The sequence below is a fragment of the Mya arenaria genome, chromosome 12, assembly GCF_026914265.1.
Source record: "Mya arenaria isolate MELC-2E11 chromosome 12, ASM2691426v1".
Lineage (NCBI taxonomy): Eukaryota > Metazoa > Mollusca > Bivalvia > Myida > Myidae > Mya > Mya arenaria.
In genome coordinates this window covers 65,144,686-65,288,864 of record NC_069133.1, presented here as the reverse complement: position 1 = coordinate 65,288,864, position 144,179 = coordinate 65,144,686, and the positions used below count along the sequence as shown (strand labels likewise).

The following is a 144,179-nucleotide window of genomic DNA, read 5'->3' as shown; positions in this document are numbered from 1 at the left end:
CTTTTCCTGTTGATTCGATTACTAGTTCGCCATATCCAAACACCACTTCATCCAATGGCAGATAAAGCTGAAAAGCTGAATATATGTTTATTATCCGGGTGAAAGCGAAACATTTATATCAGCTGTGTTATTTATGGTTCAAGAATTTCCGCATTTACCCATCGATAAGTGTATTCGACTGTTTAACAATCAAGGAATTTCATATGCATCGCATTCTGTTTAAATTGGGAATCCGGAGTACCCAGAGAAAACCCAGTTGATCGGAATGGTGACCGCAAACCACATACGCCAAGGCAGGGATTCGAAATGGGACGTTATAGTGAAAATATAGTCGCTTACCACTGGGCTAAATGGACAATCACGTTTGAGTCCATGACCTGGGTATAAATTAGTACTAGTGCCCTAATACTAAAATAAAGCATCAAATTTGTGATTTATATCACGAAACTTGATTTTTAGAGTACTTTTAGTGTCATTTATATAGGGCCTATTTAGAACACATTTTTTTATAAAACACTCAGCATAATGTGGTTCAATAAAAGTGTATTAATATGTAAGTATGAGCCCTTATGACATTGCAAAAAGGTCACTGATTTGGTTTTCTTTATTCATTTACCGGAAGTTTAAAATACAATACGAATGTCAGTTAATCTGTCCTTTATTTGAAAAAAAAAATCAAAAAAATCCACGAGTTATTATAATTAGGTGTGTTAACATTTAGTATGTTATTTACTGAACTCGTTGATAAATATATAATACTTTCGATCAATTTTCAACAGATCCAGTAAAAATGTAAAATCAAACCATACGCACCTGACTACAGAAATATAGTTTATTAATTTCCGCAACAGATTTAAGATTTATGGTTTGACGTGCTCCTCCTGTGTGGCCGTGCAGAAACTGGAAACGCTTTGTGGTGTATATCTTTGATTTACCACTCTCCAAATTACCTTGTTTTTGAAGCACCCTTTTTCCATCAGGAATTGATATGTGTTGAAACAGAGATTGTTTGAAGGTAAATGTTTCTGTTTTTATTTTAAATTGCCAGTTATCGTTGAGGCATGAACGAAACGACTCAATTACTTTTTCTGGGTTTGCTACTTCGCCGTTTCCAAGTTTGAACAAGACAACTAGTAGCTCTTCAATGTCATCAGTATTGTTCTTAATCTGTTCGTACAGCGTTACTCCTGAGAATTCAAATGCTTCACATGGTGCAGATAAATATATATTGTCCAACAACTTTTTTCCGATAATGTTCTTTAATATGCCAAGGAAGGCACGTGTTAAAGGTTTGTTATGTGTTTTACGTTGAAGGACCTTCAGTAAGTAGTTCGCTCTCCACTTGGAGCCAATGTACAAGCAGTCGTCTCCAGTTGTTCGTATCATTCCCACAGGACACATCAATTGAAAACACTCGGTCTGCAATGTGACAAAATTAGAACTAATGTAATAAGTTTGAGGGGGGGGGGAGATACAGTCCACAATTAATATTTAAGACCAGAAATGATCATCTGAACTGAAGAGCACTCTTTTATAAAAAAAAATCAGTACCATACAAAATCAAACTTCATGTGTAAAGTGAAAAGGCTTCAATATTAAAAAGAAAACTTTTTCGAAGCTCTGCTTGTACGGTTACGTTTAGGTTTGGACTTAAATATTGATATACTACGTCGTCATCAAGGTGTGTATGCATATAACAAGTTAATTATGACAAAGGCTGCATTATTTTGTGCTCTGAATAAATTTGCGTTTTATGTTGGAATTGCTGTGTGTTAAAACTGGATTTTTGGATTTTAAATTTATGAATGTATTTTGAATATGCTAGGTAAATTATTCCTGGCACTTTTAATTCTATTATGTGAACATCTGCATTTGAAACATAGACAATGTAACAAAGAAGGGTTTTCTAGCCCATTGATCTCAACTTACATTGTTGGATAGATTATCAGCCCTCACAATGGATAAACCGTTTACTGTTATACATTACAGGAGTAAAGCAATTACTGGCTCACCACAGAGAAGTCAGTTAAATTAGAATAAGAAGTTTTAATAAGGCTGAAAGAATTTGGTATACTGGTGTACAGAGGTAAAAGGGCTGGTCGCACCAGGACGTGGCTCAATGATTATAATAATGGTGTTCACTTGAAGAACTTACCACAGGTTTACTAGACAGAAATATTAATCGAAATGAAACAAGACAAAGCTGGCTGAAATGTTCGACTGTCAATATAAGATTTATTCGAGGAAAATCGTCTGAACTACTACAGCATATTTTTAGCAAAACATATATCTTTGTGTGATTACTGAAACTTGGTTCCATACTGATGGTGATGCTGTTGTACGGGGAGAACTGTCACATGATGGTTATCGTTTTGATGATGTCTCTTGACCTGAACGAAAATGAAGCAGAATAGCCCCAATTATATAAAGACAACTTAAAAGTATCATGCAATTCTTGCAAAACTTTTGAGTCCTTTGAGTATGTTGAGTGGAAGTTAAATAGTAACAACTTTGTTTTCCTGATAATTGGTATCTATCGACCGCCATACTCTGAGAAACACCCAGTTACACAAGCAATGTTTATAAATGAATCCTCGAACTTATTAGAGCAAATGGGTGACTCGAACCTCCACTTGGGCAATAAATCGGAATCTTATTCCAAACAGTGCATGCAATGTATTCACTCATTTGGATTTGTGCAGAGAGTGAAGAAACCCACACACATCAAAGGGCATATTTTGGACTTGATCATTACAAGAAAAAGAGATAAATTCTCAGATGTAACTGAACCACTGACTATTTTATTTCTGACCGTACTTCGTTAGTTGTTAATTTATTGAAAAGGATCGTCCTCCTCTACTTTTCTCAACTGTCAAAAGCAGAAACTGTTAATCAGTGTCAATATAAGCTTTTCAGAAAGAAATCTCTGAAATGTATTTACTTTTCGAAGGATTTTAAAATGTTAATGATCTTCTTGCAAACTTAACCAAGAGTACCTCAGCTGTAATTGATTAGCATGCTCTACTCAAAAAGAGAACTGATATTTGCAGGTCTGACCTATCCAATTTGATGGAAAATATTTACAACAAAGGTCAGAAACAACTACACTACTGCAGTGACAACATCGAAAAAAAATCAGTCTAAACTCAGTGGGACAGATGGAGATGTGAAAATGTTATATGGGGTGACTACCGGTCTGCTCAGGCGTACGAAGGACAATCCACTGCCACCACATACTGATGATCTATCTGTTGCTAATGAATGTGTGCAATTCTTTGTTGACCAATTTGCCCGGTTGAGAAATGACTTAGATAATTTAACCATTGAATTTGCACATATCAGGACTATATCATTAACCAAGCCTCTAGGTGGCACATTTTTTATTGAGTTTACAACACTATCAGAAAATAATGCAATGAAATTTATCCAATGATCAAAATCAACAACTTGAGCTAAATGTTATTTCAACACCAAAGTTGAAAGGCAGTCTTAATCTTTTTGTGTCCGTTGTGACAGAAATTATAGATAGATCATTATTATCTTGGGGGTTTCCAACAGAGTTGAAACGTGCTGTGACAAATCCCTCTACTGCAGAAAAGAGGTCTCCCTGTAGAATTTAAAAAATATCGGCCTTTATCTCAGTTGTTTTTTAACAAGAATCTTGAAAAATCTGTCTTACAACAATTTACTCATCGCATCGAAGTTACAAGTCTGCTTCCGTCATGTCAAAGCGCTTACAGAAAGGGTCATGGTGTAGATCTGCAATGGTGAAAATGTATTGTGATTTAATGGATCCTTTTGACAACAATAAAGTTACTATCGCTGCTTTGATTGACCTCAGTGCATCTTTTGATCCAGTGGATATTCCAATTGTACTTCGAATTCTTCGGAAAAACATTTAAGGTATTCCTTTGAACTGGATATATTTCTATTTAACTGAAAGTACAATGAAATGTCTTTCAGAGCGCATCTTCCAACACAGAACAGCTGCAGTTCGGTGTACCACAGGGGTCCTGTGCAGTACCAGTTATTTATATCATGTATATTGCTGTTCTGAACAAAGTTGTACAAAAATACCCAGCTTGACTTTGTTATGCTGATGATCATAAAATTGCATTCCTAAATGGGAATGCACAAAATGAGGCGAATTTTCTTAGAAAGCTAAATAATTGTCTGAATGATATAATCTTGTGGATGACAAATTTTAAGTTGAAAATAAATAACTCAAAAACTGAAAATATCATGTATGGCACTAACAATCAGCTAGCAAAACTCGAGAACGACATTTTAACAATGTCAGAGATTTGGAGAGTACTCTTAATTATGACATGCATATCAGAAAGAAATGTCAGATTGCGCATTCTCTGCTTAGAAATCTGAAAGAAATTCGTTAACACCTTTCCCAAACATCAACAGATAATGGTAAACGGGATTATTCATTCTCGTATTGACTTTTTCAATGGATTAATTACGGGAATACATGCCTTTTAGGTTAACAGACTTCAAACATTTCAGAACTAAGCAGCAAGAGTTGTGACCACCACACTATACGGTCATCCAACTATCGAAGGTCTATAATCCTTTGACTGGCTCCCTGTGAGGGCAATAATGATGTTTAAATTATTGTCATTGTGTTTCGTATTGTGCGGGGAACAGCTCCATATCATTTGAGGTCTGCTTAACCGTGTTCAGGAAAAATACAGACTAAGATCTTCTGATGACATTCAATTTATTGTTCGAAAATTCAGAACCAGAATTGAAAGATCACTTGCTGTGGTTCGACCAAAATGAGACATAAAACCCACCAAGGTGAACCTACTTTTTGTTTTGAAAGAAACTGACAACTGATCTGTTTGGACTGTTTTATAATTGAAGAGTCAACCTGATTTTATGTTTAAATGAATGTATATAGCATAGTATAAAATAGCGCGTGAACTGTGTAAAAAGCAATCGAATATGAAACAATACTTTTAGCGCTATACAAATGAATTTGTATTTGTATAGTTTATTATTTTAGTTCAGTTTATTGTGGAAAAACATATACAGTAGGCATAAGCCCATGTGTACAGTATACAAATACAATGGTAAATACATTCATATGGTTGGCGATGAGTATTGCGTACATATAGTAAGATACAGCGAAAGGAGAGTAACTTTCAATACAATAAATAATCATTTCAGGCAGAACTCAATGTTTAAATTTTAGGAAGGTACATATATATATATATATATATATATATATATATATATATATATATATATATATATATATATATATATATATATATATATATATATATATATATATATATATATATATATATATATATATATATATATATATATATACATATACACATATGCTCATATATTACTAATTGTAAAACAGTAAGTTTCTTGTATATACGGGCATAAGAGCAATGGTATAAGCGAAGTTTTTCCTAGCCAGTAAATACAAGTTCAATGCGAAAGTTTGCAAACGGTTTTTAACGTCTACTGCAACTTTGGAATATACGTGTAGCTACCTTTTCACGTTAATATACACGTCGTTTTTTGAAATCTCTATAATAATACAAGAAAAACAGCATTGTGTAAGTATTTGTTCTGCAAGTCAGAATGTCATTTCCTTTCCGTGCTAACAACTTACAAATTACTCTTTTTCCCAATCTTTGATATGCTTACTACCTAAAAATGTATCAATTGATACAACGAAAACTACCTTGTCAATCTCAGTTATCTAATAATCAAGTATAAACTAAGTTAAAAAGCACGAGGTAGGCACCCAAACATCACTGAACGAGAGATACAAACGTACAAACACAATAAAAAAGCACACACTCGATGTTCCAAAATGTATTGACAACCATAAATAAAAATATATTAAAAACAGATCTCTATAATATTTGTTAAAGAAATGTATTTCCTGATCTAATATTTAATAATAGTTGACACAAATGCCGAAAAGTACACCAAACAGTGTTTTTTTTACTTTTTATAAGTGTTCTTTATTTCAACTAAAATCGAACTTGAATGACAATTCTTACAATAGTTTAAGGCAAATGAAGCATATTTGCTATATCATTTTTTGAGCAATTTCTTTTTCTGCAAAAACACTTCATTTCAAATGATGCTTAGATATAATGGGTTCAAAGGGCAACTCCCATTCACATGTGCTGGTTTGATATTATGAAGCAGGCTTTGTCATATGTCACACGTGAAACATCAGTTGACATCGTTTAAACAAGTTAAAAGTAACAAGGTAAAGTTATAAATAGGCATACCTTATTGTGAGCTCGTACCGCGTTCTCAGAACAAGTCGAATTGGTTGAGGAAGTCACGTGGGTTCTAGACGTTGTGGTGCTTTTAAGAGCCTCAAAATTCAAAAGTGTAATAAAACCAGAAGTTGGTATTCGACCTTTACCAGGTGACACGCACACTCTATTGAGACGTAAGATGTCTTCTCCAATCCCATAACACAGGGCGCATAAGGCATTCTTGAATGTGTTCAAACCCACTTTTATCGGTGCCTCTATTGAATGGCACAGCGACTGAAGAGTGTCATTTTTGTTCTTATGAGAACACTTTTCAATGGTCGATATGCATTTTTTGTGACTCCAATTTTCGTTTCGCGGTGGCAGAAATGTGTATCTTAACGTGTTTTGATTGTGTCCGTTGGTAAAGAAAGAAACTTGATCCGGCCGAATTGGTCCTCGTGACTCAACCATCACGTCCGTCCCAAACTTTTGCATTAGTCGCGCCATTGCACTTCGCACATAAACTATTAGCATAAACCGTGTTCATTTTCATTGATGACACTGGAATAATGTGTTATCAGCGCAAGCTTTGTTTGCCACGTGTTTCTCTAAACCATCGTCGTACAGATCGGATCCATTGACGTATCGATTCGAACCATCATCATACAGTTCCGAACCATCGTCGTTTAGTTCCGAACCATTATCGTACAGTTTCGAACAAGTGTCGACTATAAAATACGAGTCGGCTTCTTTTGAATAACCTACATTCGTGCATTTTTCTTCAACTGTATTATGCTTTACATACATTTCATCAAGACAGCAATTCCTATCTTCTAAACATCCAATTTCACAGCTGCACGAATAGCAGCAAGGTATAAATTTGTCAGCCGACACTAATTCAGCTTTTCTCGTTGCATTGCAGATGTCAGAATACAAACAGATATTTGATAGATATTCAAAATACTCATCTATAGGACCTTCATCAGAGTTTTTTTATAGTTCCATATAAAATACAAATATTAAGGAACACAACTTGAAAAGTAGAATAAATCATATTGCTGCTTCGCAATTGCAAAAAATAAGCTGACGATTGTGTACGTATATGACAAGGGTTTTTAAAAAGTGGCACTGTCCATGGCCTTATATCTTATTATAAACTTATAATCATTATCCGAGGGTTGATCTAAAAATTTAATAAATTGAATTATCAAAACATTCTCACGTCTCAAAAAATCAAAGTGGGCATCATTCTGGCTTGTTTTTTTCCCAGTACTGGCATGTTTATAACATCAAGCATGCATTGAAAAGACTTGGAATGTTTTTCGAGAAAAACAAAACTGTCTTTAATAAGTGCATATCCACAAGAACAACATGGTAAACGGAAAATGTCCATAGTCGGAAGGAGTGAAATATGTTTAAAATAGTACTATAAACAGTCAACTCGGATATTAGATTGTACAAGAACAACAGCGTATATAAACAACATGTTTTATAATGTGATCAGATTGATCAACTTAAAATGCGTCTAATTTTAATGACGCCATCGACGCATTTTCAATACATTACATCAACAGCGAACGATTCTGATCTTTTAACTTTCTCTCTCTCTCTCTCTCTCTCTCTCTCTCTCTCTCTCTCTCTCTCTCTCTCTCTCTCTCTCTCTCTCCAAGGATTATGTCGGGTTTTGTTGTTTGTTTAGCTTTGAAAACAGTAATATGATTTGAGGTGTGTGGAGAAAAGGGTAATATTCCGATATGGTTCACAACATTCTGGATCAACCCTTTAAAGGTGTTGTTTTACAAATTAACTATACAGCCTGTTACTTGGCTAGTTAAATTCAATCCACATAATTATGAATCAATGGTCATATCTCGAAAACTGAACAAACCCATTTACGCGCCTTGGTACATGTTTGACAATGATATCCCAATTAGTGAATCTCACAAACATCTGGGCATTTTTCTTTCTGATGAAGGCAATCATAGTCACATTAACTATATTAAAGAAAAGGCCTTGTTAGCAGATATAACATTATAAACTGTCTACGCTATTAACTGGATAGGAGGTTTCTGACGGTTATTTATCTTGCTTTTATTAGGCCAATTTTGGAGTATACTGATGACTCATGGAAAAACAACCCAAGTTAATGGGTGTCGTGTAACAGAGTTATTTAAGCCGAAATCACAACTCGCCACCTTAAAGCAAAAGTTCAACATGTGTTGTTGTGTTTTATATCCGTGTGCAGTTATTGGCGTACAGCTTCATTGTCACGTCTATGAAAGTGGAAAGAAAATGCTAAAGATGCCTTGCGACGCAAGTTATTGGGTGAAACATAAGTACTATTGTATATTTCGGTGAGACGCAGCAATGGAAAACGATGATTATTTATTATTTGTAATTATTGCGACCCGCTGCAGCGGCCCGCTATATTTAATACGTGCTGAGTAAAAGGTTTATGGAAACTTAAGAACTTGGTTGAAAATATGCGTCTCTTTTTCCTAAAAAATTCAAGTACTTTTGAGCTGAAAATGTAGACACAGTCAATTTTTCCCTTGAATACATGAGTTGTCGTTCTTACCATAATAATTGTCGCGTCATTTAATAAACGGTGTTACTTTTGACATTAATAATGTAGACACAGTCTATTATTTTACAGAGTTGTCTTTCGTACGTTAGACAAAAGCGCGCGAGTTTCTGATTTTCTCAACGTTTCTGGCGGGTGGGCCGGTACCCGGTATCCGGTATCGCCCGAGTAAGCAAGAGACATATTGATTTAGTGATGTCTGTCTGTCACAAAACTTTGTCCCCTGTAAAACTTATAGTTGTACTGAAACCTGAAAGAAGTGTTTAATATAAACTGTAGTTGTGCATAGACTAATGTTTTACCAAAATAAGTCTCTTTGAATTCCTTCAAAGCCTTGACTCGACATCAGCCGTCACCAACTTCAAAATATTTACATGGTAGATCTGTTTATGGGCCCGCTGTGATACTTTATATCACTGTTTTTCTTGTTACATACTTAAAATGTCGGGCTTCACTGACAAAGGCTATCATGCACATAAACATATGGTTAATTACCATGTGTTTTAGAATATGGCACGAGACAGTATCACAGGACATATCTGACATATTCGATTTTTTCTGTATAGTCCTGTGTATCAGAGTCAATAGGTAGAATACTGTTTTATAGAGCTGAATTTATAATAACTATAATCAGAGTCAAAACATTTATCATTTTTCAATGAGAAAATCAATTTTCAAGATACATTTACCTCCAGAAAAGTGTTGCTTTCTTTATGATCATTTAATGATTAGATAGGTTAAGTATGGGGCTATTCGTTGAAAAGGTTTTTGTTTCGGGGAATACATCGAAACACAGGAACATATATTCTGGGAGTATAGAATTACACAAAATCTGTGGTCTCAATTAAAAAGAATGATTAATTATAATCCAAACTCTATCAATTTTACTTTAAAAACCATAAGCTTTGGCATTTGAGAAATATCACAACATAAAAAAATAATTAAATATTTAATATAGTTAATGTTTTTTTTTATATTTAGCATGAAAAACAGAAACACCATACCAACGTTTACATCTTTTTTGACTATGTAAAACTAAGAGAAAAATAGAGCACGAAACAGCTCTTTTCAACAACAGAATAAACTTCCATGAAAACAATTGGCATCTGCTGAATAACTACATAAATGCATCAGAAACCTCATTTCTATTCTCTTCATCCTTTTTAACCTCTCTACCTATCCCCCTCATTATCTTCTTACTTTTTTTTTCTAAAACACTTAACTATTGAAAAAATAAATAAAATGCTACCTGCTTTGGCAGTCACCAATATAGACCTTTTTGTACAATGTTTTTTGCATGTGATATCACTTATATACCAATACTTAAAAAACAAATATTGCATAATACAAATAACAAGTACTCTATATAAATGTCTCAATGATATATCTACATATGTTTGCAATGTGCTGTGTTGTTTAATATTTGTTATTGTAGAATTAAAAATATGAGTGATTGATTGGAAAGATGGTACAATCTACTTGTTACTAAGTCCTATAATCATTCAAACATATTTCGAACCAATGACGTAAGAACTTCTCATATATCCACTTTATTGGAAATAAAGTCCATTGTTAGTCCATTTGAATTGTATTTGTAAGATTTATTTTCATTTTAACAGGGCCGAAGAAGTTATAGTTTTCCTGAAAACATTAATGATGTATTAAATGTACTACTAAATTACCACTGATCAGTCATGATCACTGAACCAGTAAATTAATTCACCATTATTTAAATGTTATGGATTTGAACCCTCAGGACACACGACATAGCCAAGGAATTATATATTAATAAATCCGTGGCATGGCTAATAAATCCATGTTGAGATATAAAGTCCGAGTAAAACGAAAACCAATTATAAATGATCAGAAAGTAAATTTAAAATCGAAATTGTAGCCGTTTTTCTTTTTTTTAAAGGCTGATTAGTTTGAAACAAAGGATTATTTGTGCATGATTATGCCTAGGGTTGCAAACCACTACGGACAAACCAGTTCAAAAAGCAATACTGATCAAAGCGAAGTTTTCTGTCTGTCTGTCTAATTGTTTCAATCGAAATAATTATGTCTCAATGCCCATATTCGCGCAATGTGGCTGATAAATTAAACACAAATCAAGGTAATAAATTACACAATTAAAACAATTAAGTATAAATAATTACGCAATACATTAAGCACAAGATACATTAATAATGTGGTATCAATACATTTTAATAATACAAAGTAAATCTAATCAATTATGCACAAAACAATTGTAACCTTGCCCCTCCCTACCCCATGTCCGTAGAATAACTCTGACTTTCGGTGAAGGCAATCTCAGGTAAAATCCCCGGTTTTCTGATCAGGTAAGACCCCTTCCCCGCTATTTTCGGCGGGAAAACAAACTCACCGCACTCACCGGCACTGCGGGGGCACATGATAAAAACACGGCCCTCCCCCCCCCCCCCCCCCCGCTATCCCCGGATCCGGGGGAACAGTGGTACCGGGCATTGGAATATATATGAAAGTTTTAATTTCATAAAACAAGAGATGCTTACATCTCAAAACTTGACTCGAATGTGATTTGTAAACCAAAGAGCGTGAAATATGTCAAAATGTTAGTTTATAATAATAAAATAAATTATTAGAGAAACAAGTTCTCGTACACACTTACTAAACACCCATGAGGAAAATGGGCAGCACAATACATGTTCAAAAGAAATGACCACTTAGTCAAGCCTGAGTCCAGATGTTAGAAAATAAACCAGATCTTTCCTGTTTTTTCCCTTATTAATTAATAAAATTGACTATAAAAACCTTGTTAAACTACACCAAAAGGAAAAATGACTCCTGGCATTTCAAAAATATAAATTACGAGTATATATTATTTTACCACAGTAACTAAAAATAAATTTGCATTTGTACTAATTCCAATGAACTTTGAAACCTGAGCTAAAAATACCTTAACATAAAATACGCAACCAGGTTATTATATCAAAGGTCCACGAACAACTGATTATAAAAATATAAATAAACAAAAGACACCCACCGACATTCTCAAACCTGGAATTATATTCAAGTAAACCAGAAAATAGTTTACATAAAATATATAATAAACCGGGGGGTTCTAAAATAATACTGTCTGACAATAAACAGAATGCTCAAAATACAAAGAATTCATACATTAATGACAACAATACTGTATTACAAGGCTCGATATACATATACAATTCCCTGTTAGCAAAAATTACTAAAGACAGAAGAAAGAATTATTACGCTATGGTTATAATTAATGGAGTCATGTTTAAATCTTTTATTAATACAGTTGCCAAAAATTATTTAATTTCACAGAATTCACTTGATGAAATGCCATTTATCAAATCATAATTCTTGAGTTTTGAGATTTAGGCAGCAAATCTATTATTTAAGTTACATTAAATGTACTTAAACTTTGTAGTGGACAGACGTGGGCTAAAAAATAGTAAAATTAGGAGTTTATCGGGGAAACATTAATTACTTTTATATAAAAGTGCTTTTGAAGAGTTTTAAATTGATATAAAAATGGAATTAAAATGAATGGTAAAAATAAGAGAAAAAAATGAAAAGGAGTGAAAGTGACGATGATTATAGTGAAAACAACCGAATCAATAAATAAAAAAGCCGGAGGGATTTGAATCAATTAGCCAGGAGTTGAATGAAGCAAACTCTGCTTTATACGAGGGGATTAGCGTAGCAATCAGCAAATTATTCGAACCTCTTAATCATTTGTGTGACAAAGCCCAGGAAAGTATGGAAGAGCATTCGGGCAACAATACCTCAGGACCAACGAACTCTGATGTTGATAAACGGCTTAAGAAACTTGACGGGCTTGACAAAAAAGGCGGATAATTACGACAGATAATTAAAAAGGTTATAGCTACACATAGACAATTTTACGAAGGAAAACAGTGCCAAGCTTGACCGAGTGGAAAACAAGGTTGACTCCGTGGATGTTGAGTTGGAGGTGGCCAGGAGAAGAATCGCGGATCTGGAACGTGACAAAGATAAGTTGAAGGAGGATATGAACAATCTCATAGCATGAAGAACAACTTAATCTTTGGAAATATTCCGAAAGAAACAGGCGAGACTCCAGCGAGGTCTGAACAGATTGTGAGGGAGTTTATCATCGATAAGTTAAAATTAACCAAAGAGGTAGTAGACATTATGCGTATCGAGAGGGTGCACAGGAAAGGCCAGAAGCAGAGCCAGCGAGACGGAAGGGAAGCTGCTGGAAACGGAAACGAAACGATAGGAAACATCGTCGGCAAAGTTTGTTTTTTCGGTTAACGCGAACATGAGCATAGTAACAGTAGGAATTTGAGAGGCACCGACTTTTATGTCTCAGAGCAATTCCCACAGGAAGTAGCAGCGAAGAGGAGGCGTCTCTTCTGACGGATTGAAGAAGAAAAACAGGCCGGAGGGAGGGCGTGGGTTTCGTCCGACACACTGTACATAGATGGTAGACCCGTGAAAGAAGCATAGGACGGGCCGGATTGGCTGAAGTGCTTAATTTGGAACTGTAGTGGGCTGAGTGCAGCAAAGCGGGAAGACACAAACTTTGTTTCTTTTATTGTAAAGCATGATTTAATAGTTTAAACTGAGACTTGGACCGATATTCCAGGATATCACTATTTTAATTTTTATAGAAAGTATAGGCATAGGCAGACAAAACGAAATAGCGTTAAAAATACGAATGATACAATGGTTTAAAAATTAATAGACATTTCTTTAACATTGGTACTGATATCTATCTTGCAGCAGTATACATGTGGGGGGATTCATCACCTTTTGTTAGATTGATAGACACTGATCTTTTTGCGAGTTTAGAGGATGATATAAACCAATATCAAACATTAGGCACAGTTGCTCGTGATTGTAATGCCAGAACCTTATGTAAAACAGATAGCATTATTTGTGACATGTATGTCCCAGATATTGATGATGATAATTATGGATGTGACGATTCCTTACCTAGATACTCAACGGACAGGGGCAGTAACTCTAATGGAAATAAGTTATTAGACTTATGTAAGGCCACTGCACTAAGAATTGTTAACGGCCGTTTGGGAGCGGTTTTATGCGTAGGCAATTATACATGTTTTAATACAAATGGCTCAAGTGTCATCGATTACTTAATACTTAACATAATTTTAATCTTGTTGATAAGTTGGCGGTTGGTCATTTCAATTATCTCAGTAATTATGCCCCATTGTCATTTGATATTGCGTGCATTACACATGTATTTAAAGAAAAACCGTACATAAGCGAATATTTAAAATGGAGTGATGAAGAAAAGAACGCATTTAAAAATGGATTAATTGCTAGAACTGTTGACTTTAACCATTTAGTTCAAAACTGTGATGTAGAAATGTTATTAATGTTGACTTTATGGTGAATACATTTACAAATATTGTTCGTGAGGTTGCCGACTCATTATTTGTTAGGCATGTCATAGAATACCCATGTTTTAAAATATATTTTATACCTGATTCTGCGAAATGGTTCGCTAAAGAATGCCAAAGTGATAAGAACTTACATACAAAAACGCCTTGAGTGTTTTAAAATAATTCACATAGTGGTCGAGACAGAGTTGAATTGTGTATATTGAAAAGTTTGTATAAAACTACTGTGTCTAAGAAACGTAGAGCTTTTAAATTTAAACGTTTAAAAGAGTTTTAAAATTAGAAACGTAATGGGCCTAAAGTATTTGGAGATATTTTCGTTCGCAGAACGCAAATAAAAATGTTAATGTACCTCTGGAGGATTTCAAAAATCATTTCTTTCAAAAATCATTTCGAGCAAATGTGTGCTGATATAATCATGATAATAATGAGGAAGCTGAAACTTTAACAGAACTATGATTTTAATGAATTTAGTAATATTTTAGGAGACATAGATAACCCTATAACATACGATGAACATAGCGTTTGCCTTGCTTAAGAAGAATAAATTCAGGAGAAGATAAATTGCTAAATTAATATTTTATTAAAGCATATGATATCCGAGGTGGATATATTACAGAGATTTTCAATAGCATTTTAAACTGCGGACATTTTCCGATAGCTTGGACTAAGGGAAATATCATATCATTACACAAAAAGGGCGATAAGACTGATGTTAAAAATATAGAGGAATAACTATGTTATACAATTTTCCGAAACTGTTTACATGTGTTCTCATCAGCGAATATCAAAATGGTGTGAAGAAAATAATGATTTTCATGATGCTCAATTTGGTTTTAGAGGAGGTCGGTCTACAGTTGATGCAGTTTTTATTCTTCACTCAATTGTTCAAAAATATGTAAACTTAAACAAACGATTATGTTGCTGTTTTATTTACATGAAACGTTGTTTAGTGTTCATATAATTGAATTCGTTATGGTTGAAGTTGTATAAATCCAATTTAGATGGTAAAATGGTACGTATAATTCGCAGTATGTACCAGTTAGTTCAATCTTGTGTTCAAAACTGTAATAGTTATTCAGATTACTTTGATATCGCAGTAGGCTTAAGACAAGGGGAGATAATGTCCCCGATAATGTTTTCTCTATTCGTTGAAGACTTGGAATTATATTTACAAAATAGAAATGATTGTGGGTTAGCTTTGCAGGATATATGTTTAATGTTATTACTATTTGCCGATGATATGGTTGTACTTGGTGAAACACCAGAAGATTTATAAATGTCACTACATAGATTACATAATTTCTGTAATAGCTGGGGTTTAGAGTTAAACATTACTAAGAACAAAAATGTAGTATTTCGCAAAAGGGGTGGTAAAAACCAAATGAGAACTGGGTATATGGAAATGAAAAAGTGAAGATTGTTAATGGTTTTAACTAATTAGGTGTTACATTGAATTACACTGGTAATTTTAATCTTAATACCAAAACACAGTACGAAAAAGGTTTAAAAGCAATGAACACGTTATTGTCTAGTTCAAACAGTTATGAATGTAAACCAAGGCTAGCACTGCAGTTATTTGATGCCTTTGTTTCATCAATTATTACATACGGTTGTGAGATATGGGGATTTACAAAATCTACACAGTTGGAGAGGATACATTTGAGGTTTTGCAAAGCTAAACTTGGTGTTAAACAAACAACTTCCAACGCTGCTATTTATGGTGAATTGGGTAGGTACCCGTTACATTTTAATAGATACGTACGTATTTTAAAATACTGGTTTAAACTTAAGAAAAGTGATAATATAGTTATTCAATCGGTCATTGAAGATGCAATGTTATATATTGAAAATGGTGAATCAAACTGGTTAATTAATGTTAAGAACCTTCTTACACGATATCTTTTTTATTATATATGGTGTGATGATTCACAGATAACAAAAGATATTATATATGTATTTTAAACAACGTCTTATAAACGAATATTTACAGCAATGGCAAAGAAATGTCAACGAAAATGGTTTTTAACTGTGTATGGAGAACTTAAATCCTCATTTGAATTCGAATCTTATTTAGAAAATATCGCGTCAAGAAATATAGGAATCCTTTTACAAAATTACGTATTTGTTCCCATAAATTAAGAATACATACTGGTAGATATGATAGACTAGAAAGAAACTTGCGTCATTGTCAAATAAGTGATTTTAATGAATTAAAAGATGAGTATCACTTTATGTTTAAGTGTCCACCATATGTTCTGTTAAAACAAAATTATATTAAACGTTATTATAGAGTAAGACCTAGTATGTCTAAACTTGTACAGCTGTTTAATACACAAAATAAATCTGAATAATTTATGTTATGTAAACATATATCGGAAGCATTTAAGATTCGATATACTTTATTAATGAATGTATAAACAATATCATTAATTGTTCATCGTAATAAGTAGTTTTTTACATTATCATTTAGAATATTTAAATCACGTTTTACCCTTATGTTATGATATGTAGTTCTACATTTGTCATGTATTTAATTATACATTGAAAATGATTGTTCCTACATGTATACATATACGAAAGTCAAGTAATATTATTGTACTAACTTTGATAATTGCAACAGTACTTTTTTCAGTTCATCCTTTATATGTCAATAATATTAGTCGCTCACTGTATACCATTATAGTTTGATAAATTTGTGATTCTGTAGTGTTTAGTTGCAGGGTTGATATATTTATATGAAAATTAATACAAAAAAAATGTACAATTTACGTGTAATAAAATATGTTCTGTTCTGTATACTATTATAGTTTGATAGATGTGTGATTTACAATTCCAGTTCATCCTTAAATATAGATTGATTATTATATTTATTTAATCATTCACACTTTATTGCATAATTGTTATTGCATTATGTTTAATATGTATATGAAACACACACAAAAACTGTATAGTTTACGTGTAATAAATTCTGTTCTGTTCTGTTCTGATTTTCAGGTTTCTCCTTTGTATGTACCATTGATAGGTAATCCCCGATAACAAGTTGAGTCGTTTTTATCCAGTTATTCCTGGCTCCTCCGATGGATTTACCCGAGGCGTGGAAGTTGGCAGAAATCAGTTTGAGTTAATGTTCATATGATGTTAAGTTGCTTGGTAAAATTATATTAGGCTAGCACCTAATCAAACGTCAACTCTGCCGTAAGTGGCAAGATTAGCTCAATTGAGCTTAATTGAACAGAAACAACATAACACTTATTCGTTGACAATTGGAAAACAAAATATGTTCAGAACAAGCTAGAATTCAGGTAAATGAACTACTTTAACACTGCAGATAATATGAACCCTTAAACAACACACGTCGCTCACTTGTTCCAGAAATTTAATAAACGATAACACTTTTGTTATCAGTAATTGATGTTTTCGATAAATGCATTATTTATTATTAGTTTAAGGTTAATCACTAAAACGTAATGTTTGTTATACGGATTATATTGATACGAGTATCCTGATAAATAAATTAAGTGATTTACTAAGCAGTATGGTTGTAAAACCTCTTCCTCATATAAATGTAGTTTTATTGCTGTAAAACATAACCGATGCTAACATCTACTGTCTTTGGAAATATGTTTTAATTTAAAGAAGAGAGTTGGGTGATTGTCGCCCAAAACCAAAAAGTGCATACCGCTATAACCAAATAGTTTTTGCTTTGCACAATAACAAACCGGAAACATTACATATTCCTATATAATATGAGCCACATGTGTTTGTATGTAGGTATATACCCCGTGGAAAGGATATGCATTCCGAAACTTCAGTTTAAGGAAATACTGTTGATTAAATATTTTTAAAAGAAAGTGGTTATTGCCCTCTTGTAAAATCTCAAGAAAGCTATATCTTAAATATGTTTTGTACGACGGTGAAGACAGTTATATTAATTTATGCAAAGTCACTCTCGTTGACACGATGGTGCTCGAAATTGTGTTCTTATTTTGAGGAAGAAACTGGATTACCATTAGAAAACCCAATCAGACTTGGTGATCACAAACCATACTCATAAAACCTTACAAACACAATAATGATACATTTTGTTCTAATGAAAGTCCATATTGAACAATTGCAAAACAATTTTAACACAAAGACAAGCAAACACTCGCTGAAGCATTTATATATAACGTACATCTTTTAAGAAATAGTACACACCACTGAGGGTCATAATGCATTATAATTAGAACCGACCAGTCAGCTTCCGAAAGTGTAGATATGAGCCGAGGTCCTACCATCTTCATGGGCTGACTGTACGTTATAAGCCCCATACGGTCAGAAGTAGTGAGCACTATTTCTAATATTATATCGAATATTAGAAATATTGCACTGATAAAAATATAAACGCCAACTATTACTTTAACATAAACCGAAGTTTGATATCAAGTGGTGATTCGTGATGATAAAGAATTATAGGACAACAGTATACGATATAAATATTAACTAATTTCAAAGTCAAACGAGGAATCCAAAACAAAATTAGGCTCTTATTTACTGTATTGTGAACTGCAGTAAGCAAGGTTAATTAACCGACTGACGAGGATACAAAGTAAGGACGAAAATAAGGCATCCGAATATATTAAAACATTTATAATTTTGAATCATCATAGAACAATAAGTTGATATTGAGAATGTTCGTGGTGAGAAACCTACGGTGAATTTTTAAGCCAAGCAAAGGCATACCATTTAAAAATAAAAAATATAAAGGAGGGAAACAATTTAGCTCCGTCAAACATCTATCTGACGAAACCCTCATATTCCTTCCGTTAATATTAAAATCAGTTGAGTTCAGTGTTGGCGAATCAAATCCTTATTCATGTACATTATTGCGTATTGATATCTGATAAGTAATCTTAACTGATCTTAACATGAATAGTTTTGGAAGTTTTTCTATCCCAATGAGCCAAAAGCAGTCTTCGAAATGTCATGTTGACCGTTCTTCGTGGTGACTGACCCGGCAACATGCGCAGGCACTTCTGAACGTGTATAGTGACTGACTACAGCGGGCACGTCAATAGTTGGCAAGTTTATTCCCATGTTAGGAGACAATCTAACACTGGCGAATGAAATACAGCATATTTATAAAGGCATGCTAGAATTGGGTTATAAGTTCTGAGTTCCGATCCCTGATGTTATATTCGACTCAAGTGGAGTTTTGCAAACGTGGACTCTTGAGCCGCTAGCTAATAAATCAATAATCCACGAAAGTCAAACAATACATAGTTTAAACGCAATAATAACAGTCATTTTATTATAATATACATTACATGTATAAAAAACAGTAGAAATGTCAGTGTTACATTAATGAACATCTTATTGGAACACTATGTTGAATGACGCTATTTTAACACCGCGCATTGGTTCTTGGTATGACTTGACGTCGAAAGATTGGAATACGGCCTTACTGCACTAGTTGGAATAAAGAACAATGTATTTGCAGTATGTATTGCTAGCAGACTTATGATGCCTAAATAATAATGATAAATAATCTATACGTCCTTTGGTTGAACAAATGTTCCTAAAAATCCGTTTATATCAACGATTGTTTTTCTGTATTCTTCAATGTTGTTGAGTTTAAAACATATACTACATATGGCGTCTTAGAACATAAATCGTCGTTCCTCTACGGAAAATCTTTCATCTTAAGGTATTCAATGAATCTTTCTTTATCCGCTGCGAGATTCACTATGAATTTTGCTAGGTCTCCCGGACTGGGGAAGTCTTTTGTGTTGAGAATGACCCTTTTGGAAAGTATTTTTCATACTAGCCCATGAACGGACGATTTTTATAACGTCACGTTTAAAATGCATAAAGAATTTTTCTGTAATGTATGCCGGGCAAAGTGAATTCTCGAACCCGAGATAAAATTTAGAATTTTCATCAAGAATTTTCTCGAACTGTTCTTCACTTGGTTTGGACAATGCTCCTTTACATGACCCGAATATTTCAACGATAGACGCATTCCCGTTACTTGAAAAGTTATTTACCATTTCAACATATCTATCTCTTTTACTCACAGCACCACAATAGCTTACCGCCCAAGCGGCTAATTTTGTCTTTTTTCTGAAAATTTCGCTAAAGTTTCTCTGTAATGGCATACCCCTTGCCTGCAATATACCATAAGGATGGAAGATGTCTGAATTCGGTTTGTATTTCCAAGACAAGTTAAACATATTCAACCATTCGGGGCGTTTATGATCTTGTTGCCACAAAAAAGTATAGAATATCCAAGCTTGGTTTGGATTTCCCTCATTTGGTTTCAGAGGGGGTGTACTCCCCATACTTGTATCGGCAACCGATAATACCACCGCACTGCTTTCGTTAATGGTTGATCTGTCCGTAGTGACCTTACAGTTTGAATATAAATTCATCCATTTCGGTGGGTTCCACCATAAAAAATATTATGCAGATTGAATGCTTCAGAAGTATTAATATTAAGCTTTCAGTCAATAAACGGAGACTTCATGTCATCGAATTTGCCTTTAATAAGTTTGGGATGACCCTTCGTGATTGTCTCTATGGAATTAGTACCATCAGCGGCTGGTAAATATGCTAGCCCAGCCTCTCCGAGTACCGATGTAGCTTTAGGCGAATACGCTCGTATCCTTACACTAGCTTGGTTTGAAATAAATCCGGACCACTTGTTGGTGATCAAGAACACGTGGAACAGTATAGTGGTAAAGAATATCGCCAAAAAACACCTTCGCTATGCAATCCTAAAAAGGAAGACGTAAACATTTGGACTTGGTTGAATGTTGGGCGGCTGAGTTTGTCCGGGTAGTTTCCATTGCTTTAGAGAACAACTATTTGAATAAATCAATTACAGTATGAACTTATTTCAAGTGGAATAATACGTGTAAGAAAAAAACAAAAGAACGATACACCTTTCCTTCGTAGTTTGTTCAAACAATTTATTTACATTAACATACACGGGCAATTTGGCAACTCGGTATTTATTTACTCGTTGGAGTTTTCTTAACGCGCATTGTTTATTTTGTAATGTGACATGCAATTACATGTCAATAAATCTTCATTTGCTGTTTATAGGCCCAGGTGGTCGATGAAACTATATATAACATTTGTCTTTGCTATGAAAACGGTATTCTAATAACAAGCAAGCATTGTTAGGCCGTCTTCAGAGTTAAACCATTTGCAAATTTAAATATCTTACATTAAAGAGTATTGATGGTTAAATAGTTTTTGAACCAATTGGATAGCAGTATTTTTCAATATATTATAATTTTAAATTCCCTATTGATCGACCTTTGCCGTATTTCTTAGTTGAAACGTCAATATATGTTTTGGCAGTCCACAGTGAATTTAAAACAAAATAGTTTGTCGGATTATTTTTTCACGTGCATACTTATTATCTTCATACTTTTATAACAGTGAAAAGTACGCGTTTTGAGGGCTTTCTGCCTACCTTTCACACTTTTTTGTTGTTGTGAACTTTGTTTAAATATTATGCCCAAATCACCAAAATAACAAGAGCTTTTCTTGAAAATTTTAACGCTAGCCTCTTAACCAAGGAACAACTTTCAAAATCGTTTATGTCAAGATAACTTTCCAGTGCAGTTGGAATTGTTAGTTTTTAAAATACGTATTTACTTATTGGAACTGTTTAAATCAGTGTTTAACAAATTTTCGTGACAACAATCTTTAACGCCATCGTACTGTTATGCAGGAAAGACAAACCCTTGTGAGATTATTTTGAGTAAGGAACCCGAACAAACAACAACAACAACACAATACTGCAAGTAAAAGAATCCTAAACCTATTCAATGATACCTATTCATATTCGACTTAATTAACAATAGAAAAAGCAAAATGTTAAAACCAGACATATTGAAATGACAAAATGTACCTTTAACTATTCATATTGCTTTATTTTCTAACCCGTGTATATTTCAGCGGTATGGGCAAAATATTTTTGTAAAAACGAGAGCGCCTTCTGATTTAACAAAATGGATTTAAATCATTATATATGTTATCATGTATTTGTATGCTTTTTGATGAAATTGACTGTGCGCGTAGCTGTGCTAGGCTTGAACGTTTCATTGCCATAAACACATGCAAATCAACAATAAACTGTACTTAATTGAATAAATCTATTCGACCAAGGTGTTCTTTCGTGTAACATGTTTTGATCAAATATAGGTGAGTGCATAAGATAACGTACAAACTAAAATTAAACAAAACAAAAGTTTTCTTCAAATGTTGAAGTACGTTGAACTATTTAGTTCAGATGTTGGTTTTCGAATTAGTAGACAAAGGTAACTTATAAAACAATGATTATGAAAATACACACTTCTCCTATAAATACAGATATAACTGCCAAGGTACGGGTATACTAATGAAATAAAAAATATAGCTATCATGAGTCCAGCCCATCGATCCATTAAGAGTTACAGTAACAATGTAAACTATTTTATTTTGCATTCGAGAAACATTGCAGCGTATTTACTGCAATAGGGTATTCAAATCTGAACTCGGGATAGTCGTCCCAGTTGTAAATGATTGGACCTTGCCTAGTCAGCCTTAACTAAACTCAGGACGCATGGAAATCCTCCCAGTAGTAAATGATTGGCCATGCCTCGTTTAATCTTTACTGAACCCAAGGCAGCCCCCTCAGTAGTGAATAATTGACCTTCCATAGTTAACCTTAACTGAACTCAAGGCAGCCCTCCCAGTAGTGAATAATTGACCTTCCATAGTTAACCTTAACTGAACTCAAGGCAGCCCTCCCAGTAGTGAATGATTGACCTTCCATAGTTAACCTTAACTGAACTTAAGGCAGCCCTCGCAGTAGTGAATGATTGACCTTCATTAGTTAACCTTAACTGAACTCAAGGCAGCCCACCCAGTAGTGAATGATTGACCTTCCATAGTTAACCTTAACTGAACTAAAAGCAGCCCTTCCAGTAGTAACTGATTGAGCATGCCTCGTTTAGCCTTTACTGAACTCATGGCAGATTCCTCAGTAGTGAACGATTGGCCATGCCTCGTTTAGCCTTAACTGAACTCAAGGCAGCCCTCCAAGGAGTTAATGATTCTAATTACATGTACATGTTGTACCTGGTTAGCCTTAACTGAACGCAAGGCAGTCATCCCAGTAGTAAATGATTGACCTTGCCTAGTTAGCCCTTAACTGAACTCAAGGCAGCCCTCCCAGGAGTTAATGATTCTTATTACATGTACCTGGTTAGCCTTAACTGAACGCAAGGCAGCCCCCCCCCCCCCCCCCCCAGTAGTGAATGATTGACTTTGCCTAGTTAGCCTTAATTGAACTCAGGGCAGCCCTCCTAGTAGTGAATGATTGACCTACCATAGTTAACCTTAACTGAACTCAAGGCAGCCCTCCCAGTAGTTAATGATTGACCTTGCCTAGTTAGCCTTAACTGAACTTAAGGCAGTCATGCCAGAAGTAAATGATTGACCTTGCCTAGTTAGCCTTAACTGCACTCACGGCAGTCATCCGAGTAGAAAATGATTGACATTGTCTAGTTTAGCCATTAACTGAACTCAGGGCAGCCCTCCCAGTAGTTTATGATTGACCTTGCCTAGTTAGCCTTTACTGACCTCAAGGCAGCCCTCCCACTAGTTAATGATTGACCCTGCCTAGTTTAGTCTTACCTGACCTCAAGGCAGTCCTCTCAGTAGTTAATAATTGACCCTGCCTAGTTTAGTCTTACCTGACCTCAAGGCAGCCCTCTCAGTAGTTAATAATTGACCCTGCCTTGTTTGGTCTTACCTGACCTCAGTGCAGCCCTCCCAGTAGTTAATGATTGAACCTGCCTAGTTTAGTCTTACCTGACCTCAAGGCAGCCCTCCCAGTAGTTAATAATTGACCTTGCCTAGTTTAGTCTTACCTGACCTCAAGGCAGCCCTCCCAGTAGTTAATAATTGACCCTGCCTAGTTTGGTCTTACTGACCTCAAGGCAGCCCTCCCAGTAGTTAATAATTGACCTTGCCTAGTTTGCCGAAACTAACCTCAAGGTAGCCCACACAGTAGTAAATGATTGACCTTGCCTAGTTTGCCTAAACTCACCTCAAGGCAGCCCTCACAGTAGTAAATGATTGACCTTGCCGAGGTTAATGTGCAAAGACATCAAAAACTTTATATAGCAGCAGTTAGTTATTCTTTCCAGTTCATCAGAAAATATCACATTCCAAGAATAGATATTTCAAAATGTCTAAGTAATTTTTACTTTTATAATATTCTATCGTAATTCACTTTATATCACAGCCTGTTAGAGAAAACAAGAAAGGGGTTAGGGATTTTTGTACAGGGTAATAGGATCTTGAAGTGTAATTATAAACAATTACTTCAGATTTCACCTAATCTGTAATGGAAGGAAAAGACAAGTGTTAAGGAATTATAACGATAAATACGCATTTGAGCGTAAAAGGACACGTCAAGTTATCAAATCCGTGAGTACCGTTTATCCTTATGCATTATTAATGATTGATCATGTAGGTATACATATCACCTTAATAATAACAATATCTATTTACAACAAAGGTTAATATTTTTGAATATTTTTTTCATAAAGATCACAGTTAACCAAACTAATATATACTTAACTTAACGTAACGATAAACCTACGTACGACACTTTGCTGGCATTCAATATTTGTTCGTTTAATACAAGCACTTTGCATGCTCTATTCTTCATTCTATTAACTAAAACAAAGATAGTTCTGGGTCGAGATATACATGCAATGTACTGTAATATGATTAAACTTAATAAAATGATAAGAATAGTGTGTGATATTATTATTATAATGTACAAATCATAACCCCTAAAATTTTCAAATTGTCATCAAATGTATAATCTATTGAGATTATTTCAAATCTGTTATTGTCGAATTATCATTTGTTATGTAAATATCACGCTGCATGGAACATACATGAGTCCCTTTAGCCTTATGAAGTATATATACATTATGATAATAAATAAAAATAATTATATATAATAACGATAAATTAAAATTTCATATTATTGCAATGTATGTTATCAAAAAACATGAAGCAGTAGTTTACAGTTTCTTATAATTGTAATGTTCAAGTAATAACTTAAAATTTTAAAAATACATCTTTCGTTTTTCCTTTTTCTTTTAGACGGCAATATTTTATCCACTCACAAAGCTTGCAAACGGTCTATACGATTGGTTTCCTACTTGTTTAAACACACAACATGTAGACAGAAATACTGAATGGAAACTCTGGATACAAATTATCATAAAAATCCAAATAAAATCATTTATTTAGCGCGGAGGAATAGAGTTTTTTTAAAGGAATTGATGGCTTCATACCCAACAACAGATTAAAAGAGGTATTTAGAATTTTAGAATTCTAGAGGTTGATGTACCCTCTTTCTTAAACGAAGTATAAAGCTAAAGATAATCATTTATATCCAAAGAAGTGATTGTGTGATGGATGCCATCTAAAATTTAAAAGAGATGGGGGTCAGCCTCGATTAAATCGGGGGGATTGACTGGGCTTTGTGTGCGTCATTTTGGTTAGCGAAAAGCTACAGAAACAAGCTCAGTAGCAAAAAGTTTAAGAATAAACCCGGTTAAATGGCACTGGGTAAACGCCAAAGACATAGAACATAAAATCACAAACAAGAAACATGGAAGAACAGCATAAAACTCCACAAGCAGTACAGTGCATACATACTATATATACATACTATATATAAAAAACTAGGTGTGTTTATCAAGGATTATCAAGTGGAATAATAAGTGTCGGCACAACGTTAAAAGCACAAAATAATAACACTTTACTTTAAAGTTTGTGCACCATTAATAAAAATGAAAATGGTTTTTTAACGCGCATTGTTTGCTTTGTAATCTGATATGTTGTACTGTACAACTTCCCGTTTAGAAAATGTATATGCAAATATAAAAGCTATTAAATAACTTTTGAACGGTTTAATATCTAAATCACCCCCCCCCCCCAAAAAAAAAAAATGACCTGCTGGATTTGTTTTGGTAGTTTTCCTTGTTTAATTGTAGAAATCAAAAACAAAATTAACTTCGTTGACCCTGTGCCATTAAACGAGGTTTATGTTTAAACTTTCGACTGTTTTGCATATAAATAATATTTTTTAATGGAAGAAGTAATGTCAGGTTACACTAAAAGCAATTCATCATACTTGTCAAAACTTAAAGCTTACATTTGCCTACACGGACAATTTGCCAATTTGCCAATTTTATATACGTACTGATTATATAGTTAAAAATGACAAGAAGTAGGATTGTAGGATTCTGTGTAAGAAAATCTTAAGAAACAGCAATTTGCCAATTTGCCAATTTTATATACGTACTGATTATATAGTTAAAAATGACAAGAAGTAGGATTGTAGGATTCTGTGTAAGAAAATCTTAAGAAACAGCAAAATCCCAAGTCCCGTGAGAATGCGTGATCGCGGCGTGAAATCGATATATTTGCAAATACAAAATCAGTTTTACATATAAATATTGATCTTCATCGTTCTTCAGAAACAAATATGATAAGTACGGCGAGTGACTCGAGCAAGTATTGAGTCTGATTTCTGAATAATTATTTACATATACGCTAAACAGCGTTTAGCCATAAAATCAGCTTAACAATTAATATGTCTTTATTGTGAAAACGATGTCCAAATAAGAATGATCATTAAAGCCTTCACAGAAACACCATTTGCAAATAAAAATACCTGAGTTTTGTCCTTGACGGTCAAATCAGGTTGGCCTTCTCGTGTTATACTCGTTCTACAGTGAATAATAAATATGTCTTACCATTTGTCTCGAGCCGTTCGACATTTTTGTTTAAAGAGAGATTGGCCGCAGTCATGTACAACATTATCTTTAAATAAATGCTGTAGTACTATTAACCCAATGATTGTGAAATATAAATATGAATATTGCTGAAGGTACACGTATAAAAGTTAAATGACATGCATATTACAAGTCAATGCCGATAATCAAGAAACCACTTAAGAAATTTCCTATTTTAAGTAGTTTTTATTGTCAAAATAAAGAACGTGTACACGTTTGTTAAACAGAAACGTTTCGATTTCATACAATCATTCATTTTCAATAATAGAAAAGGATTTCAGAACTGGTCACGTTGTTATATCATATAAAAAGTGAGATATATAAATTAAGGAAATGACTTAATGCCATTTCTTTTTTATTAATTGGTTAACGGATTGTTTTGAAAAAAATGTCGGACGGTTGGAGGGGAAAAGAAGGAATCAAGCCAAGTTATTCATTTTTTACAATACATGTACTTTTCATAGTGTTGGTGGCGAAACCCAAAACCAAATGGTCAAAATATCAAAAAAACAGAATAGATATGTTCATAGACACATATGAATGACATTTGGAAATGAATAAATGCTTAAGTATGTTTTGTTATCTATGCAATACAATTCTGCAATGCCTTAATACTATAATATATGTTGATATGGTTAAATGCTCATTTGTCATACACATGTGTTTGGCTCTGCGGTCCAATTTTCTCTCCTATCAATTTCAGATTTATATTAATGCAATCATGATATAAGCATTTAATTCACTTCACATAATAAAATAATGCCACATAAAGTCAATATCATTACAAACTTCCAGTTTAAGTGGTACATTTTGTTGTTGTTTATTTGAAGCGCATTCCTGAGTACAGAGGTTCCCGTTGCAACACTATTGTCACATACAGACCTTACAATGAAACATGCCTGTGTCTGACCAGCAATGGGTTCCTTATTGCTAGACACTGCTTCTTCTTCTCAACAGAAAAAAACACACTGTAGCAAATTGCACTGACACACATGCAGTGTAAAAATATTATGTATAAACTTTACATTGCTCCAAGACTCAATTATTCTTTAAATGGAATAAGAAAATGTAAATAATAAACTGAATTTATATTCAGCAAGGCATTTTTGAAGTTTAGATATCTTTTCTGCAGCTTAAGCAAAATTTAAGTTATCCAATATTTTGATTACTTGAATAGTAGGTGGTCTCCATATATGTTTAACAATTAATGCCCCCTCGGACAAACACAGTGTTGTGGCATGGGCTTGGGTGGGTGAATAGGGTAGCGCCACAGGATTTTCTCTAACAACAACCAGCGTCTTAAGTGGTTGATGTCGAGATGATACTGACAATAAAAAACACGTCTTTCCCATAGTTTGGACAGAGAGCGAAGCTTTGAGCCTGGGCTACAAATTTAAGAACAAGAAGATTTATAAATAGGAAGAAGTAATAAAATGCCAATTAAATGCCACAAGACTTTAAAGATAAGGTGGAGTTAACACACAATAAAACATTGCCAACAGAACCAGCACATTCCTCGACTTCATTTAAATTGTATCAAATCACGACAGTGACTGTAGCAAGCAGACCATAGGTTTAAACCCGAGACCTTTTAATTGGTATACTAGCACTTTACCAACTGCGCTTACCGGGCCAGCTTATAACTGTTAGAGTTAATATACATATGTATATATACATTTATCTTTTATAAGTTATCTTTTTTTCCATCTGGTTTCAGCTGATCATCCAAAGTAAATAAAAAATACTAAAATATAATAACTAAATCCAAGCTAATAAGTTCTATTTATAATACTAGTATTCAAAACACCTGTTCAAAAACAAAAACACCTGTTCAAAAAGAGCAGTGGGAGAATGTACCTTTAATTTGGCAACTTGTTCTAAACCTTCAGGACTGACATCATGGTTTTGATGTCATAAGTTGTAGTTTCCTTTTCTTTGGCCTCACCAGCGTTTGACTCTACAATTCTAAAAATGAATAATGTTTGGTACAAAAAACACTTCAACCACAAATCTGCATATATGGCATATAAACAATAACATCATCAGCCTTGATCAACTGGTTTTCGAAATCGAAGACTTCCTGGCAGGTAATTTCTTGTGATATCTCCCTCCAGTCTTTTTCATCGGTTGACGCATAAACAGGGTGCTATTCTGCTTCACCTGATGCTGATGCGATTACATCGCTTACAGCTGAGTTGTCAGATCTTACAAAAATCGTTTAAATGCAGATGGTATGTTGAAAATGGAAATTGATTTATATATGACCCCAGCTTCATCGATGCCGCCATTTTGTCCACAATTTTCAGAACTGCACCCTTATGTTACAAAGGAACAGACAAAAGGTTTTACATGAACATACATTGCTGTTAACATCCTTAGAAAACAAACAATCCGATTATTTTTCTTTCATTTTGAATTATTTTTTATTATTTTTGTTTCAATTTGTTTTTGGAGTTTTCGAAATAATCCGTTTACCAATTTATTAAAACAAGGCCTAAGTAAGGTGATTTATACGTCATATATCATGAATACCCAGTCTTCATTTACCTGTTTATAGTGTAATGGTACCAATATCATAAAATTTATACCCAGACTTTCAACTACCTTTCCAAAATTAACCATTCAATATCACATTCGAATCGTTGGTGTATCGTGATGACACGTTATATATTGTTCTCCAATATTTCTATGCATTAAACGCACTTTTAACCAACGGTTCCGGAAAATATTAAGAATGACTTGTTACTGGGCAGCAATAGATACAGGAAAGAAAATCTATTAAAGTAATTATAAGTAAGGAGGACTCGAGATGTAGCATGATTTAAAACGCCGAACGTTTAATATCAATGCGTTCGTCAAACTATCTGTATTATTGCTTGTAATCGTTACTGCAACAATGCTTTACGTTAAACTATCCTTATTATTGCGTGTAAGCGTTACTGCCACATTTTGTTACGTCAAACTATCTGTAGGATTGCTTGTAAGCGTTACTGCCACAATACGTTACGTTAAGCTATATGTAGTTTTGTTTGTAAGCGTTACTGCAACACTACGTGTTATTAAAATATCTGTATGATTGTTTGTAAGCGTTACTACCACGAGACGACCAGCGAAACAGGAGTTGAGATAAGAGCCCGGATGTTATTTCTAACGGAATAACTCAGCCATTTTCAGTCGGAATTAACTTCTTGTTCGAGACCACTAAGTAATTTTCCCATATATTCGGTGGTCAAGTGGCCAATTTGCATACAATTTAACACCGATTTCTAGTGTTTCACGACCCTTAACACCATATAAGGGGAGAAAGCTCTACGTATGTACTAAACAAAGTTGGAAATCATGTAACGTTTCTTCTAAGAAAAATTAAATTGGTTGAACGTAAACACTGTATATTCGGTAAAATGACAACATCCGGTGTACGAGGACAAACAATGCCGTAAAAAATCGGGCCGCTCAAACTGTGTTTTGGATTCATTTGTTATTGTCTGTAAACAGAATTTTAAAAAAGGTAAAATCACGCTTGTCGCCCTACAGCCTTTCAATGCGTTCGTTTCTATTTAGAAACAGTGCCCGTTTGAGACTATATATATTGGGGAACTAATTTTGTTTATATTGCAAGAAAATAGACTTGTCTCGCCAGCGCAAACGGAGTTGCATTATGTTAGGATTGAGACACATGTATGAAGCTTCTAATGAACATGATGAAATAATGCCGACATATCAAGCTGAAAACGAGATGAGGAGTTTAATTTACATGTATAATGATATATATATCACCACGTTTGTTTTTAATATATATATACTCCTTCGTCTGCAGAGCGAGTCGGATTCCGTAATCGTAGAAGTACTTCGGGACTTCCTATTTACCTAGTTAATTATTAATTGTTTTCTTTTAAACTTAATGAATACTTCGATAAGATATACCATTTACGTTTTTACTTTATTTGGGGTTGTTGGGATAAGATTGAAGTTGTGCACACAAACTGGTTAAAAACCCCAGTAAATTTACATTCACTGCCACTTCCATGGCGGTACCGAACAATCTTTGAAAAACACCCCTAGTTTTTCATATATCATATGTTGTTCCATGTTTTTGGTTTGTCAAATTTTAAGTGTGTTTCATAGCTTTGGCGTTTATACGGGGCTTATGTTTAAACTTTCGACTATTGTACATGTTTCTGTAGATTTTCGTTTAAATATTGTCACGAAAAAGCGTGTTGGAACTGAGAGGACATTTAAAAAGTATGCATTTGATATATTAAACGGTTGTTAAGTTATAAACAAAACATATAACAAATGTAGACGAGCGGACGGACAGTCAGACGGACAACCAGATGGATTACTATAGCGGACCCGCCTTCTTGCGGGAACGGAAATAAATTAGTTGTCAAAATTGATCGAAACAGTATAGCCATAAACTTAATTAATAAGTTAGATGATGATAATATAAAAGATACTGAAGTTATTGTCCCCACAAGCAATCCAACTACTGTTTTTAATATAAAAGGAACGCAACTATGAAATTACTTCATACAATTTATGCCACAATAGAATCGGAACGAAAATGTATGACAACATTTTTTATAATAAATGATAATAACGATAGTGTATTCACAAGATAAGATTAATAACTTGTGATGCAATTGATAAGCAAATGTTAATACAATTGTTAACACATATTATTGCATTCAATGTGTGTGTTCGGTCCGTTATCGTCGTGAGTTAAAACGCAGAAACCCCGGGCGTTATCGGTAGAAAACGTCCTTACCTATTTTCTTCCGAGTTGTTTTTCCCTGGCAAGCTGATGTGTGTTTACTAGATAGTACTTTCTGCAGTTGTTTTGACTATTTGTTTCGTTTAAAAGCACTAAATTAAGTCTAAAACGTTTAACTCCGTCCAACTTGAGTTATATCTGTCGATTTTATTCAGAACATACGACTTATATGGACATGATTCCCTTCCGTCGTATGTAATGAAGGGTTTTCAAATATTGTTTTCTCTGATGCTGAAGATGCTGTACATTTTATCCAGCACATGTTAACAATTTGTCCAATTGAATGTAGTTGCCAAAGCATATAAATGTTAAAATAGGAATATAGTATATGGTATAAATAATCCAAGTCATCCAGTCAATTTAAACAAATAAATAATAATTCCAATCGACTGAACACTGCAAAAAATGGCGTCGAAACAAAAATGCAACTGTCGAGTTTGTTGCGGCCTTCATCGAGCTTGGGTGATAACGACCTCAAAAGGTGTATTAACCCTATATTAAAGTGTCCTTTGTGGTAAAAGTTAACGCTGGACCGCATTTTAATTCAATGGAATGTTTATATTACAATAAATGTACAATAAAGCATAATAATTCAGGAATATATGTAACTGTATTTTATTTAATGTTTGGGTTTACATATTGTACATATAAATTTTCCCATTATGCGGTACAACAGAAATTATGTCATTTACACTATTCATTTTGCCACAGTAACCACCTGTTGTGCCCGATAAAACAAACTGACATGCATTGAATCACATAAAAAGTTTCATTAACCTCATGGTTTCACATTCTTTGTTTGATAAAGGCATACGGGTCAAAATATCGTTATGGACAAACACATAAAATTGACGCATTATAAGATAAACGGTGAACATAAGCAGCAGTTCTAAAACATTTGACATCTCTTGTTATTGCAGAATCTAGTTAAAGTGGTATTTTCACTATGTTCTCTTGCCATAGCAACAACAATATTTGGCATGCATAAACTGTTTAATAGCACTCTTTCCACTTTTTTAATCATTCCATCGTATGACAAACATTCCATAATTTTGTAACCCCTTATTGGTTTAGTTTAATGTGTAAAGCATGAACATATAACTAAACATGATAAAAATAATGATTAGAATTACTGCATAAAAAAACTAGATACAAGACTCTTAATGGGTTAAACGAACATAACTTACAGAAAAAATAACCTGAGCTCTATTGACTAACGCGAACAAAGCATAATTTTAAAAGCGTTTGTAAGTGTGAAAAGGCTCAGGAGTAATGATGCATCTTATTTTCTTTGTTTTCGTCTACATTTTAACTCCTATATCGGAGCGATAACAAGTAGAATGGGAGTAACCGATAAATAACTACGTTGCGGATAAACCGCAACCCTTTTCACTTTAACAGCTGGCTTCTATTTATTGAACATTGTTCTTGGTAAAATATTTCAAAACCGGTAGCACTAAAGCGGTCGTGTATAATCACAATAACTCTAGTTATGGGTGCTGTATGATTTACTTTTTGTTTCCATTCATTCATCAAGAACATGCGGTAGTATTTTATTTAGAAACACAGCAAATATTTAAAGTATGATTTGCAAACACAATTACTATGATAAATAATCAAACTCTAATGAATTCCATATCATATGCATAAGAATAAAATATTTGAAATATTGAACTTTATCGACCTTATACGTCGACACATGCGTCAATATGTATTAAAGCTATTAACACTCAAAAATGCAAAACCTACATTATCAATATTCAACATAATAAATGATATAAATAAGAACTGTAATACTAAAACATTTCAACATAAATATCGTAAACTCATCATCTTGTTTCAACCATTCATATGTACACGTCCCCTTCTTTCCATAGGGCATTTCTAATGAGACTAGTCTATTTGGTGGAAATTTGTTTCCTCGCTCCTGGCGTTTTGTCCTTCAAAAACTTGGCCATATCAGGCGTGATGTCGCTGACCGTGACGCCTTTTACAGCCAGTTCCTCCGCGACTCGCTGCAGGTAGGTTGGGTCCGGATAACCGAACCTGAAAAAAGTAACATACACAAGTAGCGATTAACTGAAGAAACAAGAGAGTGATCGCGTTTCGTCAAAATAGTCCGTGATGAATATCTTCGGTTAACCTGGGCCTGGTATGGAATCCTTACAAGCATAAATAAGCGTCTTCTTCCGTTACCGTACGGAATCCTGCTCTGTGGCTTTGTCGTATAATTCTCGTGTATGAGTGACAGTGTATGGAACAATGTTAAAAGTGTGACGAACGTTCATACAGGCTAATACAAAAGCATGTGTGCATCTACAGTTGGTTTGGCCAGCCTACTCCCTTGAAGACCTCTAAGGTGTCGGTTATGGCAATGTGATCGGGTAGGCTTGCCAGAGGGAATGGATCGTTGGTAGATATCGAGCCTGAAGAATGGGATTAAGAATGTCATGTGGACTCATGGTTGATTGATGGAAGGAACACATGGATTGTGTACTAGATAGTATTATCCTATAGACCATCACCAGATTTGAGAGCGATGGTGTAGGAGAGTGTGCAATCCAATAGCAATTAGAATCTAGTTGGTGCTTCTGAGTTTCCTATAGTCACCCTTGACCCTCCGTGACATACTCAAAAAATATTTTGACTTATGATTGGTAGCTCTGTGCTCTTATATCATTGGGACAGCAAGCAACAAATATTCCTAGAATTGCTAGAGAGTTGTTGACCTTCTTTGACAGCTGAGCTTTCTTTGACAACTCATCTAACAGGTTTAGGCCATTAAGTTTGTCTGTATGCACTGAATATTTGGATCTTACTCCTTATTACGGATAACCTCTTTCTTACTGGGGTTGAATGTCATCGTCCTGTCGCTCTTCCACTTCTGCAGTCTGTCAAGATTTTGGCCTAACACTGGGACAGTAGTTTGGTTATAAAAATAACCCTTTTATGACATAGAAAATACTTTTAAAACGAGTGAATGTCATTTGCCAATTAGTTCATGATACAATTGTTGTCAGGCCTTTGACCATTTAGAAAAGATACTTGAAATGCTTAATGCTCGACATGACTAGTTGATCCAAATACAAATGTACATCTGAAACGGACTGATCGAAAGTTACAGGAAATAGCATTTATTTCTCAGACGAAATATAAATCAGAATCATTGCTATATAACAATAAAGGCTAACTGCGTATTTGGCCGGTGATCCGTTTTGTGGTGGATATCGTTCCATGTGATAACCCCCTCCTGTCCGGTGGTACGTGACGTACCGATGGTGAATACCAGCCGCCGTTGGAAAGCCACAGCCAGCATGCCGCACACCCGTCTCCCCTCATCATTGTCCGGAAGGTAGGCGACGCGGTTAATACCGGCGTAGAACGACCCCGGGCGTGGATGGTTTGCCTGAACAAGAACGTTATACTTTAGTTTCAACTTCCATATAAATATATGTATATGCATTACATGGCGTAGGTAGTTTAGCTATATCAGGCCTTAATAGTTGAATCAGACCAAAGTACTATTTATTTTATTATTCATGATCAAACCTTTTAAACTTAAGAGTAAGGCTAGTTCAACATAATTCCTAAACCTTAATATCTGCGTCTTTGTCCTAAATCAGACCATAACATTTTAAACGGACCATCAGATTTTGGCTTAACATACCAAAATAGCACATACAACCTACCCCTTGATGGCCGTCTGGGAACCTGTAACCAACGCTGATAGATCCGCAGTCGTTGTATCCAGCGATATGTGTCAACTGTTTCTGTATGTCCATTGTTCCACTGGGCTGATCTCCGGATATAACTCCACAGACCATCCCGCATGTGGGACACGCAAGCTTAATCTGGTTGAATATAATATAATAAGTTATGCACTGACAAACATAAATAATTCATCAAAATAATAAAAGATGACGTGTTGCGAGTATTTCAACTATACTTTGTGTTAAAAGGCAACTTTTAGGCACATGTCATCGGCCGGATGAAAACAAGTGATTTTGTTTTTCATATTTCTAATGTTCTTACATACATTTAGAATCGAAGTTTCCGAGTGTATAACTTTATATAAGGAATTAGATTATACCATGAACATAGTGCATTTTATCACACAAAAGCAAAGATAAACCTTGAAATAGCCTTCAATGCATTCTCTACAATAGCTGTGTCCACATCGTAGCGTTTTCGGGCTGGTCATTTTATCCATGCAGATTACACAGTCTTCTATAACATTGTTGTCTCCTATCGGCTATGAGAAATCGTTTTTCATACATAAAATAATTAAAGGCATAGGCAATGTGTTAATCGAGGTAAAAAATTAGATATGTTAAACATAGTATACCAAAGCATTTCATTACACCATTAAAACTATATACGGTAATTATTGGTTATGAAAATGTTTGTATTTTTTAAATACTTACTTAGTTCCTGATACAATTATATAAACAAGTTGAATGCATTAATAACCTGTGGTTGTTTCTCTTCAAGCTTTTCCGGCTCTGTTCGTGTCCCCCGACTAGTCTTTAAATTAGCATCTTTGCTCGGTTCATTAACTGCCTTGTTTTCGATGTATGTCTGAACTTGTTCTGCTAGACGAGTGGCCAATGTTTGTTCTTTTATAACAATATGTATTTCTTTAAGGTACTTGTTCTTCTGTTTGCAAAACTGTTCCAACTGAGTAAGGAGCGCCGTTAAGCTTATGTCGACTGTATAAGCACCTCTCCCTAAAAAGGAAAATCCAATGAAACTGAAGTTGTCTTCCATTTTATCAACAACCAATCAAGCTCATTGGCTTAAGTTTATTATAATAAAACAGTAACTCTTACCTGTTCCGAGTAACGGGAATGCTATGGAAACCACCTTCAACTTTTTTGCCTTCAGAAAAATGTTTTTGTATGTTTCATCAAGGTGTTGTTCATCTTCATGTGGAACAACTGCATGCAACACATGTTTGTACCCAAGATCTCCACCAATCGTGGCAATAACATCGTTTACATTTTTTTCGTTCTTAAATTTTCTATTTTTATCATCTCGATATAAATTTCCTCCAATTGAATGAAGCTTTCGTGCGATCATACTAGCGTTTTCGCCTTTCGAATTTTCACTGCAAACTATTGCAGTCACTCCTTGTAAATCCGTAATATCTTCTGCGTGAACGTGTATTTTAACTTCGTCATTGAAATGAAATAACTTGGGAGTAAATGTTGGATTTGAGCTTTTGTTTGTCTTGGATTCACTATGTATTGGTGGTTTTGCGACTGCATCCCGATAGGATATCTTTTTGTGTGGATCGTTGCTTTTTGTCCTTCCACAGGCCATGACGTTTGTGGTAACCATGACCTTGAAAAAAAGGTAAAATCGTCAACTTGTTTGATGGAAATAAATCTCCAAAGCTGTTACTTAAAATAAAGAAATACGATATAACATAATGTTTACTTGGGTGTAACGCGTTTTAATAAAATATATTGGTAGAGTAAAATATGGTTTTTGACCAACACATATCAAGCACATACAATCGTCTCACCAATGCGCTTAATTCGATAGAAAATAATTGGTATTGACGGTGCATCATGATTTTACACTCAGCAATACACTCAGTCTACTGAAAACATGTTATAATTGCAGTTTTAAAAAGCTGTATTTTTATTAACAGCTTTTGGTCAGAATTATTACCTTAGGTCTAGTGCCCGTATCTTTTCCTTCGTTTGAAGTCCGAGTTTTCTCTTTGTCTGATTGAAAATATTGGTCGATTGCTTCAGCACCTGGATTGTCTGTATTGCTCGAATCATTTACAAACATCCGAACATGTTCAACGACATCGACAGCCAATGTATTGTTCTCATATATTACTATATGAACAGTCAAGCCATAGTTTATGTTTTTCTTCACAAACACCTGAAGCTCTGATAACAGAGACGTTACACTGTCCCTGACTAAGATACCGCCCTGTCCTAATATAAGGAAAAATCAATAAACAATCAAGACATGTAAAATTCAACAGCCAACTTCAATAATGCAGCTTGAACTTTTTAGTAAAATGATAAACAAAAAACACACATAGTTGATTTTGAAATTATCAAAATGTAATAGATGATTAATAGATGATAAATAAACTAGAACAAATAGTGAAGCCAAACCTGTCCCAAGTAAAGGAATGGCTATCGATTCCACCTTCAAAGATTTTGCCATTTTGAAAACGTTTCGGTAGGTTTTCTTCAATGAAGGTAGGTCTTTTTGTGGAACAACTGCATGCAAAATATGTTTGAAGTCAGTATCACCACCTGCAGTTCCCACAACCTCTGATACTTTTTTCCACGTTTCGAATTTCTCGTTCTTTTCTTTTTGATAATCCGTTCCTCCACGTTCATATAACTTCTGTGCTATGATTCCAACATTTTTTCCATGCCCACTATCACTACATACAATAGCATTCACTTCTTGTAGCATGGTTATGTCTCCTATTTGAACAATTATGATGATATTATCATCAAGATAGAACGTTTCCAGCGCAGACAAACAACATTTCTTTGGACGTGGAGTTTTTCCTCTGCCCGTAAGTTTGGTAACCTCGTTTGTGTTACTTGTGTTCTGGTAGTTTTTTGTGTTAATTGCAACCTCGTGCCCCTTGACTGTCACTTCTTTTAACACATCCTGTATTGCTTTCGTCATATCATGGCTTATATCAACAAAGTGAATCTCCTCTAATGCACGAGGGCTTTTGCTGAACTGATGAACTGCATTAGCGTACGTTTTCGCACAAATTTCATGTGGAACACCAAACAGACCTGAAATATATAAAGCACCGGAATAAAGCGTAGACAATTAAAAGCACATGAAACAATGCAATTCAGCCGCAGAAGACATCTCAGTAAACTGAAGTTTTCGATTATATACTCAGTTCATTATATACGCACATGCACAAGGTAAAGTAAGGACACAAACATGAAATGCAAACGTTTTTGAAATATGTAGTGAACATTGTTTTCGGATCTGACATTATGTTTGGGGAGATATATCAAACACCGAGCAAAAACTATTTAAAAAAGTAAATAAGTAAATTGTCTTTTGTTTGCTCAAAACCAACTTTTTAATGAGATCGTTTAGAAAGGAAAATAAATAGGTAAAAGTTTAAAATAAAAAAAAAATTGTTTTACTTTTGTTTATTTCAAATTAGTTTTATTTATAAGTGGACAGACATTTTCTCGCTGAACAGGTTTTTTTAAAATGTCATCATTCAGCGCTATTCGTATAACGCTAACTTGCACCGGTCTTTATATTACCAACGCAAATAAAACTTTTTAATCCTGACATCAAGCTTCATTTCTTTCATCTGGATAGTTAAGTTACTCTTTACATGTGATAAAAAGCATGAGTGTTTATATAAACACGTTAGCATCTTGAGATTTTGGTCAATCTTTTTGTATATTTATTTCTAGATCACCATCTAGACGGCTATTTGGTGGGCCAGTTAGCTCACCCACCTCTCAACAATGCGTTCCGGGCTCAAATCCCAACCAGTGCTTTTGGGTTGTGGAACAAGTAGGTTTCCTCCGAGCACACTGATTCCCCCACAACATAATCCCACACTCTGGTTATCCTCGTGGGAGTGTTTATGATCGTTGGTAAAAACATCAGTTTATACTAAAGACGGCGTGGTAAACAAACGCTCAAAATAACACTCACCTGAACTGATTGATGGAAATGCAATTGATTTCACAGATTGTTCTTCTGCCTTTATCAGGCAATTTAGTATAGTCTTCCGTAAGTCCGAAACACATCGCTGAACTTCTGACTCTTGTGTGGTATCGTATTCATTCCAGCATGGACCAACAGCATGCAATACCGTTCTGTAACGCAAATTACCGCCTTCGGTTGCAACAACGTCACCAGCAACTAAAGCTTTTCGAGCTAAGAAAACAGGAATTCGTACTTATTTATCTGGCATAACAATACAGGTTAATACAAACAAGCCATTCTACTTTATTAATCTAAACAGAGATCAAAAGTGATCTTGCATATACAATGAAACAAATCGTTTATCAAATTAAAACACGTAAGCATACCTTTTCGTATTATTGTCCTACACTCGTCAATCAGCTGACTTCCAGCGGCTGAAGCAATCACCTGAGCAATGCCTCCCCCATGTTGCAAATCTTTATTTGCTGCGTTCACAATGCAGTCCACCGGAACTAGCAAAATGTCGGCCTCGTATGACTTGACCGTAAGTTTGTTCATCGAAAACCCCGTCACGTTCTTTGCGTCAGTCGTCCAGGAAAAGGGTCGATTTTGCAACTCCGATCGATGGTCTTTATGTGCTTTTGGTGACTTATCGCTTTTGCCAAGAAATGATTTTACCTTACTCATGATCTCTTCTGTTTCTGCATAGATATGCACGATATCTTGAAAACGGTCTTTAACACAATAAACGCCATCAAGTTCCCTATCTTTTAAATGTTCGTTTCGGTTTTGGTTGGGAACGCAAAACTTCTGCATTTTGTTTAGCTTTTCGTGACACTGATGAACAATTCGCACAGCATTATTTACATCTCCAGGGTTTCCCGTTATGTAAAGAATGCCATTTGGAGTTTCATAATTACATTTCACAAATATTTTGTCTATTGCAAAAAACTCTCCCTGAAATATTTTCTTGATAGCTGCATACTCATTAGCGTTCATAACCACTTGCTCCTCCTTTTGCCCATTGTTACCATTATCTAAATACACATTTAACCGTCTGTGGGCTTCATCAACGGCAGTTTCACTAGAACCACACACCGTCAACGTATGTACTGGATTCGATTTCCTTTTTTCACAAGCATCATCTGTCAACAAAACAGTGCAAGTTCAACGAATGATTACTATATGTGTACCACGCAATGTTAAAGCCGGGTTTATTTATTACCAACAATATGATTTAACGTCGTAATGAAAAGTTGATTTATCAGGAAGTATAAAAGTTTAAAATAAAATGAAAGAAACTTAACTACAGTTCATTGAAATACATATCTTGCCATCTTGATGTCAAGTTTGTAAATTAAAAATAATAAACTTACAGAATTCCCTTTCGATCCTTTTATATATCTGTAATCACATAATCAAATTTATATAATTTTATGCATGGCTACGTAATTACGAAACACATCCTGCTATTTCTAGACGTTTCACAAAACATAGTGTCATTTATCTTATGTAATTCTTTTTTTTTCTTTGGGTTTTCTTTCATATGTGTGACCTATTTTGACCACACAACCCAAAATTCATCGTTCTACCCAAATTTCATCGACTTAAGGTAACACAACCCTTGTGAAAAAAAACTTTTATAATTTAGCAAATGATGTAAGGCGCTTGACTACAAATCTTTTGAGGGTTTTGACTTAGATGTTCGATTCCATCCAGAAGCACAAATAAATTATTATTTTTTTCTTTGATTTCAGTAGCTTTTTTTACATAATTTAATTTGCGTTTTCAGTGAAAAGTAATATGATATATTTTTACATATATTTTTTGACGATTTAATTACTAGCAGACACGGCTGAAAATGTTGGTTTGGAATTTCACATTCTATTTTTAACACGACGGTTAAACACTTTGATTCTTTAGCATTATGTTCCCAAGAGGTTAAAGTTAATTATTAGAGTATATAGGCTATTTAAGTACAGCTTGATTTGTTGATTCGTTGATAATGTGATCAAAAATGAATTAAATCAGAAAGAAATTTTGCAATATATAAATCATATATAATAAGTGATAGACGAATGATAAATATAAGCAAACTTAACATGCTAAAGGCCAGTTTAGAGACAATTGTTTTATACTTGTACAAAAATAACAAAAATTAATATTATTTTTTTTCGAAAAGCTAAAACGCTTTGTTGGATAATACTGTTTTTCTTCTGTTTTTCCCTTAATTCTCACGGGTTTTTGTTTGTTTACTTTTAGGCAATAAATATTTATTTGATTGTTCTTATTTTTCGCTTTTGTAGGTAGACATCGTGAGGACTTCCATAATTTTAGTTGAAATTTGGCTAATTTAAAATTTCTATGTTCATATAGATATCCTTTCATAGTCAGTATTTGTTGTTGCTGTTTGTTTGTTTTGGTTTGTTTGTTTTTGTTTTGTTTTTTTCTTTTTTTAATGTTTTTTCTTAATTTTCTAACATTTAAAATATCTTTTATCTATTTGAATGGTTATATATTGAACAATAATATAAACAACAGTATGCTTTATTTAAAGATACAAACACAAAGAGTTTTGATACTTGTTGAATGTTTAAATGTTTATTGTCTTAAGTGTACTTCAATTTGTTATAGACATATCCATAACTTTTGTTGTGCAATATACCACTATATACATTCGAACCCCGTTGGCTCGATATTTCTTGGCTCGATTTCCTCATACAATTGTTATTTGACAGTAAATTTCTATTAAATTTTCACTTTGAATCCATAAAAGGATACATATTAAGTAATCAATATGGTCATAGTTTGAAATGATGGCTATTAGGTACATTTTACCTTAAGGCCAACAGCGTGGCATCTAGAGAGTAAACAAGAATTTCTTTGTATTGACATATTTTGACATTGTTTAATTTTTTGGCGTAAGTGTTAATGATAGTGATGGGCAATCGGCTTGATTTTCATAATCGATTAATCGGAGACCCTTATCGATCGATTATCCGATTAATCGGCTGTAATCAGACAGTATCACATAAGCATCATTTTCTGGTGTATATATTAATAAGGACCTTCGTTTTCATGTAAATTTCATTCCTAATTCTTCAGTCGGAAAACATGAATTATTTCTGGCACATTGAATAATTGTAAAAATAATTAAAACATAAAAATTCAAGTTTTATGAAGCAAGGGATCATTTCATGGTGAGGTTTACTTAAGTTGACTTTTATTTATAAAATAATACATGGTTTTGGTAGTCTAAAATAATAGACGTATTATATGGGATTCTTCCAATCACTTATTTCTAAACAGGTTTGTGCAAAAACCGGGTGGGTTTGAAAAACATTCAACTTGTATTAAGTGAAGTATTTTATGTTTGAAAGGGTAATTTTATATTCATATTTAACCATATAAACGCAAAGCTATTTTGCACATAACAAGCATTAAATGCATTAAACAACATGATTTACCTTTCCAATAAAACGAAACTGGAATGACACAGACAACAATTATGCCAAGCGGAACAACTCGACCCAATCGTCGGCCAACTCCGACAAGCTTCGAGATAGACCTCGTAAATATAATCGTAACAACTCGGACATGGCCGAAGTGTTCCGATTGTTGTAAAACTGTTAACTGCAGCCTTGCAGGTGCCCTTCATGTATTTATTGTTATGTTTTGACAGAATGAAATGAAGAAAAACCCATCAAACTCATAATTATTCGTTGGCTATTTATTTTTGTGTATGTAACTAATATAAAATATCTCATAATATTTCTTGTTTTTTTATGATATTTTATAGACGCAGTATGCTTTAACCCGGAATCCCGATCGGAATAACTACCCACTTTTGGTACAAAAGAATTTGAACGTGAAGGATTTGCCATATCTAAAATCGTAAAAAAATATCCGTCAAGGTACAATTATTTGGACTAGGTTTTTGATTGATCATTGCCCTAGTGTGAATAATAATTGCCCAATTATCAACTGAAAGAAATGGTCAACCATGTCTTATCCTCGCCCTTTTATCCTGTATAATACATGTTGTTTTTTTCATCTGTCAGTGACCTGATGCGGTTTTGAAAATTAAATTTAAAAAAATGAGACATAGGAAATTGGCTTTGGTTGACATTAGCTATTAAAAAAACGAATAATTGGAAATTAAAATAGCAAACCTTTTCTCACGTATTTTCGGAATAAGACGGCAAATATTTCCATCATTCAAATATTTCTTGTTTTTACATCGACTCATTTTGACGTTTATTTCAATATTTGAGCACAGCTAGGGTCGATCAAGCCTAGTTTCATAAGAATCTGGTCTTGAATGATCCCATCCATTTCGCTTGAATAATATGCATTTTTCTAGCACCCGGGACAACCGATTACCAGGGTAATCAAATAATTTGAGACCCCGACCGTTGCTGTCAGCTATCAAAAAGCGATTTGAACAGAAAGAAAAACTAAAGAAAAGGATTGTTCAAACTCAAAGAAGCGGTTACTTCCCTTAGGTCTAAGTTACTGCGCTATATAAAGTTGGAAATTTACTAGATTCAAGCAAACTATTTTTTTTTTCGATCATTCGATTATGGAAAGATGAGGGCGCCGATCGCCGGGTTACGAATGTCTGCCGATATAATCGATTATCGGCGATCATCGGCCCATCGAAACAATTATGACCGACGGACATCAAACTACCCTAAAAACACACTAACTAAGCACTCCGTACTCATACCATCTAAATTGACAATTATTCAGGTTTAAATGTGGCAAAATTGTAAGCGTAGGACAATCACGCACATATTTCACAATCTACCTCGTACCAACCTGGACGACATCTGTGTCCCGAGGAAACACCACAAACATTACTTTCTTCAACGTAGTTTTCTTTGTATCCTGAGCGAATCTCTCAACGCTTGAAAACATCTCTCCGGCGACAAGGGTTGGTGGATACTTCAAATTCCCTGTACCAAACGCTGGAATTGCTATTGTCTTTAACTCCAGCTCTGACGCTCGTGCAAGACACTGTTGCATGACGCTTCGCACATCCTATTTTTGTTTTAAAAACAGTATTTGAAATTGAAATAGTAATATTTTAATAGATCTTATGTTAAGACAATATACACTATCATTATTATGAAACTTTTATTTACAGCGTATTCAAAAACGACGATACTAGTGGTATTGATTTATAACTAACCTCTAAACGTTCCTGTTCATCGACTTGCTTGAACGGCGAAAGTGCTACGTGTATGACATACTGACAAGGAAGTCCGTGCCCCCGGGTTAAAGCTATACCCCTATTTCCAATTCCATTCGGAAATTGTGTGTGACATTCCTTTTGCAGATCAGCTCCAGCGGCTCTTAACAACGCTTTGGAAACTCGACCAGTGTTAAGATCAAGCTTGTGAGACGTTGTGTTGACGATCACGTCAGCCTAAAGAAACAGATACATGCAAAATTATGCAAAAGAAACCTCGGCAAATGGATTTTTTCCAAATATACTTTCTTGTATATCAGAAAAGCATGTTTGTGTATTTCCAGGCAAAGGAATTCTCTGGCTTCTTCAAATAATAAACGGTTTTTTCCAGAAATTATTTGACTACAACGTTAATTACTTCATTGATATGTCAGCAACTAACAACGCAAGCTTTATGTGGTGAAATATACAAAGTCTAAATTTTTGCAGCATTTTTAACGTATAATTTTATCAAAACTCCGAAATGTATCGGGTCGATATTAACGATGCGCCCCGAATTCAAGTGAACGGAACTGTCATGAAATTTTTTAGGTAAAATACACGAACAATTAGAAAGAAAATAATGATATTTAAATCTACCTCTGTTTTATCAAGTTCCCCTTCCACGACCACAGCTTTTGTCACGGAAGCTGAAATTGCACGTATGTTTAAAAAAGCACCATAAAATTCATTCGCTGTGTGTGTGTTTTTTTCAAGGTTTGCCGAACACGTACGTTATGTGCGCAGACGCCGAAAAACAATTCGACCTTATAAGATTTGTTTTAGTCAAATCATGATAATAACAACTCATGTAATTAATATGACAACAAATAAACGTTACATTAACGAAAATAAAATATGACCATACTTTTTTGAACGAAGTATTCTTCAATGAAACGTTCAGCTTGTTGAAAATGAGCTTTATCTTCGGCACAAAGCACAATGACATCCGGGTCGTCGTCCTTCTGCAATCCTTCCAAGCTATGTATGCATGACTCGATAACAGCCCCGCTAAACAAAGTATATTCCCAAAGGTTAAATGACTGCAGAGGCACTGCTACGGATCTGAAGTCCATTTCAATTTCCTTTACTTTTGTTAGCACTTCCGAGACGATGTAGCGGAGATCTGATAACGAGTTTTGCTCATTTCTTTTGTCAAAGTCTTTAATCCCAACATCAACATATGTATTGCTTCCATCCTCTCGCGCTTTTCCAATTTGTTCTAAGTAAAAATAAAATAAACACACAGAATGAATCAGGCAGTGCTTAAATGCTGATTATATGATTTAACTTTAATAGTTCATTATTTTTGTTTAGAAGTTTAGAATACTTCCAAAAGTAAAGACTTTCAAATAGTATCGTTGTAGTTTATGTAACTACATGTATATAGCACTTGAGGTTAATATACAAAACTAAAATTGTCTCTCGTAACGTTGGAAGACATGATGGCAATCGGTGGATGTAAAATATAGGGTTATATAACATGATATCATATGTTTGCTTTTCGCAAAAATAATGCAACAAGGACGCATTTAATGTTATTTTTTAAATTTTTACATAACTTAAATGTTTGATCTTACATAAATGTAATAATGAATACGCAAATGTGTTGATTCATCATTTGTGAGTATATGATGTATACCGGTAATCAAATCTGACCTAGTTCAGCCTTGATGTTAAATTCACAAATACAAATTGAAGTATTGGTTACAGTAACAAATGCAAATTTGAATTGTGGTATTAAAATAAAAATCTCAAATACAACTATGGATATTGCATTCCGTGGAATCAGATATGTCGCCTGTTGCGATTGCAAATCATTGCCGTACTCAATATAAACCCAAGTTTAATGCACAGGGGTTGCTACGACTTAGTTCTTAGTTTAAACTTATTTATTTGACATCGAGTGTATATAAGTTATAACAACATTATATTAATCACTTTCGTTGGCAAGATGTTACGAGAGAGTCTTGTTTTGTTTTGTGTGTCTAACCCAGAGGAAACCAAGATGTCCCGCTTAGTGACCACAAAACAAACTTGCATGTACACAAGCCGGGAAGCGAACCGCAACCTGCCTATGTGAGAAACAGTGCACTCACCACTGCTATAACCAAACAAAGATACTATGACCCATGACCAATATATAAATATTTTAAAGAAACGTTAGATAAAACAGTTCTGAATATTTCAGCGGATACCATTTTTAAGTTAACTTCACTTCGACGTTTGATCTCATAATAAAAAGAGTTTGTCTACTTGTAATGGACATCAATAATACAAATGAAAACTACGGGGACAACTGACCCTTATGCAGAAACCGTTTCCATATACCGTGACCTTTGACTTCAAGATCACCAGAGGCTGTTTACCTACCATGCCAAATGTGCCCATTGTGCATACAAAAGTTGATGATTATACAACAAACCATTCACAAGTTACTGATCGGAAACTGTTTTTCACTCAAAGGAAATTTTGACTTTTACCTTTCATCTACTTCCTGAAATCAATTAGGTCATCTACTGAGAATGACCAATCTGCATTAAAAGTGTATTCAATAAATCATGCAAAATGTGTTGATAGAAAACGAAAGCCTTCAAAATTATTTCTATGTACTCTTGCAGGCCACAATAAAATGTTATCATTAGCATTTGTTGATGACAATGACATTCGGTCAAACAATATATGTTTCGTCATTGGTCTTTCATTTGGGTCATTAGGTAATACTATGAACATATTTTGTCGAAACATAATTTCTGAAAGATTTTTACTGACGCCTCAAATAAAAACCTCGATCCTAGATAAATGGAGTTTTCCATTGTAAGATGTTGACGGAGAACTCCATACCTGCTGTGTTGAAATAATCAGTATAAATGTATGTATATATAAAAATCATGTTACGCATTCACGACATGCTTTGCTGTTTTGATTGGACTTTAAAAAAAGCCTGTCCTTTTTACTTCTTTCGAGACCGTTGCCCTAAATAGAAATAACTTTGAACCTTACTTCTGCCTTCGGCGTGTGTCCTTGTAAGAATTTTCAAATCCGCTCGCGTCTTTTCAAGTCTGCAGCATTCAAGAACAAGTGTTTTCTTGTTACCTAGCGTCCAATGGAATTTTCCGTTGTTCCCTTGTTTACGTGGAGCTCCTTTTGATTTAGGTTTCTTTAGATCCAAAGATACTCTAACATCAAATCGTTTTTCAATTCCACTAATAAAATCCTTTCCAGGCTGACATGTAAGCAAGTTTTGCTTCGCTTGGTTTTCAATTTGTGTTTTTCTTTCACTAATCGTGGTGCTTTGCGTTGATGAACTGAAATTATCTTTGTTTACAAAATCAGTAGTTGAATTAGTTAGCCTTGCTTTCAGTCCATTTAAACAACTGTCAGCAAAGTTCGCTAATCCTATAATGCGCACTTTAAACGACGTGTCCACTTCAACAACAACCTTCCCCTTGCCTATTTCCTCTAATATGGCCTTTATATGTGCTGCATGGTCTCGAGATTTTCCAATCAAGTCATGACTGTATTCGACAATATTCCTACTGACGACCGCACAAGCACGTTGAACGGAGTTATCATCAATTCCAAGCACAAATACCTTCTTTTCCTGCTGACGTACGAAACAATCAAGCGTGTTCTGTTTTAAAATGGCATTAAGATCATGTTCTAATCTTAGCTTTATAAGACATTGACTGGCTAATGTCGAGATCGACACTTCTCTTTCGTGGAGGTCATTTCCCAACTTTTTAAATTGTTGTGCCGTTCCATCATTAACTTGTTCATATGTTTTAATCAGATTGTCAATCTCTTGAGTGCACAGTGAAACTACATACTTCAGTCCTATGATTTGTATTCTGTAACTCTCATCAGTAGAAACCGATGCCTTTCCATGTGCCTTCTTCTCGACATGTTTAAGAATATCATCTTTATACAATTTAGACTGCCCAGTAAGAAGACTACTACGAGAAACGAAATTCTCCTTCACCAGCTTACATGAAGTTTGAATTTCATTCAGATTTAGTCCATGTACAATTAATGTGTTTTCAAGTTGCTCTGATACACAATTTGTATGCTTGAGAAGATTATCTACGTCTTCCTCGACACGTACTTGCGATAAAATATTCTTTTTTGCTTCTGACAAATTGACTTGTCGACTTTTTATGTTATCTGATATTCTTAATATTCGAACCCAAGCTGTGCCGGTGTTGTCTCTGAATCCTCTTATACATATTGTGCATTTTTTTTCAGCGGCTGCTTTCATAGTGATGTGAACTTTCAAATCTTTAACTTCGACCTCGATACACGATTGAAACTTTAATACAATATGTGGCAGCACTAAGATTTCTTCCCCGATATCTTGTTCGATTTGCTCAACATCATCTAATGTATTCAACAATCGATCATGCTCAGCATATTCCGATTTACTTTTTGTCGAATCACTGTCAAATTCTTGGTCTGCGGCTTCAATTTTTGTTCTGTAATCTTTTAACACATACCGAATCGCTGTTAGGCCAATGTGTTGGGCATGATCTGCGCTAGAAACCAATCCAACTTTCAGCGTACCTCCGTCTTCCAATGACAGAATAGCGTTTCCAAATTGACGAAAGTGTGCATTTATTTCTTTCAAACAGTCATCCGACTCTAAAACACTCGTCCATTTCGTTATATCTTCACAAGAACCACAATGCTGAACGAAACGATGTTTCTTTGTCGGTCGTTTAGGTTCTTCTGTTTCATCATATTCAAAGGTAATATATTTCACCTGCAAATTTATGTGATCGCGGGAACTTTCTTCAACTCCATCTGATACAAATATAATGGATACTATCATGTCAATAGTCTACTATTCTAAGTTATAATTTATTGTTTTAATGCTCAGTTTAAATGTTTCAACGAAGTAACTAGTTCATATCTATGGCTTGCGGAGATAAAGTATAAATTGGTAAATAAAAAGACTTTGGAAAACAAGCATGCCTGACATCAACGATACCATACCTTACATAATAAGTAGAACATGTACATAAAATGCGAAGTAAAGCGGCGTTTGTAATCATACATGAACACTTTCAAGTTTACTTTTTATTTGAAATGCATATGCAGGTAGTCGGTCAAGCGTATTTTTACAAATATTTTAAGTAAATATCGGACCCTTATACGGCCATTAGTGAACCGATCTTCCGATATTCCGACCAGATGCCGATATCGGCCCGATATGGTCATGCTGACTGGGCTAATATGTAGTTATGTGAAAAACATGTAATGGTGTTAGCCTACCTGTGTTATCTCCATACTCGGGAGTGTCCAAATATTCCTGGTAAGCAAACATTCCAGTAAATAAGCCTAATAGTTGCTGCTCCGCTTTTTCAGGACGTGCAAAAACAGATCGTGATAAGGCTTTGGGATGTGCATCAACTTGCGCATGGGTTGCTGATCTGGCTGGAATATTGATGGACTGAAATACAAATATTTACTTTACAGAGCGTTTTATAACAAATAGCTATATACTGACCTTAAGCCAAATTAATTATAACTTAATGTTGGCGTCTTAAAGTACCTCTAAAACATCAACTTGTTAACGAGTTATTATATAATATTTATCGTTTTATTATTATTATTATAACTACATAACAACGAAATATTCGATCATTAAATATAAAAAATCCTTAAGTATATTGGGATTTTTCAGTAAACCCGAATTTTCCGGAAATACCCGCCCGATGTAAAAGTGCATACATAAAAACAAACAAATCTATACCACATCAATGTTGTTTGGAAGTACTAGATCATAAATATGAATTGTATAATAAGAATTTGTTCGTATATGCATAACGAAACCCTCAAGAATATTGTTATCAAAACCATATGGCTCTTACCTATTAGCTAACATAAAATTCAATTGATGACTCAGACAGTTGGTCTCTCAGACTTTTTTTGAAGTGATAATTTCGTTCACGGTCATGGTTAGGTCAATTTAAATAAATTACTAGATTTTCATCCAATGTTTTAATGGGGGCGGTGTCCACTTTTTTCGTAGATGACTGATTCACCGTTCAATGTTTGCCGATACCCTGAGAATTCTTCCCTAACTGATAAAAACCCGACGCCTTTTGCACATAAAGGGCTATGGTGTCTTCCCCATAACTGGTTAAAAGGTCATAACTGATTGTACGAACAGCTTTACACGGCGGTTTAGTGAAGCTAAATGCACAAACATTTAAACCACTGCGCTGAACGTATGCATTGCCCAGTCAGTTGATAGTATGTCGACATTACTGCGTTATCTCAACAGCTGCATCCATTCACAGGTTGCGAACTATTATTTTGTTCGACTTCATGTATGGTTAGTTTTAATGCTAAACGATATTGGAACTTTAAAGGAATACCTGCGAAAAGTGTTGGCCCTTTGATCCACTTTGCGTTTTATCTCTTTGTCGAGCAGAAGTGTGAACCTGTGGTCTAGCGCTCAATAAAGATACATGTTTTAGACCTTTATTAATGTGTTCTGGCGTTTTCGATAGAAGCGAGTTTGAATTATCCCGAATATCATTCCTGTCATTTTGGGGGAGCTCTGGCATTTCTGGTGAATATCTTTTTTTTATTCCTTCGTCTTTTCCTTTTACAGCCATATCCATCTGTCCTTTATTTGTCTGATATTTATGATGAGTATCTTGCTCAATACGTATGTTATTTTCTTTCGATCCCAATTGAGCTTCCAAATCTGCTTCTTTCAGAGATGTCTTTAACTCTGCTTGAAATCTGCGTTCATCTCCAGTGGCTGTGCTATTCGGCGCCGATTTACTATGTGGCCTTCTTCGATTTATGTCACCTTTCTTGTCATCCAAGACATCGTCTTTAGCAACTACAAAGGGAACATCCACTGCTTCCGCAGTTCTCTCAGTGATGTTCAAATTGTGTTGGGCTGGTAGGTCATTAATACGTTCCTTATCTGAATTGTCATGAGTTTTTGCAAGCTTGTTCTGATGTGTTTCTTTCTTTCGTTGTGGATGTTTTTGCCCCGGGTTTTCTAAATGCACCTCTGGTTTAACATCTGATGCGTGATGACTTAATACAGATTTCGCCTTGTTCTGGAACATCGTGAAAAACAGTATCTTAATTTTTAATGTACACATTAGAGATATCTTCAGAAATTAGATTCCTAAAACATATCCCCCCATGTTGCTTGATCCGTTTAGTTGAGCTTCCATTGTATTACATTATCTTGAATATATATATATATATATATATATATATATATATATATATATATATATATATATATATATATATATATATATATATATATATTCAAGTTAATGTAATACAATGTAATATATATATATATATTATATATATATTTATATATTCAAGTTAATGTAATACAATGGAAGCTCAACTAATATATATCCATTGTATTACATTAACTTGAATATATATATATTCAAGTTAATGTAATACAATGGCTATATATATATATATATTTAAGTAACTAGTAAACGATAAATATTCATTAAATTATATCTATACTCTTTGCGTTTCATTTGTCTACATGTTGAACATCACGATATGTGATTATCTATCAAGAGTTCACTACATGTTAATGCAACATATGAATGAGCAACGTTGAAGGTGTGGATGTGTGTTTTCAACACTTGCTAATACCTATCTATAAACATGTACATTGTGCATGTATAAACATAAAAAGGTCACTTTCACCTACGTAAATCTGAAATCATTCAGGTACTCACACCTTTTTGTGATACAATTAATTTAGACTTCAATAAAATTAATTCATGGTTGATAATAACTTGAATTTTAAGCTCACCTTTGACAGTGAATTGTCGGAACTCCCTCCTTCCTTCCCATCACCGACACTGGAGTCGTCTCTACTGACACCGCCCTGCTGACGCTGCCTTGCACGTGCCTCGACATTGGCTCCCTTCCGCTCGTCACTCCCTACTTCTTCTTCCCCATCTCCTCCTTCAGTATTCTGACTTACTTGTGGTTGACTTTCTGCCATTTTCTCTTTTTTGTTTCTGATCACATTTTGGCTGTAAAAACAGAAATTTACTTCACGTATCGATATTGTTATTTTTCGCAGTCAGCTATCGAAGGTTAAAGCTACTATCAAAGTACTTCCTTGTTCAGATAGAGAATGTGAGAATCGGTCTATCCGATATTTGTTATGTCCAATATATATGAAAACTGCACTACGATATTGATTCTATTCATAGATCGTTCATACAGCAATTCCTAACCCTCATACTCATTTCTTTAGGTAAAACAAAGAACGTTACGTGTATCTATTTTCGTTTTAACTACGGGCGATTAACATGAGGCTTTACTTTATTGAAATATGATGTTACTGGTCATTTCGAAGTACATGTATATTTCATCGTACTCGGTTACGTTGCCTCAACATGAGTTGTGCTTGCGGTATGAAATGAAAGTGCCGATAAAGCTAGCTCTGACTGACCCGATGTGCCCCGATGTTTCCCGATATAGCAATGGTATGTGGATTAATCAAAGTTGCACCAACATGTGTTGATATGCATTACGCCCTTGGCATGGTATAGTTCGCCTTTATGACTTTTCCACGGTAGTCAACGATAACAAACGATCATAGACCAATCTTCACGATCCATTGAAGATCTACACCTAGTTCGGATAATAAAAATTGGTGCTGATAACCGTAGAAGCCAGATTTATCTAAATTCACTCCGCTTCCTAACATATGTGATATCGAAATGATTCGGGTAGAACTGTGGCAACAGCCTATATGAACAAACTGTTCTAGATTCCGTTCAAATGTCGTGGTTAAATGGTGCAAGCAGCGTCACAGGTTGTCCAGTACTCGTAGTTTAGCGGGTATGGTCGAACTAGTCGAAATGATTAATGTTACACGCAAGTTAACCCTAGGAGGTGATAAAGCATGTATGAAACAGTGCTACATCCATGGCAAAACGTATCAAAATGTAGTACATTTCTAAATCATTGTACTAAATTATGTCAAAGAATCGGCCATTGTTTCCTACAAACCACTTCGAATGAATGCACGATTAATGAACGAAAACGCCTGATAGAGTTACGATTGTACTAGGACTGTGGTTTAAAAGCATCATGAGTGGCAGCTCCAGGAAAGTTTTGAACATTTTAAACCATCAGTAGCCTTCTCGGTGAATGCGCAATACGGACGATACTTCCAGACCCATGCCGACGTCATGACAGGATAAACTCAATTGTGAAAAGTTAAGTAGTATTACAATTAATAAAGTTTTTCATATCTTCATATCGCATGTACAATATCCTATATAATGATATAAACGATTGTGTGTGCAAAGTCATGTAAACACTGAGCATGTGCAGATGCGTATCATGAGCACTGCTTACGATGAAATCTGTACTGAAATACATCTAAAGCCGGGGACGAATGTGTAAAGAAGCGATGGAGGAAAACAATGTCGAAAAATTATTAATATTATTTATTGATATAGTGGGCCTCAGGAGAACGAAGGCTGCACGCTCAGTGGTCGGAAGTATACTAAAAGTCATTTGAGTCAAGTTGTGTATAGAAGTAAAATATCTATAGATGTAAACACGTAGACAAAGCTGGATTTAAACAAAATTGTCATTTTGTCGAGGCACACTTCGTTAAGGTTTTCTGTTGTTTTATATTTGCAAATAGATCAACATTTAAGTATGTGCCTATTCGATATATATGTAATTAGTATATGTATGCATTAACAATAATCGACGGATTATTTTCGCACCGTAGAAGTACGTAGGCGAAAGCTTGTTTTTGAAAGGATAAACTGGTTGGTAACCGCTACCGATCTCATTTTCTCCCACCTCAGATTATAAGTATCTTCCATGGCCGAGAGTGTAAGATAGGTTCATTCCGACCCGAGCGTAGGGTGTTTTGCGGAAACGAGGTCACCTTAAAACAGTGTTCATGCACCTTTCAAGAAATAATGCTTCACTCTCCTTAGAACTATTTAAAGACCGATTTGTTTATTCACATAATCTGAATCACTTCGCGCATATCCATGACAACCACGAATTATCGCATATCCATACGCAATTATTTTCACCAAGCACAAAAGAGTTCCAGCAAAAATAAAGTTCCGTTCGTGTAAGATAGGTTCACCCCGACCCTCGTGTATGGTGTTTTGCGGAAACTCGATAAACCTTGTTTCCGCAAAACTCCCATTATAGTATATAATATGCCCAGACAAACAGAGCCCGTTTCGAGATTTTTTATTATTAATATTTTCTCAAATATTGTTAAATCTAAGGCTAAATAATATGATCTGCCATTTGCACGTTTCTTAAATAAGGCCTCACCCTTGTTTTCTATGCCATTTCAAACATTCCCACTTGGGTATACATAAGAGGATGTCATTTCACTGAACAAACATTATGATAGATAAAAGTACAGTAGTGTTTGATTCTGCAGAAAATACCAACATAAGCAGTGAAACATGGAGTCCACGGAGTGGACATCATGTAGCGTCTTTTGGCGAGTTTTGCATTTGGCAGACTCCAGGGACACATAACAAATGTCAAAATGGTGTATCCCTGAGCGCTCATTATTCAGTTATATAGGCTAGGAAAGAGAACTTATAACTGCTCAAATGTTGAAATAATTAAAAAGTTTGCACAATAATAATAATAATGTGATTTTAATCATAAAGTAAGCACTAGCTTGACCAGAATACTTGCATTTTATTGACTATTAAAAACCTACTTTCGTTTTTGAATAATTCTTCTAATCTGAAAATTCTTTAGCGAACATAAAGTATGTATATAATAAATTATGCAATTACTTACAATGACATATTTACTTAAGTTATCATTAAAAAAATAATTTAAGTAAAACTACGCACCAATCACTAAATTTCAGGATTACAAACTTTCCCAAAACTCCAACTTTCGTTTTCGTGAAGTATGTTGGCAGCCAATACCTACCAGCCAATAATTGTTTGCGTCTTACTGAAATAGATACGACGAAATAGAGAAATCAACCAAATACATAAACATAAACAGCTGCCAAAAGGGAAATATATCATACTCGTAATAAGTTTTGCAGTGAAAAGGCTTTGTAATGTACCAGATTGTGCAAGAAAAAAGAATATGGACTAAAAAGAACCACAAATGTATTGTTTAACGCTGAAGGCGATTGGACGTTATTCAATTCTATGGAATTAATATAATAGGGAAATAATATCGATTGAGGGAATAATATGTCTGGTTTGATAACCGTGACCTCCATCGCTGTAACAAATGTATCGGTTAACGCGAAAGAGGACTGGACGTTCTGTATTAATTATCAAATAATGTTGAATTAATAATAATTTTAAAATAAACATACATGATCAATGTCTCGGATTTAGCCAAACCCATTGATATCCAACATCAAGGAACTTGGGTGGTTGTTACGATCAGAAGGAGGCGATGGTTGTCCGTCTAGCGCACTCGATGCTAACCAATGCGACCCGGGTTCGATTCCCGGCTTTGGCGCATGTGAATTTAGTTTGTGGATACCAAGTCGGACAAGTGGGTTTTCTCCGGGTTCTCCGGTTTCCCCCACAACACAAGACCACACTTTCGTGTATAATCGTGCTAACGAGAGTGATTAATATTTATATAAATGTAACGGTCCGCTGTAGGCGGCGGATGTGCGTTCATAATAATGTAACGGTTCCATGTACTATCGGGCAGCGGGTGTGTGTGTTCATAGTATAACATTCCGTTATAATCGTATATAAGTACGTTCATGTGGTTGGTAATATTCAAATTAGCAAAGCCCGGGTTCTGTGCAGATTGAGAATTTACTGTATACAAAGACCAGCGGACCCCTTCAGGGTCGAGCATGTTTTTTTTTCTGAAGGAATGTGTTTGCTTTGGTAGGCTTGCGCGTGACAAATGGTGGCAGCGGAAGGATGTTGACAACTGCCGGAACGAAGTTGCCTCACCCTTGAGTTTCCCAGTCGGGACTTTCGTGGGGGAAAGTAATGTAACGGTCCGCTGTATGTGTGCGATCATAATAATGTAGGCTTTCCCCTATATAGCACCGCCCATTAACTTCCATCTTGGGGTCAGCTTGACCAAAATTGACCCCAACGTCTAGGACATAGTATACAACCAACAGATGTACTTCGCAGCGGGTATTTTGGATTCAAAAACCAAAGACCAAATAAAATAAAGCACAGTTATCACTGTTGTTTTGTTTTCTTTTCAACTGTGTCAGTAATAATATTTTGAAAAAGCTGATGTTATGTTTTGAATTAATATGTAATATGGGACCAATTATAAATCCAATGTATGTCCAACTCGATCCAAGCTAGGTGTTATCAAAATATGAGATGGTATTATTTCCGGATACTATTAAGCGGTAGCCTCTGCTGTACTATGGTCTTCTTTTGTCTGCACATTCCAGGTACATTGTGATTTTAATTTAACGGTTTGCATTAATGATAAGTTTTATTGTGACATTGTTGTTGTGTAGTATGTGTTTTTCTTATTGGCTGCTAGATTCCTTTAACATTTCTTGTTTCGTGGTAAAAGTACTACTTGGCTGCTAAGTTCCTAATTGGCTGTTGTACTTTTTGGCTGCTGTAAATTGCTAACGTGCTCTCAGTAGAACCTAGGGGTAGAAGTCAACATTAATACTGTTGAAGGCATTTTTTGAACATCTTAATTAATTCAATGAGAACAAAATGCAATTTTGAATAAAATAATATGCATGTTATCACTTCAATCAATCTGCCTGTCTCTGTCCATTTCAAGTTTCAAACAATATTAAAGCAATTGTCAAATAATTTCTCCTCCCGATAATATATTTGGCCAATCATGTAATATTATAGATCATGTGTTATCAATTGACCAATGAGAGGCTTCGTACTTGGGCGCGTTTATCGACAGTGACAAAATGGCGTCTTCCTAAGAAAAAATTCTCTCATTTAATGTTTATGTGTCTTACACTGCAGTTCGAAGTAATGTAAGTTTGTTTTCCGTGAAAATTATATGGAAATAATCCATTTTGATCAGCAATTCTTAAAAATACGTTGGTTTTCCTTTCTGCCTTTCAGTATTCGGAAGTCTCTGTTTCTTCGATGACAAAGTTACATCACATTAACACTGGCTTGAATTTTGGAAATAAAATGTTCTTATTGACAATAAATGTGTTGTGACCATGCAACTTTCATGATTAGTTTGCGGATAGAATGATGAAAATGATTTTGAGCATTTTAAATGTGTCCTGGATTCTGAATACATGCTCATTATGCACCAGTCAATTGTAGTCTAAAATAATAGACGTGTTATACGGGATTCTTCCAATCCCTAACGTCTAAACGGGAATGTGCAAAAAAACGGGGGTGTTTTAAAAATATTGAAATTCTTTTAAGTGAAGTATTTTATGGTTGAAATTGATCATAAAGAGTTATATTCATATTTTACCATGTAAGTGAAATGTTATTTTGCACTAAACAAGCATTTCATGCATTAAAACAAGTTGTTTACCTTTCCAATAAAACGAAAGTTGACTGACACTGACAACAATTATGCGAAGGGGAACAACTTGTTACAATCGTAAGAACTCGGCCTCCTCCGACAAAGCTTCGAGAAAGACCTCGTTATACAATCGTAACAACTCGGTCATGGCCGAAATGTTCCGAGCGATTTAAAACTGTGCCCTGAAGCCTTGCAGGTGCCCTTCATGTATATATCGTTATGTTTTGACAGAATGAAATGAAGAAAAGCCATCAAACTCATAATTATAAGTTGGATATTTATTTTTTGTGTACGGAACTAATATAAAATAACATTATCTGGTAATATTTCTTGTTTTTATGATATTTTATAGACGCTATATGCTTTAACCCAGAATCCTGATCGGAACAACTACCCACTTTTGATACTAAACAATTTGTACGTGAAGGATTTGCCATATCAAAAATCTAAAAAAAATCCGTCAACGTACAATTATTTGGACTACAGTCAATTGTAACAACGGCCCTCCCAGGTCTGGGGGATAGCCAGGTAAATGGGCTGTGTTTTTACCTTCCATGTGGCCCCGCAGTGCCGGGCGAATGCGGTGGTTTTGTATTTGCGCCGAATATAAGGGGGACTATGGTCCTTACCTGGGGTGCTGGGGTATTTGTCGGGAACTTAACCAGCAGTTTGTTGGACCTGGGGGAGCCGTGGTTACAATTGACTGGTGCATTATGCTGTGAACATTTACAAAGTTCACATACAGTACACTCCACGCGGAACTACTTTCTGTTTTCCTCGGCGGATTTTGGTCATCAAGGACACGACATCCAATTGATCATAATCTGCTTTTCTCTGTGTTTTCACTCGTTCACCCTCGTAGGCTGATCAGTGGACCGTATAATTACAATGGCCTTTTACTTGGGAGTGAAAACACCGGGAAACTCTGAGGAAACTGATAAGAATCTCCTACTGTACATTTATCTGATTTAATTTTTGTGTAATTTATTTGAAAACTGTTCCTTAATTGTGTTGTTTCAATATTTTTCAGACTTACTTGCACATAATAAGACTCGTAATCCTTTGACGGCGCAAAAATGCAATATATGTCGATGATTTTTTACCCAGTTCTAATTATATCTTACTCATTTGACTTCCAACAGTCCCAGTTACTTATATTAATGTAAAAATTCTATTTGCTACGTATATTCAATTAACTTCTCTTAACTGTTTTACGTTTAAAACTTCAGTTTGATAAAAAAAAATGCATTTTTCGCAATAACATACATGCCAAATAACCAAAAGTAGTCTAAATTTAGCGCACAATACGTCACTTTGCATATCACATGACTTCCACATTGTCATAATTACTAGACTGCGTTTCATACTAATAATTTCTAATTATTAACTAAGAAGTTATGGTTTCACTATTTTTAAGCACAATATTCATACTGACACCATAACTTTCATAAAATAGTACAATTGAACGCTGAATTATATTCATTTAGAGTAGGAAATAGATTACGACAATATCTTCATACAGATGTAGATTAAATCGGCGATTTTTTAAACCACAGAACATGAATTCATGGGAGAATGCGGAAAAACAGATATGTATCACAAAAGAAATAGTGACAGGAAAATTATTCACACTTTCATGGTACTCAACACCTGCATATTCCAATCCAATTAAGTTCTCAACAACACTAAAATTGTATGACGTTATTATGGTAAACAAACAACACATGGTGTTATATCTTACATGTGTGCGGATATCAACAGGCAATTAACAAATATTAGTTGAAAGGTAAATTAATAACCGAACGAGATAAAGATGTATTGTTTTATTGAATATGTATTCTTTCTTTCTTTGCGAGAATTTTTTTATAAACGAAATAACTGCAAATGTAATTACTTATTTTCAATAGTAGTAATGTAGTAGCAAAGCATACAACTCGGGAGTTCCGCTTTAAGGCCAATAAAACAACACGATCACCGGCGATACTGGCAATAAAACCCTCGGCGGAAAACGAGAAACTCGGCGAATTTTAGCGAGGAAAAAGGTTACGTACTTGGAAGATGTCCGCGATAAATTAAAAAACCCTCAGAGTGACCGAGGAACGTGGTAGTTCCGCTTGGAGTGTACTCTACCTGAATGATGTAGCAGTTGGAAATATTATCACACATAAATGTACACAGGCATTTTTCAGGGCTTCCAATCCATTAAAGGAAGTTCGGAAGTATATTACTCCCTAGAAATTGGTTAAAACTTCCAAACTTAATTCCTTGGAAGTACAAAAACTTCCATAATTTTGAAGTAAACTTCAAAAGTTGAAAGGTTGAAAGTTCAAATATCAAAACCTGGTGTGATTATTTCTTTTTATGGTCACAATTCAATCAGACTTAAATAAAAATGAATGATTATAACATAAATCAGTAAATTTGGCAAGATATCGCTGCATCATTATTTAAGTTTTTAAACATACTTGTTTAAAAATAGTGGAAAGAATTATTGTAAACCAGGAGACTTAAACTTCCAAATTACAGTGAAAAACTTCCAATATTGATGGACAGGAAGTACATACTTCCAGTTTCAGATTCTTAATGGAAGCCCTGATTTTTTGTCGATTTGAGAAAAGGATCCTAGACATACTGGAAGAATTTGAGTTGCGAAATATGACATTTTTGAGAAAAAAATCATTGCTTTACATCAAAAATTTTAGTTTAAAGTACTGGTTTTTCTGTCGCCTGTAATTAAGGAAATTATTTAAATATTAGTTTCCCTCCCAAAAGAAATGGCTAAAAAATATATCCTTGGGGTTTAAACATCTTTTGCAATAAATCATAACAGTAAATATTGCATACTGATCTCTGAACATGATAAAAAAAATACATCACACAATTTTGATTGGAACTTTTGTCTGCAGATTGGGAAAAAAATCATAAGTTTTGCTAGGGGAATCCGAATGGGTCTGATAGTCAGACCTAAAGAAAAAGGCCTACTGTGAAATCATTAATGTTCGTGGGGCATTAATGTTCTTGGTTTTCGTGGGTTGGGTGATCCACGAATTCAAGATCCCACGAAATAAAGACCCTTTATTTACTTTTTCAATTGCCATGTTATACACATACTCTAGTATCTTCTTTACAGAGATCGCAGTATACAGCGATATACAGCATAAATACCGAACTCTTTGTATACTATTATTGTTTTGTTAATATATTATATCTTCCTTCAACAGATAACAAAACAAATGTTTGAGTGTTGAGTGTTGGTACTCGATTTTTTTCTTTAATGAAATATTTAATCGATTACATTGATTGTTTACTCAAATATACGCACCTTCTTGGTGTTTTTACAGCTTGTAAAATTCTTAATTGGTATTCAATGCCTTCGCCTATCTATATCTTTGATCAGGGTACATCATCTTTTAAGACCTTAAATTCCAATTAAATCGATAATTAACATGGGTATATGTATGTATGGCATGTCGTACCACCATAGCAAGTGTCATAAATCGTGTGACGTAGAAGACAGAAATCACATGCCCAGCGCGTGGTGATTATGCAGACGATTTAGGACGATCGCAGTTTCGGATTTTTTTCAAAATTGTAAAACCACGAATTCAAGTACCCACGAAAATGTAATTTATTGGAAAACCATGAAATTTCATGCCAACGAATATAAATGATTTCACAGTATGACATATGGGGTTTTTTCACCTACAATGGGGCCTTAATTAGGCCCCATTTCCAATACAAGGAAGACTACTTCTTTCAGAAGACTGGTATCAGTCTATTTTCCATCATCATTTTGTCAACGAACTATGGTTCTAGATTAAGCAGAATTGAACAAAGCTAAGCAATGATTAAGCAAGTTTACTTGTTTAGCCATTTCTAGCTAGAGTAAATGTGTTTGTTAAGGCATAAGGCCTTTGGTGTTTTTGACATTCAGGATCATCTGTATTATGTTCATAAATGTTAACAGATTCAATCAATAATTTATTTATTTGTATAGAAAATATGAAAAGCTGTGCAAACATCATACTAGTACAGATGAACATTAATTAATTTAATATTGTTTTATATTTTGTTATTTTCAGACTATGACATCACAGGAGAAAATGAAATCGCTGTTTGAAGACCTTGGCAAAGCAACGCTGCGTGGTGTCAGGAAATGCCCAAAGTGTGGAACTTTCAATGGTACTCGAGGAATTAGTTGTAAGAACAAACAGTGTGATGTCGTATTCAAAGAAAAAGAGAAGAAGAAGGGCAACAGTATTGATGCAGTGAAGATAGTGACTGGTTCTACAGTTCAGGTTTTTTCTGTTCGCCTACGAGACCGAGGTCCAGACTATCGGGGATTTGTACAACTTCCCCTAGTCCAAGACTTGGATGGAAATCCGGCTCAAGTTGTAGATGTTGCAATACTGGCATCGGCTGCTAGGTGTTATGTAGACAGTTGTTCACGTTCTTCGGTTGTAGGCACGCAAGACGCATGTCCCCATATCAAGGCTGCAATAGAGTGTAGTACTGAGGCACAGCCGTTAACTTTGAAAAACTCTGTTCTGAATTCCTTGCAAGTTAATAATGACATTAAACAAGCTATCTGGCTATTAGCTACAGAGACAACAGGGCCACTTGTGCAAAGGGTTACTAAGAGTGTGATGGTGGTGAAGTGTAAACCTAATCCAAAACAGCCCCTAGGGTTTCTCCATTTCTCGTTCTTTGACATGCTGAAAGGAAAGTCACAAAATCAGACCCACAAATTTCATTGTGCATGCAAACCGGCGAAGAACTTTTCAGTAAGATTTTTTCTCATTCTAATGCATTTTCTTACAGTTAATTTTTAAGATTTATAAACTTCCACCTTTCGCCAGTAATATAATAATCTTAACATAAGCCTTAAGGCTTTTTATCTGTATTGCTTAGAAGTACAGTGCTGCTAAAGTCCATAGGAAACGCCATTGCATGTTTTTTATATGATTATTAAATATTGTAAATCAGTAGCATACAGTTATGATAACCAGTAATGTTCGCATGTTCAGATAGTTTTATCTTTTTTTTTCAGGCTCACAAGGCTGGGGATGAAGCTGTGAAGCGATGTGTGCACTACTATGCATGTGTGTGTGCATTTGCTAGCGATGATAAGCTACAGGAGGAGTTCTCTGCCTTCATCAGTCAAGACTTTAACCCTAATTCAGTTACTGTCTCAGTCTCGAACAATGCATGTATGTATACCTCATTTCAAGTTTTCAACCATTTTGACAATGATTTATACTCACCCCAAAACAGAACTTTTTTACTCTGATATTGGTGCACTTATAAGTTCCCTATGAGTCACATTGGAGGGGACTTCAGATTTACTCTCTGTTTGTCCATCCATCCTGAAAATTTTGGATTCTGCTCAAATTAAAAAAATATGCTGACTGTAAAAAATGAAACTTGACTGTACATTTATGATTAAATCAATATGAATATGATTATGCATATCATTTTGCTATGCAAAGAAAAAAGGAAAATACCACTTTTTGACTAGATCTTGACACAAAAAGGTTAAAGGCTACATTTATGAAAATGAGAATGTGAAGAGTGCCATTAAAGGATTGTCTTTTTTTGTTAGACAAAACTGGGAACAAAAACAGTGACTACATAGATAGTGTCAATGTCTTGTAGTCCATCAAGAAATAGAAACTTGTGAACAAAATGTGAAAACATCTACCTCTCATGAAACCCAAATCTATAAGTCTGACCTTGTGTACAAGTGGTTAAGGGCCAATAAGGAAACTCAGCACACCAATTAAAGATATTAATTTGGCAACCAAACTGTTTATAGGGGACTATTGTATTGCTAGCAATACTCAGTGACTTGTTTTTTTAACTGTTGGGTGTTTTATAAACAAAAACTTGAAGAAATCTGTGCACAACTCTGCTCTTATCTGGGCTGTTGAGCAGTTACTGTTCAATGTATCAACAATAAGAAGTTATAATTATTTTCTTCTTAACTACATATTAAAACACCAGGATATGTATATATAAGTTAAGATTCAAGTCCTTTTTCTTTAAAGTCACTTTTTAATGATATTATTCTATACTTGTTTGTACCACTACAACAGTGGGTGGGAGTTTTGTGGAAGAGTTTGTGGAGCTACAAGATGAGGCGAGCCTCGGTGGTGAGGAGCAACTCGTAACTGTGTATGAGACAGACGCCCCTCATGAGACATGGGAAGTTGTTGTTGCTGAGGAACCCGTTGAGACGCCCACTAAAAAGAAACGGAAAGAAGAAATTGGTATGTAACAAGAAACATAATTCTAAACACAGTAATATTTTCATAGTAATGTTGATATGAGGATGCCTCATAATAAATTAAAAGGAAGTCAGCTGTCTGAGGAACCCACGGAGACTCCCAACTTTATTTCACTAAATGATAACAGAAACAAAATAATAATGATAAAAGTAAATGGAGCTACTGAAACCAATTCCGTAGTGTTTAACTTCGTGACATATCCAATCAAACCCAAAGCAATGATAAGTTGAATACTTTGATAGGATTAATATTTCGCAACATATCGGATTTACCAATATTAAACGCTTGTAAAGTTTAAACATTCTTCACATTATATGAAATCTCCATTTTCAGTCCAGGCAAGCAGTGCTCTACTAACACTACAAGAGGGTAAAGGCCAGAAACCCTTTGTAGCAAGCAAAACAACACCACTGAAGGCCATTTCCACACCTGGGAAAAAGCCAGGTAAAGATACAAAATAAATTGCTTTTGAAAATCCATTAAACAGTATTGATAGAAATAAAAAACAAATGCTGAGAAAGTCTTTCATTTTCAAGCAGTGAAACACACAACTGCAAATAATATTGAAGCTGATCTTTTTCACTGAAAAGTTGACTTCCTCACATACATGCCCTTAAAGACAGACATTGTCATTGGTCTTGATGGGAATATTTTGGGACTTGAACAATGCTAAGCCTGAGCCAAAACTTACATTCCAACTTGATCTGTATGTGTGTTATGTAACATATACTAGTATAACCTCTACCCTACAGGACAGATTGGCCAACCTATAGAAGAAACAGAGGTTGTGGCTTCATTCCACTCGTGGCTCGGCAGTGTTACAGAGCGGATAAATCAAACCATGCACTACCAGTTTGATGGTAGGTATTTTGTGTTTGACTTGTGCAACATAAACCACACTTGGTATATAAATACCATCAGAGTTTGACTCTAATGTAAAATTTAAGTACAGCATGTTTTCATATCTCTTAAAAGGATTGACTCACAGATATAATGTTGGCAATAAGTTTTTAAAATGCTGAAAATTGACTAATTTTATTTACGTTTATGAACAATCACCAAGAAACAACCGGCATATACTCTTTTCAACAAGATTTTGTACAATCATAAGTAACAAAATATTTTTTCAATAGCAATACTTATGCTTTTCTGCAAAATATAGCATTTTCTGTCACAATAGTATATATGAACCGTAATTCATGCTTTATTATTGTAAAAAGCATTTTGTTTACACATTTCACTTACATCTCGAAAACAAAAAGGAAAGGTAGAGTTGGCCCTGTTTTTTACCCTATATCAGGGTTTATCACATTTGTAGAAAATTTTAGATGCCATATAAAATGTTCAAATTTTTCACTAAAAAAATGCACATTTTTGAGAAAATTATGAAAAAATCTTAACTATGCTGAAAAGTATAGGGTTAGGGCGGTTATTTTTTTTTTTACTCCTGACATAATCATTTATTTTCTGATCTTGACTAGGCTGGCTATTTACATATAAAAGGCATACATTTAATAACAACCTTGATTTTTAACTAAAATTTTTATTATATTTATATTAAGCCCAGGCCTGTATGCTTCCCCATACTTTCAGGCAACCCTGATCCTCTAGTCTTCCACGCCCCCCAGTTTTTCTTTGAATGTCTCCAACAGCGGATCTCACAGGGCCAGAAAAAGAAACGTCTTCCAAACTTCACGACCGCATTTGTACGCCGGGATGCACTACCCTTGGGGACATTTACCAAATACACATGGCACATCACCAATATTCTCCATGTGAAACAGATCTTTGACACTCCAGAGGTATGGTTCAAGATTGGTAAAGCTTTATTTATCCTCCATTATGGTATGCCAAGCAATATAGTTGAAGATGTATATTTTATCAAAATCTAACATATGTACATGTCTATAATGTCTTCTTTGGTAGGAATTGGCTTTATTACCTTCAATATTTAACAAAAGAATAAAATAGATTTAAAAAACAAACAAAAACAAAACTTGAGCAATGCAGATTTTGAAAATTGAATATAAGAAAAGCACTAATGTTTGTATATCATACTACTTTGCACATACAGTACATTGATTATTTAAGATACGAGTTTAATCTGAATCTGAATAATGGCATTGCATAGCCAGTTGTATAAAGAAAGAAACATTTTTGGTTAAATGTTTATTGATAAGCTTATAATTAAAGCCATATATATCGTGTAGAATTACTAAAATCATTTAAATGACTTACTTTGCAAACTACTGGGTAATCAGTAGGTAGCTTAAAAATAACCTGGTAACAACTTATCAAAGCTCACAAATGGCTGCTGATGAATACATTTTCTAATTTCTCATTTCTAGATGACTATGGAGATTACCCGGAACTTTGTGGAGAATCGTGACTCGACCTACGACCTTTACGAGGTTCCAAAGATGGAAGACATAGGGGACAGGATGGCAATACGACCAACAGAGTTGAAAACCTATCTCAAAGTTGGTGAGTGGATGTATTTAAGATTTCCCTAACTGCAAGAAAGACTTTATTGAAGTAGAATAAACATATTGATCTTGTATCATTCTTTTTTATAAATATCTGTTACATTTCAGTACTTTTTGTTTTCAGGGAGTTTGTTAGTATGAGCAATTCCTGGTAGGATTTTCAATACTGTAATAAACGTGGACTGGTACATAAGAAAGGTCCAATAAACACTACAATGCATTTTTCTTTTCTTTAATCTCAGGTAACACCACAGCTGATCAGCGAGATCCAACACCCTTTATCATAGAGTGGATACCTGACATTCTCCCAAAGTCTCATATTGGTGAACTGCGCATCAAGTTTGAATACGGTCACCAGCGTAATGGACACATAGAGCATCGGGGCGGGGTTGTGTCACCCACTTCAGAGGCTCAAGGAGGCATGGCAACAGTGTCTAAACCCCTCCCCATTCAACCCCTGATAACCCCGCAAACACAGCTGTCCCAGATCTTTCCACATGTTTCTCTGCCAGCATTGTCTTAGAAACAACATTGATTTAAGGCTGTGGTTTTTACCCATATTCATTCATATCTTCAGTCCCAGTCAGTCTGAACACATAGATTTGTCAACTGCTACTATAAACAATTCATTTTAAGTGAACTTGCTGTATTGCAGAAAAGAATACACAGCATTTTACTATTCCATTCTATTCTACATGTTTTTGATTAAGTATATTACAGAAATCATTGGAATTTCACTATTCTGCATGTAAAAATCAGCAAATAAGTTAATAACTCAAACAGTAAGTGACTAATGCCCGTTTAGGTGACTTAATAGATCAACAGAATGTTATATTTTGTTTCCTGAAATGACTTATGAGTTTGATACTATTATCTTTTATACACAGTGGGAAGGTTTATCTCTAGTGTGTATTGCTTGAATAGAAGAAAGTAGCATAAGTGTAGCTATGTTAAGATAATGTTAGATGTTTTACGAAGCTTTCATGATTTAAGTCCCAATTACAATTTTCATGGATGTACATATTATACAGAACAGGATTTTGCAGTGAAGTTTCAATTATATAATTATTGTGACTCACTGAAGTCTTTATGAAACCAAATAAGTTTGATGTAAAATGTCTGGGCATTACCTAGATAAACAATGTGTCGTGTATATTAAGAGTTTTTATTCCATCAGTATTAGATCTGATATATGAAATGCTAGTGTGTGTATGATTGAAGCACATGTACATGTATCTCAATGTTATAACAGTGTAATCAGTTTGCAACTCATTTGATCTCTTATTTGTTTGATTGAAATTGAGAACTATTCGTGTGTGCAAATTTCAGCTACCTGCTCATTTATACTCTTTCATAGCTTCATAAACTAGTAGCTCCTGTTATATATTTAAAAGTGAACAACAAAATATCATCATGTTCTACAAAAAAATGAATCAATATGAGTCGTACAAACACATTTTCTTGTGCATTTTATTAGTCAGAATGTTTATGATTTGTTGTACAATTTTGTTCATGCTGAAATGACAGAAAATTTCACCAGCAATGTCTGACTGTCTCTGGTATTTTGCTTCACTGGGATAACATAAGTTTATACATAAAGCTATCTGTCTATGGTGGTATTTAATATTAAACCTATCCTTAGAAATGCCTCTGTTATTCCATTCATATATGCCAATTGATTTTGTTGTTCAATGAAAACATTTTGACTTGATATTTCACTTTATATTATCATTGTTATATACTCACTACAGTTTGCCCAAGATTATACAACACTCTAGAAATAATTGCTTTTTTCCACATTAGTTGGAACAAAATATAAATCCGTAGGATTTTTTGTAATCTTGTCATGCTATCATCCGTCTTACATGCCGCTGTAGAAGAAAGCAGGATTTAGAACATTCAATTTCTGACTGCAATATATTGGCTAAATTAGCTTTTTTGCAGGGACTTTCCATTAAAACAGAATTAAAGAAGAATCTTGAAATAGATACAAATAGCTTTGAATGGAATTTCAGCAGGGACCTAATCCCATTGAAGATTAAATCCTTCAGAAATGAATGTTTCGCTGTGTTAACTCCCCTCCCTGATGTTTGTGAACAATATTAACCTGAGCAAACTGTAGTGTTGTAACAGTAATTCTGTTGAATTTTAATGGCCATATAATGTTTCCTATGCAGTTGTGGACAGAAGACAGATGTCAATATAAAATGGTTCCTGTATATAATAATGTGTTCATTGTTAACTAGTGCATTTAACAGCCTATGTTTTTGTGCTTTGTAAATATGTTGGTATTTATTGTTTATGGTTCATTTGAATTGATTCCTGGAAATATTAATGATTAAAAAGTTGAAACAATGAGTCTCACGTTTTGGATGGGTATCCCAACGAGCATGAATATATTCCCAGATGTGATTACATTGTATCTATGGAAACAGTACATATACATTTTTAAGAGCCTTCCATAGTGCAATAGTAGGTGGGGAAGACCAAAAAGTAAAACGTTTTAAAAGATACAAGAGACAATCATTTTTATTTAATAAGCATGATATTGTCGAACGAGACACAATAAAACGTCTAGCGATGGCCTCGTGTGTACGTCCACCGTACACACTCTAGCATTGCCAAAATCCTAGCACTATTTTTAATTACTTATTAGTCTAGGCACCGTAAATTGTTGAAATAAGTACATCGTTTGTCCAAATTTCGTCCTGTAAGTCATTGTCCGGGTATACGTGTTATTTTTAGTGTTCAAAAACTGCATGGTATTGTTGCATAAAGCAGCACGTGCAAAACATGCGCTGACCCACTCATTACTCCATCGATGTGTACTGGAATGTAAATTTGTTTTGTCCGCGTACCAGGAACATAAAAAAATACATCCATTGGGAATATGATGATAATTTCGAGTTTGCGAAAAATGTATATAAACGTTTTTCTATGTAGCGTTTTTTTTTTTTATTTACATCAGTTTATTTACCATTCTAATTCATAAATAGTACACTCAGAGTCCGAATGGGCCTGGCAAGTAAGTATATCATCAGTTGTTGTTTTAACATAGGATTCTCCTTTGCATTTAAAGATTATACTTTTAAGAATGCTCTGGCCAATTTTAAAGGTCTTATCATTAGGAACCTGGCGTACTTTATTTCCTGCGTACATTTTTTACCATAGACTTAACGCATAGTATCAAGTTTACATCTAGGTTAAAAGTTAAAAATACCATTAATCCTACCAACCATTTTGTCATCACTATAACAATTTCATGTGCATTAAAAACATCATTAATGAAATGTACACCTTTTTTAATTTTAAAGTGATATTTTTTCTGTTTTATCAAATGGTGTTAAAGTAATGGGATATCAAAAACCGTGTCCGATGAATAAATGTGCATAGTTGCTATATGATAGAATATACTTTTTTATTTTTACGGACCTTATTTATGCTGTAATCTTTACTTAAGTTAAAGTATGGTATTCACACGATAACATTTGCTCTAAAGTAAAGAAAAACAGTTTATCTTATAGCCTTTCAATCAATTGTAATGGTGAAAACATTCAAAGTTCAAGGGTCATATGAAAACTCTGAAGTGAGCTTGGTGCGATCGGGAAGGCTTTCAAACTAGCCCGAGATACTATGCAAATACATGTACACATTGTAGCAAAGTTTCAGGGTAAGAAAAGATCATGTGAGAGAATGAAAAAAGTGAATTTGGACAAATGTTGACAATTCAAGTCAAGGGTCATTACTCATAGTGAATTGTGCGATCCGTTTGTTTACACACAGCAGATATTTGGCGCACATGAACACTAAAATAAAATTAAGTAAATATTACATAAAACTAATTAAGTAAAGGAATGAACATGAGATAATTGTATTAATAATATAAATCTGCCATGCAACAGAGGCGACCTTTTTAAATTGATTATCAAGTAAAATTATTTTCAAAAAGAGAGAGAGAGAGAGAGAGAGAGAGAGAGAGAGAGAGAGAGAGAGAGAGAGAGAGAGAGAGAGAGAGAGAGAGAGAGAGAGAGAGAGAGGGGGAGGGAGGGAGGGAGGGAGGGAGGGAGGGAGGGAGAGAGAGAGAGAGAGAGAGAGATCTTTTAAAGATGATAAAGTTGGGTCCCGAGTCTGCTCAGTTACCATGATATACACTGGAGGACGTTAAAGCGTCCTGATCCTAGGTTACTTTCTGGCTGTGCACAATACTTCACAGCCTAATAAGATCGTTTCTTACTCTGTGGACTACGACAATGGAAAGACAAGACTGCGGCCTGCTTGCGTCTTAAAGTAAATGTACCGCCCTGATACCCCCTTACATATCATAAAAACACATTTAATCCTACTCCCAGATTTTAATTAGAACCCATCGCTAATTATTGTGGAAACAATACTGTAGTGGTATATCCCCACGCCGGCTCCCCGCCCCACTGTCTTATTTGCAAGATAACTACTAAATCCGATTAAGACGCCGTTTGCGATTTGGACGTCTTGAATGTAATAATCGAATTATTTCCCTTGAAAGCTCTTCACTCACGGAGATTCACAATTATCATGATGGTAAGCAACACATTTGTTTATCCATGTTTTAAATCTAACTGCATCCTTAAAAATACTATTGTTTAGATGGTGTTATTTATTTATCTAATTTAAACTATCTGTACTGGATTTTATCATATGTGTAATTATCTGATATCGCTGGATTTATGTTACATTTATATCGTATTAATACATGTATTAACCTGCAAATTTCCAGAACATTCCTTTGTAGTAGAACAACAAGAATATGCTCTTAATGTCTGTGACATTTGTCTTAACAGCAATATTAGACAATTCATGAACAGATCAACAGTTTTGTTTATTGTTGGCAACAATGCAGAACTAACGCTCTCTGTCGAAATTATAAAAATAATGTTTGTTGGACTACGAATTATTCTAAGAGCTTTGGCAACTGTTTTAGAGCTGTCACTAGAATTTGGCCCTTATTCACAAAAGTATCTGTGTACTGTTCCCAATCAAAGAGCCCAGTGATTTTGTAAATTATTTAACTGCTGAATATCGGCAGTTATCCAATGCAAAAAGTCTTCCTATTTTACAATGAAGACCCCACGACCGCCGGAACACTAGCACGGCGCTCCAACCAACTGAGCTAACCGGGCGGCTGGTTCTTACCCACACACACTACAATCCTATGCTCTTGTAAAAAAATTTTTTTTAAAAGTTAACTGCGGAGTACATATTTTTTGTTTGCTTCTACTAACTGTCCCAACTATATTTTAACCCTTTACCTCATAATTTCGCGATTATTTATCGATTCCCGCATGATTGTGCCAAAAGGATCCTCGATCGATTCTCGCACGATTGTGCCAAGAGGCACCGTTATTTAATGTAATGTATTTACATACCTGTTGCTTATTTTTTTCGCAACAAATGCATTTTTGTGTAGTATAAACATCGATTTATAATTATCATAGTTGCCAAAAATGGCGATGTTACTATTCAATATTTTAAGAAAATTGCGACTGAAAGAGACTGGGGTCAAACACACCTTCAAAGTTCACAGCGCATGTTTGAGGGCATTCTTGCCTCGTTTTTCTATGGAAAATCCCCAAATATGTAACTAGCTATTTTAAACTACCACTAATAAATATCATATAGTTATATCCTATTAATCAACCCCAAATCACGTCTCAGTGGCAGTGGTCGAAATAAGCACAAGCCCGCAAGCCCTGCTCTGGTAAAATGTCTTCCGGGCTTGTTCATAAATATGATTCCATGCAATAAAATACGAGTTCGGGCTTGTTCATCCAAAAGTCTAATTTCGATGACTGCAGTGGATGGTTCAGAAATGTGTCAAAATGGCTGATTAAGGATGTATTTAACAAGGGTCTGGCTTGAATAAACACATGTCATTTGTCACTTCTGTTGAGGCTAGGACAATATCTAGTATTACCTCAAGTTCATTAAATCCATTCCCAGTGCTGTTAAAACCGTTGCCAGAAGCTGACTAAGCAATTTTTTTTTATTTTACAATTATATGTTAAACTTAATTCATTTTTAAAAACAACATCTAGTACTACGTCGAGTTCATCAAATCCATTTTTTTGATTTTACAATTATACATTAAACTTAATTCATTTTAAAAACAAAAAATATGTTTATATATAGTTAACCAAAATAAAATGAAATACATAAGGGGTCAATTTTCCAATATTCTCCCATAATCTCTTATGCAGTAGGGGTACTTATTAGGGCTTATTATCTATTGGCTACTGGTTATCAATGTACTGATAAGCCATATGATGGCAGGTTTGACATGAGGTGAAGGGCTAAGTAAAATTACCCTGCTCTCATGACTACTTTTTGTCAACAGCAACCACAGATAATCTTGCTGAAAGAGGGGACAGATTCCTCCCAGGGTGTCCCCCAAATTATCAGCAACATCAATGCATGTGGTGCTATCGCAGATGCTGTGCGGACCACCTTGGGTCCCCGGGGAATGGACAAACTTATCATTGACAGCAACGGTAAGGAACATATTTCAGTTAAAGTAGTGTATTATTCGTTAAATTTTTAATCAGCTTTATCAGTTTCCTTTTTTTTGAATTATTTTGTATCATTGAATCTTGATTCTCTATAAAGGAAGGTTGTGAATACTTTTAAAACCGTCTTAATTTCTGCTGTAGCAAGTTCTCCTGATTAAATGTTCTATGTTTAAATTTGTTTAAAATATTTTGTTTGTACATGTTTATAGGAAAAGCCACAATTTCTAATGATGGAGCAACAATCTTGAAAACCTTGGACATAGTTCATCCAGCTGCTAAAACACTTGTGGATATTGCCAAGTCACAAGATGCAGAGGTGAGAACAGTTACTTTTCTGGCTACTATATTCCCAGTAAGACATAAAAGCAGGCAGTTAAGAATGGATGTATTGTTTACGTTAATGAATATGAAAAAGATAAAACCATTGAACATGAAAGCGTAAGTGATTTGAGACTGGCACATGAAAAGCATGTTTAATAAGATTAAAGAATTCTGTGCAAGAAGTTGGAGCTTGAATCAAATGATAATTAATATATTAGGCCTTGAAAATTGTATTAAATTGTATTAAATTATAATTGAGTTGAACAAGTGCCATGTCTGTGCTTATTTACACCTGTGTCTATTTTTTACCAAGATTCAGTAACTATTCAATTATGCATAAAATATACTTATTCTGTTGCACACAGGTTGGCGATGGTACATGATATACTTATTCTGTTGCACACAGGTTGGCGATGGTACAACATCTGTTGTATTACTGGCAGGGGAGTTTCTCAAACAGGCTAAACCATACATTGATGAGGCTGTCCATCCACAGGTTGTTATTCGGGCATTTAGGCGCGCTGCAGCACTGGTATGTTTGTTTTTGTTAGGTTAGATTGTCTAGTCAGCATCTTCCTTAAATCCAACGTCATATGATATACAACTTTCTTAGAAGTTATATATCAATCAGAAGAGTTCTAAGTGAAACACCACTCCTTTTGGCTGCTTACAGTTCTTTTGTTTGCTGGTCGATCTAGGGTGGGAAACTAAAACTGGCATCTCATTAATGACTGCAAATCTCAGAATTTGTAGTCAAAACTATGATATGCCTACACTGATGTTTAAAGTCCCAAATGAAAGAAATATATGAATTTCTATGGCTATAATTGACAGATCTGATGAAAAATCCCGCAATTTAGAGTTCATCTAATGAAATTGAAGTATTGTACTAGCGCTGTACTGTAAAATGTGACACGAATATATAGTAATAACATGGGAGCAGAATAGAAATAATATAGCAGTTAGCAATTAAAAACTATTCTAATGTATTCTTACCACCGATTTATTACCTTTGTCAGATAATAGAAGTTGAGCCATGATACTAACTTGAATGTTGGCTTTAAAGAAAGTGTGAAGACTAGGGGCCTTAGGCATCTACCTTGCTCTGAAGTCGTTTTATGTATATCCAGCAGAATTTTAAACACCACTCCTTTTGGCTGCTTACAGTTCTTTTGTTTGCTGGTCGATCTAGGGTGGGAAACTAAAACTGGCAACTCATTAATGACTGCAAATCTCAGAATTTGTAGTCAAAAATATGATATGCCTACACTGATGCATTTTTATGAATAAGTTGAAATTATAAATGTGTATTACCTGTAACAAATAGAAATGATCTTTAGTGTATAGATTTTGGGCTGCCTGTCTGGAACAGGCTTCACTGCAATCACATAATGAAATGTTTGCACTGAATAGCTAAATAACATGAAACTTTACTTCCAGGCAGTTGACAAGGTGAAAGAACTGGCCATGCAGATCAAGAAAAACGATCCAGAGTAAGTGTAAAGTAATCGTTAAATATCTGAAATTGTAATACTCTGTAGAAATAAATTTGAATGTAAAAAATCCACAGGTATGAAGATGCATTGTAAGTAACAGGGTTTGAATCAAATGAAAACCAGCCAGCCTGTCCCTGGTTAATAATACATCATGCTTGCTAAAATGACAAAAAAATATGGTTTGTTAACACAGTAGTCCCATAACAATGAATAAATCAAATAAAAATATGTTGGCATTATAACGTATGTTGAAGATGGCAATCATTCTCCACTGGTAGGCCTGTCAAACCCTCGTGGAGTTGGCATACAAAAGCAGTAGTAGAGCAAGAAAGGCATCTTGTTCAGTCTCCATATGCATGTTGTATATGGAATGTTTTTTGTGGTGCTCATATATGTATGTAGGTAGTTGCTACTGGTGTTAAGGACAATACTGTTTGGCTTCTCAGGTTTCAGTTATCTGAAATAAGATGCAAGTAACATATTAGGGCACTTTTTCACATTATAACTCATCTGGGTTTCGAGGTTAAACGTCTTGGTTTTGTGATAGCCTTGGATTTGACGTTGTGGGAAGTTGACTATTGGTCTTATTTAAAAAACAACATTTAAGATTTTTGAACGAAACTCTGTTCAATTGTCAACTGGAGTCAATGCATTCATGTACAGCAAGACCCATGAATGTGGCTTTAAGTCATGCCAAAACTGCTTTGACAAATCCTTATGTGCACTCAAGATATTCACATGGAAGCTTGTGCACATGTTACTAGAGACAAGATACACATGTGTCACAAAGCCCATTACTCTGGTTGTATTAAATGTCAAATTTAATAGTTCAGCGCAAAATTAACTTTACAACATACAACCAGCGGCAATATGCACTTGTGTAGCCAGGTCCATGACTCCTGTTTCTATAATTGGCGAGTTTTTACTCTCATTCAACTTATAAAATGGACCAACATTGGCTGCTTGGCCTTCTCTCCAGGGCTCACTGTTTACACCTTGTGTTTTGCATCATTGTTGTACTTAATGAATGAATTATCAAATTTTTCATCTTAAACCAAGAGTAGAAAATTGTTCATGTGTTGTTAGTGACAAAATATGGGATTACTTTGTTTGGTGGCATTGTCATTGTTGTGGTCTTTGAATTTGGTATGCAATTTGGTCATGGTCAGAAGATGACCCATATAGATTTTCTTTTATTTTCCCCAGCAGAAAGCCAGAGTAGATATAGTAACAGTAGGCACATGTGCGAGCATGTGGGTGCATATCTTGGTTGAAGCATAACTTGGAAAAGTCTTTGAGGTATTGACTTCAAGCTTATATACCGATAGATCCCATGGAGAAGTGCAGTACACAGTAACCATAACTCTAGGTGCATTATTTTTTAGTTATTGCCCTTTTGTTAATGTTCATTGCTATCCATTGTGAAAAAACAAAGTTAATACTGTTCTTAATTCAATGGGGGATATGGCACTCTGTGACTGCTCTTGTTTATCATTTAATTGTTCAAAGTCTTTTGTTTCTGAAGTTCGACCTTTGTGTAGTCTTGCATTTTTCAAGATGGATTAGCTTAACTGTACGAGTCTAGTGTAGCCACAAGTTGTTACTTGTATTAGTATAGGGTAGCAACAGGTGGTCAGTTTGGTTTTTGTTCTAGTCTGGTAGAGCCACAGGTAGTCAGTTTGCACTAGTGTTGTGTAGCCACGGGTGGTCAGTTTGTTCTAGTGTGGTGTGGCCACAGGTGGTCAGTTGTATTAGTGTGTGGTAGCCACAGATGGTCAGTTTGCACTAGTGTACTGCAGCACCAGATGCTCAGTTTGCACTAGTGTAGTGTAGCCTCAGATGGTCTGTTTGCACTAGTGTACTGCAGCACCAGATGGTCTGTTTGCACTAGTGAACTGAAGCACCAGATGGTCAGTTTGCACTAGTGTAGTGTAGCCTCAGATGGTCTGTTTGCACTAGTGTACTGCAGCAGATGGTCAGTTTGCACTAGTGAACTGAAGCACCAGATGGTCAGTTTGCACTAGTGAACTGAAGCACCAGATGGTCTGTTTGCACTAGTGAACTGAAGCACCAGATGGTCAGTTTGCACTAGTGTAGTGTAGCCTCAGATGGTCTGTTTGCACTAGTGTACTGCAGCAGATGGTCAGTTTGCACTAGTGAACTGAAGCACCAGATGGTCAGTTTGCACTAGTGAACTGAAGCACCAGATGGTCAGTTTGCACTAGTGAACTGAAGCACCAGATGGTCTGTTTGCACTAGTGAACTGAAGCACCAGATGGTCAGTTTGCACTAGTGTAGTGTAGCCTCAGATGGTCTGTTTGCACTAGTGTACTGCAGCAGATGGTCAGTTTGCACTAGTGTAGTGTAGCCTCAGATGGTTTGTTTGCACTAGTGAAGTGTAGCACCAGATGGTCAGTTTGCACTAGTGTAGTGTAGCCGCAGATGGTCAGCTTGCACTAGTGAAGTGTAGCCACAGATGGTCAGCTGATCTACATGTGTGGTATCAGTTCTACGTTTTCAGTGGCAGAGTAAACTAGCCGGCTCCACAGTTGATATGGATTTTATATCCGTGTGTCAATGTGTACCTGTTTACAAATAATTACACAAAATATCTTTTTGTCAATGAATACCTTTTAACCTTCTTGGTTATATTAAGGTTTTTTCTGTAAAAGAACTTGTTCGTGGGGTTTTGACCTCTTGGAAATTGTAATGTATAAATGAACATTGCTCTTCGTCTTATTTCTAGCTGGACCAGTTTTCTGAAAAATCTATATCAAATTTGCCATGGTTTCTATAAGAATTGCTCAAACAAGAGAAACTAAAATATGTCATTTATTGAGAGGATGACACCTCGAGATATTCAAGTAACCATTAGGCCCTTGGTAGAAGACATCTGATTTGTGGAATTTTAGTTTCTTCCTAGTTGTGAAGTGTAACTACAGATGGTTAGTTGTAATAGTGTATTTTAGTCACAGATGGTCAGCTGATCCATGTGTATGGTCTCAGTTCTACATTTCAGTGGCAGACTAAAGTAGCAGGTCCCACAGTTGATATAGACTGTTTGTCCATGTGTCAATGTGTACCTGCTTACATTTTAAAGTGTGTCTGAGACTAATCATTCAATTGTTCTAGTTTTTTGTTTGTGATGTTTGACCTGTGTGTAGTCTTAGATGTTTCCAGATGGTTGAGCTTAGCCATACTATTGTGGTGTAGCCACAGGTGGTTACTTAAATCCACAGGTGGTCAGTTGTATTAGTATAGGGTAGCCACAAGTGGTCAGTTTGTACTAGCCTGATGTTGCCACAGGTGGTCAGTTTGTTCTAGTGTGGTGTAGCCACAGGTGGTCAGTTGTATTAGTGTGTGGTAGCCACAGATGGTCTGTTTGCACTAGTGTAAGTAGCCACATGTGGTTTCTTAAATCCACAGGTGGTCAGTTGTATTAGTATAGGGTAGCCACAGGTGGTCAGTTTGTACTAGCCTGATGTAGCCACAAGTGGTCAGTTTGTTCTAGTGTGGTGTAGCCACAGGTGGTCAGTTGTATTAGTGTGTGGTAGCCACAGATGGTCTGTTTGCACTAGTGTACTGCAGCACCAGATGGTCAGTTTGCACTAGTGTAGTGTAGCCACGGGTGGTCAGTTTGTTCTAGTGTGGTGTGGTCAGTTGTATTAGTGTGTGGTAGCCACAGATGGTCTGTTTGCACTAGTGTACTCAGTGCTCCAGCCAGGATTTAAAAAGGGCAGGGTGGAGTTTTGAAAAGGGCAAGCTACATGAGTCGTGGCGATTGAGGGTGGTTGTGGGAGGGGTCCCCCACTGTCACAAAGGGGGTTTGGGGGGGGGTCTCCCCCTAGAATTTGTTTTGTGTTCATACTCAATTTAAATCATTTTCCATGATATCCAGACTTGAACAAAATGTGTTTTTTTCTCAAAATTTAGAAGGGTGGGTTTGAATTAAAATTTGTCTTTTTGTCTGTGGTTGTATGATTGTACTTGTCTGGAGTCTTCTTTATTGCAATGTCACATATTTCTCCTACAAATCATGTAAAATGAAGTAAAAACCATGACAGTTAAACATTTAAAGCAATCAAAATAAATACACAAAAAAAACAAATATGTAGGGGACGAATCTTAGTTTGGTACGATCGGAATTGGGTACGAATGTAACATTCAGCCTGGCTGTTATTTAATTGTCTTTGGTAAAACAATGTTTAATATGCTGATATTTTAGAATAAATTGACAATAAAAATCACTGCCCTTGCTTTAAAAAGTCACTTTTAAAACATAGAACATTGATAAAATAACCCGTAATTCGTTCTGACAAAATGGCTGTTTCGGCGAATTTTGGCATGATCATAGGCATGATAGGTAAACACTACATAAAGCATCAACATATTTTTGTTGGTTATCATCATGAATATTTTACAAATAAACTTTCAAAACATTTACTGAAAAAGTGATGTATTTGACTGTGTTAGCGCCACCTTTCTTATGTTTACAAATCGGCAGTGACCGTCTGCTAAAAGTCAACAATGTTTAAAATGGCTAATCACGTCTGTACAATACACTTAACAATTATTTAAAAGATTTAATTGTGCTTGACAACATTTTTCATCATCCCTTCGCATTTGCTATCACATTTTACGAACTTTCATCATTGAATGAACGAGTTCTCAATGTATATTCTGATCGGCTGACAATCAATAGTCCCGCCTCCTGGCGATGTTTCTCTATTTGGCGGTTCCTAATTATCGGATTAGAAGATGACCGATTATGAATACACAGGTCGTCTGCTTATTACACAAATACACAATTAGCTGTCATATGACATGGACAAGGCACATGGGAAGATGAAAGGGCAGTATGGTATATTTTAAGCAGTCAATAGAGGCTAGCGGGAGCACTGTTATCATAAGTATTACGTAATTTGTCTCAATTAAGACGGCGGATTAAGGGCTGCCGATCTTTCATAATGATTTCAATAGTAAAAAGGGCACTAACGGAATAATTGGCGCTAATAGAGCACTTGTGAAAAGGGCACTACTCAAAAAAGGGGCAGGGCGGTAAGAAAAGGGGCACGGGCGCTGCGCCATTGAAAAACGGGCTAGCTGGAGCACTGGTACTGCAGCACCAGATGGTCAGTTTGCACTAGTGAAGTGAAGCCTCAGATGGTCTGTTTGCACTAGTGTAGTGTAGCCTCAGTCAGTTTGCACTAGTGTAGTGTAGTGTAGCCTCAGATAGTCGGTTTGCACTAGTGAAGTGTAGCCACAGGTGGTCAGTTGTATTAGTGTGTGGTAGCCACAGATGGTCTGTTTGCACTAGTGTACTGTAGCACCAGATGGTCAGTTTGCACTAGTGTAGTGTAGCCGCAGATAGTCAGCTTGCACTAGTGAAGTGTAGCCACAGATGGTCAGCTGATCTACATGTGTGGTATCAGTTCTACGTTTTCAGTGGCAGAATAAACTAGCCGGCTCCACAGTTGATATGGATTTTATATCCGTGTGTCAATGTGTACCTGTTTACAAATAATTACACAAAATATCTTTTTGTCAATGTGTACCTGTTAACATTCTTGGTTTCCTTGAGATTTCTGAAAAAGAACTGCTTTGAACTTTAATGGAGGGTTTTGATGTGTTGGACTATATAATATATCAGACCATTGCTGTTATCTGGCAATGCCAGGATGTTATGGCCATTGACATCTTATGTTTAATGCCTTGCTAATGAGTGGATGCTTAAGTGGGCAGCGGCAATTTTATTTGCTTTTGAAGTAATTTTTGGTTGTTGACAGCCATGCCATTCTAAACTTAGCATTATTAATGACATTACATGTCATTAAGAGTAGGTACAGGTATATACTTTGGTATGTCCCTGACCTTTATGAAAATGGCCTGTTGTTTAAAAGTTTGATCGACCAGTCAGCCACATGTTTTTTAATCCTCTGCAGTGTATTGTCATACAAATAAGATTTTCACATGTTTGAATCTGCCAACATTTCAAATGAGGTCATAATTGTTGACTGTTGGTTGTTATTGACAACACTGGATAATAAAGTGGAATAAAATAATATGACATAAAAGATAAACAATATTTTTTTAACTTCTCTTTCAGGGAACAGAGGAAGATGTTGTTAAAGTGTGCGGCCACATCGCTGAGTTCCAAGCTGGTAGCCCACCAGAAGGAGTTTTTCTCCAAGATGGTGGTGGATGCTGTGCTTAGTCTGGACGAGTTGTTGCCTCTAAACATGATTGGGGTGAAGAAAATCACTGGAGGAGCTCTAGAGGTGAGTAAAGTCTGGGATTAGGTGATTTGATGGAAAGGGTATGTTTCTGGTTTGCAAATAAATAGTTCAATTGAACAGTGAGTACACTAAAATTAGCTATAAAGTTTAGAGCTTGAAATACATTGAAGATGCAAGAATTCATTATGAGGATTTGTTTTGAAAGCAACGTGTTGGTCTAAATAATTTATATCAGCAAAGGCTGTATTCAAATTGATTGACAGTTTGCAATGCAAGTGTACACCACTGACCTAAATGGCAAACCACAACTAGTCAGCTGGTATGTTGTAATTGTAGTATATCAGTGCTACTACTTTCGTGGAAAAGAAAATGATCTTGACCTTGGCTTTGACTGATGGGTCGTTCTGATTCAAGGTCGCTGCTAAAGGTCATAGGTCAATGTGTTCTCTGAGAGTTGTGGACAGTTAAATGCTGTTTACTTAGTTTGTGGAACATACAGACATGTATACACAAATAATGAAAAGAAAAGAGATTTGGCATGTTATTTATGAAGGACATTCATGTAATTGTAAGTTGCCACACACTAGGCAGCTGACAGCTCCATGGCTTACCAGTGTTTCACAGTGTGGCAGAGTAACTCCCATCTCTAACTGTGGGGCTCTGTTCTATACTGCAGTGCCTTGGTGTGATGGGATGGACATGACTCAGTTAAAAAACAACTTTTGGATTATATTTTAGTGGCCTTCTTATTGAACAGATATTTGGCTTAAACTCGTGTCAATAAGAAAAATGTACTTTTCTGTATATTGACAAATGTAATTGTTTTTTACCTTGATTTAGTTTATTTTTAACGTTGCTGGTTTTTGAAATGATTCTGTTGTAAGCCGTAGGATGGTAGTTGCAAGCATTTCTTTGAATATAGATATTCTCATGAGACTTTGTATGCATTATCCAGTAGCGATACATTTTTGGACCAATACTCGATCACCCCAGCAGGAGGAGTTAATGAGTTATGTCCCCTTATCAATATATTTTGCTACTGTGCTCTTGTCAGCTTCTTTTAAAACCACAACTAGTCAGCTGGTATGTTTTATCTGTAGTGTATCAGTGTTACAAATGTGGAAAAGTAAATGACCTTGATCTTGGCTTTGACTCCTGGATCGTTTTGATTCAAGGTCGCTGCTAAAGGTCATTGGTCAAAGTGTTCCCTGATAGTTGTTGACAGTTTAGTGCTGTTGACATAGTGTGTGGAACATACAAGCTTGTATAAATAGAAAAAGGGTTTTGTTTAAAAGGTTTTGTTTAAAATAAGTTTGAAAAAGGAATTTTGAATGTCCCGCATTTTGTTGTCAGTTAAAATTAATTTTGATCACTGTTGCTTATTGAAAAATGTATGCCTTAATTACTTTGAAAAATAATGCTATTCGCCATTTATGTTATAGTTATGATGGGCATTCATGTCATGTATCAGTTACCACACACTAGGCAGCTGACAGCCTCCATAGCTTACCAGTGTTTCACGGTGTGGAAGAGTAACTCCCATCTCTAACTGTGGGGTTCTGTACCGACTGCAGGGCCTTGGTGTGATGAGATGGACATGCATGTTTATTTGGTTCAATACTTTGAATATTGAAACATGGACGGGGATTTCCCTTACTTAGGATGATATATTGGAAAGAATCACCAGATATACCCAATTTGTGAACTTCAAGTGTCCAAGGACCCCTGAATATCAAAGTGGCTTGATTGAATCCATAAAAAAGACCTTTTTCAAATAATTTTAGTACATCAAACTATTGAACAAATGTTTCTTCTAAACTCTTGTTGAAAAATAAATCCCACCTTTGATACTCAAAACTGATTTGAATTAAAAAAGAAAATGTTTGGGGATTTTTTATTTGAGGATTATTTTATTGTTGTATTTAAATGTTGCCTTTTGTTGAACACATGCTGTTGAAAGCTTTGTGATAGTAGTTTAAATATTTCTTCAACTGGAGATGTTAACAACTACAACTAGTCAGCTGATATTTTTTCTATACTATAACAGTGTTACAAATGTGGAAAAGTAAATGGCCTTGACTTTGGTTTTGACCGCTGGGTCGTTCTGATTCAAGGTCGCTGCTTAAGGTCATAGGTCAATGTGTTCTCGGAGAGTTGTGGACAGTTAAATGCTGTTTACTTAGTTTGTGGAACATACAGACATGTATACACAAACAATGGAATGAAAGAGATTTGGCATTTGTTATTTATGAAGGACATTCATGTAATTTATAAATAGCCACACACTAGGCAGCTGACAGCTCCATGGCTTACCAGTGTTTCACGGTGTGGTAGAGTAACTCCCATCTCTAACTGTGGGGCTCTGTTCTATACTGCAGTGCCTTGGTGTGATGTGGTGGACATGAATGTAATTTTGTATTAACACTGACTAACAGAGATGAAATTCCTAGACGCCCAAAGGACTCGGTTATAAAACAACTTATTCATAATATTTTATTAGACAAATTATTGAACAGATATTTTGCTTAAACTCTACAGAAAAATGAAATAGTACCTTTCTGTATAGTGACTAAAGTAAGCAAAATTTGATGATTTTATAGTTTGCCTTATTTTTTTAATGTTGCCGTTTTTAACGTTGCTGTTGTTAGCTGTGTGATGAAAGTTGCACGCATTTCCTTGGAATAAAGTTGTTCACATGAAATTAAGTATGCATGTTCTAATAGCAATACATTTATGGACCAATACTCAATCACCCCAGCAGGAGGAGTTAATGAGTTATGTCCCCTTATCAATATCTAGCTATTGTGCTCTTGTCACCTTCTTTTCAAACCACAACTAGTCAGCTGGTATGTTTTATCTGTAGTGTGTCAGTGTTACAAATGTGGAAAAGTAAATGACCTTGATCTTGGCTTTGACTCTTGAATCGTTTTGATTCAAGGTCGCTGCTAAAGGTCATGGGTCAAAGTGTTCCCTGATAGTTGTTGACAGTTTAGTGCTGTTGACGTAGTGTGTGGGACATACAAACTTGATTTAGAAAAAGGGTTTTGTTGAAAATAAGTTTGAAATGCAAATTTTGTGTTTTCTGCATTTTGTTGTCAGTTAAAAACACATTTTAATGACTGTTGCTTAGTCAAGCAGTCTTTTATTTGTAATTGCTATCTGGAAAGTGTGTAGAACATATCTGATTACTCCCATCTGCTTTCAGGGTTTTTAAAATAGTATCAGATATGTACATATGCATAGAGAAGGCTGGAATTCCATGTGCAAGCAGTCTGCATCTGTGATACGCATCCAAATTTGAGAATGGAAACCATATTCCATTTATCCGCAAAATATATGAAAAACAATGAATTTTGGGATAGCAGCTATAATGTGACAATTGAAGTTCTTTGAATTGGAACAATTGTTTTTTCACATTATCACGCTCAAATAGTTTATATTTCATATGGCACAAGTTTTTCATATATCCTTAATTGCAAAAATCAGACGCATCAAATATATAATAATATACAACTAGGATCTTATTTTTTCGGACTGCACATGCTGAAAGAGTGCATATAGAACTTCTGGTAAGAAACACTACATTCACAACAAATGTGATTTTATGATGAGGGCATTAATGACGTTTGTTTACTGACCCACACACTAGGCAGCTGACAGCCTCCATGGCTTACCAGTGTTTCACGGTGTGGAAGAGTAAATCCCATCTCTAACTGCGGGGCTCTGTTCTATACTGCAGTGCCTTGGTGTGATGTGATGGAACACTTGTATTTAGTGTAATATTGGTGAAAATAATCTGTTTTTCTGAGTTGGAAAACCTTGAAATTGAATTGTTGTTCCAGAAGACTGACACAGATATAGTGCTGCTGCTTATCAATTATTTGATAAAGAGTCTGAGACCAGAAAATATGTCAGTACTTCAGGAAAACCAAAGTGTGAAATATTGCCTGTAATTTTTTTTGAACTGGGGACAAAATATTATGGTTATTTGTAAAAATATTTACAAATGCATGATTTAATAGGAATGTTGCCGTAAGCATATCGACCAATGGGAGGCCTAAAAAAGGACTGCAGCTTAGGAAAGAATGTGGCCGTGTTTACTTTCATACTCAACTGTACCACAACTAGTCAGCTGGTATGTTTTATCTGTAGTATATCAGTGTTACAAATGTGGAAAAGTAAATGACCTTGATCTTGGCTTTGACTCCTGGGTCGTACTGATTCAAGGTCGCTGCTAAAGGTCATTGGTCAAAGTGTTCCCTGATAGTTGTTGACAGTTCAGTGCTGTTGACGTAGCGTGTGGAACATACAATCACTTTTATAAAGTGGCCACTTGGGGAAAAAGACAAATTGAATGTTTAAGACAGGTGGCCACTTATCCATGTGGGAAATTGCTGCTACTTCAGTTTTGCACTACTACAATTTTCTAATCATTTTATTCACTCAACACATTCATCTAGAGTCAAAAACTGGCCATTTGTCTTACCATAACCCATAATAAAAATTTAAAAGCACACAATGCATAGTAAATGCGCGTTAATGAAAAAGTATTTCCTGTGAAACTGAAATAAATACAATTCGTTACTTTGTTGCTTCAAGTGACAATGCAAACCGTAAATCCATAATAAGTACTCTATCGTAATTGATGATGATTATTCGAGAATCTATTCTTTAATTGCCTTAATTCTGATGAAAAAAACATTCGCCAACTTTCTAAAATATGATTGAATTTGCAAAATTCAGATTTATGATATGTTGTTTCATAGGTAAGGTCTTGGTGTAAGAACCTCCGACAAGTTTAGAAAGCAGTGTTGACATTTTCAGCGCAGATGCCTTGGATAATAAGGATGATTAAGAGTAAAGATTTAATGTCGTGATTGTATTTCAGGATTCTCGCCTTGTGGATGGGGTAGCATTTAAGAAGACATTCAGCTATGCTGGCTTTGAAATGCAGCCTAAGAGCTATACCAAACCAAAGATGGCACTTCTCAATGTGGAGCTGGAGTTGAAAGCTGAAAAAGAAAATGCGGAAGTTAGGATTGATAACGTGGCAGTAAGTGTGATTGAAGAGCCTAAAGTTTGACAATTTATATTGCAAGAGGCTACTGGGGGAAAAAACCTAAAAAAACAACAGGCATTTACAATCCTCAACTTAACAAGTCAACGGGTACAGATATGTTTTCCTGAGAAGTAATAAGTAAAAATATTGGATTCTGTTTGAGGTCCATTTAATATTGATCATTCAACTCTGTTAGAGTCAGCGCATTTATCATTTATATTGATACATGTAGCTTGCTTGAAAATTGAACTTTGATAAAAAATAATGAAACTGCACTTCAATGTTGCCAATGATTTTCAGGAGTACCAGAAGATTGTGGATGCCGAATGGAAGATTCTGTATGATAAACTGGAGAAGATCCACCTGAGTGGAGCCAAGGTTGTCCTGTCTAAACTGCCTATTGGAGATGTGGCCACACAGTATTTTGCAGACAGGTAGTCTTTATGATTCCAGGAATGTTCCTTCTCATATAATTTTTTTCCGTTATTAAGTTCCATAGATTCCTTTGTAGAAAAGGTTACTTGAATCATAATAAAGACTAGAATGTGTTTGGAAAAGCACTGTCAAAAGTGAAAAACATATTTCATAATATTTTTCAAAGGTAATATTTCCATGTACCATTTTTCCAACAGGGACATGTTTTGTGCCGGCCGTGTGGTAGAGGAAGATTTGAAGAGGACCATGAAGGCGTGTGGCGGCTCCATCCAGACATCTGTGGGCAACCTGAATGAAGGCGTCCTCGGCACATGTGAGAAGTTTGAGGAAATGCAAGTTGGTGGTGAAAGGTAGGTGAAGTCAGTGTTGCAGGGTTTTTCAGTGGACATTTATTCATCAAGCTCAGTTATTCAAAATGATGAGCTGCCTGACAAAAAGGCTGACATACAATTAAAACCAAACACAACTGTAACACCAGCACAAACAATAATTGCATTATTATACATGATAAACTTGGATTATGGAAAGCGACAAAAAGGATTCTCTTTACTTTTTGCAATTCGGAAGTTGCCAATTTTTGGCCAAGTTAAGCAGTTGATGAAACGCTGTGTTGCAGTGTGATTTTTCTTATTGCTTTTTGCATTGGTAGAAGCAATTACTAACCCAACAAGTCTGGCACTCATGGCAAAGCATTTGCTTGCTGCAAGTATTCATTTTATACATTGACCAGACTTGGCGCTGACCTTGTTAATTAAATTCTTGTTTCATAGACTTGTTGATATAGAAAAACTAGCAAAAAAAGGGCAAGAAAATATTCCTAAAAGATCTTTAAGTAGCATATGACTTGCTGCGTGTTAAATCCATTTGATAATGAGTGTGAATGAAAACCTTGGTACGGAAAAGTCAGTTTCTGTAAATCTTTCAGGTATTATTTTCTGAGTCACACAAACATACTATATACAATGATATATCTTCTACAGGTACAACTTGTTCACTGGCTGTCCACAGGCTAAGACATGTACACTGTTATTAAGAGGTGGGGCAGAACAGTTCATCGAGGAGGCAGAACGCTCCCTGCACGACGCCATCATGATTGTACGAAGGGCCATGAAGAATGACTCTGTTGTTGCTGGTGAGATTCTATTCTTATCAGCTAGTCTGTGTTTCTGTCCCCAAAAACATATTTACTGCATTTATGTTATGCACGGAGGGATTTTAATATGAAGTGGGATTGATGTTCTGTACATGAAGACAATGTCGAGTGCAAGAGTCCCTACATTTGCTTATAATTTGTTAGCTATTCCTGAAAGTTGGCATTTTAGTAATTGCATATAATCCATTAAAACTGGATGGCACATTGCCTTGCATTTGTCAATTACTGTGACAGCTCTTGTTTTAAAGAAATTGGTAAATTATCAAAGCTCTGGTGTTGTTGTCAGTGTGTAAAATCTTCAATCTCGATCTAAACTTGAAAATTGTTCAAGAAACTTGCATCCACGAATCTTTGTAAAGCACTAAATTGGACATATAACAAATAGCAAAGCATTGTACTGACAGTAGTACAGGTTGGCTGAGCCATATAACCAAAATTTTGTTACAACGAATGAAGTTTCGTAAAGCAATACTAGGCCCGCTTATTCTGTTTTTGTTATATATGAATGATGATCCAATGATGAAATTTTTCTTAAGTTCCGTAGCGAGTATAAATATTTGAAAATACGGCAATATTCCCAAAGCACCGTTTTGATGGTCTTTTGATAATAGTTAAATTAAAAGGTTCGAAATTAGATGTGAAATGATTGTTTAATATTATTCTTTCCTTCACAGGTGGAGGTGCAATTGAGATGGAGCTAAGCAAATACCTCCGGGATTACTCTCGCACAATTGCTGGCAAAGAACAGCTACTGATTGGAGCAATGGCAAAGGCTTTTGAAGTAATCCCTCGACAGTTGTGTGAGAACGCTGGATTTGATGCGACAAATATACTCAACAAACTACGACAGAGTCATGCACAGGGTGAGATTTAAGTACTGTAGGAAATAAATAACTAAAGGCTTAGAGCTTCAAAGGTCTGAGATGGGGTTGATATATGTATTGAACTGTTGTAAGTGATCACAGTTAACTGAATGTCAATTGATCAATGATAAAAAAGTATCCAAAATACAAGAAGTTGGAAGATGAAAAGTGTTGATGGCTATATATATTTTATAACTTAATATTTAATTTACCATTACTATTAAGTCATGGATAAAATCAAAAAAACGTCTTAACATTTGATTTTAGGGCTGTTTTTGCCATAAGGCTTTCGAAGAGTCCAGATAAAACTGTATTGTTTTTCCATAACCAGGTGGCTGCTGGTACGGAGTTGACATCCTCAACGAGGATATCACAGACAATTATGAGGCATTTGTCTGGGAGCCTGCAATTGTCAAAATCAACGCTATCACTGCCGCTGCAGAGGCAACCTGTCTCATCCTGTCTGTGGACGAAACCATCCGAAATCCCAAATCCGCCCAGGAAGGAGCCCCAGGGGGTGGTATGGGGCGGGGTAGGGGACGGCCCATGTAGAGAGAGGGCAGAGGACATTAGGTTTTTTCAATTGACATGCTGAATATTCCTTTTCATGTGTGATACAGACATTTCAGAAATGCTGAACTTTAAATATCTAAGAAATGAAAATAGAATAACTGCTATACTAAGAGAGGAAAAAAAGAAAATGTGAGATTAGTAGGTCTTTGCTAAACATAACCTCGTCTGTGTGGTTAAACTTAGTGATCTGAAGGAAATGAAAAATGTTGGACGTTACTCTTCCTTTTTTCGTCTACTGAACAAGTTCTGATTCGCTGTTTTGTGTCAAAATTGTGCTACAATGAGCAAAATGTGCTATTATTTAACACATGTAGAATATCACTAGGTTTGTCAAACTTTGATCATTTCTCGTTCAATGTGTTCGGTTCAAAACCTTACATTTTCATTCATTTGCTCATTTCAAGACACATGTTTCTCTGATGAGTTAAGGGACTAGTGAACTATGAACAAACTGAATTTATCTGTGTAAATCAAGGTGTTGTTGCCTCATTGAATCTATTTATTAACATTTTTTTTGTATGCTTTGTGATTTTTTTATAAAAAAAAGTTTATTAAATCTTTAAGAAACATGTATTTTTGTTTGCTTGTGCTATTGAAAAGGCCTTGTGAAATGCTTTGTAAGGTGGTGCATGGCATATACAAGCTAATAATCATTCTGAAATAATATATATTCTCATAGTAAGAAAGAACAAAAGAAATTTGTGAAAATGGTAAATATACAAGATCATTGGCTGTGGCGACGCTCTTTATGGATGCCATAGCAATACAAATTGTAACAATATTTACAGTTTTAATTAACATCCTACAAAAACAAATTTTGATAATTTAAGATTTTTGATTATTACATTGGTTTTACGGTAAGCGAATTTTAAAGTGACACACTTGTATAAATTCAAAATTAATACATACACATGTATAACGAACATAAGTTTTCAGTGATAAACCTTTAAAGCTGCACTCTCACAGATTGAACGTTTTGACAACTTTTTTTATTTTTTGTCTTGAAACGAGCTAAGGCCACAACAAATTGATCATTTGTTCATCGGATTTGCCGCACCTAAAATTCGAAAAACGAAAAAAGAATAAAAAAACTCTTTTTTTGCGCCCGCACATATTATTTTGCCGCGCAGATTTTTTTTTTGTATACTTCTCAATTTCCCCTATTTTCTGAGCAAACTTTCCTCGCCATCAGGACATAATCAGGTCCGGTTAACCGCAAAACAGCTCCTATTTGTTGACAGTCTTTTTTGTCGGGCATATTTTGCAGGACACACCGTTGTTATTCATTTCCGGTGGTGTCTCATTTCCGGTATTAATTTTCAGTTTACTAAATCAGTTTTCGTAATGTAAAATACACGTTTTAAGTGAAAAATCAGTGTCATAGTCGATGGATTATAGTATTCAGTAAACAACAGCAGTTTCACAGCGTCGAAGGCAATAATTATCTATGTGTGTTTTTAATAATTCACTGTTTTGTACTCAAAATTTAGTGGTAAATAATAACTAAATCTGATTTTGAGTGCAAAACTTCTATTCAAATACACGCCGAACACAAGACTTACAACCATTGAACATGTTCTCGTGAGTTTTTTTTTTTTAAATTCTAAAATGCATTTCTTAGTATTCATATACTCAAGTGTTATCAACAGATAAAAAAGTAGGACTTGTAAATGCTTTAGAAACAGTCTGTATTTACACATACATAATAACATCAGTAAAACCAGAAAATACAACCTTTTATAAGTATAATGACTGTTTTAATTTTCTAAATTCTTTGTTCTTATGCACCAATTGTAGCCACGCCCCCCCCCCCCCCTCCCCCCCTCTCTGGTCCAGGGGTAAACCGGGAAAATGGGCTGTGTTTTTACCTTCCAGGTGGCCCCGCAGTGCCGGGTGAATGTGGTGGTTTTGTCTTCCAGCCAAATACAGCGTGGAATGGGCCTTACCTAGAGTCCCTTGGGTGCGTGGGCATTTGGCGGGGGTTTCATGAGCAGTACGTCCCCGCAGGGCGAGGACTTTGCCCGGGCTTGGCTGGACCGAAAGTCAAAGTCCCCGCTATTCCCCAGGCCTGGGGGGGGGGGGGGGGGGGCTTGGTTACAATCGACTGGTGCATTATCGCACTTATTTTCTTTGATCAATTAGTGATAAAGTGGCTGTTTCTTACAGGCATTGAAACTATGGAGGCTGTCATGTTATTCTTTTTCAAGGCACTGACCTACATGTATCAACCATAGGTTCGTGGTCAAGGCGAGGTCTTGAAATGGAAACATCTTTAATCCAACACCTGCACTTAATATAATGACCAGTGCCACATTTGCAGATTTGTTTGCTACTGCTTTAATTATATTTTCCCACAATTCAATTCACAGTGTATATTTTTTTCAGAAATGTTCTGTGTTATTTACATTTTCAATATTCTGCCATGTCAATGTCACTACAATTATATCGTGTGATTCAAAAGGTTCAAATTAGACCTGACCCAATATTTAGAAATTCTCAAATGATAAATAAAATGTTTTTTTGTGATTGTAAGTTAGATTAGTACGGAATGAATACAATAGTTGTTCTTTTTGCTCTTCGAATAATTGCATGTTACTGTGAGAAATGCTGTCTTTACAATAGTATCCACATTTAAATTGCTGATGCAAGGAAAGTTAATAGTAAAGCAGTGGATCTTATTGCATTTGTTAAATATTGAGACAGATTAACATGTGATACAATCAAAACCTTTTCAATTCTAACTGAGAACCTTTTTTTGCAATTAAAAAGCATTTCTTAACATAATTGTATGATAAATTTGGTAAGAAATATACATTTTTATTTTTCGCTCGCCTCTGATTTGCCTTAAATTTAAAAAGTATTTTTATATTTTTTTCGCTCGCTCACTCCTACTTTTTTTGGGCAAAATCCGTAGAACAAATGATCAATTTGTTGTGGCCTAATTTTTGCGAAAATCCATGGAAACCAGTTACATAAGACTGTTGACAAAAAATGAGATCGCATATTTTTATATTTAAGTTCAAAAATTGATGTGTAATGCATTTTTCTTAAACCGTTAGTAACCGTTTAAGCCATAAAACATTAACTTTCAAATGGAAATATGAAAATCAGCGATCCGATCTTTTGTCAGCAATCTTATATCATTGGTTCGCAGATATTTACGCAAAAATTTGCTCTTTCCAGGACAAAAAATAAAAAAAGTTGTAAAAATGGTAAATCTGTGAGTGCAGCTTGAACAACTTACGAAATAACGCATTTATTGAAAATATTTATTACTGATAAGATCGTAACCATGTATTTTATAGCTGAAAACACAAACAATTTAAATGATTGGTGAGTGCTAAAAGATTTTCTCTGATCTATGTCTCATAAGGTTGAAATACCGTGATTCTGCACCTTTCTTTCGAATTCAACTCCGTATCTTCATTAAGAAGCATTATTTTCGACATTTATTCATTCCTTTGATATATTAAAACAAATGGAATTAATTGTGATAAATCTTACTTCGGAGTAAGATTGCATCTTTAAGGTATGACATGATGTTAAGGGTGACTGCTTATCTGGAGTAAGGCTCATTACTGGCCCATTTATTGCTATGAAATAACGCGATGACATGGCTGTATTATACTTTGGTATATCTCCATCTGGAAAAAAAACATGGATCCTGCAAAAAAGTATTCAAGCTAGGTAAATGAAATTTTGTGCAGAAGTGGTTAGGAGCCTAAAGGTTCTTATTGCAACAAAACCGGAATGGGACTATTGAATTGCATGCAATACGTGGCGTTTTTGTTTACTTTTGAATTTGAATTTTCGATACAATTGAGCCCAGAGTATATAAACTACAACTAGCGTTTACAATGTGATCATACGACAACTAAATGGCTTGATCATTTCCGACACCAAGCTCGCAGAGCATCTGACCGACGTCGGCAGATTAAATGAACGTGAGATGTCCGTGTCTAACACGTGCTCGTGCTCGTGAATGATTTTGTTACTGGGTTTGATTCTAAGGCTCACGAGTTAAAATCGAATATGATAAGAATAGTTCAAGATCATTTAGGTTATTAATGAACTTGAAACATCTTAGCATAAGCATTATTTTACATATTTTGTAATTGGAGCGTTTTCATTGACTGTTGGTTTATATGGGTGGACTGCGAAAACAACGTACAACAATACATTGGACACTGGATTATATTGTGAATTACATGTTCAAAACATTTCGCATACCAATACTTCTCTGTTTGAATTGATATTACTATTGCAAATTGTGATTTATTGAACATACATTCACTGTCAATGAAGGGCCTACGTTTCCATAAGTACACAAATAAAACACATACCTTGACGGCGAACTCAAAATAAATACTGACGTACAAAAACTACTTTTAAACTCCTGTATTTTTATGAAAACAGGAACAGATTTATTTTTTATTCATCATGTATTTTACAAACAATCGCAGTATGTCTCGGCATCTTGTCCTCCTGAACCGTGGCTCACACAGGCAGCGTGCTGTCCAGCGGGACACACGTGTCCGTGACAGTCGGCCTTAGTAGTGCAGGGGACACCTGAAACATGGAGCAGAGAAGACTGGAAATCGCTGTCAGGAATGGGGGAAGGTTCTCCTTTTTAGCACCACATAAGCTTGATCAGAAGGCTGCCTTCTAATGGAAATACCTCTAGAGCGTATTTTTGAAATAAGAAAAGGGTTGTTCTGCAGTGGGTTCTTGCAGTAAAGAAGAAATGTGATTTTGCTACCGAATCGGTTTTGAAGGACGCACTTTTCTCAAGTGTTCTTATAGTACTAACCTACGCTGTATTTACATATAAATATATGTATGTATGACAGTGTGTGTTAGTAGTGTTAGTACAATTGAGCAAAATATGCATCCCGGTAAATGTATAGCTATAAAATATTAAACGCTAAAGATATGAACATAGTATCAAAGATAAAGGTGTGACGGTGTTAAAAGCCTCCTTACAAGGATCTGTCGGTTTCTTGCAGTTATGTTGTCATTTCAGCAAAAACCAATCGACGATTAAAATGTTCACGTCTATTGACTTAAAACGTATAGTTACTTCGAACTCAGCGAATACCTTCCTCTGTCGTATACAATCGCTGACGCCACACAGCGGTAACCTCCCTCTCAGTGGCACCATTGAGTGGTAACCTCCCTCTGTTGTATACAGTAATAACTGACACCACACAGCAGTTACCTCCCTCTGCCGTATACAGTCATCACTGACACCACAAAGCGGTTACCTCCCTCTCAGTGACACCATACAGCAGTTATCCCCCTTTGCCGTATACAGTACTCACTGACACCAAACGGCTGTTACCTTCTGCCGTTCACATATATCACAGCCACTTTGCATGACAAGAGATGATGATAAAAACACGTGACGTCATTTTAAAGGTCGGACATTTGTTTTATTTACTTTTAACTTTGAAAACAGCCTTTGGTTAAGGAACGCCTGTAGCATATTAATTAACAATGACTTGACACAGAACCAGTACGTACCGGCCCTCTTGCCGTGATGGGTGCATACACACTGATTCTCTCCGGCGCCTGCACCAGTGCCGTGCTGTAGCTCACAGGAAGCCACCTCCCCATGCGCGCATGCCGTCGCCGGGCAGTCGGCGTCTGACACACATTTGCTGTACACAACCGCTGAAAGCGTTAACCAGGCGAGCGCTATTAAATGTTTTACAATTGTTTAAAACATCTAATGGTTAGGCTTATTCGAAAATCGTAACAGGTTATTGTGTTTTATTTTGCATTTTTTTCTAAGATAATTGCAACCAGTAATAAAATGAGAATCCTCCCATGTACTTCAAATACACTAATTTTGAAAAACCCTTAAATTATTTTTAATGGCCAATTTTTTTTAATAAAACGAACATGACGTGCAACATAAACATGCGAGGAAAAAAAACTAAAACACGCCGTAAAACAAAATTTAGCAACATTATAGCTGGAAATAACTCCTGCTTTCTCGCCAGACAGAATAAACCATGTGCTACCATTTTCAACTGTTTTCATTCATAAATAAACACCATGGAGGTGAATAAAGAGAAAGGAAAAAATCACGTTGACTCGGTATTTTTACGCGCTTTTTTCCGTTTGTTCAAGTTTTATCCCTCATTAGTATAATAGCATTAGTGTAATTTCATTGTTCCTTGGATATGAACAATACTCTTTTTCAAATAGATTAGCGGATATATTTTTCATTCTAAAAGAAAAGATTACCGGTACGTTGTTAGTCCTAAATTGTACAAGTTCACCCGCAAATGTTGTTTCATCATTTAAATGAATTTTTAATGACACTTTTGCCTAAACCAAAAACTCATTTAAAAAAACAAACACGATTAATGCATATGATTAAGGTACAGATAAAAAAATATCAGCGATGTTTTGGCTCTTTTTTAACTGGGGAATTTGAGACCATGCATTGACATTCACCAGCGGTAAAATAATGATAATTTTGTGTTTTATATAATGGCTAATAATTTACTATTACCTTAATCATATAGTCAAGAAATATATTTACAAAACATGTGTTTTTACGCGTAAACACTCTCGATCCTCTCACACTTCAAAGTTCAAACACATATATGAAAGCCTCCCTTATCAGCTAGTGGATTGTGCAATCTTGACTATTGGAATTATTCGAAGCTTTTTTTAAATAGATGTGTCGCAATTTAAAGAACAGTTTCAGTATTAGTATACGTACACACAAATTATGCACACTTACCAACAAGCGCCACAAATGCGAAAAAGTGGAGAGCGCGGATCATCTTTCGGCACTGCAGAGTCTTGTGAAATGAAGATGAATTCCGTGTGCAGCTACTTTTATACAGTAGGCAGTGCGTTTGATAAGACGAAGTTAGGATGACGTTGGTAGACGAAGACGTCACAGATTCCACATAGGTCACTGTGTTGTTTGCAGGAAAAAATTATCGTGTTGACGCTATCACCAAGCAAGGATAAGGCGACACACTTATTTGATTGTCATACTAGTACCAACAGTTGGCGAGATTGACAACCTAAATAATGCAACGGTTGTAAACAAATAAATGTAAAAACTGCTATACTGCAGAAATTGACAGCAAGCATGCAAATGCTACTAACGCACATGATGCAATTGGTGTATCAAAGGAAGCGAACTATGAGTAGCGGTATTTTGTATGGGCCGGCGTCATTACACCCTCAAAGGGAAAATTTATACGGTCAGATCGTGCCAAATGAAAACCTGATAAAAGAAATGTGTCATTTAAAGGGACTAGACATGTATGAGGCCGATGATTAAATTATACTTTGTCGCTGTCACAGCTGAGTTTACCCGTTTAAAATAGCACATTACGGTTTCCCAGTTTATAGTGTGTATATTTAGAATTGGAAAGTCACGTGATTAGTACAGATACATATACTGATGCTATTTTTAAATCTACTGGTAGCATTTACGTGTTAGACAACCATACATTGTGTCGTTAGCGATGTGATACATCAGTAAGTACGATTCAATGCCTCTGACCTCTGACTTATTCGATTGGCGTGTCTTTTATTTTGTGCCAAACCGATCGAATTCTTTCCGATCGAGTACCCCTGAATACCGCGCACCAAAGAAGGCGGATGAGGAGGCGCCGGGTTGGGGCGTGGTTGTGTACACCCTCACAATAGCTGAGTGTCGAACATAACAAAAATAACAAAGAATACAACAAAGATTATTCTGTCAACATTATTCCGCATTTGGGTTATTTTGATATTGTTTAAGCAGTAATTATGTATGAAAGGACTATATATTTTTTTTATGAATGACGTAACCCTCGACACAAATGTTTATTTAATGAGGTATATATTAAGATTGTATTCAACCCACGAAAACGTTCACCATGCAACTAATTTACATAGACAACGAATAGCATGCACACAATTAAAAGAGGGGTCGCTTTGATTTAAGCTGCTGCAAACTTGAACAAATACGAGCAGCCAGGTGTAGACAAACATGCATAACCTGTCAGTGTCCATGTTGAGTGTAGACATACATTCGTAACCTGTCATTGTCTATGTTGAGTGTAGACAGACACTCATAACAGACATTCGTCACCTGCCATTGTCTATGTTGAGTGTAGACAGACATTCATGACCTGTCATTGTCCATGTTAAGTGTAGAGTCCATGTTGAGTGTAGACAGACACTCGTGACCTGTCATTGTCCATGTTGAGTGTAGACAGACACTCGTCACCTGTCATTGTCCATGTTGAGTGAAGACAGACACTCGTGACCTGTCATTGTCCATGTTGAGTGAAGACAGACACTCGTGACCTGTCATTGTCCATGTTGAGTGTAGACAGACACTCGTGACCTGTCATTGTCCATGTTGAGTGTAGACAGACACTCGTGACCTGTCAATGTCCATGTTGAGTGTAGACAGACACTCGTGACCTGTCATTGTCCATGTTGAGTGTAGACAGACACTCGTGACCTGTCATTGTCCATGTTGAGTGTAGACAGACACTCGTGACCTGTCATTGTCCATGTTGAGTGTAGACAGACACTCGTGACCTGTCAATGTCCATGTTGAGTGAAGACAGACACTCGTGACATGTCATTGTCCATGTTGAGTGTAGACAGACACTCGTGACATGTCATTGTCCATGTTGAGTGTAGACAGACACTCGTGACCTGTCATTGTCCATGTTGAGTGAAGACAGACACTCGTGACCTGTCTGTCATTGTCCATGTTGAGTGTAGACAGACACTCGTGACCTGTCATTGTCCGTGTTGAGTGTAGACAGACACTCGTGACCTGTCATTGTCCATGTTGAGTGTAGACAGACACTCATGACATGTCATTGTCCATGTTGAGTGTAGACAGACACTCGTCACCTGTCATTGTCCATGTTGAGTGTAGACAGTAGACAGACACTCGTCACCTGTCATTGTCCATGTTGAGTGAAGACAGACACTCGTGACCTGTCATTGTCCATGTTGAGTGTAGACAGACACTCGTCACATGTCAGTGTCCATGTTGAGTGTAGACAGACACTCGTGACCTGTCAGTGTCCATGTTGTGTGTAGACAGAGACTCGTGACCTGTCAGTGTCCATGTTGTGTGTAGACAGACACTCGTGACATGTCAATGTCCATGTTAAGTGTAGACAGACACTCGTGACCTGTCAGTGTCCATGTTGTGTGTAGACAGACACTCGTGACCTGTCAGTGTCCATGTTGAGTGTACACAGACACGCATGACCTGTCAGTGTCCATGTTGAGTGTACACAGACACGCATGACCTGTCAGTGTCCATGTTGAGTGTAGACATGTTGAGTGTAGACAGATAGTCATGACCTGTCAGTGTCCATGTTGAGTGTAGACAGACACGCATAAACTGTCAGTTTCCATGCTTAGTGTAGACAGACATTTGTAAACTGTCAGCGTGCTTGTTGAATGTTGACAAACACGTGTAACCTGTCAGTGTCCCAGCTGAATGTAAACGTTTATTTATGACAAAGTAAAGAAATATTCGTAACCTGTCAGTGTCCTGTTTGATTGTAAAAGTAGTCATTTACAATTTAAGTCAAGATGAATTACAGCAGTTCATGATCGATATTTAGGACTGATCACCAACGTTAATGTACCATGACATAAGTGCCTGCTACAACAAAGGTCTATAAGTGACCTCTTCAAAATAGGTACATAAGTGACTGCTTCAAAATAGGTACATAAGTGACCTCTTCAAAATGGGTACATAAGTGACCTCTTCAAAATAGGTACATAAGTGACTGCTTCAAAATAGGTACATAAGTGACTGCTTCAAAATAGGTACATAAGTGACTGCCTCAAAATAGGTACATAAGTGACCTCTTCAAAATAGGTACATAAGTGACTGCTTCAAAAAAGGTACATAAGTGACCTCTTCAAAATAGGTACATAGGTGACTGCTTCAAAATAGGTACATAAGTGACTGCTTCAAAATAGGTACATAAGTGACTGCTTCAAAATAGGTACATAAGTGACTGCTTCAAAATAGGTACATAAGTGACCTCTTCAAAATAGGTACATAAGTGACCTCTTCAAAATAGGTACATAAGTGACTGCTTCAAAATAGAACATAAGTGACCTCTTCAAAATAGTACATAGGTGACTGCTTCAAAATAGAAGATAAGTGACCTCTTCAAAATAGTACATAGGTGACTGCTTCAAAATAGAACATAAGTGACCTCTTCAAAATAGTATATAAGTTCCCTCTTCAAAATAGAACATAAGTGACCTATTCAAAATAGTACATAAGTGACCTCTTCAAAATAGAACATAAGTGACCTCTTCAGATAAGAACATAAGTGACCTCTTCAAAATAGGAACATAAGTGACCTCTTCAAAATAGGTACATAAGTGACTGCTTCAAAATAGGTACATAAGTGACTGCTTCAAAATAGGTACATAAGTGACTGCTTCAAAATAGGTACATAAGTGACCTCTTCAAAATAGGTACATAAGTGACCTCTTCAAAATAGGTACATAAGTGACCTCTTCAAAATAGGTACATAAGTGACCTCTTCAAAATAGAACATAAGTGACCTCTTCAAAATAGTACATAAGTGACTGCTTCAAAATAGAACATAAGTGACCTCTTCAAAATAGTACATAGGTGACAGCTTCAAAATAGGTACATAAGTGACTGCTTCAAAATAGGTACATAAGTGACTGCTTCAAAATAGGTACATAAGTGACTGCTTCAAAATAGGTACATAAGTGACCTCTTCAAAATAGGTACATAAGTGACTGCTTCAAAATAGGTACATAAGTGACTGCTTCAAAATAGGTACATAAGTGACTGCTTCAAAATAGGTACATAAGTGACTGCTTCAAAATAGGTACATAAGTGACCTCTTCAAAATAGGTACATAAGTGACCTCTTCAAAATAGGTACATAAGTGACCTCTTCAAAATAGAACATAAGTGACCTCTTCAAAATAGTACATAGGTGACTGCTTCAAAATAGAACATAAGTGACCTCTTCAAAATAGTACATAGGTGACTGCTTCAAAATAGAACATAAGTGACCTCTTCAAAATAGTACATAAGTGACTGCTTCAAAATAGAACATAAGTGACCTCTTCAAAATAGAACATAAGTGACCTCTTCAAAAAAGGTACATAAGTGACCTCTTCAAAAATAGAACATAAGTGACCTCTTCAAAATAGAACATAAGTGACCTCTTCAAAATAGGTACATAAGTGACCTCTTCAAAATAGAACATAAGTGACCTCTTCAAAATAGTACGTAAGTGACCTCTTCAAAATAGTACATAAGTGACCTCTTTAAAATAGTACATAAGTGACCTCTTCAAAATAGGAAAATAAGTGACCTCTTCAAAATAGGTACATAAGTGACCTCTTCAAATTAGAACATAAGTGACCTCTTCAAAATAGGTACATAAGTGACCTCTTCAAAATATCAATAAGTGACCTCTTCAAAATAGGTACATAGGTGCCCTCTTCAAAATAGTACATAACTGACCTCTTCAAAATAGATACATAGGTGACCTCTTCAAAATAGGTACATAAGTGACCTATTCAAAATAGTACATAAGTGACCTCTTCAAAAAGGACATAAGTGACCTCTTCAAAATAGTACATAAGTGACCTCTTCAAAATAGGAACATAAGTGACCTCTTCAAAAAAGGTACATAAATGACCTCTTCAAAATAGTACATAAGTGACCTCTTCAAAATAGTACATAAGTGACCTCTTCAAAATAGTACATAAATGACCTCTTCAAAATAGGAACATAAGTGACCTCTTCAAAACAGAACATAAGTGACCTCTTCAAAATAGTACATAAGTGACCTCTTCAAAATAGGAACATAAGTGACCTCTTCAAAATAGGTACATAAATGACCTCTTCAAAATAGTACATAAGTGACCTCTTCAAAATAGTACATAAGTGACCTCTTCAAAATAGTACATAAGTGACCTCTTCAAAATAGGTACATAAGTGATTATTTCAAAATAGGTACATAAGTGACTGCTTCAAAATAGGTATATAAGCGACTGCTTTAAAATATGTCTATAAGTGACTGCTTCAACATAGAACATACATGACTGCTTCAAAATAGTACATAAGTGAATGCTTCAAAAAAGGTATACAAGTGACTGTTTTAACATAAGCCTATACGTGTCTGCTTCAACATAAGTCTATTAGTGACTGTTGTTACATACCTCTATAAGAGATTGCAGAAACATAAGTCAATAAGTGACTGCATCAACATAGGTCTATAAGTGACTGCGACAACATAGGTCAATAAGTGACTGCATCAACATAGGTCTTTAAGTGACTGCGTCAACATAGGTCAATAAGTGACTGCATCAACATATGTCAATAAGTGACTGCGTCAACATAGGTCTATAAGTGACTGCGTACCAACATAGGTCTATAAGTGACAGCATCAACATAGGTCAATAAGTGACTGCGTCAACATAGGTCAATAAGTGACTGCGTCAACATAGGTCAATAAGTGACAGCATCAACATAGGTCAATAAGTGACTGCGTCAACATAGGTCAATAAGTGACAGCATCAACATAGGTCAATAAGTGACAGCATCAACATAGGTCAATAAGTGACTGCATCAACATAGGTCTATAAGCGACTGCGTCAACATAGGTCAATAAGTGACTGCATCAATGTAGGTCAATAAGTGACAGTATCAACATAGGTCAATAAGTGACGGCATCAACATTGTCAATAAGTGACAGCATCAACATAGGTCAATAAGTGACAGCATCAACATAGGTCAATAAGTGACAGAATCAACATAGGCCTATAAGTGACTGCGTCAACATAGGTCAATAAGTGACTGCATCAACATAGGTTAATAAGTGACAGCATCAACATAGGTCAATAAGTGACTGCATCAACATAGGTCAATAAGTGACAACATCAATATAGGTCTATAGCAGTCTGCTTCAACATATGTCTAGTAGTGTCTGCTGCTACATCGGTCTATAAATGACTACTTCAACATATTTTGCCAATATAACACATATGCACTGTATTTCATTCTGTCACATGTAATATACGGGTCACGGCGTCGTCACGTTTTGCTACTATGCATGTCCCTGCACTTCGTTTTGACTTAAGATAATCAATGTTTGAAGATAAGACCTACTCCGTTAAGGCAGTAGCGTGTCAAGGATCAAAACTGGCGTAACTTGCGGCGAGAGGGGATGTGCAGAATCCCGAAGGGTTTTGGCAAGTCTAGGAATCTGTTACTTTGAAATAGACATACTATAATAAGTATATATCTTGACGTTTAAATGGTGATGTCTTAACATCAATGGATAACATTTGATAACCGGCTATTAAATAATTAATCGACACACATGGATATCAATGAGACCGCACGGAATGAATAAAGAGGCTACTTCATGATCCAAATAGGTCAAGTTAAAAATGCTTATTCATACACCACTCTAGAACATTTCAAAATCTTGATTTGAGAAGCTGAACACAACTCCTAAACGTTTGTCTTCCATGTTTGTCCTATATTGTAATGGTTCATTTGAGTTGGTTCTACATTTGCAAACCCTTTCTCATACAGCACTGGTCTTTATTTGTCAAAACTAACATTGAACTCCTGAAACATTAATTCTGTGTTACAAAGATAAAGAAATGTTCACTTGAAATATGAGGTACTAGATACAGCATTTTAAAATAGGAATATCTTTGTATCAAACAATAACAGAGCAAGCTGTGTCAACTCAGTTCTTTTTGTAAAATAAAGCCCATAACTCGGCAACAATTAAAGCCTATAGTTATGGGCCTTGCAACATGTTCTTGTTGACTCTGATTTCATGTGTAAATATCTTGACTCGTAACTGAGTTGTGGGTAGGTTTGAGCCCATGTCAAGCCACAGCTGCTAAAATAACTTAAGAAATAACTAAATAACTTGATCAACCAATTGTACCATATAACACACAAGCATGATACACACGTTTGATTCGTTTTATTTCTTCTCGCCACTTACGTTAATAATATTGTGTTTAGAATAATTTTGATCAAAATTGTTTTAGAGCAAGACATCTGTTTGAGTAATTGCCCCCCAAAAAATCATATATAGTTATTTTTTTGAGATTACCTTAATTATATAGAAATAAGTAAAAAACTAAATCATAGTACGAAATAAAACAAAACACCCCAGTATTTTCTCTCCTTTTACATCTTAAAAAAGAGGAACTCAGCTAAGTAGAGCTTCTGCTCAACTGGGGTAAGGTCATTATGGGCTCTGCTACACATTTAAGCGTAGTGTCACTGGTGACATACGGTACACACTGGAACGTAACACATTTTGAAGAATGATTTTCATCACAGTTTATTAATTACAAATCACAGTGCAACACAATTAATGATGTCTGCACACGCACTGCATCTCCCCGGAACCGCCGCCACCTCCGTGCGCAAGTTCGCATGCGTTGTATTCTCCGTGACCGGTGCAAGCTGTATTCGGGCAATCGGCGTCGGTCATACAATGCGTGGTTGCTTCAATGAAAAAAACATCGATCTAGTTGTTTTGCAAGTGTTCTTGGTCTAATATAGTGGAAATGAGTGATCTATTGACTCACCTAATGTGAGCCATGATTAAAGTAATATTTTTTTAATAAATTGTAAGCTACTTTAAGATAACTGTCAATGCTAACGCTATTGACTTTCACTATTGAATGTCCTATTTCTCAATCGCGTTCACATGATACCATGATAAGACACAAAGCGAGTATAGATTGATGCAATGGGGTTGTTTGTTTTTAATGAATACCCTAAATGTCAAACGGTGTTTGCAGCTAATTAGTTTATCTTACTTTGTCTTTTATGGTGAACACATTCACACTGGTTTTCGCCTTGGCCAACCCCACCCCCATGGAGAAGACTGCACGTGGCAACCTCCCCATGCCCGCATGTGACAACCGATGTGCAGTCACTATCTGTCGTACAGGCACTGTACACGGTGGCTGGAAGAATACACGGAGCATTTGATTAATTGTTATCGCAAGTTTAGGGAAGGCTGAATATGCGTGTACTCATCTTTAATTTTAGAAACAAAAATGAATATAATTGAACTTGGTCCAATCTATATTCAGGACAGCCTTTGTTCGCGATTCATATCTGTAGATCATTGATTGGATTTAAATCGGTTATTATAAACTGTACAGTACACAATCATGTCGTGCACTCAAGTAGGTTGAGTCATATTCTTATAGTAGATGTATTAATTTAACAATAATTGCACTGAAATAATTATTATTAAATGCTTGAAGAATGTTAAAAAGTGCTAGACATGCATTGTGACACCGCAGTAAAGCAACACGGGTACGACTGATATGCTTACTAAGCTTTACTCACCCAAAAGGCCCACGAAGGCAAACACTTGAAGAGCACGAACCATGACTGCAAATTGATAACAAATGGTGATTCCTTTGTCGGACGTCCTCTTTTATTGTCCCGATCTCGCCGTAAGGGCAGGGAATCGTGACATCGACATATGGTTTGAATCCTTGCACCTTTGCGTTATGACGTATCTACATATTTGTCCTTTGCACTCTTTGTCTTGAGTAGGTTTCAATTAGTTTTGAAACTGACTAATGTCATATGTCATATGGTTCTTTAAGGCAATTGTAGAAGAATAAAAACTCAAGCACGTTTTCTGCCTAAATCAAGTAGATGACACTGTATCAGCCATGGCGTAAGCGAAGAACAATGCGTCTGGGTAACAGGTAACAGGTGATCGGTCATGTTACCCAAAGAATTAACTGCGCAATACAATGTTCATAATGCTGAATCAACCTATTCGGTTCTCTTTATTTAGTGGCCTTTAATGGAGTTCTCGAGATTCAGGAAGGTTGTTCTCGGTATTCAGTTGCTTTTTATGGAGTACTCGAGACTCAAGAGGATGGTTCGCAGTATTCAGTGGATTTTAATGCAGTTCTCGAGTCTCAAGAGGGTTGCTCACGGTATTCAGTTGCTTTTTATGGAGTACTCGAGACTCAAGAGAGTAGTTCGCGGTATTCAGTGGATTTTCACGGAGTTCTAGAAATTCAAGAGGGTGGTTTGTGGTATTAAGTGGGTTTTCATGGAGTACTCGAGACTCAAGAGGGTGGTTCACGTCATTCAGTGGCTTGTTATGGAGTATTCGAGGCGTAAGCGGGTAGTACACGGTATTCAATTGCTATGTACTCTAGACTCAATAGGGCGGTACACGGTATTCACTATTCAGTGGCTTTATATGGAGTACTCGAAATTCGAAAGGATGGTTCACGGTATTCAGTGGCTTTTTATGGAGTACTCGAGGCGTTAGAGGCAGGTTCGCGGTATTCAGTGGCTTTAAATAAATTACTCGAGAATCAAGAGGGTGGTTCGCGGTATTCAATGGCTTTTAATGCAGTTCTCGAGACTCAAGTGGGTGGTTCGCGGTATTCAGTGGATTTAAATACAGTTTTCAAGACTCAAGAGGGTTGTTCTCGGTATTGGGTTGTTTTTATGGGGTATTAGAAATTCAAGAGGTGGTTCGCGGTATTCAGTGGCTTTTCATGGAGTAATCGAGATTGAAGAGAGTTGTACGCGGTATTCAGTGGCCTTTAATGGGGTTCTCGAGACTCAAGAGTGTGTTTCGCGGTATTTATTGGATTTTCATGGAGTACTTGAGATTCAAGAGAGTTGTTCGCGGTATTCATTGCCCTTTAATGGAGATATCGAGACTTCAGAGGGTGGTTTGGGGTATTCAGTGGCTTCTTATTGTGTACTTGAGACTCAAGAGGGAGGTTTGCGGTATTCAGTTGTTTTTTATGGAGTTCTCGAGACGCTAGAGGGTTGAACATGGTATTCAGTGGTTTTATGGAGTACTCGAGACTCAAGAGGGAATTTACACGGTAATCACTATTCAGTGGCTTTGTATGGAGTACTCGAGACTCAAGAGGGTGTAACATGGTATTCAGTGGCTTCTTATTGAGTCCTGTAGACTGAATAAGGGGATTAGTTCCTTTTAACAGCTTTTTATGGACGACTTGTGACTTAAAAGGGTGGTTCGCGGTAATCAGTGTTTTTATGCAGAGGGTGGTTCACGATTTTCTGTGGCTTTTTATGGACTACTCAAGACACACGAGGGAGGTTCGCGATATTCAGTGGCTTTTTGTGGAGTACTCGAGACTCAAGAGGGTGGTTCGCGACATTCAGTGGCTTTTTATGGAGGACCCGAGACTAGAGAGGGTTGTTCGCGATATTCATTGGCTTTTTATGGAGTACTCGAGACTCAAGAGAGTTGTTCGCGGTATTCAGTGGCATTTAATGAAGTTATCGAGACTCAAGAGGGTTGTTTATGGTATTCAGTGTTTTTTTATGGAGTACTCGAGACTCAAAAAAGTGGTACACGGTATTCAGTGGCTTTTTATGGAGTTTTCGAGATTCGAGAGGGTGGTTCGCGATATTTAGTGGCTTTTTATGGTGTAATCGAGACTCAAAGTGGTGATTCGCGAAATTATGTGTTTTTATGGAGAACTCGAGCATCAAGCGGTGGTTCGCGAGATTCAGCGGCTTTTATGGAGTACTCGAGGATCAAGTGGATGGTTCGTCATATTTAGTGGCTTGTTATAGAGTACTCGAGATTCAAGTGATTGGTTCGCGATATTCAATTGCTCTTTTATGGAGAACACGGGGCTCAATGAAGAGGGTGGTTCGTGGTATTCAGTGGCCTTTTAAGGAGTTCTCATCTTAACCAATGAATTATCTCTGCGATACGATGTTCGCGGTATTCAGCAGCTTTTAATAGTGTTCTCGATACTTAAGATGGTAGTTCACGGTATTCAAAATATTAAAAAAACCAAATAACATTGACAAACTTTGACTTTATTAACTAGTTAAATAGCATTATTGTTACTCCGGATATATGTAGAAAACGAAGGAGTAAACCATATGCAAAGGGGTTAACTTAGTCTGGGTATTTTAAATAAAGCGTTAGGACGGGCACTGGAGTTCAATAATCGTACACTGCAAAATCGAACAATAAAGAAGACAAAACGGTCCCGGATTTAAAGAATTATATTTCCAAACGATTCTTACACGTGAAAGCATGTGTTAATAGAAATACGCAGTATTCGCATCAACATACATAAAGTCAATTATGTTGTCCCACAGTTTGGTATCTGGACTAAGGAACGGCAGTTTAGTCGTGTCTTATCTCTGCGACCAACATTACACTACTCACAGCTCAATTGTCACTGGGCTGGGGGGAAAGTAAGGTCATACGTCATAGAAGTAGGACACGGTCTCAGGCAATCCGTGACCATTGGAACGCTCTTATCAGTAGCATCTGCCTTATCATTGCCTAATGACAACGACCTTCGTACTCACCTTTTCAGACTTGAAGGAATATTATGCGAAGTTAGCTTTAACGTATGAAATAAATGGGAGGAAAAGTTCAAATAACATTGTTAATTGTTTCCCATGATACTTTCCTTTCTTTTTAATAAAAATTCGTTTGTGAAACCAAACAAAATAGTGTTATTAATTTGTAAATTTCTATTTTATTTCAAGTTATTTTCAAAAATGAGGCAAAAATGAAATGTTCAAGATATGCATTACAAATGTAAAAGCCAATGCCTTAGAATATGAGCTTGCATATTAGTAAAATTCAATTTCTCGCTTATAGTATTGAAACGTTTTGGGACAACCGTTGTTTTCCTAAAACGTTTTGTCTAAATGCTTTAATAACACAAAAAAATTATGTTCTTATTTTACAACCATACAGTTGCGTTATTTCATAGTTTTCAACATACATGTAAAACATTCACATGAAGATGACATTTCGGTTCCCATGGAGCGCTCCCATAGACCCTTCTTAATAAGCTCTCATGAATAATGTATAAGCCAACTCAGAACGAGGCTTAGATGGGTCAGATGTAAACACAGCTGATAAGCCAGCATGGCCAGCTATAGTGATAGAGATGTTAGTCTCATTCCACAAATCAATTTCTCTTTTGTTGAGTATTATATAAAAGAAAACGAGTTTATATCTGGTAATAAATCCATAAACAAAGGCTACAAGTTCTACAGTGAGAGATAGACTCATTATTTGAAAGGTAAGACTATACGTTTTATTCATATGATTGAAGTACATGAACATTAACCTAAATTGCCATATTCTGTTTACATAGTCCTGATACTATCAGAAAATAAACCATATCTAATGCATTTATAGTTTCTCCCGACCACTCTTAATTGTTAGGCCAGCACATTTAGCCAATGAGGTTTACTGTCTATAGTAAGGACTTAGCCTATTGTAAAGTACAATATCAAGCTAGATGCATGTCTCTGAAACAAACGTTTATATACAGTTGGTCACTAGGAGTCAAACTGACCTGTTGTAAAGGTTTCTGAGCTTTTCTCAGTCCCACATAATTCTAAAGAAGTATGGTATCATACTACATCTAATTAAAACAACCTTACAGTTCACCAAACAGAGTCTGGTTGCAGAGTATCAGCAAAATGTCAAAAGACTCAATAAAAGAATGAAGTGCCATACACTGTTCAGACGCACTGCACATTTTTATTTGTTATGAGTGTTGAATTATTCTTTATAAAACAACAGTAATTATTTTCTTGATAGCTTGATTATGCAAATATTAAGAGCATATTAAGTACAATTCTTTAGTTTTTACAATTTCATTTCTGTTGCTTTTGTAGGTAGACATTGACAACAAAACTGTTTTTGATCCCTTCATCAAGTGCACCTCACGTGGCAGATTTTTTAAGCCTTACTCAGTCGGCAGTGACAGGATTTATTGAGTGGTGTATTTTTTGTAAGGTGTAAGAATGACCATAAAGAAACCTTATATCTTAACCGAGATCTTTGGGATAATGTGAAAGACAAAGTGGACACATTATTTTCAGCTCTCATTTAAATACATGCGTACTTTAAAAATACAAAATTATCAACTGTGTCAATTATAGGTAACAAATTGTATGTATTTGCATGATATATCATATTTGTTTTTTAAATTGACACACTCTTCTTTTTTGTTTTGTAATTGTTCTTTCAATTGTCCGATTTCCTCTTCATAGTAGTCAACATGCAATTGAACAGCTGTGAACATTGCACGTGTTGAGGGATGTTCTTCAAATATGTCATTGCTGCTGCTCTTTTGTCTGCAAAGGAAAAGCCATATGTTTAATATTGTTCTATTCTTAACTTAAACATTTCATTTCAAGGTTGCCTTTATGAAATCTTATATATATTTTAGAATATGTTGGTGATGTTCTTACTGTTTTGATGTTGTCTCGTGTGGTGCTAGTATCATCCCTCTTAAGCTCTCTCCTCTTTGGTATCTTCATCTGCCAGTCTAAAGTACTGGGAACAGCATCTGGCTTTAAACGTCTTCTGTTTGGAGTCCAGCCAGTATAATCATCTTTGGTGAGGTGTTTTGAACAAACTGCTGTTGTTTAAGAAATCTAAAATATACCATAAATATAAAACTAAGTGTTGTTATAAGAACATTTACGGTACTGTATTCGATTCTTTTTCAATTAAAACACACCAGAAACTATTTTAGAAAAGAAACTTTTTAATATCAAAGTAAAACGTTATTTAAATCACATAAAAGAACATCATGCATGTTACTGCGTTTTTGATAAAATATACGAAAATAAGTATGTATACTAAACATACGGTACCTGAAATATAGGCCCTTTAATTGTCTCTCCTGATTTTGGCAATCCATTATTACGTTTTCCTTCTTCTATTGCCATTTTATGAAAGTTCACATTTAAGTCATATCTTTCATTAGAGTTACAAAAAAGAAACACAATATAAATAATTTGATATTTTATAGCTTTTTCCTAAATTCTGATCACTGCTATCACCTGTGGCAGCCATGGCCAGTATGGCTGGAATCTTTGTTTACATCTGACCCATCTAAGCCTCGTTCTGATTATGGAATGCCAAGCATGCATATAATTTGAGAATGGGCTATACAGTTGCTATTTTTGACACAAGCATAAACCTATGATAATAAGCCGGCTATTACCTGCTCATAATGATAAATAGCATTTACATCAAGGCTTTGAATATCTTCGAGATCACTAATCCATGTGAGTTTAATAAAACAAGAAAACATTCAATTAACATCTGACCGTTGACTATTAATTCCCATTGTTATTAAAATGTATTTCATTAACATCAACAACAATGTGTAAACACCAGTACACATCAGAATATAGTGGATCCTAGTAAAGATATCAGCAGACCTTTAGACATATAGTCACCAAAACGTATTCAGTCTATTTCATTTACTCAGTGTACTTGTTCCCACCTCGACGTTCACATTAAAATGATAATTACTATTACGTAATTCAATTATAATGTGACGGCAACTATTTAAGTTACAACCGCGTTGTGAGAATCTCCCAATAGATATACCCAAGTCTGCTTAATTGTTTGCACAAATCATCGAGGCAGAAACATCGAATTGGGCTTTAGCAATGTAATGAGGGTTGACATAGTCTTACAAATGGCCTGTTTTGGCATTGAAACCGCCCAAAATAAGGAATTGGTTATTATAAAGAACGTGCAGGTCAATCAGGTTATTTTTACCAGGTAAAACATTGCTGGACAACTATAAGATCATCCAACGGGAGGAAAATAAACAATCGCTAAAATTTACCCAAAATTATTCCAACCATTTAACATAACACATCAATTACCCCACTGGGTGCCTGATTTGAGTCCGTATTGATGCCTCTAGTAACCGCCCGGCGAAGGCATTAAGGTGGAACCCTTGAAAGTAGTCTGATTCAGACTATTGATGTACTCACATGTAGTCCACTTTTTGAATCAGTGTAGTAAAACTTTTAAGTTTCTGTATAACATACCTACATCGAACCAAAACTTAATCTCCATCTGTTCTAAGCTACGGATCATCAACATACAGATAGAAGTCCAGCCACGGTCGGTCACTATGATGTTTTACTGGCCGGAGTATCATCACAGGGACGTGTGTTGTGTATTATGATCAATGAATTCATAACTTAAGTAGCAACCAGTTGCACCCGGAATACTACTCACAACTTATTTAAATTTCATGTCGAGAGGAGTGCTGTCATCAGTGATTTTGTATTTCTGAGAAAGTTTGATTTGTTTTTTTTTACTAATCTGAATACATCAGTTGTAACGATATACGCGACACATCAGTCGTAACGATATACGCGACACATCAGTCGTAACGATATACGCGACACATCAGTCGTAACGATATACGCGACACATCAGTCGTAACGATATACGCGACACATCAGTCGTAACGATATACGCGACACAAATCTTACGATCCCTTGCTGCTTCTTGCGGACTTTCAATTGATTTCAATTACACTTAGTATTTATATTGTTTACCATGTACAAATGACTATCCGCTTAACAAGGCTCGGTTGGGAACCTTTGTGACGTCTCTGTGACGATAATTGTTCATTCATATCATGCACACTTGATTACAACATAACATTTATGCATAATATGTTTGGTTATGAACAAAAAAAATCTATAATAACTTTTCAACCCAATAACAGATGATACATTTGCGACAACGTTACAGAAAACATTTTAACATCTCATTGATTCAGGTATATGGTGTATGAAATAAATGTATATCGTAGTCTTGTGAATTTCAAAGATATCATTATATCAATTTGATGCATATCAAAATTACTTCGCGAAAGTTGGAACAACAAAGGTAGTTTTATTTTGAGTTCTGGTGCATGAAAAGTAGTTTCATCCATGTTTTTTTTTGTATTATGTGGAGGATTATGTACAGTGTTTGATTCACAAAACGCGTTGGTGGCAATATCATTATATGTATATATACCACGTATAGTTTATAGGCCCGTTATATAATCAACAAGAAAACTACGGTTTAATTAATTGTATAGTAATTTAATTATAATTTGATACCAATACCAGCAGTCGAGTGTGTAGACTTTTTAATTAATTCTAAGCTTTACTTTATATACACTTCGACAATGGGTGACTGAAAACTGTGCTGTTTATGCACCAGTCAATTGTAACCACGCCCCCCCCCCCTCAGGTCCGGGGAATAGCGGGGACTTTGACTTACGGTCCAGCCAACCCCGGGTAAAATCCTCGCCCTGCGGGGACGAACTGATGGTAAAATCCCTGCCAAATGTCCCCCGCACCCAAGGGACCCTAAGTAAGGCCCGTTCCCCGCTTTTGAGCGAAGACAAAATTACCGCATTAACCCGGCACTGCGGGGCCACCTGAAAGGTAAAAACACGGCCCATTTCCAAGGCGATCGCCGGTATACCCCCGGACCTGGGGGGGGGGGGGCGTGGTTACAATTGACTGGTGCATAATATTACGTTGTTAACAATAATAACGATGTAAGCGATGTAACCGATGTAAGCGACATGAACAATGGTTGTGTTTTGTTTACATTACCATGGATAGAAATACTATTGTATATCGGGAAGAGCTTTATCAACAATCATATTGAAAGTATATTCTTCAATCAATGTCGTGGACTTCATAAACCTTATCAACTCAATTTTATGTATTTGAAGAGTTAAATGTGTTAAATTACTTCCTGGTTCGTGAAAGAGCAGCAGAAATAGTTCCATTATGAGTTCTGATGCAGGTAACTTACTTTCCATCAATGAGTTTGTATGATGTTGATGATATTGAATTTTTGATTCCAAATACACGTGTATGGTAATTGGAATGTATGTACATGTATATAATCGTCCAGAAGTCTATTATTCAATTACTTGTATATGAAGGTGATACATCCATTAGTTAATTTCACAATACATAATAGACTGTGTAGATTAAAAAAAATATATATAATCTATTTGTTTTTCACAGTTGTTGACTGGAAACTGCCTTTTATACTAATTAATAAACATTAAGTTAGATGTAAGCGGCATGGATTATGGTTGTGTTTGGTTTACATCGTGCTTCGGACGCCAGTGGTAATGAGTCGTCTGAAGTGGAGGTGAGTCGTGGAGACCCCTGTAAAACCCAGGCAAGCAGGCGTTCAGTCGAGCGATAAGTGATAAACTTATGCTTATTTGTTTTATGTTCTATGGTCTTTATCTTACATAATTGTACCTTGTCAATACATTTCGCCTTATTTCCTTTTTTTGCGATAACTTTATTGTCGTTTTTGTTTTATAGATAAATCACTAAAAGAGGCTTTAATCTATTATAAATTAGTTTTACAAGCGAACTGCAGCAACATTGACCAATTTGTGGTCAACCATAAATGCTATCTGTAACAAAGTGGTATAGATAAAGTGTTTAAAATCATACATTGTATTGCCGTATGCTGTAAAATAGATCATAAAGAAGACAATTGTTTAGTCAAATTAGTAATGTATTTATTAAATATTGATAGGAGTTCAAAGCACATTGATATTTGAACTAAGTACATCATGCTTTGCAAACATGAATACTCGCGTTGTTTCAGTGATTGTTTAACAACAGCAATTGCATTATATATTAATATATTCTTAAGAAGGTATTCGCAGATATAATCATGGTATGTCGTGAATTTCTTTGTGTTATGTATATACTGTAAGTATTAGGTGTTTTATGAAGAAGTAAACAGATTGCCAGTCTGGACAATCCAACATTTTTTTGAATTGTCCGTCTTTTTCAAATACGAATAAATCATCAAGTCATATTCAATTATATACAGATACAAATACGTTATATAGATGTATATATTACGAACTATGCTCGTTTAAAAATGTTCACTTAAATTCAAATATTTAACTTAAGATAATGTTTTCTTTTTGTCTGCCAGTTAAGAAACGACTCCTTAAAATGAACATCTTTATTTACACATCAAGCAATCCTTATTTACTTGAAATTGTGAAATCTAAATTATTTGATAAACGTGGATAATATATCTTTTTAAATAATATGATATCATATTACATTTGACCTAATTTATCCCTCTAGTACCATACCGATCAATCTAAGTGAGTAAGCTATTCCTTATATTTAAATGGATGATACATAAACGTAAATCCTGATTAACCGCTTGACTGTCGAAGTATTTATATTAGCCGATAATTAAAACCCATGTTTTCATATTATATATTCTTCTTCTAAAAAAACAAAACTTAAATGATTCATTGCTTATTATATATCTCTTTTTGTTTTAATTATTCTACATTGTTTTAGTCCCGGGAAGGAAAATAGGTTGTTACAAGGTGTTACTTACTGAAGTGCCTGCCTTTAGCGATGCGGATGGCATACGATCATTCTTCGATAGCGCTGTCGATGTGCAGCTAGATGACAAGGCAAGAACGGCACTAGTCACGTTTGGAAACCAAGCAGGTGACGAAAAACATTCAAATATCAGTCTTAATGTCATAAAAGATAATCACAGATTTAACTACACTAGAAGTGTAAATCAAACTGGTATTAGAAAATAGATAGTATAAAAGAACTGGCAAATTGGTGTTAACATAACCAATGTCAACATTATTGATAAAACCCCAAAGAGTAGTCTTTCCTTCATGGCAACAAACAAACATTAGCGATATGTCAACAATGTTGAATCGTAAGATATCTATGTAACAAGCAGCAAAAGAATATATGTTGCAATTTCAAATTTAAATATGTCGTTGGTCTTGGAACATAATTAAAATTATAATAAAACAATATGGAACACATATCAACACTGTCCCATGTTGTATTTCGCGAACGATTTGTTTCAATATGTTTAAGGCGTGGAATCTGCTTTGGCCAAACGCTCTTTGACAGTTGGAGGAGAGACGATTTTCGTACAAAAATACGATATTTCTTCGACCGTCTTAATGGGCTCGGAGGAGTGTGTAGAAGGCTCCGACTATGTATCACAAGAGGAAGAAAAAATAAAGATCATGGTAGAAAACCTTCCGGTTAGTGTCGATGAGGAATATTTGGAGATGTTTTTTGAGTCAAGAAAGTTTAAAGGTTGCGTCGTGGTAGCCGTTGATTTGAATTCAGATCTTAACAACGCAATAGTAACATTTCAACGCGGGAAAGGTAAGTGGGTTGTGTCATTAACATTTGTCTTAGAGCGACTATGGGATAACATTCTTACTCCTGCTAATTATCATAGTTATAGCATTGAAGTTAAAGAAAGTATCATCCTGCATCTCTCTCAAAATTTACCCGAATTATATGAACACCTTTAGCTTCTCAATATTTTTTCCGAAAATGAATTGGTGTTTTAAATGCAATGACCTTTTAATGACTTTATAGACGTTGAAACAATTCTGGAAAATGTGCCCATAATGATTAAGAAACAAGAAGTTACGGTCAAGAAATACAAACCGGCGCCGCTTTGTACAATCATAGTAAGGGGACCAAATGTTAATGAGGAGAATCTTGAACTGTTGGAGATGTACTTTGACAACGAGAAGAAATCAGGTGGTGGCGAAGTTGTTGAGAACAGTGCTAGATATGATGCGAAAAAAGACGCGGTATACATAACGTTTGAAAGCGAAGTCGGTAAGCTAAAACATTTATTTATCTTCGTTTTTTAATGACATCTTTTTAAAATGTGTTATATTTCATAAAATATCGCATTAATGAAATTCCAACAAATGTTATTCAGAAATCCCGTTCAGCAAATGGTTTAGTAAATGCTCAACTAAAAGGTTTAAACAGTAGTTCTTATAAGGATTCAAAGAATGAAAAGATTGGACTAAGTTCTAATATAAAATCTGGAATTGAGAAGTAAGTTGGGCTTTTTCGCATAATAAAGCCGGATAAATTAGGCTTATATCAAAATTATTTTATTGGCTTTATTCAGTAATACATTTGATACAATATTCAGTGTGTGTGTACCACGTGATAAATAACGTCATAAATGCTACTTCGAAAGGCAATATTTTTCTTAAAACAAAGACTTATATCAAAGATTTCTTGTCTTTTACTACACCATGATGTATACAATAAAAGAGTGAAAAGAAGAGGATTGAGCATATATACATATGGAATATGGTCGCTCAGCACCAAAAGCCAACACTCGACCTGGTTATTGATATTACAGTAGAACAGAGAATAAGTGGTTCCTTGATAAAACAATAATTGCAATGTATGACTGCTTATCAAGACTGATATCGCCGTATTGGAGACACGAGATAGAAATAGAAACAAAGCATAGAGTTTTTCAGCCATATGATCGTTATTCAGCGTAGTGAGGGCATTCCAGCATGAAATATGCAACAGTCTCAATTTCGCCGCGAAGGCAGACGGGATCATCTCTTTTTGAGTCTATCAAGTTGGAGTGAGATGTTTTTACCGATCAAATTAATTATTAATGTTTGATTTGAATATTGTCATGTCATGTCATGTCATGTAGTAAGCATTGTATAAAATCAGAATTTCACACCTTCGGAGTTTTGCTAGACCAAGATCTAGCCTTGAGAAACACAGGCTTGATTTGTTGTATGTGGTGTTTATACGTTTGTGTCTCCAGTTCATTCGTTTGGGATCCTTCCTTGAGCACGTAAACGAAGTTATTTATCGAATTTCCGACTGTAGTTTTCTAGGTAGTATTGTTATAGGAGATTGTTAAATGTATTTTGAGAAACACACATTGTTTTCGTCCATTTAGATAACCAGTGAAAAGTGAATCAGGATACCTAATTGAGTTTGCATAAAAAAGTGAATGCTTAACTCTGTCAAGTCTTTTTCATATCACAAAACACAGCTCTTATATCCTTCCTGTCGACCATAGCGTGGCAGAAGGAATATAGATGTATGAACAAAACTAAACTTAGGAATAACTCCTTCTCATCTGATTATAAGAATACATCTATGAACTACTATAGCTGATCAGTTATATCATTGGTAAGCTGACTCGATGAGGACTCGAGCGACCAAAGGAATAAACAGGAAATAGATATACTGGGTATTTTGAGACTTAGTGTAAGTCAAATCCCGAAACACACAATTTTAGGTTCATCCCAAATAATTATAATTTATTTAAAAATCAATATTATGATGATGATATTGATTTTCAGTTGCAAAGCGGGTCGTAGAAAGGGGTAGACATGTACTTAAAAAGGGTCTACTGGTTGTTGGAATAGCTTATCCAGAGGCAAACGTGTCAACCGGTAAGCGCATTAGGAATAAATATTTGATTGATCTAATACTGCATAATAGAGAAGAATCGATAATTTAGTATATTTTATAACAGGGCTTTTACGTGCTATTAAAGACTCGCAATTTTTAGCATGATAATAGTATAACGATCACTTGGTTATTTTTATTTTAGATCCAAACACTATGTCAACAGCTCAACAAAGAATGTCTGGAACTAACAACATCCACAGTCATTGTAGTACGTGCGTTAAGATTTCGTGCATACAAAATAGTGTCTGCGCTGTTGTTTCATGTAAACTTAAATGTGGACAGCAATTTCATTCTTGTAAAGCATATGAGCACTCACTTCTGTGCAAAAAAGAGCTCGCATTTTGCACCAACAAGGTAAATGGTTGTGAGTTGGTTCTTCCAAGAAAGGATATAGCAAAACATCTGGAATTCTGCTCTGCCAATTTGTTCCGCTCTGACAATCCAATGGAACTCGTCACTTGCAAAAAAGGTTGTGGGATTTCTTACCATGCATGTAGAGATGTGGAGCACAAGTATATTTGCAAAAAGGAAACTGTGAAGTGTACTAACAGCGAATTTGGTTGTCCTTTAGAAATGAAACGGGAAAACATAAATTATCACCTCCAGTTTTGCCCTGCAAGCGTGGTCGTTTGTCAAAGCAAATGGTTACGTCGGCCAATGTTGTCTGGAAATGAAATGTTGAATTGCGCTGAAATAAAGGAACGACCCCGCATAATTTTTGGTCAGATGGAATTGGCATTTGCAATAATGGATCAAGACAAGGTCATCGAAGGCGCGAAATTACCCCAAGGACAGAAAATGTATGAACGACCACTTACGAATCCGTCGCGTTTGAGCGTTGTTCCATTTCGTAGCGACATGGAAATAAGGGACGTTCTAGCCTTTGCATCACCTTCAATATATTATGCGACCATAAATAGCACAAGAGAGCGCCAACTAAGGGGAATGTATACATTTCGCTGTGGCAAGGAACTTAGACGAGATGAATTTCCTGGACATATGAAAACACTTCATGACAACATTCAACAAAATACGCATGGTTGGTTTGAACAGCGATGCCCTCTCGCAAGTCATGGATGCACGTTTTCTTTTCAAAGGTTTCGACCAACGACAAGCAATGTCCCCAAATTCATCACGGCATCTGATACGATCAGCGTAAGATACAACTCTCTGGCCGAACCCGTTCTGTGGAACAAAGATGGAGTATGTAATTTCAATGAACATCAATCGGATCTGATTACAGATCATGGACGTTTTGAGCTTCACACTTCGTTGAAGCTGGACAACAGTATCACTGTTGTAAAACGATCTGAAACAGTGTTGTCCCAAACAAAAAACGTCGATCATAGAGCTCCCGTTCAAGGTCCTGATATTGATAGCCAACTATCTGGATGCAATCAGTCTCCGGAGACTTTCCAGAACAAACAAGCTCTTACAATCAGTTTGCTGCTGTCTTCTCAATAAAAAGGGTTTTGTTTCAATAGTTTGGAAGAAGAGGGGAAATAGATGGGAGACAATTAACAAGGTACGCTTCAATCACGTTATTATGCCTAAAATATTGCAGTGATTTACTAAATGAACTACATGTGCAATGAATTGTCAAATGATTGTTACACTTACAAGTATATCAAACAGCCAACCCCTACTGGTCATGAAAACTGTTGTTTATTTTCTTTTAAGAAATGGAAGTTCAGCGACTGTTTTGAATCTATAGATGGGTGGGAATTCAAGGAGGAGTCGCCAGCAATAATGCTTAAGCATTTGAAAGTGTGCAAGTTTAATCAAGAGGAATACCTGAACCGAAAGGCAAACATAGGTCCCGGACCATCCGTTTTGTTTAGATAAGGTTTGTACATTTTTAAGAAGTACATTCAATGTCAATAAAACTGGTACACAAATTAAGGCCTTGCATCTCGCCAAATAACAGGTCAATTTTCTAGTTGACTTATAATTATCCTTTGCAAATATGCATACATATACATGTTTAGTATAAAACGATAGGAATACTTATTGTTAACAAAAGAACTTTAATTCCTCTTGAAAATTATTGCGAAGTATTTCAGATTCATGTTTAAGCTAAATCACGCTACATTTTCCCCGTTAATTATCACAGACCAAAGGTGTGTATTGTTTTCCACTCAGTATGGTGAAATAATAATATTTTACTTAAATGCAAGCACATCTGAAAAAAATGTTTACTGTATTTGCTAAATTCACCGAAAAGGGCGATAAGGTGCATGCGTTTTGTAGCTCTAAATACATTATATGCGTGTTGACAGCAAATGGTGAAAATATGTTATACATAAAACTATATAAATTTTATACACGTTTATGCAAAGCAGCAAATCAAAAATATGTTCCGCTATTCGTCAAGATGCATTTTTTTCATATGGGCTTCAAAAATTGATTGGAAATCCTTGGACAGGTAAATTACCAGTAACATGTTAACAGTAAGTTTGAGTAAACTGAATCACAAAAGAAAATATTTCATTTATAAAGCTCGGAAACGCTAATTACAAGTTTGTACTTTTCTAATGACTGTTCGCATTTCAGATAAACTCATTCTAGTTCATCAGTTTGATCGTGATAAATCTAACTGTGGTACGCATAGCATCATCACTCTGGTGAACGAGAATGGATAAATGATGAACACGCTGCGACCGCTGCTCTGGATGGTTGTACTTTTGGTATGAAAAATATATGAACAAGAACAGTTTGCTTCAACGGTTCAGAAAAACACCCGCCTTCACAGTATTGTAATCGGATTATCGTTTATTCGTTTTTCTGTTTACTGAAGACATTTCGATTCAATGTCGTTCAATGTTATGTGTGTATGGTTATATAATTATGGTTATTAAAGACACTGCATATATGTTTATGTACGTGACATCATTTATCGTCATTGGTCACTCGATTACATAAAGACATATCGAGGTTTAACCGCAGAATATAGCTTTTGTATTGGAATGCTGCAAAATGACAGTGGTCAGCGTCTGTAAAATATGGACAGTTCATGGTTACAAATATAAATTCTGATCACTCTTTGTCAAGCTAAACAAAATCAACTCTGTGAAAACACAGAAACATAACGCCGGCGTTCTTGGTAATATTTAAATTGTTTTCAGAACACTAGTATGTATGTGCTCAATTATCTTATAGTTGACGAGTTTACAAATAACGCTAGGCTCGTTTTAATATGTGGTCCATTATAAGGAATATACAGAGGCGGATCCAGCAATTGAGTTAGAGGGGTCGTAACTTAGGGGCGCAACATTTTGATATACGGCCCTACCTCAGAACCTAACGCTTATGGCATAAACTATTTGCAATGGGGTTTGAGGTATTCCCTCAAGAAATTTTCAACAATTTGTAGTTGGAAAGGGTGCATTTTAGCGTATTTTACTACTTTTTTCTTCCAGATTAAAATACAAAAATAAACTTGGACAATTTAAGAGGGGGTGCGCGCCGGGTGCACCCCCTCTATATCCACTAGTGATAAAGATTGATAGAATATCACGAAATGTGTTAAACGTGGCTAACAGAAGATGATTTGATCCATGAACTTTTACATGGCTTATCAGTGACATGGTGATAAGGCCAAAAAATGGCTTGGTTAGGGCATCCATTTCAAAAACAGATAGGGAAAGTAGCTTTTTTTTTTTTTTTTTTTTTTATTTGGCTTTAAAGAAGAACGTAAATGTCATTATTTGAAATTGGTGTTAAAAGTTATCTCGTGTATAAAGCTTTAAACCTCATTAAAACACACACCTACAAAAGAAGAAGTCTTTTTACCAACTGACTATAAAACAGTTGGGTCGGCGCCTATTTCGCAGGTAGGGTCGGGTAACCCAAACCAAATGTATTTGTTTTGGCATTGCCTTTTATTTTGATATTGTTAAATAACTCAATTTATACTACAATATCCAAAATATATATTTTGATTTCAACAGTGACATGAGAGTTTGCATACACATTGTATTCCCGCTCCTTTTTACAACCTCCAAAGCTTGATTGAAACACTATGAGTAAGGTTTGAAAATGCAAACGTGTTTCCAAAAAACCTTATACAATTATAATCATTGAAATATACACGCATTTGCAAATACACATTTTAATCGAAATTAGTTTCAGGGATGGTAACAGACGGGAAATCCTCTACAATTAATCTAGTATCATAGATTCAGGCCGAATAACGGGCTGAGGCGACTGTTAAAATAGTTTTTAATGTCATTTATGATCATTTTTATGTTCTTACTATTCAAAGATTAACGCAAATGTTGACTTCACAACTGTATGATGGTCTGAATTGATAGCTTGCCTGAACTTTATCACCATTGTAACGTTTAAACACAAAAGGAAGTCTATATTCAGAACATTAGTATAAAAAAGCTAAGCTGAGATGTTTATACGGGGAAGATATGTAGGATCTGTCACGAGTCGTCATATGATACACACTTTTATTCAGCAAGTTTAGTAACAATAGCCTAATCTAGTGATAAGCCGAATACCACAAGCAGTGCCATTTCCCGGGTAACATGCATTGATGGAATGTAGTATTCGAAAAAAAAATAAAACCACAAGTACATCCGATTGTTTAACTTCCGTGTATAAGTAAAATGCATACTAAGATGATATCCGGAAGGAAGTAAAACATTTTTTTATACTTTTAACGAAATGTGCTTTCTTTTAAATCGTTACATCATATCCGGTAAGATAACGTCATAATTTGTTTTATATGTTCAGGACTTAAATTACTGTTTCCACACATTGGTTTAAACAATATTTATTGAAATGGTGTTAATAAATCGGCATATTACAAGTTTACAGGAAAACAGATAGAAGAGATAGCTTTGAGCTAGAATTTAAGACTTCTCTCCTTAAAAGTCCTCGAACGTTTTTGAAAATGTTTTTCACAAAGTCAAGACGAAATACCACGATTTCTTCTTAAGATTTAAGAAACGAAAACATCTGCTGTATTCAATTAAATCTCCAACATAAAAATAAAATGAGAGATAAACGTATGACTTGGTAAACTATTGCCAATAAATCAATTATTTTTTTTCCAATTATTTTGTTTACAAACATTTGGAGTGATATATTTTCTGACCAATAGAAATTGAGTTATAAAGCACATGTGTAATACAGAAAAATATGTGAATGCGATTTTAAACCGGAAACAAGGTATAGCATGTGATAAAATATTTTAGTTTTAAGTTAACACTAACATAAAAATATGTATTTATAGAAATAAAATCGCAAGTGGAGCCACAGACACCAATCTGCTGAGCTAGCACATAAACTAAAACTAACCATATATTCAATAACATCAAAGAAGAACCCACCGTCATTGTAATAAAACACTGGGCAACAAAAGCCTTTCCACTTTCACATTTATGGAAACCCAGTTATGTGCGTCCAGGAAGGATGATTTCATATGTCATGGGTAATATCTGTGAGCAATGTAGTGTCTTTTCCAGGGGACTAGTGCATACCATCCAAGGAGTATGTTACCACTCGATTTTACACACATCCAGTATGCAGAATACCGCCCTACAAGTGGGACACGGTGATTTGCTTCCCAGCCAAGTGTCAGGGCGCTGCTGGTCTTGTCGACTAGCGAACCACTTGCCCATACACTCTAGGCACCACATGGGCCTACAGTAGCACTGAACACATGGCTCCCCGCTCCCCTCGGGCACGGGTTGGCCTGGCTCAGGACTTTCACATCTCTTGTAGAGGTTTATGTCTGACTGTTTCTGCATGCAGCCTATACATGTGTCAACCTCCTATGATAAGAAAAAAACATGCATCTGTGGCATTCCATTTGGGTGGTTGAGTCTGTTGACTTTACATAAATTCATGCAGATATTTAAAAACGAGTAGAACAGTACATCAAAGCTTAAGGAAAATAGCCAAATTTGCTGTTTAACAAAAACATATAACAATATTATAACTAATATGCACAGACAATTGTCCTGTTTTGACATTCTTAAAATTAAGAGTTAATCGTGCGTGCATTACTTTTTTTATTTATGAAGTTTGTAGTATAGAATGATACAGTCTAAAAATAATAAACACAATTGTCGTTTTTCATGAGTACAATGTCATTGTACATTCATGTTACCACATTTGAATGATTTAAGAGGCAAACAAACAAAATAAACTCGTTTAAAAGCCAATGCCAACTCTCGTCTTGTTCCGTGGCATAGACATCAAAGACAGTGTCTACCCAGGAATTGACGTTAGAGGGGGCGTAACTTAGAAGCACAACCTTTTGACATTCGCCCCTCCCTCCGAATCAAAATGTAAATAGTTTAAAATGCTGGCAGGGGGATTTGGGGTATTTCTAGTCCGAAATGGTGTAGTTTTAGCGTTTTTTATTACTTTTTATATTGACATAAAAAGTACACTTGAATGATGTTTTGATCCGCTATTGATAGATGTGGTAGTTTACTCACCATGCTGGAGGAGGGTGAAAGACTGGGTTCAGAGATATCTGCTCCGCGAAGGCATGTAGGAACTGTTCACTCAGAGTCTGACGGATAACAATGTTCCTAGCATTCCTCACTGGAGACTGGAGTTTCTCCTTTAAGTCTTTGTAATCCAGAGCATTTAACCTGAAAAACAAAATTTTCTTGCTTTGTAGTTGAGGCACCTTTCTGTTATGCACAAAATAAGGACAGGATAGTAACATATACACATATTTTGAATTTTAAAGGCATTTTTATATGAATGGCTTCCTTACATACACAATTACTAATCAACTGTAAGTCATATTTCGAAACATGTAGCAATATGGTCTATATAGATTTCTAACATTTCTGTATTTTTAACAAATTGATTACAATATAGTTATTAAAAAGAATGATAATACTTGTTTCTTTAGTTGTAGAAAAATATAAATGAATTTACACTTGCTGTTTTAACTGTACTCTGTAAATTTGTTTTCAAAATTTAACCTTTAACAATAACACTGCAAGCAGATCCAAGATATAGTTGTAAAGGGGTATAACTCAACAATTATTAAAGCTAGTTATGAGCTTTACTACACATGTGTATCCTCTCCGGCAATATGTGTACCAAGTTTCATGTTTATACCTTGAACAGTTTTTTTTTGTTATAGTTTTGCACGCTGTTGCTGACATTAAGACAGGCTATTACAGTACTTCTCTTCTTTATTCAGTCAGACAGGGTAATAATGAAATCATGAGTACACCACTTCAACAAGACCTTACCTTAATGTAAAACGTGAAATATTTTTGTTAATACTAATCACATCAATATGGATATATTGCACTGACGTCATGTTCTCATAAGATATATTATGCTCCTCCGTGGCTGACAAACTCAAGTGAATGTCACTCTGATGAGCAACATGCACAAAATATGTGGAAGTCTTGATCACCCAGGAATCAGTGACAATGATTCTCCTCCCTGTAGGGGGTCCTGAAGTGAATTTATCGATTCTACGAAACTCCACATTGACAGATGAAGCCACAGCTCTCCAATTACTCTCTGGTTCTTTAAGGTTGTCTAATTGCCTAGCTATTGGATGATTGTCCCATTTGTTTTGTGACCAATACAGTACCACTAGGCACGCTGCTGATACCAATGTCAGAGAAATTGACAGAAGTACCTGGCACCAAAAAGGTGCCAACCAGGGTGTGAAGAGTTGCAGCTGAGGGGCAAACAGACCCAGGGCAATGTAGTAACCTGTAAAAGAAACAGAATACTAATAATAAGGTTTTAATACATCGGAATATTTTAAGGCAATCTTTTAAACAAGAGTACCACACAGGGAATATTATAATTCATCTGTTTTTAGTCAAACCCGAGGCATTACTCATAATTAATTAAAACCAGAATTATGTGCTTGCTTTACATGATTGTTCTCTAGCAAATTGTGTACCAGGTTTCATTTTAATATTTCTTGAGCTATAGAAAAGGTTTGTGTTTTTGAACGACACTGATGATAACAAAACCATGACTATCACAAAAGCCAGACTTTTTTCATTCCAAAAAGATAATATTGTTCAATAGCTAGAGTGGTAGGATTTGACTCTTAAGGATATTGGTTTTAGACTCTGGATTTGTTCATGAAATTTATAGACAAAAGCCAAACTGCTTTCTCTTGCCAAAAGCCTCCATTCCTCTTAAAATATTCATGATATTTTCCCAAAGAATTGGTAGAGTTTTCCCTTCGAATTTAAAACAACACGAACATCGTATACAGAAACATTAAAACGGTCAATTTGTAACTCCTTTATTGATGATTTAAACAGCTTAGTATTATTATATGATCCTGACACTATTTTAAGAGGTATAAAACATCTCAAATTTATGTATGGGACTAATTTTCCAAACAAAAAAAGGAAAAAAGTGAAAAATAAATCGCTGGTGTTCAAGGTTTACACCAGGCACACGCTAGTCTTATTCCAAAATTAAATGTTCATTTTGCTGGGCATCACAAGTCCTTTATACAAGTAGATTCTTATTGCTTCTCCCGATAACTGATTACTCTGAAGCATTGTGCATCATGATTATCAGGATGCATGGTGACTCTTTTTTTCATATCAGCTACCGCTAATTAATCCCCTTCGGTATATACTTTTATGTGCAACTAGAGCTGGTGTAGGACAGTGCGCTCAACTAAACCACGCTTTGTCTTAGAAGTGAATACAATAATGATGTAATATGTGCCTATAAAACCAATAAAAAAGTCAAATCAAAAGTAAACAAGGAAAGCAGCAATGCGACGAAACCAGATTTTCAGTGATTGACATAAGAACTTCAGCCTTCCTTGTGAGATTCAGTTTCAACTGGGTTTTTTCCATTTTTTTGTAGCAGTGACCTTGACCCAGGGGCCTAAATTGTAATCCCATGCAAGTCCTAATAAACTCTTCCTACATACCAAGTATTTCAATATTTCAACCCTAACTAAAGTTATTCAGTACCTAACGGTGATCTATTTTAGTAACAGTGACCTTGACCCTAGGGCCCCCAAATGCAAACCCACGAAAGGTCTCCATAAACAATTCATTTATACAAAGTTTGGTCGCAATATGTCTACCCTATGTCAATACTAGCTGGACCGCCTGAACAATAAAGTTTGTCATTCCAATAACCAGGTTTCACCTGGTTAAAAAATATAAAAATATGCATGTCAAAAGCAATAAAACGAAAATGGAAAGTCAATCAAGGGCCATAATTTGTATTTACAGTTTATATGGAGTTATGTAACCTTATTGTGTGATGGTTACTGTGTAAAGTGTGATGGCAACTGAATGAACAGTATTTGAATTAAAACCCAAAGATGCTCTAACACTAACCAAACATTTAATGTTGATCAAGGGCCATATTTTGTATTCAGGATATAAAAATATGGAGTCATGTACCCAAATTGTGTGAATAATTATGTCAATTGAATGAATGGTAGAGAAGTAAATAGTGAAATCCCAAAATGACCTAAAACTTTAACCTGACACAATATGCCCTAAAACTTTAACCTAAGTTCCTAAGTCAATCACAGGCCATAATTTGTATTAAGGATGATATTATGTTATGCTATGTTCCTTAATTTTAAGATGTGCATAAATAATTGTGTGAAGTATAAGGTCAATTAAATGAATGGAATTATTAGTAACAATCCAAACTTGTCCTTAACCTTAAACCTTACACAATGTGCCCTAAAACATTAACCTAAGTTCCTAAGTCAATCAGGGGCCACAATTTGCATTATGCCAATTGAATGAATGGTAGAGAAGTAAATAGTGAAATCCCAAAATGACCTAAAACTTTAACCTGACACAATATGCCCTAAAACTTTAACCTAAGTTCCTAAGTCAATCACAGGCCATAATTTGTATTAAAGATGATATTATGTTATGCTATGTTCCTTAATTTTAAGATGTGCATAAATAATTGATTTGTGTGAAGTATAAGGTCTGAATTAAATGAATGGAATTATTAGTAAAAATCCAAACTTGTCCTTAACCTTAAACCTTACACAATGTGCCCTAAAACATTAACCTAAGTTCCTAAGTCAATCAGGGGCCACAATTTGCATTAAAAAAATGCACTTTTATTACCAAATAAGATTTACCACAACCAATACAATTGTTTAAGTATACCAAAAAGGGTAAATAAATGTCAAAAACAATTGTTTTTGATGAAGAATACCGAGTTTAATTTGAAAAAAAGTTGCAGAAAACATGGCATTCCTACCTTATGAGACTATTGTAAATCACAGAAAATCTTTAATCATTCACCAATCATTGAATAATTTTGCTTTTTTAGCTATTAAATACACAATTACAATCGTGCTATCTGTAAGTAATATTTTCCATATCATATATCCATTATTCAGTAAGTAGTTAAAGGTTTATCACTTAAAATGTATGTTTGTTATTCATGTGTATGAATTGATTTTAAATAAGAGCGTCACTTTAAGACTAATATTTATGTTATCTCATTGTGGGATGGTCATGAACAACTGTGTGAAGTATTAAGCCTATTAAGGGTATTGGAGTAATAAGTGAAAATGCCAACTTGCCCTAAAACCAGACGCCGGCACTGAGTCAAGTAGTGTAGCCTCCTTATTCTTTGAATAGTCAAGCTAAAATGGCATATCTATGAGACTATGCATAGATCAGTAAAAATGGGATTTTTTAATGTTATATGTTTCATACGTACATAGAGGCAAAAGACTGTGGAAAATTAACGTTGCTGACGTTCTTTTGATGTGGAAGTAGACAAATCCTATTTGTTCACTGCCCAGATATCTAGATAACACATTCTGGATAGTTAGCCCAGCAGATATAAACTCAGTTGGCGGAGCAACAAGTAGAGCACTAAAGAAAAAGTACATAAATGTAAACAATAGTAATGCTTTTGTCTCTAACATTTTGATAAACTAAAATAACAAAAAAACTACTAAAACATTTGTTGACGTTGTTTACACCGGAAGTGTTAATTTGGCGAGCTTGATCGCAATCTAATCGATTAAGCTTTCAGTCAAAACGGCAATAACATATAACTATTTAAAAGTGCGTCAATAGACGTAAACAATTTTAGCCACTCAAACTACATGTTTTATTCGTCGGGTTTCTGAATGGGTCCCACGTGGGCGTCCGACGATGTTTAAAAATAACAACTCTTAGTATTGGCTTTGACGCTCCTTAATCATTGTATACACTAAGCAATATTAAATAACTGGCGACAGAAACTATTTAGGAAAGGCGGATCAATTTCCAGTGGTATGACACTTGAACGTCAATCAAGAAGTCGTAATTTCGTTCCCCTGCCTCATCAATAAGAAAACTAACATTTTCCCGGGAGGGACTGTACACTGGGGGTTCTATATAACAGTGCTATACACTTGTGTAAGTTAAAGAATGGGGGTAGCTCTAACAGTACTACATCATGTCTTTGCACAGTGTGCCATAACATAACAAGACTTAAACTCATGAACACATGCATGAAACTATATTGTTAAACAATGTAATACACATATCCATGTATCAAGGTCAATTGTTCTATGTAGTGAAGAAATGTGTTTGCACAAAGACGTAGACTTGAATAATTGTGGCAACCAAATGCGTCTTCTGGACATGTACACGGCTAATTATATTCCGACACCATACAGTGTATCTTTGGGATTCTGTTTATTGTTTATTCCAAAAGCATAACTCGTTTACGTTTTATAATATAAATTGGATTGAAATATGATGAAAATGGTTGATTCAGTACATCATCAAAAGTTAAAAAGCGTTGATAACGGTATTGAATAGTATTTGGCCAGGATTAAAAAAATCCGTTCACACGAGTATCTGTCTGCCAGTTGCTGCTGGGTGTTGATTCACAAACGTAAGTCAAATAACTCAATAGCAACAATCTTTGCCTAAATGTGTGAACGTTGTTAAAATGTTGTTAAAATGAAACATATAAGAAAGTTAACCGTCGCCTTGTTTTAAATTCAAGAGTCACGATTCTAAGAAAAAAGCGTACTTACAATAAATGCCACTACACATGTTAATTGAGCGTTTTTCAATTCAAGACAGGTTGCCGAGAACTTATCTGGCCGCGGAGCGAACGCAAACGTTCGTCTGTCGATATTCAGCCGAAAAGGGCATTAATGCCACCTTTATTTATTAAAGGCAGTGCTAAGTGCGATGCTGTGCATGTGCGCTGTCTCTTGACACATATAAACCAAGCTTGAATTATATATAGTGAACGATTGTTTGAGTTATGGCCAAGTTTCTGCACACTCTTGACAACGGTGCCAACACTACCTCGATATGCTTACTTTAAGAAACAGTGAACTGAATGCACAGAACCACGTCACACTCACTGTTCACTTCTCACAATTTATTCAATACAAATTTAAGAACAGTTTATCATTTAACAAACATAACACTCTTTTCTCACTTGAAGGTTGATACAATGCAAAACACACTGAGTACTGTTTTAACATTTTATTCGGAAATATATTTTCAATATTTTTTAATGTAAATTACAGTTATATAAACATTTAAACCAGAAGATATCATATACATTTTATCTACATAAATGCTATTTCAAAAATGTCAGTATAACATATTGACTCATAGGAACTTTTAACATTTTTCATAAAATATAATTCCATAAACAAAGTTTAGTTCATGAAATATTTTAATAACAGGTATTAATTATACTTCATACTGCTTTATAAGCAGGCCCTCATGTCATGTCAATTAAGGTTTCGAAAATTACTAATGAAGACTTTCAACAACTACCCACTAATAATGATAACAAAAAATATAATAAAAATAACAATAATATAATAATAAAAATAAAATATATACTTATTGATTTTTTTGAGCCACCAGAATCCCAATTTCTATTTTTATATAGGTAGATATAGCATTTATTCCATCCAAGGAAATTGCTCTCAGTCCAATCATGAATGCTTTATTTACAGATATATAATATAATAGTATACATGAACTTTGAAAATCATGAACATTATTACTTCAAAACAGTTTTTGAGGCAAACTTTTCAGATTCTTATCTTGCAATATTATAATAAAGTGTTTACCTTAAAATGATTGATATAATATTAATTCTAATAAAGAAAATGTTGTGATATTTTAACAATTGTAAATAACAAAGTTGTGGATACCGCCAAAATAAACAAAATTACTACAGCCATTTCTCAATCTCTATCAAGACTCATTTTACAATATAACTTCATAGCATGATACAATGTTTTACATGATTTGACTCTCCTTCCATACAGTATGTTGATTTGACTCTTCTTTCATAGAGTATGTTGATTTGACTCTTCTTCCATAGAGTATGTTGATAAAAAAGCTTTGATTAACATTCTACAGAACAGAACTTCTCTGGAGCATAAAATGTAATGTTAAATTAGTTATCAAGAATATTGAGTTGCACTCCAGTGTTTCATGCCTTATTAATCATGAAACACACAACAATTTTCATGATAAAACACATATATAACAATTAATTGACAGATATTAAATTGATCAGAATTTTTAACAACCAGAAGTAAATATTTTTCCATTTACACAACATTTTAAATATTGTACCCAATTGATCATCATTTGTATGATACAGGGGCCATATTCACATATGTCATCAGTCTTAGTTTGAACATTCTGTTAATCATTTTGAGAAAAATGTTTCAAAAAATTGCTGTCCACGTTTCAAATAACAGGTCTTCCTATTGTTTTAATATTCTTCTCACATAATGTTTTGTGACATCTAAATATTCACAGTTCTAAAGACAAAATCTAAAACCTAGATTGAAGACATTGTGAAATGTTTGCTATGTAAGCAGTAGTTGGTAACAACACATCTGTACTCCAGTGTATGCGGTATTTGTTTATATGCAATGTTTTGCCATCCATCTAATTCAAATAGCACCAATTGATCTGGTGTAATCCCTTCAAGGAATTAAAAGCATATATAATTCATATTATCCAACTTATTTATAATTGGACCATATTGGAATTACTTATAAAGAAAGTTGATGGTGACTACATGAAAGAGCACAATGACTGTTCATCATTCTTAAAACAAGTACTGAACTCTTTAAAGAGGACAAAAGCATTCTTTAAAGAAGCATTGAACGCTTTCAAGAAAAGAGAAATGATGAGAGGCCTGTTTCTAGGCATCCTTCTGTTCCTATTCCCCTTGGGAAACAATTTAAAATCATAAAGATTTTCCATCCTTCACAAGCTACTCTTGGAATCTAATTCCTAGTATAATGAGTTTAGTGATCCAATTCTCCACAATCAGGTGGAAAATGTCCAGAAAGAGGACACAATCACTGAGTATTACAATTAAACAGTTGAATGAGTATAACAGAGAAGCATAATGCATAAAAGAGCACTTTATCAAAAATGAACCTACACCACATTTGTAAATCAACATCAAACAATTTAAATATGAAAAAAACTACCTACACCTACATAGCAATGTTAATGAAAATATGTACACGTTGTTATATCAATTTATATCTGTTCAGTATAACTGAAAAGCATCATGAAATTAACTGTTTTCACCGCATTTGTATGGCAAGAAAGCAAAAATATCATAATATAGTTTTGTAGACATTTAATGTTTTCAGAAGTGCCCATCTGAACTGTGACATGCAGAGGGTGATCTTAAATGCAGACCATATGACAACATAAAACAATGCTGTCTCTAGTGTGACAAGTTATGTGATATATCATTGTTGTACTGTGACAGGGTTTGTCTCTATTGAGACATGTTATGTGATATATCATTGTTGTACTGTGACATGGTGTGTCTCTATTGTGACATGTTATGTGATATATCATTGTTGTACTGTGACATGGTGTGTCCCTATTGTGACATGTTATGTGATATATCATTGTTGTACTGTGACATGGTGTGTCTCTATTGAGACATGTTATGTGATATATCATTGTTGTACTGTGACAAGGTGTGTCTCTATTGAGACACGTTATGTGATATATCATTGTTGTACTGTGACATGGTGTGTCTCTATTGTGACACGTTATGTGATATATCATTGTTGTACTGTGACAAGGTGTGTCTCTATTGTGACACGTTATGTGATATATCATTGTTGTACTGTGACATGGTGTGTCTCTATTGTGACACGTTATGTGATATATCATTGTTGTACTGTGACATGGTGTGTCTCTATTGTGACACGTTATGTGATATATCATTGTTGTACTGTGACATGGTGTGTCTCTATTGTGACACGTTATGTGATATATCATTGTTGTACTGTGACAAGGTGTGTCTCTATTGTGACACGTTATGTGATATATCATTGTTGTACTGTGACATGGTGTGTCTCTATTGTGACACGTTATGTGATATATCATTGTTGTACTGTGACATGGTGTGTCTCTATTGTGACACGTTATGTGATATATCATTGTTGTACTGTGACATGGTGTGTCTCTATTGTGACACGTTATGTGATTATCATTGTTGTACTGTGACAGGGTTTGTCTCTATTGAGACACGTTATGTGATATATCATTGTTGTACTGTGACACGGTTGTCTCTATTGAGACACGTTATGTGATATATCATTGTTGTACTGTGACAAGGTGTGTCTCTATTGAGACACGTTATGTGATATATCATTGTTGTACTGTGACAAGGTGTGTCTCTATTGTGACACGTTATGTGATATATCATTGTTGTACTGTGACATGGTGTGTCTCTATTGTGACACGTTATGTGATATATCATTGTTGTACTGTGACATGGTGTGTCTCTATTGTGACAAGTTATGTGATATATCATTGTTGTACTGTGACATGGTGTGTCTCTATTGAGTGCCTGTAAGGGATTGTAGTTTGTGCATCTAAACAGTAAATAGTTGAAGTGTCTGACTTACAGATTTCAAGTTGTTTCATTTCGTTTTATGTAAAACTCATGATTGAATAATGCCAAAAAACTGACAATTCCAACAATCAATTATAAGACCTCCTCCTGCTTGGTACAGTTCTGTGAACAGGTAATAATTTACTCTGTTATTGTTTGGCTAAACCTATTTTTTGTATTCATGATGATGCTATAAAGAAGATACATGTAATAGACAGAAATACGTTAAAAACTTGGACTTGAACACTTAGAGGAAAGCTCCATATACATTATAAATGTACCTTGTTCAGGTTATATGAGATTCGTTTAATTGAATAGCAAGGAATGTTACTACAAAAATCAACAATGAATATTATAAACACATAGAAGTGACAGTCCAAATATAATAGTTATAGGAAATCATGAAGAATGCAGAAGATTTCTTTAATGAAAGGATTATTTTCCACAATCCAAGAATAATTTCTCTCATACATGCCATATTTTCTGGAGACCATTAAGGGGGATTTGTTCAAAAGGCTGAAAATTCAGGGGCATTTTGGTTGTATTCAGGGGGATTTTTTTAGAAGGTTTAAGTTGGCGAAATTTTAAAGTATTTTTAGACGCAAGTATGAAAAAATGTATTCACATATAGTTTGCTTTGAAAACCTCTTCACTTTTTCATTATACAGAATTATTTTATGTCATGATTTATCATATTTTTAATACACTGTCATGTCATACTGTAATGCACTTGCAGAACAAAATATGTCATTGGTAAAGTATGTTTTCGACACAATTAAATTAAATTTACCTTCTTTCAAAGTCTTTAAAAAAAAATGTGCTTAATTCTATCAGCTTTGATGACTTTCAGACAATAAGAGAATAGAATAAATATTATTAATTTCTTCCTTCCAAAATAGTAATATTTCTTTGCCTTTGATAATTACTACAATACAATTGATCACTTGTTGTAAAAGTTTCCTTTTGGAGAGTTTCACTCACAAACTGTGGTTTCACTTTGTCATTATTGCCTGATGTAAATTTAAAAAAAATAAAAATAAATTAATAAATTCTGGGGAATTTTTATCTCCCCCGGGAGACCGGGGGTGGATCCAAATGCCGGAGGATTCCCCCCCCCCCCCCGCCGGGGGATATGGCATGTATGTTCTCTAAATGCAAATGCTATTTTCAATATGCTTGTAGCTTTCTCCAGAATGCTAACGTAACAAAACATTATCCAAAAACCAATGCAAGTTTTTTTTAACATAGGAATATACAAAACACATTCCAAAATTCAAGAAACATTTTCCAGAAAGCAATTTTTAGGAAAGCTTTTGTTTTGTCTTCAATGAAACTTAAAAATCTACTAAGTCAAGGGTGTGAGCCAATTAAAATATGATCACGAAGTAAATAAATGGAATAAACACATAAATAAAAACAGGAATTTATAAAACAGTAAAATGATGGGTCAGCAATATTTCCAACAATACTGGAGTTGAGGAGTAAAGATCTTATAACATTGTATCTCCTGTTCACATTGCTGTCAGCTTGCTCAGGTATAAAACATATACACTATTATAGCTGCACTCTCACAGATTTACAATTTTCAAAACTTTTTTGTCTTGGAAAGAGCCAGTTTTTGCGTAAATATCTGAAAACAAATGATAAAAGATTGCTGACAAAAGATCATATCGCAGATTTTTATATTTCCGTTCGAAAATTAATGTTTTATGGCTTAAACCGTTAATAACTATCTAGTTTTTTGTCAGCAGTCTATTTAGCCAGTTTCCATGGATTTTCGCAAAAAAAGGCTCCTTCCAAGACAAAAAATGAAAAACATTCAATCTTTGAGGGTGCAGCTTTAATACCTAAATATTTGAATATCATATAATATTCACTATACATGTATGGACTATCTACCTTGATTGGCACAAAGCAAATGACACAAAATTGACCATCATAAATGTAAAATGATTAACTTCTTAAATCTCAATAAAAAACATATTATCAATTAAATGATATTTCTGCACATATAACTACACAAATATTGGTATTATTAAAAACAATTCATTTTCACATTGAACAAAATGATTAGGGTATACTAGTATATAATTCCAAGTTGTTGGTTTTTAACAGAATTACACTTCTTGATCAAACACTAAAGATAATGGCCAAATTTCTACATAAAAGCAGTCTTACATTTTAGCTGCAATTATGCTTGAAGTATAGTAGTTAGCAAGGAAAGATATTGTTCAGTTAATTTTACTGACCAACATGTCAATTAAAAAATAATACTGTGGGTATGTCTTACAAAATTTTACAATTATCTTTTTTAACAATCCTCGTACTATAATGTCATTAGTTAAGCAAAACACTGTTGTTTTTTAAAAAATGAGAAACTAATAAAACATACAAGCAATACTTTCTTAAGACTAAAATTAAGTATTTGCAAATATACATACAGGATATTTCTGAATACAACATAGATAAAGTACTGATGTCACATTGAAAAGATACCTAACCAAGAGTAACCTTACATCAATAATCAAACTTCTTCTGCCATATGACCCTAAACCAAACCCAGAGTGTAAAAACTGAAACAAAGAACAGAATTTTGCAGAATTTCAAGTATTGAATTAATTAATAACCAAGCAGACAAGGTTTAAACTTATAACAAATTTCCCTTGCAGCCAAGTAAGACCCCTGAAAAAAGATGACTGTCACTAATGTTCCTGCTAGTGGTGATATTTTTGAAATGAAACAAAATTCTGCTAGTGGTTTGCCCGACGATATCGCACCATCTGATCTTGGATTTGCCCATCAAGCAGCCGACCAAGACAGATTCCAAGCAGCTGTGGGACCCCGAGCCCGAGAACGATTGCCCCGATTATCGGCAGGTTCGACTCTGCCAGGTTTACAAAGGTATCGACACACCCCATTGTGTAGATTTTACTGGTTGTTGAAAATGTCTGTGTGATGAAGAATGGTAATGATATTTATTATAACAAGCAAGATTAAAAAAACAAAACAAAATTTGAGGGAAAATTATATCAATTTGTTTTTAAAGCTGCACTCTCACAGATTGAACATTTTGACAACTTTTTTTTATTTTTTGTCGTGGAACGAGCCAATTTTTGCAAAAATCCATGGAAACCAGTCATGTAAGACTGTTGACAAAAAATTAGATCGCAGATTTTTATAAACCGTTACTAACGGTTTAAGCCATAAAACATTCATTTTCGAACGGAAATATGGAAATCTACTATCTGATTTTTTGTCAGCAATCTTATGTCATTGGCTTGCAGATAATTATGCAAAAATCTGCTCTTTCCAAGACAAAAAATAAAAAAGTTGTAAAAATGGTATATCTGTGAGAGTGCAGCTTTAAATGTGTACAATATTTTTGCTTTATTTAGTGAAACAACTTGGCTGGACCATTGCTTTGACCTTTTCTAACTTGATTCCTGATTTTGTTCATTGCTTAACTAGCATTTTAGTTGTACAATGAATTTTCTCTTGTAAGAAATATTTACAACAATGAACATATTGAATGGAATAATGCACTTACTGTAGCTGAGTCATTTAAGGCATTGGCTCCACAGAGTATGTTGATTATTCCAGGCTGAAAAGTAGTAGCATTGCATTTCAGGAACTTTACCATCACAATAAATATTAATTCTGCAATCAGTTTTAGACAATTGAGCCATGGAAGGCTTTCATCATTAATGAATTTAATAATAATAATGATTATTGCAAGTCATAACCCTCAGGCAAAATTTTCTCAAATTATAAAACTTAATAAATGAAAACTTGACTTGATTGAACAAAAACCTTATCCCAAAGTTTCCTTTTTTCTTTTCTGAAGCCAAACATTAAGCAGTCCTTGACATTGAAGGATGATTGATCAAAACCTGAAGTTTCCGATTTTTATCATAAGCTAAACCTTTAGTTTGTCCTTGACATTAAAGAACGCTTAATAAGAAAACATTCAATCAAATTTGTACAAAATTAAGACACATCTTAAAAAATATATAAGATTTTATCATTCTTCTTCCCAATTGAAACTTAATTATTAACTTAAGAACATCAGCATATTTTATCATAGAACAAAGCCATTCATAAAGATAATGTTGATGGCTGTATTCTTCCAGGCTCCGTAAGTTTAACCTTGTGTTGCAAATTTATTAATTTAACCCATTTTAAGAATTTACATTTTTGCGGGTAGGATTTAATACCAAAAAGTAATATTTTATTATAATCATAGGCAAATATTATTTCATGTATAAGGAAAAACCACCCCTCCCTGCCACACACAAAATTTAAAGCAATCAACATTAATTAAACTACCCTGCCACACACAATATTTTAAAGCAATCTACATGAATTAAACTAATATAGACCTATGTAAACTCACACTCATAGCATCAGGATCTCTACAACAGGAGTAAGGAACACCACACCGAAGTCCGCTTGGATTTTCCTTTGTACAGTTGAAATACATATTCATGTTCCAGTCTTTGTAGTTCTTTATGCCGCAACACTTAATCTGTAAATTAAATGTATAACAAGTATTTAACTTTCTGATTTGTAATCAGTATCACATTAAGAAGGAATAACAGTCTACACCAAGCTTAGTTAAACGTCTGGTATTGTCTCATAAAGTTAAACAGACAAATTGATGAGTGTAAGTTTTCATAGCATATCTTCTTGCATTTGGTAGGGCATACAACAAATTCTGATTTATGTAACTTTTTGTGCATATCATTGGTTAAATGACACCTCGCTAACCAAATCAAAGTGAAATATTGTAAACAATGGTGTCACACCTCCTTGCGTGTTATACAATATGAATGTAAAAATTTATTTATACAAAGGGCTAGGTGAATATAAGTATAAACAAGAGCCGTCGTAAGACAGCGCGCTCGACTACGCCGCTTTGACTTAGAATACAATAACGATGTAATAATACCAAGTTTGGTCTCTTTATGTCAAACCTAACTAAAATTATTCAATACATAAGGTGACATTGATGCTGCCCTGCCACCAGCCCGCCCAAACAATGACGCAAGTCATTCAAATAATTTGATTTCCCATTATGAAAATGTGGTTAAGAATATACAAATATGCCTTTCAAAAGAAATAAAAAAAATTTAAGGGCCATAATTTGTATTTAGGCTTTAAACGGAGTTATGTTTCTTGTTGTAACTTTTACTTGCCTAAAAATTTAACCTACGTCAATCAGGGGCCATAACTTATATTAAGGATATGGAGTTATGTAACCTCATTGGGTGATGGTCCTGAACAATTGTGTGAAGTATTAAGTCAATTGAATGAAGGGTATAGAAGTTATTAAACAATATCCCAACCTGCCCTAAAACTTAACCCAAGTTCCATAGTCAATCAGGGGCCATAATTTGTATAAAAGATAATATGGAGTTATCAAACCTCATAATGTGATGGCCATGAACATCTGTGTGAAGTATTAAGTCAATTGAATGAATGGTATTGGAGTTTTAAGTCCCAACTTGCCCTAAAACTTTAACCTGCCCTAAAACTTTAACCTAAGTCAATCAGTGGCCATTACTTGTATTTAGGATAATATGGAGTTACGTAACCTCATTGTGTGATGGTCCTGAACAACTATGTGAAGTATTAAGTCAATTGAACAAAGGATATAGAAGTTATTAATAAATATTCCAACTTGCCCTAAAACTTTAACCTAAATGACCACCATGATCTGTAATCACTAAGTCACAAAGCCAAACTTCTTCAAATTACTTTCCATAAGGATATAGATACTTTATACAGTGCATGAAAAACTGAATTTTTTGGATTGCAAAAAAGCAACCCACATTTTCCTGAGCCCAGTCCATAAGTGCATCCTCATCGTCTTGGTAACGCTGAATCATCCCCTCCTCCAGGATGCCTGTCAACACTTTGTGAACACTGTCTTTGTATACAAAGGCTAACACAGCAACTGTTACCTCCGCAATTACCACTAGAATAATGGAGCCATAGAACTGAAATATATAAAAATACTAAAAAGTATAACTTATTAATTGGAGTGGAAAGTAACAATACTGGCGTGTAAGCATTACCTCACATATTGTGAAAAAAATGTCAAAAGAAGACAAACGATCTAAAATTTTAAAATCATTGCCATTAAGCTTTTGTATCATATAAATTGCTGAAAAGCAAAAAATATGTTTTGATGATGGGATCTTGGAGAGTATCAGAATGGGCCAGCTGTGTGTATCTTTTAACATGATCATACAACAACTTTGTACATTTATAATAAAATTATATTACATAAAAATATAAACAAAGTTATATTTCTAAATATGAAGAACTTTCAAATGAATTCTTACCACTCGTAAGAAGCAGAGGTTTTCTCTTAAGGCACCAACACATCCAGCGAAACTCACGATAAAAATGAATCCTCCAACAATTATAAGAAGAATTGAAAGGTCCAAGAATATGTCATATATTGTCTAAAAATAGATAAACACCAAATTGCAAAGTGAAATTCAGTTTCTATGAATTTATTTTAATAAGTTTTATTGCTAGACATTTCATTTGCTTTCAAAATCAATAAGAATTCCCAATTTTAACAGAATATTCTCTGAATTTACATTCCAGATTAAATGATTTTAGCTTATAACTCTCCCAAATTCAGATTTAGTTTGTCACATTTGTTTTATAAGATCAGAAAAAGGCCTGCTACCCTTAAAGCCATGCCCATCTTACTCAATATCAAATACAAAAAATATAAAAGTGTACTCAAGTTTATAAAATTGATAATCATGGAGGAAATGTAACCAGTACTAAATTACACACAAACAAAATTTGCTTAAATTCAACAAATTTATAATGGGGTGGGTGGTAGCTACAATAATGAGCGATCACGGATACTTGTTTATTATTTTGACATTTCTTATGTATCCCTGAAACGCTACAACTCACTACCATTTAACAACGGGCGAAATGATATACTGTAATAATATGCATTGATGTTAAATAATAAGGACAAAGTTGTTCAATTTTTATCCGACAGTGATCGGAACTGGATTTAAGTCATTAGAGTTGTTATTTTCACATTAACATATTATGGATCACGAATACCATTATACATGTACACAACCTGTCAGCTTTTTCCCAGATTTACCGATATCGGGATACTTGATAAACAATCGACACTTGTAAGTGTTTTATGATAACTTAACATGTTTTTGGGCATACTGACATAACTAAATATGTGTTCAATAGTAAGCAATAATATTTTCGTAGAAATTTGAATTTATAACGGAGATAATTTCAAAATTGTGGCCGCGAGGATTCTCTGCGCAAGGACCGCTTGCTACTTTTTGCTGGGATGGTGGACGTCACGAGTCTGCCATAGTAAAACAATCATCAAAAGACTCGTTGAAGGCCATTTAGGTGGACTAGGCTGGGTGGGATTCAGGGCGTGGCTATCGGGTTGTTCACCCTTCCCATGTTGTTCCAACTGGAATTGACACACTTACCTCAATCTGCTGGTAATAGTATTTGTTTTTTTCGATAAATGCCCAAACTCCAATTGCAATCATCAAAACCCCACACAACTGGAAAAGAATAAAAGAAAATGTTCAAATTGTAAATTTAAAAGTGTGTACAAAAACAACAACATATGATAATAAGAGTGTCGCCTGTTAATGAAAAAATACTACAGAAACAGGTGACAACACAAAGCATTGAAAATGTGTGAGCGAAATGATATTTTCAAAGATATGTTAGTAATTTTGAAAGATATGCTAGGTTAGTATTATTAAAATTAATTGACTAAACATAATGTAATTCTCTAGTCTATATAGAATGATAAATCATAATTTTACTTTAATTTTTGGTTAGGCCAAAAAAAAAATAGGTCTGTTTCCGGTCGCCCGACCGACCCTCTTATTTCCGCGCCGACCCTATACTTTTTATTGGTGTAAAAGTTAACTGCGCGCATATTTAGTACTTTTCGGTACTTTCTTTCCGTTAATTTTCTTATCTTTGGTCACAGTGCTCCAGCTAAGCATAATTAGCGTGGCGGGGCGCCCCGCTGCCCTTTTATGGCGCCCTGCTGCCTTTTCAAACGCCCCCCCTTTTCATTGACAGAGCCGCCTTTGATGATAAATAAAACAAATAAATCGCCCATTTGTGTCATCAAAGCGACATTGACCTCGCCGAAATTTTAACACATTGTAAATCTGTCAATCAGCGAGTATTTGGCCACTGTCCCATTAGTCAAAACATCGCAATTAGCCATAGGGTAATCCCCTAATCCGATAATTGGGCCGTGTCATCCAATTACCAAAACATCGCCGGTAGGCGGAGCTATTGAAAGTTAACCAATCAGAATGTACAGTGAGAAGAACCTGATAATATGATATACGTTCATTAAAATGAGATAGAAAAGGCGACATAATTATGAAAAATCGTGTCAAGCATTGATGAAGTTAAAAAGTAATTGTTATATGTATTGAACAAACAATGCCAGACATTTTAAACATTGATGTTTTTGAAGCAGACGGTCATAGCCATCTCGGGCCATCGGCAAGGTGGCGCTAAGAAAATCAAAAACATGACGTATCACCAAATATTTAATTGGTTTTCGTGAAATGTTCATGATAAAAATTGATTTGTAAACACAAAAACATATTATTTTTTTTGCTTTATGTAGAGTTTTAATACTTACAGTATTTTTCTCCTGTTTACGATGTCAAAAATATCGGAGATCGCCATTTTGTCAGAACAATTTTCCGAGTTAATTTCTCAACCTCCCATTATGTATTGGTAAAGTTTTCATCAAGGACAGTGATTTAAATGTCATTTGGTTCTTAAATGTCAGCATATTATTTAGCCAGAGACAAGTAAATAACAGCATAGCTGAATGTGACATTCGTACCCTATCCCGAACGTACCAAAATAAGATTCGTCCCCCTACTATATTGACAGGTCATTTATTAGTCATTTTTATTGTTTCAAATCCTTAGCTGTCTTGGTTTTTGTTTCATTTTTAGATGCTATTTGGAGATAAACTATGTGACATTGACACATACACTTTTGCTGAGCCAAAAATGATACATTTTTTATGAACATTTTATATAGTTATAGCAATCAGTTTGAATGTGAATATAAACTGAGGTGTGTGTTATGGCATAGTTTTTGTATCAGGTGTTACGAAAGTATCACTTCTCCTTAAAGTCTCCCCACTTCTCCCTAAATTGACTGAAGGGAGAAGTCACTTCTCCCAAAGTTTTCAGGAGAGTTTTAGAATTTTAATATTCTATCAAATATAAGAATAGCATTATAGCACAAATGTGAAATTGGTAAATATGAAAAATTGACAAATCTGAGGCACTCTTTTTCGACATCTGTCATACAGACAAACATGTTCAACAATACATGCATTTATATTCTAGAAAATGTATATCTATACATTATAATTAATACACATTATACAGTTCTTAATAAATGAATGGACTTGTATTTACATTTTATGCTTTAGTACCTTTTAAAATTGTCTCATACGCAGTTAATATGGTTGTTTTTGAATAAAAGTCAGCCGCCTTCTATTCTAGATCACTTCCCCCCCCCCCCAAAAAAAAAAAAAAAAAAAAAAAAAAAAAATGCCTACCTACCTACCCTCTTTTTTTTGGGAAGGAGACCGGAAACGAACCTATTTTTTTTTTTGGCCTTAATGATTGGAAATTTGAAATATTTAAATGGTAGAAAAAATGGTACATTGAACATGAGTAATATAAATGATTAATATAAGAACAACATTTCAATCAATAAAGTTGAATATTTTTAAAATGACTCACATATTTACACAGTATCACAGGTAATTAAAAAGTTAACAACTATTGCTTACCCACAGAACAAAATTAAAGAAGAAAATTGCATATTTAAGGCAAGGGCTGACAAAAGTGTCGCCTTTTGGACAACAGGCCATTTTGATAAGCGTCCGACTGTAATCAAAATTAATCTAAATTCATTGACTTATAAATTGTTGACATTTTAAAGCAGGAAGTGATTTTTTCCGGAAGCAGAGCTTTTAAGTGCGTAAAAACGGCCAAGAAGTAAAACGGTCTAAAAACAAATACGGTAGTTTACCATTTGTCTCCTTTGTGTCATTGCTCTAGACTATTCTAACTACTAGGGACTGTACACTTCTTTAATTCAAATCACAGGTGGTTATCCTGATCGTATGAACTGTGTATTAATACGTACTCCTTCTTGGTGTTAATACTAGAAAGTACCATACGATATTTGCTTTAAAATCTGTAATATATCCCACTTATGAAAAACAACAACACC

General features: G+C 35.1%; 7 protein-coding genes and 1 pseudogene across 9 annotated transcripts; 3 read left to right on the top strand and 5 right to left on the bottom strand.

Annotated features, from left to right (window-relative positions):
• Positions 1-32,497: 32,497 nt before the first annotated feature.
• On the bottom strand, positions 32,498-55,748 carry LOC128211413 (uncharacterized). Its single transcript, XM_052916178.1, has 20 exons — positions 55,686-55,748; positions 52,625-52,850; positions 51,186-51,887; positions 50,077-50,254; positions 47,809-49,605; positions 45,674-46,027; positions 45,406-45,455; positions 44,767-45,003; positions 44,394-44,615; positions 40,949-40,976; positions 39,959-40,717; positions 39,579-39,803; positions 38,033-38,680; positions 37,569-37,846; positions 36,722-37,235; positions 36,363-36,619; positions 36,025-36,144; positions 35,582-35,743; positions 35,084-35,298; positions 32,498-33,938 (listed from the first exon to the last, which is right to left on the bottom strand). Exons 2-20 carry the CDS (start codon positions 52,817-52,819, stop codon positions 33,791-33,793), a joined length of 7,089 nt encoding a protein of 2,362 aa, XP_052772138.1. The 5' UTR covers positions 52,820-52,850; positions 55,686-55,748; the 3' UTR covers positions 32,498-33,790.
• A 1,948-nt stretch (positions 55,749-57,696) lies between these two features.
• LOC128212468 (uncharacterized protein C2orf42-like) lies at positions 57,697-69,445 on the top strand. The gene is made up of 9 exons (XM_052917944.1): positions 57,697-57,799; positions 62,397-63,098; positions 63,365-63,524; positions 64,410-64,583; positions 64,935-65,045; positions 65,354-65,461; positions 66,195-66,403; positions 66,950-67,085; positions 67,330-69,445. The coding sequence occupies exons 2-9, from the start codon at positions 62,400-62,402 to the stop codon at positions 67,608-67,610; spliced, it is 1,878 nt and encodes a 625-aa protein (XP_052773904.1). The 5' UTR covers positions 57,697-57,799; positions 62,397-62,399; the 3' UTR covers positions 67,611-69,445.
• A 2,154-nt stretch (positions 69,446-71,599) lies between these two features.
• Positions 71,600-90,336, top strand: LOC128211598 (T-complex protein 1 subunit eta-like). The gene is made up of 12 exons (XM_052916578.1): positions 71,600-71,644; positions 73,458-73,611; positions 73,839-73,945; positions 74,357-74,482; positions 75,391-75,443; positions 81,553-81,724; positions 86,571-86,735; positions 87,042-87,175; positions 87,374-87,526; positions 88,157-88,308; positions 89,004-89,192; positions 89,524-90,336. Exons 1-12 carry the CDS (start codon positions 71,639-71,641, stop codon positions 89,742-89,744), a joined length of 1,632 nt encoding a protein of 543 aa, XP_052772538.1. The 5' UTR covers positions 71,600-71,638; the 3' UTR covers positions 89,745-90,336.
• A 3,847-nt stretch (positions 90,337-94,183) lies between these two features.
• On the bottom strand, positions 94,184-96,623 carry LOC128211035 (uncharacterized). The gene is made up of 3 exons (XM_052915423.1): positions 96,523-96,623; positions 95,289-95,438; positions 94,184-94,334 (listed from the first exon to the last, which is right to left on the bottom strand). Exons 1-3 carry the CDS (start codon positions 96,563-96,565, stop codon positions 94,213-94,215), a joined length of 315 nt encoding a protein of 104 aa, XP_052771383.1. The 5' UTR covers positions 96,566-96,623; the 3' UTR covers positions 94,184-94,212.
• Positions 96,624-104,175: 7,552 nt separating this feature from the next.
• Positions 104,176-105,307, bottom strand: LOC128210893 (uncharacterized). Its single transcript, XM_052915246.1, has 3 exons — positions 105,171-105,307; positions 104,630-104,779; positions 104,176-104,312 (listed from the first exon to the last, which is right to left on the bottom strand). The coding sequence occupies exons 1-3, from the start codon at positions 105,211-105,213 to the stop codon at positions 104,176-104,178; spliced, it is 330 nt and encodes a 109-aa protein (XP_052771206.1). The 5' UTR covers positions 105,214-105,307.
• A 7,931-nt stretch (positions 105,308-113,238) lies between these two features.
• Positions 113,239-120,834, top strand: LOC128210223 (uncharacterized). 3 transcript variants are annotated; one of them, XM_052914427.1, is made up of 8 exons: positions 113,239-113,460; positions 115,014-115,169; positions 115,563-115,862; positions 116,082-116,330; positions 117,851-117,943; positions 118,105-119,487; positions 119,643-119,808; positions 120,516-120,834. In XM_052914427.1, the coding sequence occupies exons 1-6, from the start codon at positions 113,445-113,447 to the stop codon at positions 119,424-119,426; spliced, it is 2,136 nt and encodes a 711-aa protein (XP_052770387.1). In that variant the 5' UTR covers positions 113,239-113,444; the 3' UTR covers positions 119,427-119,487; positions 119,643-119,808; positions 120,516-120,834. The 3 variants fall into 3 exon arrangements, with proteins under 3 accessions (XP_052770387.1, XP_052770389.1, XP_052770388.1); XM_052914429.1 differs by having other exon boundaries at positions 113,688-115,169; XM_052914428.1 differs by having other exon boundaries at positions 113,239-113,817.
• A 1,571-nt stretch (positions 120,835-122,405) lies between these two features.
• On the bottom strand, positions 122,406-128,934 carry LOC128210979 (E3 ubiquitin-protein ligase TM129-like; annotated as a pseudogene).
• Positions 128,935-130,420: 1,486 nt separating this feature from the next.
• LOC128211544 (tetraspanin-33-like) lies at positions 130,421-143,896 on the bottom strand. Its single transcript, XM_052916455.1, has 7 exons — positions 143,734-143,896; positions 141,362-141,439; positions 140,207-140,329; positions 139,691-139,858; positions 138,253-138,384; positions 137,407-137,460; positions 130,421-136,807 (listed from the first exon to the last, which is right to left on the bottom strand). The coding sequence occupies exons 1-7, from the start codon at positions 143,812-143,814 to the stop codon at positions 136,610-136,612; spliced, it is 834 nt and encodes a 277-aa protein (XP_052772415.1). The 5' UTR covers positions 143,815-143,896; the 3' UTR covers positions 130,421-136,609.
• Positions 143,897-144,179: the final 283 nt, after the last annotated feature.

Coding starts and splice junctions, on each gene's coding strand:
- LOC128211413 (XM_052916178.1), bottom strand. CDS start 52,819: ATGGCAGAAAGTCAACCACAAGTAAGTCAGAATACTGAAGGAGGAGAT. Junction 37,847..38,032: donor CATTCCTTTACTTGGGACAG/GTTTGGCTTCAC, acceptor TCCTTATATTAG/GACAGGGCGGTATCTTAGTC. Junction 37,236..37,568: donor ATACGGGCACTAGACCTAAG/GTAATAATTCTG, acceptor CTTTTTTTCAAG/GTCATGGTTACCACAAACGT.
- LOC128212468 (XM_052917944.1), top strand. CDS start 62,400: ATGACATCACAGGAGAAAATGAAATCGCTGTTTGAAGACCTTGGCAAA. Junction 63,099..63,364: donor AACCGGCGAAGAACTTTTCA/GTAAGATTTTTT, acceptor TTTTTTTTTCAG/GCTCACAAGGCTGGGGATGA. Junction 65,462..66,194: donor CATGCACTACCAGTTTGATG/GTAGGTATTTTG, acceptor CCATACTTTCAG/GCAACCCTGATCCTCTAGTC.
- LOC128211598 (XM_052916578.1), top strand. Junction 74,483..75,390: donor TTAGGCGCGCTGCAGCACTG/GTATGTTTGTTT, acceptor CTTTACTTCCAG/GCAGTTGACAAGGTGAAAGA. Junction 75,444..81,552: donor ATCAAGAAAAACGATCCAGA/GTAAGTGTAAAG, acceptor CTTCTCTTTCAG/GGAACAGAGGAAGATGTTGT.
- LOC128211035 (XM_052915423.1), bottom strand. CDS start 96,565: ATGATCCGCGCTCTCCACTTTTTCGCATTTGTGGCGCTTGTTG. Junction 95,439..96,522: donor CGCATTTGTGGCGCTTGTTG/GTAAGTGTGCAT, acceptor TAACGCTTTCAG/CGGTTGTGTACAGCAAATGT. Junction 94,335..95,288: donor CCATCACGGCAAGAGGGCCG/GTACGTACTGGT, acceptor TCCATGTTTCAG/GTGTCCCCTGCACTACTAAG.
- LOC128210893 (XM_052915246.1), bottom strand. CDS start 105,213: ATGGTTCGTGCTCTTCAAGTGTTTGCCTTCGTGGGCCTTTTGG. Junction 104,780..105,170: donor TGCCTTCGTGGGCCTTTTGG/GTGAGTAAAGCT, acceptor GTATTCTTCCAG/CCACCGTGTACAGTGCCTGT. Junction 104,313..104,629: donor TGTTCACCATAAAAGACAAA/GTAAGATAAACT, acceptor TTTTCATTGAAG/CAACCACGCATTGTATGACC.
- LOC128210223 (XM_052914427.1), top strand. Junction 116,331..117,850: donor AACGTTTGAAAGCGAAGTCG/GTAAGCTAAAAC, acceptor ATTGATTTTCAG/TTGCAAAGCGGGTCGTAGAA. Junction 117,944..118,104: donor AGAGGCAAACGTGTCAACCG/GTAAGCGCATTA, acceptor TTTTTATTTTAG/ATCCAAACACTATGTCAACA.
- LOC128211544 (XM_052916455.1), bottom strand. CDS start 143,814: ATGGCCTGTTGTCCAAAAGGCGACACTTTTGTCAGCCCTTGCCTTAAA. Junction 140,330..141,361: donor ACTATTACCAGCAGATTGAG/GTAAGTGTGTCA, acceptor ATCTATTTTTAG/ACAATATATGACATATTCTT. Junction 137,461..138,252: donor GAGATCCTGATGCTATGAGT/GTGAGTTTACAT, acceptor ACTACTTTTCAG/CCTGGAATAATCAACATACT.